The sequence below is a fragment of the Peromyscus eremicus genome, chromosome 1 (genome assembly GCF_949786415.1).
Source record: "Peromyscus eremicus chromosome 1, PerEre_H2_v1, whole genome shotgun sequence".
Classification (NCBI taxonomy): domain Eukaryota; kingdom Metazoa; phylum Chordata; class Mammalia; order Rodentia; family Cricetidae; genus Peromyscus; species Peromyscus eremicus.
Window position 1 is genome coordinate 145,428,798 of NC_081416.1, and position 144,179 is coordinate 145,572,976.

The 144,179-nt window shown below is 38.2% G+C and overlaps 1 pseudogene; it reads left to right on the forward strand.

Annotated features, from left to right (window-relative positions):
- Positions 1-137,869: 137,869 nt before the first annotated feature.
- Positions 137,870-138,808, forward strand: LOC131902342 (ester hydrolase C11orf54 homolog; annotated as a pseudogene).
- Positions 138,809-144,179: the final 5,371 nt, after the last annotated feature.

The window sequence follows — 144,179 nt, forward strand, 5'->3', positions numbered from 1 at the left end:
AGAAAGGATGGGTAGAAAGGAGAAAAAGAGTAAAGGAGAGCAAGAGAAACTATGGATACTATTAAGAAATAAAACAATACTAAATAATGTCCATCATCATGGTGAGCCAGCAGGTGATGGAATTAACTTCCAAGAAAAAATTAGGTAAAAGAAGAGCAACAATGCACACTGAGAAAGAGTAAGCTGTGATTTTTCTCTTAGGAGACTACAGCTGTATTGTGCCATACAATGTTACATTAAGCCACATATATTTCTGTTAGAGTTGGAGGGGTAAGGGAAGAACTAGACAAGACATTAAGACAGGGAGAGGATTGCTGAATTCATCTTAGCAGTGGGAGGATTGCAGAGAATCTGCCAGACAGGTAGAGAAAGGCATTTCACAGAGATCAATGCAACTTAAACTAGGAGCTCTGGGTTTTGGGTGGTTACTGGGATATCAGCAGGATGATACACTATGAAGGTCTCTTAGAGGAGGTCAATGATGCATCCTAATTATAGCATCCTTCCTGGAACTGGTCTCTCAGACAGATTGCAATGGACATTTGCACAGCCAGGAAGGAAGAAGGGGAGTCTTGCCAAAATATTCAGCTTTTCAAGCATTCTGCTCTCAAACCTGTCAAGAGCAGGGCTGCTGCCAAGCAATTAAAACATCTCTTAAAGACTGAAAGTTAGAATGTAGTTGCTGTATGTATTTTTTGTGCATATTTTTAAATATTGTGGCTAAAATGTTTTAAATATTCTTGTGTTAGACAACAGAATTTTTCTTAAGAATATTCTATATTTTACAATACTGCTCTGAAACATGAAAATGATACATGCTCAGCAATCTCTAATACAGTCTGATAATTTGGTTCAATGTTTCTTGGCAAGGAAAATGTGAACTAGCTACTTTCCTATTTTCAGTCCTTCTGCTCTCTCATTATCTGAACATAACAAAAAGAAATCTGCTTTTACAGGATCTAAACTATGAATTCAAACACTAAGAATGCTGTGTGTTAACAATGGAAAGAAGTAATGAGCACAGTCTATATGTGCTGGATCTCACATTGTTGTCAGTGATCCATCTTCCTCAGTATCATCCAGAGGTTCAGGTACAGCTCTTATGTACATGTATCATCACCTACATCCCCTCCTGAATCATAGTCAAAGCATAAGTGATGCTGATTTTTGATAGTAAATGTTTAATATGTGTCTTCAAGCCATTTGACACTTGCAGAAAGTAAGATGAAATATTTATCAGCTAACTTTGGGCAATCATTATCTTCTGTGAACAACAATTCTACAGTTCTAACTTTCCACAAAGGAACAGACTCAAATGCAGTGGCTGGACAAAGCCTTCCAAAACAGACAGCGTTACAGGCAGAAGGAAGTCACACAAACCAAACAGAAACAGGGGTGTGAAGATATGACTCATCATCAGATTCATTTGAAAAAACTTCAGAAGCCATGCTCTATTCTCTATGAAGAGAAAGACAGGGGTGGGGAGAGCAGAGATACAGGAGTGGGGAGAGCAGACAGACAGGGCTGGGAAGGGCAGAGAGACAGGGATGGGGGAAAAGAGAGAGAGAGAGAGGTTGAGAAATTGGTAAAGCAAGCTCAGGCAATTCCCCAAACTGCAGAGCTGATCAGGAGGTTGTTAAGCCTGTGCTTCCAATGCCTGTGGCAGCTACCAGGCCTCACATCACCTACTCAGCATCACCTAATGCTAGCACAGCGCTGATTTTACCCCTTTGTGGAGAAGAGTTTCCACTCTAGACCCTTAGAGACATGTTTGCTCTGTGGTGTCTCATTTTAAACTATGTGAACCTTTTAAACTATGTGAACCTCAACAGATGGATTTGCCCCCCAAAAAACCTCGAGGAAAAAAGTGGGATTATGCAGTACTGAAAGTAAAGGGTGTGAAATTAATATATATCATGTGTTGTCTCTATTTATGTTACTGTATTCTCCAGCTGCACTTTGAGTAGAAATCATAAGTGAAGGACTAACTAGAATTTACAAAAAAATGGACAGTTGAGTCAGATTTACTGTAGAATTGAAATGTACAAAGACAGTTGGTACAGACAGTGCCAGCAAGAGAACTCTTAGTTCAGGAGTTGAAATAAGTTGAAACAGACACCTCAAACAGAGACGTGAGAGTAGGAACACAGTGCTGGCTGACGGGAGCAGTGGAGAACCAGGTTACTGAGGTCAGGGCTCCAGCCTTACCAGCCACTGGGAACTTCTCAGTCAGCTGTCCTGTTTCTTGCTGGGCACACAGAGAATGTTTACTCCTTTATTTGTAAAATATCTGCCTTTGAACTACGTGTATATTGTATGGTAAAATGCTGACAAACTTCCTGTCATTATTCCAAGAGTGACAGGATGCTTCCTCGTCTTCCAATCCATCACTGACAAGATGTTCCGGGCAGTGCAAAGGGAAATGCTGACTACAACTCATGGGCTTCACCAGTGGTCATCCTAACAGTTTATCACCACTTTCAGGTAGTAATAATTTCATCATGTATTTGTTTATATCTTACATAAAAATTTATAACATCTTAAAATTGAATTGTCTAGTTTTATCTTTTTGGATCAATAAATTACTTTTTAAAAAATAATGAGATCCCTTAACTTGTATAATCAACATGTGCTGATAAAATTGCATTTTGAAAATATCAAAATTACGCTCAAGATAAAAATTAAACTGAGGGCCGGAGAGATGACTCAGCAGGTAAAGATACTTGCTACCCAACCTAAGGACTTACGTTGAATCATTATAAAGGTACAAAGATAAAACTGTTTCCACAAAGTTATCTCCTGACCACACATGCTTACACTCATGTACACACACACACACACAGACACACACACACACACACACACAGAGACACATACACACACACACACACACACAATATTAAAAAAATATAATTGCATCTTCATGCTGATATGGATGACAAAAATTATATTAAACATTTTAAATGAACAATGAATGATGTCTTAGAATAGTTTAGCAAAAATAAAATAAAAAATAAAAACCCGGTTACAGAAAGCCACCTAATCTATTTAAGAATAATAAATGAGAAAAGTAAATGCATAAAGCAGGAGAAAAAATAAAATATATTTGAAATTGGTAAAAGCCAATATTTCTAAAATGGAATGTCATGAAATCATTAGCAGAAAGAAGATAAATGTTCAACGTCAGAATATAAAATGATTTTGAAAAAAGGGTAAGAGGAAACTAAACATAATGTATAACCAAATATTCACAAAATATGTCTGGTATGGGTCTTGCATGCCAGATAAATCTATCTATACCTTATATCTTCATCCATGAAATATATTGCAAGGATGAACTAGATCATAAGTGTGTAAATTAAAGTGTATGATGAGACTTTAGAGTATAATAATGTCACTGCATCGGTAGTGAACAGGAGAATGCAAATTACAATTCCTGACTGGCAGCATCAACTATACAGCAAACATGAGGCTGACACAGTGGCCTGTCGCACATCCTACATGTGAAGACAAATCTATGTTCTTGAACATTCAAGGTTTACATACCCAATAATCTAGTCTTTCCATTTTGAGTTATTTGCTAAGAAAAATAAGATATTTGTCTAGTATGAGATGCCATTTCTTTCCTTTATGTTAATCAGAAACTGGGAAAACTCTAAACACTCACCCAGAGGTAAATGTGTCAGCTCAACTAGGTGTGTTCTTATGAATACAACCAATAACATACACAGAAATACCCAGCAACATAATTAATCGTGGTCTAATGTAAGTCAAACTTTGAAAAAAGGTTATGCTTCCAACCACAGAAACTTTAATTAAAATCTAAAGACACTCCATGTGCTTTTCTATATCTTCGCTGACTTCCATTCTCACCAGATGACTCTTACTGATGTCAGACCAATGCTGATTTTAGTTTTGATTTTATTGACGTTTTCTTAAACATGGTTGTGTGTACTTGTTGCATACTTGTATGGCTTCTTTTGAGAAATCTACTAATGTGCATTGCTCATTTTAACTGAATTATTTGGGGATTTTCTATAGGACTGAGTTCTTTATATATCTTGGGTAGCACCTTCTTGTCAGATGTGCGGTCTGTAAACATTTTTCTTTATGGACAGTGTTTATTTGCATGTTATTTTGCTATGGAGAAGTTTATTTCATTAAATATAATTGAATTAACTATTTTTTCTTTAATGCACTTAAAAAGCCTTGCCCATTCCAACCTGAAACATTCCCCTGTATTACTTCCTTTTCTGTTGCTATGGTGAAATGCCATGACCCAAACTAACTTAGATGAGGAAGGGGTTTATTAGTCTTATACTAATAAGGTTCATCAACAAAGAATCTGAATCCAGCATTTCAGATTGAAGCACTAACTGGAGAAGAGCCCAGAGAGAAACCTTCTTACTGGCTTGTTCCCAGGCTCATGTTCAGACCCCTTCCTTAGACAGGTCAAGCCCATCTGCCTTTCTCAAAAAGCTTACGGCAGATGCCTCTAGAATACTCACTGTTACATAATATGAATTAAGTTATATGAGTTTCCACAATTCCACTGGAACTAAGCCTGCGACTTTAGTCTGTGACCTTGAGTCATGCTGAAGAGCAGTGATTCTGCTACAGCTTCAACAAAGCACCTTAAGCTTTCCTGCACCTGAGGGAAAGATATTCTGTTTGCAAAATGCCATAGAGAATGTGTTCTATGTGGCTCTCTGTCCTTCTCACAAGATATGTTCATTCCAGCATGGTTGGTTCAACTATCTTCTCCTCTCTTTCTATTTTTTATTTTTTTTTAAATTTTATTTTATTTTACAATACAATTCAGTTCTACATATCAGCCATGGATTCCCTTGTTCTCCCCCCTCCCACCCTCCTCACCTTTCCCCCAGCCCACCCCCCATTCCCACCTCTTCCAGGGCAAAGCCTCCTCCAAGGACTGAGATCAATCTCGTAGACTCAGTCCAGGCAGGTCCAGTCCCCTCCTCCCAGGCCGAGCCAAGTGTCCCTGCATAAGCCCCAGGTTTCAAACAGCCAACTCATGCAATGAGCACAGGACCCGGTCCCACTGGATGCCTCCCAAACAGATCAAGCCAATCAACTGTCTCACCCATTCAGGTCATACTTCAAAAACCTCTACTCCACAAAACTGGAAAATCTAAAAGAAATGGATAATTTTCTGGATAGGTACCACATACCTAAGTTAATTCAAGACCAGATAAACTATTTAAATAGTCCAATAACCCCTAAGGAAATAGAAACAGTCATTAAAAGTCTCCCAACCAAAAAAAGCCCAGGATCAGATGGTTTCAGCACAGAATTCTACCAGATCTTCAAAGAAGAGTTAATACCAATACTCTCTAAATTGTTCCACACAATAGAAACAGAAGGAATATTACCAAACTCCTTCTAAGAGACTACAGTTACCTTGATTCCTAAATCAAACAAGGATACAACAAAGAAAGAGAACTACAGACTGATCTCCCTCATGAACATTGATGCAAAAATACTCAATAAAATACTGGCAAACAGACTCCAAGAACACATCAAAACAATTATCCACCATGATCAAGTAGGCTTCATCCTAGGGATGCAAGGGTGGCTCTTTCTCTTATTTTTGTTTATTTGTTTGCTTGCTTCTTCTGATTTGGGGGTCTGTCTTTCAAGTCTTTACATTTTAGTTTTGGCTTCAGATGCAGTTCTCTGGAAGGTGTGCACCACCTCATCAGGTTCCTTTTACATCTTAAGAGTCTGCCAAGGCAATAAAAAATGGATTAACTCATTGCTAGCCAGTTCTCCAAGCTACTAAAAGCATTCAAGCCGGGCGGTGGTGGTGCACACCTTTAATCCCAGCACTCGGGAGGCAAAGCCAGGCGGATCTCTGTGAGTTCGAGGCCAGCCTGGGCTACCAAGTGAGTTCCAGGAAAGGCGCAAAGCTACACAGAGGAAACCCTGTCTCGAAAAATCAAAAAAAAAAAAAAATTCAAGTAATAACTTAGATTTACTTTGTGGATTCTTTGAAAGAAGTTTTAAATTCTGAATCCAGAAAAAAAGTGCATAAAAGTCAGTGGATTGTGGCCACCTTGGACTCTCATGGGCACCCCCAGACCAATTGGGACATTCTTCTGGTTCCTCCTGCCATGGAATGTCTTTCTGTATGCTGTGAATATGTGTTGCTCCCATTGACTAATAAATAAAGCTGCACTGCCCTATGGCAGGGCAGGATGGAGCCAGGTGGGAAAATCCAAAAGAAATAGGAAGAGGAGAAAGGAGTGTAAAAGGAGATGCCAAACTGCCATCCAAGGAGCAACATGAATGGGACACAAGTAAAGCCACAGAACACATGGCAATACATAGATTAATAGTTACGGGTTAAGTTATAAGAAGTCTGAGGCCATATAATTTGCAATTAATATTAAGCCTCTGAGTGATTATTTATAAGTGGCTGTGGGACCATGGGGCCAGGCTGGCCCAGAGAAACATGGGACCGTGGGGCTGGATGGGACTGGAGAAACTTACAGCTGCATCCTCCCAAGCTTGCATGCATCCATTGAGCTCAGCTATCATAGAACACATTTCCTGTTACCCTGCCAGACATGTTCCTGACTAATGTATGCAATCTTATATCTCAACCGAGCTTCAAAGCAGAATCCAGTAGCTTGTGTCTGTTTGCTGGGGAGATAGTGAAGGAAGGAATGACTGAAGCATCTTCTACTTCAGAGGTCATGCTGCCTTCTATTAGGGAAGGGCATCTGGCTTCCAAAGCTCTAGGAATTCAGGAAGATCTGCTTCAAAGACATCTTATTGAGATCCACCCAGAGATCCCATAAATGTTTCTAGGTCCCAATATTTCCAAACACAGAGCCCTGTAGCTCAAATATGTCCCCAAACTGATGCCCATCATTTCCAGTTCAGGTCTTCATTTGAGCTATCAAATAATTTGTGAACGGAACTTCCCAGATAAGAAAATGTCAAGTACGTGTAGAGGACTCAAAGTTGATTAATTGACTACAAGAAACTGGAGTGTTACATGTTGTAAGTACGATTTCTTTGGGGTATTTTAGCTTTTTTCCCCCCTAGACAGGGTTTCTCTATGTAGCCCTGGCTGTCCTGGAACTCACTCTGTAGACCAGTCTGGTCTTGAACTCAGAGATCCACCTGACTCTGCCTCCCAGGTGCTGGAATTAAAGGCACGTGCTACCACAGCCTACACAGCCATTTGCTGCCTGCCTCTGAGTGGAATCTGATATGTGTGTGGTTATCAGGCAAAATCTTTTGGGAACGTACAAACGGAATGTAAGCCTCTACCAACACATAGGCTAAGCATATAATCAGACACCACATAAGCCCACAGCAGAGGCTTCCTACTTTGCTATAATCTGTCTGTCTCATGCTTCCACAAATGTATTCAAAACAAATGCCTTGCTTTATGAATTTCTTTGTTCTCTTACTATAAAAATTACATCATGAAACTATAACCACATTCTGACATGTTATTAGTGGTATCCTGAATCCATGTTCCTGTGTTTGACTCCAGAATAAACTCTTATTCCTTTTGTGGTAATAGTGTTTGTTTTATTATTTGTATAGAAATGTTTCTATAATCACACGTTTTTACAGTGGTTGCTTATTAAAGTTCTTAGACTCAACCACAATGCTAGGTAGTGGCCAGGCCACTCTTCTGTCTTCTGTGTTTGTTTTCTTGTGTATTTTAATTGTTGGTGCTACTACTGTGTTTGTTCAGCTTATCAACTGTGACAGTATCTGCTTGCTACCTTATTGAAAGGTGGCGATATGTTTAATATTGGAAACCTCGTGATCTGGGGGTGGCATCTGAGCCATTCTAGATGCTCTCTGTGCTTGTTTCTGTGACATTCTTGACTCTATTGGTTTACTTCAAGTCATTTAAAAGAAAATGACAACATTACTGGACTTAGGTTCTGTCTGTTCCTGGGCCCTGTAAGTCCCCAAACATGCCAGGTTCACCACTTGTCCTCAGCCGTCCGATTAACAGACACAATTCAGAATGAAAGAGTGAAAAATGAGCTACATTCAGTGTAGACATATTTAGAAGAGGAGCAATGTACAGTGACCTCAAGTCTACCTTCATGATCCTAACAGGAAGTTTAGGCTTAAACACAGGTAAGAGGCACACAGCTAGGTAAGCAGTTCCAATCAAGGTATGCTCCCACCCGTCATCCTATTTTTTCTTCTGAAGTGATTTGAAAATTAATCAGAACTATGCGAAACCAGTCTTAAGAGACAAATCCACCAGTTTTTGAATCATGGGGATATTCCAACTTCTTAGGATGCATCATTTCAATATTATGATGGCCAAAGGGAGATACATAAGCATCTCTTTAGAATAGATTCACTCCTGTCAGGATGGTTATAATAAATTAGGATTAGAGATATGATGTGCTGAAATGATCTTGAGAAATGAAAGGGAAAGTATGAGGATGAACAGCCTCACACCATGTTGCTATGCTTTTGGTGTGAATGGAAGTAGAGGGGAAAAATGGGCTTGGGTAGATCTCAGTCCACAGTGCAGGCCTGAGAATGTTGGACAAGGAAGGACTGACATCCTCAAAGTAGAATTCCATGTTAAAGAAACTCAGAAACAAACATGATGCTCAAGTCACCACATCATATTTTTTTATTATTGAGCTCTTATTTAATGCTATTTAAAAACAATAACAAAGATATATTTTTGTCTGAAGCTTAAGTGCAAGAACAAAGGCTGTCACTGTGCTTCATCTGCTCAGGGCTCTGTAGAACAGTCCTGTGAGAAAAACCACATTTACTATGAGAAGCTGGGGCCTTTATAGACTCTGACGGTGTTTAGAAATATTTCTTTAAACACAATACATTATACTAAGAGAGTTATTTATAGGATCACTCTCAGCACAGACACACTGACCAGAAGTATAAGGCTTTTAAAGGGTTTACAGGAAGCGGGAAATCATCTATCCCTGCACATGGTAGAGTCACCTGTGTGTTCACTCTCCTGAGCATCTTAAAGTCAAGGACTTCAATGTACACTTGACATGTTGCAGTGAGTCCACTGAGACGGAACCTAGTTAAAACAGCAATGGGTGAGCTTTCAAAGCTTTATCAAAAAGATAGTGGAGTTCAAGTATGAAGAGACCTCTGTGTACTGAAGCCAAAACTTGTTTCAACAGATGAAGAGGAGAAAATTGATGTTTTAGAGATTTTTTTATCAAAACTAAAATAAGTTGAAAAATAAAGAACATTAAATTTTAGATTTAGAAGAGATAGTATTGTAAATATTCCAGTAATTGAGTGCTAATAAGTTTTAATTCTGGGGAAACCTATTATACTATTGAAAGTCAAAGAAGTCTGTATTAAGAATAATTTTCAGGTCAATACTGATGGAAAATAAAGACAAAAAAATCTATGTACAGAAAGCAGAAATGCCCAAAGGCCTTTGAGGATTTAGGTGTTTTAATTAATTCCCCCTAAAGTCTAGACTAGAGAAGCTTAGTCTGTGTGTTTCATGGATAAGAGTGGACCATCTGAACTTGAATCTCTCCATTTCCAAACGATTGTTGATTCTACTCTTTCTAGTTTTCTTTTCCCTGATAAAGTTCTATAAAGTAGTTTAATAAATAATCTATGTCTATGGAATGAAAATTAAATTTTAAATATAATTTAAATTATTCAATTTTGAAGTATTAAATCTACATTCTACAAATGAAAGAAAGCATATTATTTTATCTTTAAAAACACAAAGCCTTTCATAAAGGCATTTAGGTAATTTAATTTTAGGGAAAGTTAGCAAATACAAAATTAATCAAATGCAAATATACATCAAAATGTTTGTGTGCTTATTGACACTAGGTGATTTTTTAAAAAAATAAACCTGGAAATACGCAAAATAATATCACTTTATGAATACTTATTAATTTACACAAATCTTTCTTGCTCTATTAGGGTGGAACCTAGGGCCTGATGCATATCAGAAGAGTGCTCAACCACTGAGCTATGTACAAGCCCTTTCTACATGCGTGCATACATATGATTATGTATATATATTTATTATATATGTATGATTTGTGTTTGTGTATTAATATAATAAATGTATGTTATATGTATATGTACATGATATATATGCATGAATGGATTGTATATGTATGTGTATGCTATATATGTATGTATATGTATATGTATATGTATATGTATATGTATATGTATATGTATATGTATATGTTACCTTCTTAGTAAATTGTTCAAATAAGACTTGAACCTCTGACCCTCCTGCCACAGCCTTCTGAGTATCTGCGAGCATAGATGCTCCTCCAGGCCCACTTTATAGATTTCACTCTGACATTTTCATATATGTACTTTGACCATATTAATCTTCATTACCCCTTGTCTTAGTCAAGGTGTTTTGCTTTGTTTTGTGTTTTGTTTTGTTTTTGCTGTGATGAAACACCATGACCAAAAGTAACTAGTGGAGGAAAGTGTTTATTTGACTTACCCTTCCATATCACTTTTCATCACCAGAGTAAGTCAGGACAGGAATTCAAACAGGGCAGGAACCTGGAGGCAGGAGCTGATGCAGAGGTCATGGAGGGGTGCTGCTTACTGACTTGCTCTTCATAACTTACTCAGCCTGCTTTCTTGTAGAACCCAGAAGCACCTGCCCAGTGATGGCCCCACCTACAATGAGATGGACCTTCCCCCATCAAACACTTATTAAGAAAGTTTCCTACTGTCCACAGCCCTACCTTATAGATGCATTTTTCTCAGATGGCTATAGGTTGTGTTTAGTTGACATAAAACAAGCCAGCACACCCCGCTTGTATACCTTCCTTGTTCTACTGGTCCCCTTTCTCTTCTCAAACAGTCTCTTATTACTGTCATATCTTTTTTTCTAAATGTAGATGACACAAGAACCATGGGCTATGTGTTCTTCTGAATCTGGTTGTTTAGCTTCACATGGTGATCACCAGTCTTCCTGGACGCAGGACTATTCATATTCATGTTCACTTACTTTCTCTCTCTCCTTCTACTGGTCTGATTCTCTTTCATGCTGTCTCACCCACAAATACAGTTTTGTTTGCCTGCTCTCCTATTCTGAGGAATGAACTCCTGGCATAGTAGGCAAGTGCTCTCTCCACTGAGTAGCATCCTTGCATTGTATATGCAGTACCTTTAAATTTTTAATTTAGTTTATTCTTACTGTGTGTGTATGTGTATGGTTGGGAGGATGTGTGTGGAAGTCAGAGCACAACACTTAGGAGGATTTTTTTCCATCACACCTTAGGTTCTGGGGAACAAATGAAAGTTTGTCAGGTGTAGTGATACATTGTGTACCCTAGTAAACTTGCCTGGGGATAGAAGGACAGACACAGCTATGAAATTAGACATAGAGGTCTGGCAGTGGTGGCACACACCTTTAATCCTATCACGTGGGAGGCAGAGATGCATCTGGATCTCAGTGAGTTCAATGCCACACTGGGCTACATGAGAGAAGCAAAGCCAGGAAGTGGTGGTGGCACATGCATTTAATTCCAGCACTTGAGATCTCATGCTTTTACTTGGGAAGCACACACGTCTTTAATCTCAGGGAGTGATGTTGGGCATAGAAAGGTATATAAGGTGTGAGGAAACAAGAACTCACTCTCTTGAGGCTGAGGATTACATAGAGGTAAAAACATGGCTGGCTTATTCTGTTTCTCTGATCTTTCAGCTTTCACTCCAATATCTGGCTCTGTTTGTTTGGGTTTTTTTCTATTAATAAGACTGTTTAGCAATTAGTGTTACAATCAGGCTTATAAAATGATCACTTTTCCTTCCATCTCATCTGCCTCATATTCAGGTTTATATCACTCTACAGTTCTATCACCTGTGTTAGGAACTTTTGGTTTCTTTTAGTCTGTTTCTGTTATATCATTTCTTTAAAAGACATAAATTTTTGTTACTATTAATTATTATTTTATTATTATTATTTTAAAGTTTTTAATTATAATATATTGCTTTCCCTATTCTGTTTTTCTCCTCAGGCCCTCCCAAGTTCCTCCCTCAACAATCTCCTTCCAGGCTTCCCCATTCTCAGATTTATAGCCTCTTTTTCTTTGGTTAGTGTTGTTACACACACACATACACACACACACACATCAATATACGTAATTATAAAAATACAGCCTGCTGAATCCAGTTTTCTTACATATATATGGTTTCAGGGCTGATTACTTTGCACTGATAACCAGTTTAAGGGCTCACCCCTGGAAGAGGTTAATTCCTTCTCTCTTGGCATTCAGTGCTTGCCTGTAGTTCTTTGCTACATTTTAAATGTAATTTTTGAGAATTTCAAACATAAGTATTTATTTCATTTATATTGCTTCCTTCCTCTCCTCTCCTCAACTTCTTTTTGCCCCCTCTACTCTTTCTAATTCTTGGCCTCTTTTTTTAATAAATGCTATACACATAACATATATATATATATATATATATATATATATATATATATATATATATACATACACATATGTATGTGTGTGTGTAACCTACTGAGTCCATTGTTCATATGTACATGTTTAGTGATGACTACTTAAGACTGGATAACCTACTGAGTCTATTGTTCATATGTACATGTTTAGGGATGACTACTTAAGACTGGATAACCTATTAGGAAGCTGAATCCTGGAGAAGACGGATTCTCCTTTTCCTAGCACTAATTGATTGCCTATAGTTCCTCATCTAGGGATGGTACATTGTGACATTTTCCCTGTCCTCAGCATTGTCATATCATCTGTTGCAGTCATCTGGAAGGTTGTATTTAGGCAACCTTATGGCTGAGATCTCATAAGAGTATCTATCACAGCAGGTATGCTAGTCCTCTGGCTCTTAAAAATCTTCCCACACCCTCTTCCTTGATGTTCCCCAAACCTTAGACATCAGGGTTGCATTGTACATGCATGGCTGGGCACCACACGGTAAGTTGTTCTCTGCATTTTGACCATTTGTTCTCTGCATTTTGACCATTTGTGGAACTCAACAATATAATGTCTGCTACAAAAGGAGTTTCTTTGGGGAGTGATAAAAACTACACCTTTTATATAAAGTTAATTTTTCATTTTTATTAGAACATGTCTAAGTTAAATGAAAATATTTATTTAGATTGTTGAAGCATGTTATCAAGCTTTGGCAGGTAAGACTAATGCAGTTGGTTATGCATGTAAATATGTAAATAAATAAATGTAATTTATGAAAAGTAATATCATGTTACAATTTCATTCCCCTGTGGCTTGAAAGAGGTGGCATGTCTTCACATAACTCAATAAACAGATGCTGAAATTGGTATGAAGACCAGACCTCTGCATACTACAGTTTGCTTTTTCTGTATTTGCATATTTTCTTCTGTTGGTGCCCAGTGAGGCAGATTTTTAAAACTAGATATGTGTATATTCACTACTCACAAATGGCAATGAAATAAATGCTTGAATACATCACTGAAGCAGGATATTTCTGGCTCAAATTATCTATTTCTGCAATCCAGAAAAAAGGCTGGATAGAGATTGGCTAGTTATGGGGGTTCATTAATTCCTTTATCCAGAGATCTCAACCAATATCATATAAACCATCAGAAAGCATTAGATTTTTTTCTACAAATTCAGGGGACTGTAGACTCCAACAACCACTATAATCTCTTGGAAAATTAAGCAGAAATTGTCACTTCCAGGCTTCTGACACACTTCACCCTCCCTGGGCTTACAAGAGGGACATACTCTCCTGGAAAATGTGTCTTCTGACCTTTCATAAGATGAAAATGATGTTTACTGCCTACAAGCCAAATTCCTTAAATCTGTTTAGTAATCTCTAAACAGCCATATATCGCAGGGATTATTTTCCCTTGTAGCCATGCATTTTTTACCTGAACACACTGAAAATGTTTTTCATTTGCAAAGGATGAAAGTGTGTTAAGCTCAGCCTGACTTCTGATATCTGTCCAAATTCTGAAATCAAACAGGTATTGTTGCTTTGTATTATTGTGGACTCCAGAGATCTCACATCAAAAAGTTTCTTGAGCTGGGCGGTGGTGGCGCACGCCTTTAATCCCAGCACTCGAGAGGCAGAGCCAGGCGGATCTCTGTGAGTTCGAGGCCAGCCTGGACTACCAAGTGAGTCCCAGGAAAGGCGCAAAGCTACACAGAGAAACCCTGTCTCGAAAAACCAAAAAAAAAAAAAAAAAAAGTTTCTTGAATACTTATTCTAAATTCAGATACAATGCCCACGTTATGTTTGTCCAAGTAAGTATTTCACATTAGGAATGTTTTGTTTGTCTGAGTGGTTAGTAAAATTCAAAACTTCTATTTACGGGCTGTAGAATCAAGTAACTAATTTTTATTGTATGTTATTTTCCTTTTCTAAAAATTATAGCATCCTCTAAAATTCTTAGGGAACAAAGAAAATGAGATAGGAATATCCTGAGTCAAAATGCAGACAGGGAAAAACGGCCTCTAAACAACCATCTTCTGGATAAGACTGGGCCATTGAAATCAGTAACTCAGAGCAAGGAAGGATGCCTGCATTGAATTTATTTAACTATGGGCCTATCAACAGTAAAGCATAGATGGAAAGGAGCTTAGGAGTCCTCACTCCCATGACCAAAACACTTGCTACTGATGGATTCAAGGAGATGTGGAGTCATTGCTTTCAGTTGTGAATTCACTGATGCCCCAACAAAGCTCCAATGGGTATTTCCAGCCCAGTGATCACAGGGTGACCATAATTAAATCACACAGGTCACAAAACAAAACCAAAGGTCTGTGAGAGACACTGGTAGGAATGAGGGTGGTGAGCAGGGATGGAATGGAGATAAGAGAGGGTGTGGGGAGAGCATCATCAGAATATATCATATACATGTATGGAATTGCCAAAATGAATCAATAAAGGAAGAAAAAGAAAGCATTGCTCTAGCTTTTCTATTAATACACATTGTAATTTAAAGTAGCACAGTCCTTAAACTCACATGTCTTGTGTCCTCTTCTTCCTTTCTTGTATTATGTATCCTTCTCTAAAGCAATTGTCATTAAATTTTAGATAGTCCTTTTTCTATTCCTAAAATTTTACTATTCATTTAAGAAACTAGAGTGTATTTATCAAAATTAGATATTAATATTGACACATGAATTTATCATCTAACTTTCCCATTCAGATTTTATTAATTATCCCAGTACTTTCTTCTATGTTGAAAGGTATGATTTATAAGTTTAGATCCTCGAATTGCTCTTCTGAATTAGTTTTCCTTGCATGTACATTTTGTCTCGCTGAGATCATAAATAAAAGTTCTGAAGACTTTGACATCTCAAACTATTTCTTTAATGAAAGAAATATGGTATTTTGTGATTATAAACATGATGTATATTCACTAAGTTAAAATCTTATAATGTTTTAAAGAAATGGAGAGAATAAAATTTTATTTCTCATATGCTATATGCTAGCTCTATGGGTTTTATGTTCACTCTCATTAACATGCTCTCTCTATCCTTACATATTTAAAAAAATCTATTAGCTGTATTTTATACTATAGTTTAAATTTATATTAAGAACTAACGTTAAATCCATTCTGTAAAAAGACAAAAGTTTCACATCTATAAAGACCACTTTTGAAGGGGCAACATTCATGTACAGAGCTTAAACAAGAGACATAAATGAAAATCTATGCTCATGTTAAAGTACAACCAGATGTTGGAGTGTATTGGGGATAGATAAAGGGGCTCCATCAACATTGTAAGGGGTGAGAAACTGTGTCTAGAGAGATAGCTCACCCATGAAGATTATGCACTGCTCTGTAGAGGGTCTCAGTTTGGCTTCCAACAAAATGTAGGATGGTCACAACCACTTGTAACTCCAATTCTAGGGGACAGGACTCTTTTAGAGTCCATGGGCATGTGCATTTACACACACATACACACACACACACACACACACACATACACACGTACTCTTATATAAACATAATTAAAAATAACTAAAAGCAATCTTTAATAAAAGACAAGGTGAGATCCCACATTTTTGTTTCGGGATATATCCCCTATAACATATTATAAACATTCAATTATGTTATTTGAAATTCATGCGATACCCACATAATGCTACAAGTCAGGAAAATGTTTTGTTATGTATAAAGTGGAGGGTGTTGGTATTTTACAGGAACTGTGGGTTACAAGTTCAACTCTAATAAGTGTGAGTGTCCAGATGAAATTAAGTATCTGAATTCATCTCCCACCAGGAAGCCAGCTGATACAAATATTCTTAACAGGAAATGATGTATCTCCTGAGGAGCATGGCCTGATTATTTCCAAAGGATCTTGTGTACTCCATTATCACAGTACTCACGGGTGGAGGTCCTGGGGAGCAGCAGCAGAATCTCTCCTTTGCTATAATATTTTCAACTTGGCAGCTGTTTCTGGATTGTTTAAAGAATGAAGATACAAAAGAGCTGGAACAAGGGTAATAAAGACATCATAAACTAAAAGAGAGAGAAATGAAAGAAAGAATTGGCAAAAAATGTAAGTCTATCTCATTGAACATAATGCATAATGGACAACTGGAAAAGCACATTTTATTATGATGTGTTTGTTTGTTTTGTGGACAAAGCCTCATAACATATCTGAGGCTTGTCTCAAATTGGCACTCCTCTTGCCTCCTCCTCCTCCTGAGCACTGGGATTACAGGCTGTCACCTCGCTGTGCCTTTCCTCCTGAAGGATTCACTTTAGAATCTCCTTTCTGCAACAGTAATTTAATGACGAACTTCTCTTTACCCCAAGATAGAAGACAAAACTTAGGAAGAATGCTCAAAGCCAGTATGTTCAGCACCTGAATTTCTTCTTGCCCCAGAGAAAGCGTAGCTCATCTCCTTTCTCTACAAACATCTCCTTGGGCATCTTTCTCGGGTGTGGAAGATACCACAATGTATTTCTTCTTTCCTTGTCATCCGGAAGTACGTTTTTTCTCCCAGTGCAATTTGTTGCTCCTAATCTCGTAATGATGTATCTAATTTCTTGCCTATTGAGCATGAACTTCATTCACACAAGCTTATTTTTAATTAAACTCTCCCACTTTTATGGTAGAGTTATTTTATCAGTTATATTAAACCATAAATGTTATCTACAATTAGAAACACATCCCAGAAGTCTTTCTGTCTATATTAGGAATTTATGGAGCTGATAAAGTCACTGGGAATTCCATTTACTGAGACTTTTTCTATGCTGCTTTGTCCATTTTTTTATTCAGTAAGTATTATATGAAAATTTTCATTATTGTGTTGGATAACTTTTAACAGAATCTGTCTTGAATATTTGGTGCTGAGTTTAAATTCTCATTTGCCAGATTAAATATTCAGACTAAAACACAAAGCTGCTATGATTCATGAATGTTTGAAGTATACAATAAAAGAATCCAATTTATTGAAAGTTCATTATAGCACACATATTGCTGATCAAACATTATAGACACCAGGTGTGGTACCCCATGCCTGCAGTCCCGGCATTCAGGATGGGTAAGCGGAAGATCAGGAGTTTGAGATCATCCTTGGCTACCTAGTAAGTATGAAGCCAGTCTACACAAGGCCCTGTATGAAAAAGCCAAAGACACAAAAGGAAAGAAAGACAGAGAGAGAACACAACACAAGGGAGGCTGTCTCAGGAGCTAATAGTGTTTTCTTCAGTGTTTGTGTCCTGTCATGAGTTTTGGTAGCACTTGCATGAAAATGATTTCTTAATCGCAGAAAATGCTGGTTTGTGATTTTCTATCCTCTTTCTTTAGAATCTTTGGCATGATACAACATCATGAAATCAATGCTGAATGTTCATGTGGATTGCCATACAGATTTGTTTCTAGTTTACATAAACATATCCCGAACTGGTCTCAACCTCTCAATAAGGGAAGTGTTTGCCTGATTCTTATCCAGAAAGCACAGTGCTGTGGTTACATAGAAACACCATGCTGGCTCAGCTGGTCAGGACTTGTTTCCCAGCTGTTAGTGCTACATTCGAAGGTGCTAGAAACTTGAAGAGATGAGGTTGATCCGATAGGAAGCAGGTCGTGTGATAATGTCTTTGAATGGTATCTTGCCTCTGGTTCCTTTTTATCTCCCCATCTAATTCCTGGTCACCATTAGGTAAATATTCCCTGCCACATACTCCATCAATATCCATATCTTGACTTTACTCTAGAACCAAATCCATAGCTACAAACAAATATTGAGTGAAACTTCTAGAACTATTGGGACACGATCCATGAATAAAGTTGTGGGAGGAGAATTTTTGAGAACTTGTGAAATAACTCCAGGGAAACCAGGCAAAAGTCTTATAATCTCTTTGCCTGCATCATATGGTCACTCCCAGGTGTAAATAGGAGTGAGTTTACTTTGGGTTACCTACCATTTTACTATTATCATTTGAATAATGTTTCCAAACATCAATTGCTCTTGTGACTCCATACAGCCGAAACTCATGTGAATTTGTCTTTGCGACAGTATACAGCTTAAACTCAAGTGAACTTTGCTCATATGACTTGGCCTAACCTCCAGGATACCCTCAGAATATAAATTGTCTGATGCCCTTAATAAAGTTGGCTATTGCATGAGACTTTAGTCTGCCTCATTTTCAGGCTCCACTCCTTTGTTCAGGCTGCCAAGTAAAGTGATAACAAGTGGTGCCCAGAATTAGGGTCCTGGAATCAGCTAAAGATAAGAGAGTGGGGAACCTCATAGAATGAGGTGAGTGAGCATAATGAGCAGAAACCAGAGAAGGCTTTGCCTTATTTAAGTTGGAAGTTCTGGTCCAGCCTCACTCTCCCCTATCCTAAACCCCACCTCTCAGAAAGCCCACCAAGTGGGCTCTGGAGTGCTCAAGTCCATACCTACAAGGTATTTAAACTGCCTCCTGGAGAACAGCCATGTGGTGTTTTTCTGGTCTCCTCTCCCAATGTCATTTCTGGGACCTGGGAAAATCACTCAGGAACGTTTTGCTTAACAAACTTGGTCTTTTATTCTTAATTTGGCTTATTCTGCTTACTGCATCCATGGAGAGACTTAAAATCGGGTATGTAAATGTAGCATGAATCTTAAAAGTTCTTATTAATAAAATCAAACCTGAGCCAGGTATTGGGGTCAATGCTGGTAGATCAGAGAGACAGAACAAGCCACAGCTATCTCACCTTGCCAATTCCTCAGCTGGTCCTGTTTCCTCAGACTGGAAGCCTCTGAGTCCTCATCCAGAATGAATTGCAGCTGAACTGTGTTGCTTCAAAGCCTGAAAGCTTAACCAGCCAAATGCTTCTAGTTTCTGGTCCTCACGCCTTATAAACCTTTCTGCTTTCTACCACCACTCCCTGGGATTAAAGGCTGCTTTCTGGCTCTTTCCAATGCGGCCTTGAACTCACAGAGATCCAGAGGGATTTCTGTCTCTGGAATGCTAGGATTAAGGGCGTGTGCTAACATTTTCTAGCCTAAGTATCTTGTGGCTTTTCTGTTCTCTGACCCCAGATAAGTTTGTTAGCATGCACAATATTTGGGGGAATACAATACCACACGTAAACCTTCCATCTTGGTGCATTGGCCAGGAGGAGTTGAGTTTTCCCCATCACCCCTTAGCCACATGAGAAAACCACTCCTCTCTTTACACTAGCTCTCTGCCAGATTGGATTGGCTTTTGGACGGTAAGTTGCACATTTCAAGTCACTGCCTCTATGGGTCCAGTACCCATCCCGATTATCAGGGGTCCCTGCCAGGACACAGCCACACCGGAACAACCAGGACCCAGTCCCAGAGCAAAAACCATCTTTGCTTTGTAGATCTTTTTGCAAAAATAAAAGAAAATAAAAAATTTTGCGCAAAAGCACATCCCACACCCACCCACCCGACTCAAAAGCCAATCACAAGTGAACGTGTTTCTTTTAGACTTTGGGTTCTGACACAGGTTTATGAAATGGGCAGAAGCAGATCTAAGCGAGATCATCAAACACCGTTGGGGTGTTTTTTACAAAATCTATTCAAATTGGCACTATCTGATAAATCCTGAATGCCTGAATTCCCTGTGCACTAAGGCCTGGGCACAATATGCTCTTGATAACCTGTCAAGATGGCCACAAGAGGGAACTTTTTAATTACCATCATCTGTGATCTTGAACATATTTGCTGGTATGGAGATAAGTGGTCAGAACTGCCCTATGTCCAGTTTTTGTTTTCTGTGTTCCCTGCCCTTGCTTCTGTAGCCAGTGTCCATGACCCAGGTCTCGTTGGATAGGGTCAAAACACCTCCAGATTCCCACTCATCTGGGAACTGGGACCCTGAACATTTTGCCCTGACTGTGCCACCAGAGACACCGGCCCCTCCCCCACTCCCCCAAACCCTGCCTACCCATCCCCCTCCTATACTGCCACATGTTCCATTCAGTTGCCAACGTTCCTCCCTTTATCCACCCCTCTCCAATTCTTCCCTCTCTGGGACCAACTTTCTTCTCCTTACCCACCTTCCACACTTGCCCTGTCTTCCACTGTCCCTCCCTAACCTTCAATGCCACAACCTACACCCTGGTTGCCATCCACACACTGGCCCACCCTCCCCCTGAATCTCTCCAGTATCTTCTCATGCCCAGTCTTTGCAGACTCCTGCTTTCCTCTGCCCTTTCTGAGAAGTGGCTGGAACCAATGGAATTGTCCGAGTCCATGCCCCTCTTCTCCCTTCAGGACATCTCACAGATAGAGAAGCAGTTGGGTTCCTTCTCTGCTAATCCTTCTGTTTTTATCAAAGAGTTTCATTATCTCTTCCAAGCCTATGATCTGACCTGGTGTGACCTCTATGCCATCCAGACCTCCACTCTCACTCCCAAGGAGGGAAGTTGAGTTCAGGCAGCAGCAAGACAGTATGCAGACCGAACCCATCTAGTGGATAATCCAGTCCCTGTGGGTGACATGGCAGTGCCAGCTCCAGAGCCCTACTTGGACTACCAACCAGGTCAAAATGGCCACCAGAGGAAGGACCTCATGGTCCACTTCCTCCTTCAGGGTGTGGTCTCAGACTAAGTTGTTAATTTTGATAAGCTCTGAGAGATTATGCAGCAAGCTGACGAAAATCTGGCCATTTTTAAAAGTTGATTACAAGAGATCATGGTTCAATACACTCACTTTGACCCAACCTTTCCAGTGGAAGCTATGGTTCTGGCTACCCATTTCATTTCTCAGTCAGCACCAGATATTAGAAAGAAATTAAAAAGGGTGGAGGAGGGTCCCCAAACCCTGTACAGGAATTGGTGAAGATGGCTTTTAAGGTTAACACCTGAGAGGAAGAGGCTGAGTCGAATGGGAAGACTTGGCTGCAAGAGAAGGCTGTACTCCAAGCCCATGCCTTAGCAGCTGCCCTGAGGCCATCAGCGCTCCCACAAGAGGGACAAGGGAAGTCCATGAAGCTCCTTCCCACCAGAGCTCAGCCCAAGTCAGCTCTGCCAGGAGCCTGCTTCAAATTTGGTCAGGAAGGCTATTAGTCCCAGTGCTACCCTGACCCTTGTCCACTAATGATGCCGTGCCCCATCTGCCAACAGCCTGGACACTGGAAATTGGAATGCCTCCACATGGGCTCATCCTCTATGCCAGACCAGGGAGGTCTAGCCTCACTGACACCAGCATCTGAGACTCTTCCAGGCTTTGAACTCCTCAGCCTGATAGAAGACCAATGCTGCCTAGACTTTATGACTCCCATCACCCTCCCTGAGCCTAGGTAAAGTTCCAGGAGCAGGTAAGTCCATCACCTTTCTAGTGGACACAGCAGCTACCTATTCTGTTTTAACCTCTCACATGTGTCCCACAGTTCCCTTGTCAATTTCTGTCACGCGGGTGGATGAGACCCCTCCTTTGTGATTAAGACCCTGTCACTTCCCTGCATTCTTGCAGGATAATTCTTCTCACACCCTTTCTAATCATACCCACATGCCCTGTACCTCTACTTTGTCATGATAATCTTAGCTGCTTTGAGGCCACAGTCACCTTGGCCTCCACACCCTTTCCTGATTCCCACCTTCTTCTCCCCTTAATAGCTTCACAAGTTTCTAACCCAAACTGTCCTGTCCTTACCCTCCAATATTCAGTAGATCCCCAAGTATGGGATATCTCCACCCAAGTGCTTCCTACTCATCACCACCCAATCCTAGTTAACCTTAAGGACCCCTCCTCCTTCCCTTCCAGACCCCAGTTTCCTATTTCTGAAACCTATCACCAAGGCTTCAAGCCCATTATTACCTACTATTCATCTCAGGGACTTTTAATTCCTATTGACTCACCCTGCAACACCCCCGTTCTTCCCATGTGTAAGCCTTCTGGTGCTTACCAGTCAGCTCAAGATCCCTGCCTCATTAATGAAGCAGTTATTCTAACATGTCCATTGGTTAATAACGCCTATAACCTCCTTTCTAACATACCCCCAACAATTTCCCATTTTATCATTCTAGAACTAAAAGATGCTTTTTTTTTTTACTCTCTCCCTACACTCTGACACATACTTCCTCTTTGCCTTCACCTGGGAGGACCCTGACACCTGGACCTCCAGACAGTTTACATGGACTGTACTCCCTCAGGGTTCCTCGGACAGCTCTCACTTCTTTGGTCAGAATCTAGATTGGGATATTTCCACCTTTGACTCCAGTCCTAGAACACTCCTCCTGCCAGATGGCTGCCAAGGCCAACCCACAGGAGGTCCTCCAAATATGTGATCCCATGCATCAGCTTTGAGGACTCTGACTGGCCAAGGACTGGCTGGTTGCCTTCACCCACATGGCAAATCACAAAAATCTCCAAACCCCTACTGCCCACAATCCTCGGGAAAGGTTGAGAGGGCCAACAGACTCATCAAACAACAACTCACCAAGCTCCCCATTGAAGTCAGGGTACCTTGGCCTTCTTTCATGCCCATGTCACTTACCCACCTCCAGGACACCCCATGTGCAGGAGCCATTTTGAGCTCCTTTACAGAAGCCCTTCCTCCTCAATCACCACCTTCTGGCCCAGGAACCCCCTCCCCCCCCCCCACTAGTCAGGTACCTACCCTACCTCTCCCTTCTGATGTCCCTTCTCCATTCGCATGCTGACAGCTATCTCCCTGCACCCATGCCAATGGACCCAGATGCCCCTGGAGGCTACCCCTTCCCAGGGAACCAAGTACTCCTTAAACAGCTATCTCCTAAGTCTCTAGAGCCCCAGTGGACAGGACCCTGCACCCTAATTTTCATCACCCTTTCAGCTGACAAACTTCTAGGAAACTAATGCTGGTACCATCTCTCCAGGCTCAAGCAGGTACATAGGATACATGGTCTGTCCAACAACTAGGACCCTCCACACTCTGGTTTTCCAAATTGTCCCAATGAAGGGCCAATCTTCTCTTGTGCCTTGCACATTCTTCTTTGTCAATACAAACAGGGATCAACTCCATTTCATTCCTACTGACAGTCTCCACTCTCCCCATGGCTAATCCCTTTCATAGAGCTGATAATAACAACCTATTTTTTTTCTCCTAGCAACTTGCCTTCTCCTCTTCCTCAAGAAACAGAAACTTGAGGTCTCCAGGATGGCAGTAACAGAATGCTTCTTCACCCACAGTTCCCACTGAGTGTGAACCCACTGACTCCCAACTCCTGACTCCCAACTCCCCCTCCCCATGTCATCCCATGCCAACAGGAAGTAGCTAGACTTGAACAGGTGTCCATATATCCAAAAACGTTGAGATGTTTAAGTTGGAAGCTCAGCTCCAGGCTTGCAGCAACGCCCGAGTTACTACCCATTCACCATGTCCGAGCAAGGGACTGAGGATTAAAAAGAGAGACAAGACAGCGGGTCATTTGTCTCAGTAGAATGCCCTTTATTGAAGGAGGGAGGAGGCCTTAAATACAGACTTACAGTACAGTGGAAGAACCTGGGAGGGCAAAAGTAAGCTACAGATGTTTTACATTCTAGCATTACACCAATATGCAGGATACGTAAACAAGGAACCTTGGTAAGCTGTTTAGGAAGAATGAAACCAGCAGGGAATTAGCATAGGGAGGACATCTGATCAAGGTCAGCAAGCAAGGCAACAGCTCCTCTAAAACGGGGGCCAGGGCCCAACACAGGCTCACTCTCCCCCATTCCAAACCCCATCCCCTCTCAGAAAGCCTGCCAAGCAGCAGCTCTTCCCCCAGAGCTTCTCAAGTATCGGGGACTAGGGGGGTGCAGCCCCTCAATAGTCCCTTCCCAGGGTCCGGGAAGAATCTACAACAAGCTGATAATTAATCTTTGATGAAAAGAAATGAATCTATGTACACGAAACTCCTTAGTTCATACACTTTATTATTCTGTGATAGTTCTCTCTGCACAGCTTCTATTCTGCTCTCATGTCTAGCTCCTTTCTTGCCTGATTTCTCTATATTTATCTACTGTCCCCTCTAGGTTCTATCTTAATTCCTTCATCTAGTTCTGTCCCTTCTAGGTTCTCATCTATCTAGTTCTTTCCCCTATTAGCTCCTCTCCCACCTTCTTCTCTCTCATCTGGCTCTTCCTCATCTTGTTCTTCCCCATCTTGCTCTTCCTCAGCTTCCATCTCGTTCCTCTAGTACTGTCTTCTAGCCCTTCAATCTAGTTCTTCCCCATCTCAGTTTGTTCCTCTCAAGTTCTTACCCATCTAGTTCTTCCATTCTCTTTCCTCTTCTCCTCCCTGTGCCCTGGAAGTCCCAGTATATAAAGGGAGGGTCCGAGCTAAATTGTGTAAAGCTATTTACTTAATGTCCACCTCACCTAGGTGGTGTCTCTTTGTGGAATTTACCTTAAATCAGGAGACTTGCCTGTGGGCTGCTATCATTGCTAGTCCTAGGAAGTTGGGCGCCCCCCTGGGTGGTGTCTCCTTGTGGAATTTACCTTAAGTCAGGAGACTCGCCTGTGGGTTATTATCACTGTTAGTCCTAGGAATTTGGGCAACCACCTGGGTGGTGTCTCCTTTAGTCTTTGAAAGTGGCTAGAGGAGATATCTAATTCCAGAGAAAGCCTTTCCTGAGGCTGTTCTCCAAATGCCTGGAATGTGTATGTCTAGAGAGTGATCAGTCCACATTGTTAGCCCTTCTTAGGGAAAAATCAATTGGGAAAACTATGAAGGCACACATGATTTTCATAACAGAAGACAGCTGATATATAACAAGCCAAGTAACACCAAAAACTACTTGGGATTTGGCTTCCTCTGGAGGAATTTCCTGATTCCTCCAGGTAGTGACTTTGCCATAACCAGCTGAGTTCTTACGATATATTCCTGTGGCCTGCAGCACTCAAGACCATGCCTACAGGGTATTTAAACTGCCTCCTGGAGAATGGCCATGTGGCTTTTCTAGTCTCCTCTCTCAGTCTCATCTGGATACTGGGAAAATCACCCAGTAATATTTTGCCCAATAAACTTGGTCTTTTATTCTTAATTCAGCTTGACTCAGCTTACTGCATTGGCAGAGAGACTTAATATTGCAGTACAGAACCTTTCACTTATGTCCATCTTCTGCATCATTTTTTAAAGAAAGCAGCACAAGTATCAAAATCACAACTATTAGTTTGCTTGTAAGTTGTTTGTGATTATAAGTCCTAGTTTCCAGAAGAAACTCTAGATGAGGTATGGGATAGAGGCCTGAATAGTATTGATAAACAAGGGGATGAGATCCCTTTTCAATTTTAGGTAACTTAGAAATACTTAAGGAAGATAAGGGGATTTTCCCTGTTCAGGTATGGGGATTTAGGACAGCCTATGAATATGCTAAGTTTCTAGTTATATAAAAATCATACAAGGTCCCTCTGAGCCTTATGCTGATCTTATAGGGAGACTCAAAGATGCTGTTAGAAAACAAGTAAAAGCAAAATAAATCAAAGAATTATTATTAAAACAATAGGATTTTAATAATGTCACTGATGATTGCCAGGGATTAATCAGGCCTCTAAGGGAGGCAGGAAATGTTATAAACTTTCAGAAGTTATGTAGAAATGTAGAGATCTACAAAGATAGAGAAAAAAATAACTACTTTAGAAACCTATACTGTTCAAAGACAGATGTCAGCAACATGTTTCAATTGCAGTTGACCTGGACACTTGAAAAAAAATGGAAAGAGAGAAAAAATGTTCTGCTGGACACATCTTGGCAGGGTGGGCAGAATGGACTCTATTGCTGCTCATACTTCCCAATTGCTGTGGCGTGGAGACAAGTGCACTTGGGGTTCAGGGATTGTCCACCCCACCCCGCCCCCGATGGTCTCACCACAACTCCAGCTGTTCTCCAGCTGAATGCTGGCTGTCAGCCCTGTCTGCCTTGGGTTTACCAATGCAGAGCAGCAATACCTGAATTCCAAGGAACATTGGTATTACCTAAAATCATATCTAAAATTCCTAGAGAGGTTGCTTTTAATGCTTTTATAGATGGCTCTTCAAAAGGACAAAAAGCATGTTATACAATTTTCATGTCCATCACTAAAAATAAAAATAAAAAACAATTAAAAATAAAGAGTTGTACCTACCCTTGATTGTACAGCTCAACAGTCTAAACTGGCTCTAATCAATCAGCTTTGATTAGATGTTTCTCAGTCATTGACTGTTTTAACTGACTCTGCTGTTTATTTAAACTTGATGATAGTTTATTGGGTGCAATAAGGAAGAATCCAAGTTTTCCAATCATAATGGGCAGCTTTGGAACCCCAGTTTGCGCATCCTCACCCAAAATGAGTATCTGGAAAGAAAACTGAGACTCAACATTAAGGGAGCTCATATATGAATTAGCACATGAAGTATAGAGATGCAGTGAGGATGGAAACCAACCTAACTTGAGAGAAAAGGAATGTTGCAAAAAATATAATGTAAGAATACTTTTGGGATGAGGTAGGTCCTCCAAGATGGAGTCTAGTAAACAGAAAGTTGTAATGGATGAGACATGAGTAGCTTGGAGGCAGAAATGAAAGAAAGAAACAGAAAAAAACAAAAGGTTTAGTGCTCTCCTTCAGCTGAGTTTCCATGCCTTAAATAAAAGATGAAAAAATATTCAATCCTATCAAAATATGACAGTAATACTGAACTCTGGCAACCCCATGTCTAGAAAACACAAGCAGCAAAAGCCTGCCTAGGAGGAAACCCAGAGACAGCTATGGCTATTGCTGATAAGAAAAAAATACAAAAACAAAAACAAAAAACTGCTCCAAAGAGTTAGTGCAGTGACTTCTCTGTTAAAACAAAGTAAACTGCCCTGAAATCCAAAAAACACAAGTTGCTACTGCAGTGTGTTCTTCTCTTATACAAACCTTTGCTGTTATGGAAGTGCCTACTTCTACAATTACAGGTATTCCTTATAATCCTCAAGGTCAGGGTATAATGGAAAGAGTACATTGAACATAGAAACAATTCTTGCAATTTTCTTATTTTCTCGTAATTTTTAAATTTGCCTCAAGGCGATATACATTAAAGAGCTCAAACACATTTCCCTACAGAACATTCTGAACTTCCTCTAGATAGGCCTGTGTGGTTTAACCAGTTTGAGACTTGGAAGCCTGGTTGGCTAATGAGAATTGAGAGAGGATGTATTTCTATTGTTGTGGATGGATCCATGGAGGCATTGTGGATTCCTCTCTAGCTCCTGCAGCCCCAGGCCATCAGAAGTTAAGTCCATTATCATCAAGGCATGGCAGGGAGCATGGCAGCAGGCAGGCATGTAGCTAGAGTTTTCCTGCCTGGTCCACAGTCAGGACAAATCTCTCTCACCTGCCAGATCCACAGCCACTCAGACCCGACCAAGTAAACACAGAGACTTATATTGGTTACAAACTGTATGGCCACCGGGCGTTGGTGGTGCACGCCTTTAATCCCAGCACTTGGGAGGCAGAGGCAGGTGGATCTTTGTGAGTTCGAGGCCAGCCTGGTCTACAGAGCGAGATCCAGGAAAGGCACAAAGCTACACAGAGAAACCCTGTCTCGAAAAACCAAAAAAACAAAAACAAAAACAAACAAACAAACAAACAAAAAAAAACAAACTGTATGGCCTTGGCAGGCTTCTTGTTAACTGTTCTTACAGCTTAAATCAATCCATTTCCATTAATCTATAGGGATGTTGAGCAATTCCTTAAATGTCTTTCAGCCATTTGAGTTTCCTCTGTTGAGAATTCTTTGTTTAGTTCTATAGCCCATTTCTTAATTGGACTGTTGGACATTTTGATGTCTAATTTCTTGAATTCCATATATATTCTGGATATCAATTCTCTATCAGATGTGGGGTTGGTGAAGACCTTTTCCCATTCTGTAGGCTGTTGCTTTGCCTTATTGACCATATCCTTTGCTCTACAAAAGCTTCTCAGTTTAGAAAGTCCCATTGATTGATTGTTTCCCTCAGTGTCTGAGCTACTGGTGTTATATTTAAGAAGTGATCTCCTATGCCAATGCATTCAAGACTACTTCCTACTTTCTCTTCTAGCAGGTTCGGAGTAGCTGGATTTATGTTGAGGTCTTTGATCGACTTGGACTTAAGTTTTGTGCACAGTGACAGATACAGATCTATATGCAGCCTTGTACACATTGATATCCAGTTATGCCAGCACCATTTGTTGAAGATGCTTTCTTTTTTCCATTGTACACTTTTGGCTTCTTTGTCAAAAATTATATGTTCATAGGTGTGCAGATTAATATCAGGGTCTTCAATTCGATTCCATTGGTCCACATGTCGGATTTTATGCCAGTACCAAGCTGTTTTTATTACTTTAGCTCTATAGTAGAGCTTGAAGTCAGGGATTGTGATGCCTCCAGAGGTTGTTTTATTGTACAGGATTCTTTTGGCTATCCTGGGTTTTTTGTTTTTCCATATGAAGTTGAGTATTATTCTTTCCAGGTCTGTGAGGAATTGTGTTGGTATTTTGATGGGGATTGCATTGAATCTGTAGATTGCTTTTGGTAAGATTGCCATTTTTACTATGTTAATCTTGCCTATCCATGAGCATGGGAGATCTTTCCATTTTCTGACATCTTCTGCAATTTCTTTTTTCAGGGACCTAAAGTTCTTGTCATATAGGTCCTTCACTTGCTTAGTTAGAGTTACCCCAAGGTATTTTATATCATTTGTGGCTATTGTAAAGGATGATGTATCTCTGATTTCCTTCTCAGCCTGTTTGTCAATTGTATATAGGAGGGCTACTGATTTTTTTGAGTTGATCTTGTATCCTGCTATGTTGCTGAAGGTGTTTATAAGCTGTATCAGTTCCTTGGTGGAATCTTTGGGGTCACTCAATTATACTATCATGTCACCTGCAAATATCGAAAGCTTGACTTCTTCCTTTCCAACTTGTATCCCCTTAATCTACTTATGTTGTCTTATTGCTCTGGCTAGAACTTCAAGTACTATATTGAATAAGTATGGGGAGAGCGGACAGCCTTGCCTCGTTCCTGATTTTAGTGGAATTGCTTTGAGTTTCTCTCCATTTAATTTGATGTTGGCTGTTGGCTTGCTGTAAATTGCCTTTATTATGTTTAGGTATGTTCCCTGTATTCCTGATCGATCCAAGGCCTTTATCATGAAGGGGTGTTGGATTTTGTCAAATGCCTTTTCTGCATCTAGTGAAATGATCATGTGGTTTTTTTTCTTTGAGTTTGTTTATATGGTGTATTACACTGACGAACTTTTGTATGTTGAACCACCCTTGCATCCCTGGGATGAAGCCTACTTGATCATGGTGGATAATTGTTTTGATGTGTTCTTGGAGTCTGTTTGCAAGTATTTTATTGAGTATATTTGCATCAAAGTTCATGAGGGAGACCGGTCTGTAGTTCTCTTTCTTTATTGTATCCTTGTTTGGTTTAGGAATAAGAGTAATTATAGCCTCATAGGAGTTTGGTAATGTTTCTTCTGTTTCTATTGTGTGGAATAATTTAAAGAGTATTGGTATTAACTCTTCTTTGAAGATCTGGTAGAATTCTGCACTGAAACTATCTGGTCCTGGGCTTTTTTTGGTTGGGAGACTTTTAATGACTGATTCTATTTCCTTAGGGGTTATTGGACTATTTAGTTTATCTGGTCTTGATTTAACTTAGGTATCAAGAAAATTATCCATTTCTTTTAGATTTTCCAGTTTTGTGGAGTACAGGTTTTTGAAGTATAACCTGATGATTCTCTGGATTTTCTCAATGTCTGTTGTTATGTCCCCCTTTTCATTTCTGATTTTGTCAATTTGGATGCTCTCTCTCTCTCTCTGTCTTTTGGTTAGATTGGATAAGGGCTTGTCTATCTTATTGACTTTCTCAAAGAACCAACTCTTTGTTTCATTAATTTTTTTGTATTGTTCTCTTTGTTTCTATTTTATTGATTTCAGCTCTCACTTTGATAATTTCCTGGCATCTATTCTTCCTGGGAGACTTTGCTTCTTCTTGTTCTAGAGCTTTCAGGTGTGCTGTTAAGTCACTATTATGAGATTTCTCCAACTTCTTTATGTGGGCATTTAGTGCTATGAATTTCCCTCTTAGCACTGCTTTCATAGTGTCCCATAAGTTTGGGTATGTGGTGTCTTCATTTTCGTTGATCTCTAGAAAGTCTTTAATTTCTTTCTTTATTTATTCCTTAACCCATTGGTGATTCAGTTGAGCATTATTCAGTTTCCATGAGCTTGTAGGTTTTCTGTAGTTTTTGTTGTTGTTGAAATCTACCTTTAAACCATGGTGGTCTGACAGAACACAGGTGGTTATTCCAATTGTTTTGTATCTGTTGAGATTTGCTTTGTGGCCAAGTATGTGGTCAATTTTAGAGAAGGTTCCATGCGGTGCTGAGAAGAAGGTATATTCTTTTTTGTTAGGATGGAATGTTCTGTAGATATCGATTAAGTCCATTTGGGTCATAGCATCAGTTAAATCCTTTATTTCTCTGTTAAGTTTCGATTTGGGAGATCTGTCCAGTGGTGAAAGTGGGGTGTTGAAGTCTCCCACTCTTAATGTGTGGGGTTTTATATGTGGTTTAATCTTTAGTAATGTTTCTTTTACATACATGGGTACCCTTGTGTTTGGAGCATAAATGTTCAGAATTGAAACTTCATCTTGGTGGATCTTTCCTGTAATGAGTATGAAATGCCCTTCTTGATCTCTTTTGATTGACTTTAGTTTGAAGTCTATTTTGCTGAATATCAGGATGGCTACACCTGCTTGTTTCTTAAGACTGTTTGATTGGAATGTCTTTTCCCAGCCTTTTATTCTTAGGTAGTGTTTATCTTTGAATTTGAGGTGTGTTTCTTGTATGCAGCAGAAAGATGGGTTCTGCTTTTGTATCCATTCTGTAAGCCTGTGCCTTTTTATAGATGAATTAATTCCATTGATATTAAGAGATATTAACGACCAGTGATTGTTCATTCCTGTTATTTTTTGGTGGCAGTGTGTGTGTACTTCTCTTCTTTTTGGTTTACTGCTTTGGCATTATCTATTGCCTATGTTTTCGAAGGTGTATCTGACTTCCTTAGGTTGAAATTTTTTTTCTAGTGCTTTCTGTAGGGCTGGGTTTGTGGATAAGTATTGTTTAAATCTGGCTTTGTCTTCAAATGTCTTGTTCACTCCGTCTATGATGATTGAAAGTTTTGCTGGGTATATTAGTCTAGGCTGGCATCCATGGTCTCCTAGTGTCTGCATTACATCTGTCCAGGTCCTTCTGGCTTTCAAAGTCTCCATTGAGAAATCGGGTGTTATTCTGATGGGTTTGCCTTTATAAGTCACTTGGCTTTTTTCCTTTGCTGCTCTTAATGTTTTTTTCTTTATTCTGTATGTTTAGTTGTTTAATTATTATGTGGCGAGGGGACTTTTTTGGGGGGTCTAATCTGTTTGGTGTTCTATAGGCTTCTTGTATCTTCATAGGCATTTCCTTCTTTAAGTTGGGAAAGTTTTTTTCTATGATCTTGTTGAATATATTTTCTGTGCCTTTGAGTTGGTATTCTTCTCCTTCTTCTACCCCTATTATTCGTAGATTTGGTCCTTTCATGGTGTCCCAAATTTCTTGGACATTTTGGTTCATGACTCTGTTGGCTTTAGTGTTTTCTTTCACTGATGAATCTATTTCTTCTACCCTATCTTCAACGCCAGAGATCCTCTCTTCCATCTCTTGCACTCTGTTGGTTACACTTGCATCTGAAGTTCCCGTTCGTTTACTCAGATTTTCTATTTCCAGCATTCCCTGTGTTTGTGTCTTCTTCATTTTTTCTTTTTCCTTCTTCAGGTCTTGGACTATTTCCTTCATCTGTTTCATTGCTTTTTCATGATTTTCTTTCAGGGCTTTATTGTTTTCTTCCAGGTCTTTATTGTTTTCTTCAGCTTTATTTGTCCTTTCCTCTAGTTTTTTATAGCATTCTTCCCATTTTTTGTTTGTCTTTTTCTATATATAAGCCTCTACCTTCTTCATGATGTTATTCATAAGGCTGTTTTCTTCTGCTTCTTCCAATTTTTGATATTCAAGTCTAGATGTTGGAGGAAGGCTAGGTTCTGGTGATGCTGTATTGCTCTTCATTTTGTTGTATGTACTTCTGCCTTGATGTCTGCCCATCTCCTTGTGGTTCGTTCTTGTTCTTATCAGCACACTTGGTCCAGACAGAGCTGACAGATTCAGGAAGTCTTTATCTCTTATCCAGATGGGAGCTCTCTTGTCCAGATGGGAAGTATATGGCAGGATGGGAGCTCTTGTCCAGACGGGAAGTCCGGGGCTGGATGGAAGCTGGGGGCCGGTCTCTAAGTCTCAGGAAGTGGCTGAGGTCTCAGGCGGATGGGCATGGGGGCAGGGCATGGAGACTGCAGGGTCTGCAGGGGGTCTCTTGTCCAGAAGGGAAGTCCAAGGCAGGATGGGACCTGGGTCCATTCTCTAAGTCTCAGGAAGTGGCTTGGGTTTCGGGCGATGATGGGCGTGGGGGCAGGGCGTGGAGATTGCAGGGTCTGCCAGGGATCTTGGAGAAGGTGAGCCTTCCCGGTGGGGTTGGGGATAGAAGGGATCCTGCCTGGTGGCCAGAACCTGGGGCCAAGTTGGGCAGGTCTTCCCCGGAGTGGCTGGTGCCCAGGGATGGGATCTAGGCTGAGCCCAGGCACTCACCTCTTGTCCAGAAGGGAAGTCTGGGGCAGGATCTAAAAAAACTTTTAAAGTATAAAATATTATAGGATTATTTTTTTGCTTTTCTTTGTGTTTTGCAGGATTTTCAAGATGGGGTTTCTCTGTGTAGCCCTTCCTGTCTTGGAACTCACTTTGTAGAGCAGGCTGGCCTCACACTCACAGAGTTCTATCTGCATGTGCTTCCCAAGTGCTGAGATTAAAGGTGTGTACCACCACATCTGGTTTAAGATTGATTCTAAAAGTAGAATGAGAGTCTCAGAGATGCATTAAGGTCTTGGAGGATGGGAGTGTTGCAACCAAAGAAACAACAAATTTGTAGTAAACTCATGAGTACAGGCAGTTTGTCAGGAAGAACTGTTTTCTTGATTAATAAGAATTGCAGAGAATGATGGGCCTCACTTTCTTAAAGGCTTAATAATGGTGAAGGTCAGATAGAGAGTGACCTTCTGATTTCAGGAGACAGAAGTCTTTTTTCAATATTTATAATGGAATGTTTTGAGGTCTCTGAGCTACTTCTAAAATATCTAGAGCCATCTGCTTCTATAAACTGCTGAGGGGAAATTATTTGGTTTCCTACATTTTCAATATTTAATGACATAACTCTTCATGCTCTTAGAAGACTCTCCACTGTGTACCATCAGTGGGCTGGAGTTCTGTTCTATCAAGGGTTTTTTGAATATGGTCATCAGTGGATCTGCTCAAATCTCCACCAGAAAGATCATGTTCATTTAGTAATTTACTAAAAATTTAATGAGTATCCACTGTTCAGGAATAAAAGCATTAAGATCATAAACAAATAATTCAAAATCTTTTTATTGAATTACAACTATGATAAATGTCCTAGGAAGTTCTGTGAAGTAGGACAAGCTGGCCAGGCAGGCTGAGGTCAGAGATTTTTGATGTGAGAGAAAGAGAAGACATGTAGGGAAGTTACTTTTAAAGGAGTAACATTTCTAATGAGAACAGAAAGGAAACTTGTGTGAATCAGGGATAAGAGCCAGAAGAAAAGTGTGATCCAGGCAAAGAATGTCAAAAGCTTGGGTAGGAAAATGAAAGCAGCCCATTCAAGTTAACTGGGTGAAGAAATATCTGCCTGGCAATGACCCAGGGGAAAGCTTCAGTAAGAAAATTATCTCCTAATGTGATCCTGTTTCTTTTCCTTAAATGCACTTTGTGAAGCCACATTCCAGTTATATCCATTGTAATGATGTGTCCTTGTCGGACCTAGCCCAGTGTGCTCAACCTTCTTTGAATTGTGTCTTAAAAGAACTCTGGAGAATCCACACACAGAACTTTGTACTTAAACTTATCTGATTGTCTTAATGACATCTGGTTTTCTGTTCATTCCACCCCCAGAGAGCTCTGATTGTCTCTCTCATTTTAATGGTCTTGCTTTGGCAGCTTATTGACATATCTCATTGCAAACACTAAGTTTTCAACTGATATTGGCTGAGCTTGTGAATTGTTTGAGTGCTATGCCCTATGCATAGACAATATACATTTCATCATTGCCTCATTAAATATTTATGAGCACCATTCTAGTAGGAGGCACTTTGCTGGGCATTTAGCTGCGGAGATAGTTTCTAATTGTGGCATCATGTGTATCATGATTTATCAGTGGTGAAGTAAAAGCATTGCAAATGAGTGACTGCAGGATAGGAGAGTTAGGCAAAGACAAGCCTGCTGCCTTGACACTGGAAGTTAACATGTGAGGACATTGTACACACACTCCCCTTTCAGCATCTATCTGTGAACAGATAGCATGTGTCATTGTTCTAGGAATGTGGACTATGCTAGAGAATGGGAATGTACACACTGAGATTGTAGTATGGTTAAATAAACAACTAGACAAACTATCAACATCCACATGAGTTGTGTGATCTTGCCAGCACTTACTTTAGAACACAGAGTAAATCTCAAGTGCTGGCATAACAATCTGTAAAGGTTTCAAAGTACCAGACTTAGCATTCTGCCTCCTCTAAGCTACAGAGTCTGTGACTGAGTTAAGAATAGACAGCAAAGGACAGTCCAGAGTAAAGAACAAAGGGTCCGTGAGTTGCATACCTTTTAGTGTAGTGGTTCTCAACCTTCCTAATGTTGTGACCTTAATACAGTTCCTCATTCTGTGGTGACCACCAACCATAAATTATTGTTGTTGATACTCCATAATTATAATTTTGCTACTGTTATGATCTGCAGTGCTACAGTGGCTGGATATCAAGCTTCAATGTTGTCCTTGGGGCTATTCTTTGAAACATGAGAGTAGCTACAATTTTGCAGTCAAGAAAATGTTTTTTGTGATTCCATAAGAGGACTGTGCTATGTAAACATTCAGAATCATTTCAACAGGAGAAGGATTTCATCTGGGAAGTCAGAAATGAAGTTATTATGATGTGTCTGTGTAACTTAACTGGCCCCCAGAGAGACAGAAAGACTCTAGCAGATGTGGTGGTCTTTTGGTTCATATCCATTCACAGATCTGGTGACACTAGATTCTTTCAAAGTGAATGAATATGAGCCCCAAAACACATACTATCTCAGAAATTCTACTCTTTCTCAATCAAAACTATGTCCACAAAACATGGTATTATGAATTACAAGTAACTTGAAAATGGTCTTAAGTTAGGGAGCACAACAGAATCACTTTGTGAATGACAAGGGGATGTATATAACTGAAATCCTTCCGTTATACTGATTCTCCAACCTCCTCTCCTTCATGACCTCCTTTTGTTTTAGTCAATTATATATTCTATTTCCTACATTCATCTCTAGGTCTTACTTTAATATGTCATTTATTCTATTGAGTTTTATTTTCTGACACCTCATCAGACTGAACCTGGCAGCTTCTCCTGGTCCATGAATTCAAACATCTGTTCAAAGAGTACCATGTGTCCACCGTACTCAGGTGTGTAGACAGAGATCAGACACTCACACAGCTTAGCACATTGGTGTGTGTGTCTATAGTCACCTGTGGTGATGTTCAGAATGAAGGTTTTCCTATATATTTTTCCTAAATTCTCTTCTTGCTACTAAAAATATAATTGAAATAATGTAAGCCTGGATTCTTGAATGGACACACACTTGCTTTCTTTATTTTCACATTACACAGACTTTTGCTTTATCAGGAGCTCTGAACACTTAGCCATCTGTGTGAAGAAAAACAGTTGACTCAATCCTTCTGAAAAGTGTTGTGGACAGAAACAAAACATTGCACTTGCATTTTCTAAGTTGCATTTTGAAAAGCTGTTAGAAAAAAATCTTCATGCGTTTGTGTTTCTCTTGGATGCTCACTCTACTCTGTTTACTAAAATGCTATCCAGATCACTTTATTGTCTTATCCTCAGCAAAAGCAAGAATAAAAGTCATTGTTCATCATCAAAAACATCATCCCATTTGATTTCAAGTCAATATGTAACAGCATCAGCTCTTCATGGGAAAGCTGTGTTCTGAATAGTGTGGAAGCAGTGGCATAAGACAGAAACCAGTCCTATGAGCATGATTTATTTCATCCAGCTTCATTGTGTCTCTATTGTTTTGTGTGAGTATATGTTTTGTTATTTTGTAATTTTTATATATCTGATGCATTTTTATTATACTGTGTTTATTCTTTGAGAATTTCATACATGCATACTGGACTTAATTTTGTATGCCTTCAAATTATTTCTACTGACAAAACACTAACATAATAACATATAGAGGAAAGATGATAAATGTTTTTTGATCAATATAATTTTCTTTTTTTTACTTTTTCATTTTTATCAATGTTGAAGATAAAACTTTAGTCAGACTTTTCTGTCCCACCAGCCAGTTTCCAAATAACCATATGGAGACTTATTATTAATTACAAATACTTGGCCAATGCCTAGTTATTAGATAACTCTTACATTTTAAAGTAACCCATAATTCTTATCTATGTTCTGCCACATGGCTTGGTAACTTTTTTAAGTAAAGCAAGTTCATCTCCTACTTCCTCTGCATCTCCTCACATCTCTCAAGACCCTTCCTCATCTTTTTTGTGTACTGTTTTTGTTCACCAGTCACATATAACCTCTACCTCTCCAGCTATTGGCCAGTCATATTCACTGTTAAACCAATCACAGTGGCATATATTCACACAGTGCACAGGAATATTCCACATTTCCCCTTTTTGTCTAAATGAAAAAGGAAGGTTTCTACTTTAACATAGTAAAATTATATACAACAAAAACAGTTATCAAGTAAGAATTATAGTACAATATTCCATCCATTTGTATTTGGCAAAATTGGAGAAAACATTCTATTATTTACCCTATGTTTGTGAGTCTAAAGTTTTACACCTAATTTACCTTTTGTCATAACTAAGGAGAACTTTAAGTCTAATTATTTAGTCTTTAACACCATCAAAGACCCCAGAATTGTTTAATGTTATCTAATGACTGAGATATCTGGCTGACTGGACTCGAACTTCTTCTGTAATGTTGGGGCATCCAGCTTTGGCCTATAGGCCTGTTATATCTGACAGACATTTTTGAGAAGCAGAGAATTTTGAGCACTGTCCTATCTTGGCTTCACAAAGTTTGATAGTAACTTTTTTTTCTTCTTGCTGGTCCAGTTTGGACAGTATACTGTCAGCAATTGAAGCAACGGCGGTTTCTTTGCCCAAATGGCTAGTTTTTGCCATAAAGAAAACAAACTCCATACAGAAATTTTTGATGCCCGTCATCCTCTTTTGAAACAAATTGGTGTGGACAGGAGCAGATGTGTCTCACTGTCATGAAAAGCTTTAGGTTATTAAATTAAATATGGTAATTAAATACCACATTATATAGGTGTTTAAAACATTTGAAAACCATCTATCTATCTAAATATATTTATGTATGACCTTGAAAGTATACCTAACATGATTATAAGCTTGACTATTATAAAAAGTTTGACTATTATAGATATACTGAATATTAATCTGTACTTCTTAATTATACATTATATTTTTAATGAGCTGCACACAATACCACAAACAAGAGTAAAGGCATACATACAGTATAACAAAATTAACTTTAAATTTGTACTAATAAACCAAAATCAATACCAACACAACATATTTTGAGATTTATAGTTGTTTTTTGGATTAAAGTAGATTCAATAATCTACTTTTTTTCCCTATCATTCCTGTATCATATTCCTCTTTTTTTCTTTAGAAATAGATTTTTTTTATTTTAACTCTTTTTTAGCTTTTTTCATGGCTATGACCAATACAAACTTGTAACAAACCCACCCCCTCTAAACAATGACAAACATTCATAATCCATTGAATAACCAAAACCCACCCATACCCATCTCTTGGGAATGTGGATGCTTTCTCTAGACTACTTCCTGCTGTCTGTAGATGCTGGTATCTTTTGGGAAAATTTGAGAAAATCAGGTTAATTGTTAAGTTTTTACTGGAGCAGTTTTTGATGCTAGAGTATCTCAGCCAACAGCCTTGAAGCTGTTCTGGATGCAGAATTCTGGGGAGACTCTAGAGGCTGCACCACCTCTGCCATCTATTTTCATTGGTGTCTGGTCCTCTTCTTCTGAAAATACATAAGCTTTTAAAGGTAACATATGTGCTTGTATTAATATAAGCATAGACTGTGGTACACAAGCTAGCCAAAGATGATATTTTTGTTTTATGTTTGAGCAGAAAGAAAAATATACATTATGTGTTTTGTAGCTTTTCTAAGTTTATTTCTTTTGTTTTGTTTTTGTTTTTTGTTTGTTTGTTTGTTTTTTGAGACAGGGTTTCTCTGTGTACCTTTGGTGCCTTTCCTGGAACTCACTCTGTATCCCAGACTGGCCTCTAACTCACAGAGATCTACCTGCTTCTGCCTCCTAAGTTCTGGGATTAAAGGCATGCACCACCACCGCACAGCCCTAAGTTTATTTCTTTATATCTGTAGCCAGGATTTTCGGGGGTCTTCCCCAATCAAACTTGATCCTTATAAACCTGGAATGAACCCACAGCCTCCCATTTGCTATGGAAATAAAATCATAACTTTTCCCCCAAAGGAACATATCTTTTGACTTCCATTTTGAAGTTAAGATCTCTTTAAAATATATAGGTTGGTTTGATCTAGCCGCTTTCATAATCAAATGTCTCTTAGCCGCTTTGTTTATCAGCAGTCAAAACATGTAAAGACAACACAATAATATATAGGATCCAGATTTTCTGTGTATTTCCCATTTTGCCTGGCTTATTACTTTTTATTTTACTTTACTCCTCTTTTAAGGACTTTATTATTTTTAAACTACTTTTAAATCTGTGATTGTATATATTCTTTCTCTTTTCTCTTCCAAGCCTTTATATTTTTAAACATACTGTAACCTGTTTAAAGGTTTTCTTCTTCTTCTTCTTCTTCTTCTTCTTCTTCTTCTTCTTCTTCTTCTGCTTCTTCTTTTTTTTGAGTTTCTTAGTATTTATTTTGATGTAAAATTCTTGAACACTACCCCGGAAGCATAAGCAACAAAAATTAAACAAGCAATAGTACATCACAAGCAGTACTATATCAATCTAAAAAGATTCAGTGCAGAAACAGTAAACAGAAATAAAATGGAAGAAAATATTTGAAAAGAAACCTGATAATGGTTTAATAGTAAAATGACAAGTGAAGAGAAATGTTGGTGAGAGTCTGGAGGAAAAAGGTACATTCAGAATGTAAACAGCACTGGCCTTGCTGAAAAACCAGTATGGGGGCTAATCAAAAACTGAAAAATTAGAATTATCAGATGACTCAACAGTCCTCTTCTGTATTCATAACTGAAAGATAAGAAATGAATATCTCCATTTAGATATTTCCATTTAGATGTTGGTACAGCATTATTCACAGTAGTAAATAAGAGAAAACAACTCATGTTGTTTGACAGATGAATGTACAAAGTGGTCTCTCTCTATAATAATATGTTTACAGATTTAAATAAGAAAGAAATTTTGACATTTGTAACTATATGTGTGAATCTGGAGGATGCTATGCTAAGTGATATATACCACATACTAGGGGATAGTCTACACATAGAAACTATTTATTAAATTCACAAAGAAAGTATACTGTACCAATTGCCAGGATTGTAAGGTATAGACAATTGGACATTCAGTAGATATGAAATTTCAATTATTCTAAGTTATGAAGGTCAATTTGGTGCCTATACTGAGCAATAATCTAGACTTCAAAATTTGTTAATAGGAACTATAAAACATTGTTATGATATATGCAAACCAGAAGCAAAAAAGAGGGGAAAAAAAGCAAGCACAAAATCAGGACAGAAAACACTTTGAGAGGGTTGAATACATTTTGAGTATGGTGATTGTCTCCTATATGTGTTTGCATACGTACACAATCAGCACATTATGGTCTTTTTGTACATGTGCTTTTAAAAAACGCATTTACTAGTGTGTGTGTGTGTGTGTGTGTGTGTGTGTGTGTGTGTGTGTGTATGTTTGTACATTCCCTGGTACACATGTGTCGATCAGAATATAACTTTTCAAAGTCAGTTATCTCCTTCCACCTTGGATCCTGTAAATTGAACTCAGCTCTTCAGGCTTACATAGCACGTCCTTTTACAGGCTAAGCCATCCTAATGGCCCTACAAGAGTGGTTTTTGTGTGTCAATCCCATCTCAATACAGTGTTTGAAAAGAAAAGAGAATCATGACATTATGACAGAGAATTCAATCAGTAGCCCTAACTAGGGAACCCATAAGGATGACACCAGCTTAGACTACTAACAATAGAGGAGAGGATGCCTGAGCATGAGATAAATTTTAAACTCTTATGTCAGCTGCCAGCACTGCTTAGGTTAGTGAAGGACACTAGTGAATAGTGGATGGGAGCTGGCTCTATCCTGCAGGCAGCTTCTAGGAGACTCCTCTCTGTACTGTGGCCAGCATGATAGACACAAGACTAGGAAGCCATATTTGGCTCCATTTTTGTGTGTTTAGAACTTTTTAAAAGCTTTCTCAAGTCTTATGTGGATGTTGGTACTCCATGTTGGAATGCCATATGTAGTTGTACTGGTCTGTCCCACCAGCCAGTTCCCAAATAACCATACAAAGACTTATTATTAATTATAATGCTCAACCAATATCTTAGGCTTGCTACTAGCTAACTCTTACATTTTAAATTAAGCAGTATATCCTATCTATGCTCTGCCATATGGCTTGGTACATTTTTTTCAATGTGGCAAATTCATCCCCTGCTTCCTCTGCATCTCCTCAAGACTCCTGAGACTCCTCCTCTTCTTTCTTTTCCTTTTGTGTTCTCTTTTTGTCTGCCAGTCCCATCTAACATCTACCTGTACAGCTATTGGCCAGTCAGCTTCTTTATTAATCCAATCACATTGACATATTCACACAGTACAAAGGAATATTCCACAAGAAACCCAAGACATTATATCATTTAGTCACATACTCTACTACTGAGCTGCATCCATAGAACCATGTTTTTTTCTCTAAATAGCACAGGCATTAAGTGTTTGTAAGTGTTGAATTCTATGAGTTTACTGTTGCAGGAGTTTATTCAACATGTGTCTGGAAATTAAAATGGTAAAGCTATAAAGCAGAGAGAGGAGGATGTATGGGAGGTTAAAGAATTATTTATGACTTCAGAAAAGAATGATCCTAGAATTATTATAGCTGCAAATGTGGCTGTGGCTATTTTGAAACCAGAAGAAAAAAATTGTTTTGTCTTAGAATTATATCATGCTCTTATTAAAATATCATGATGATCTCTGTTTATATCTCATTTATTAAGTATCTTCTTCTGAGTAAACATGTGGGATTTTATGCTATTAAATGGCTACCTTTCCAGATTTGGCAGTCAAATAGACATGAAGGGGAAGAGTGTGTTTCTTTAACTACTGGTATAAAGAGTTATTGAGCAGTTAGACATCAAACTCTGTGTTGATTGACAAGAAGGTTTCAGAAGAAAAAGTGTTGAAACAGTAGCACAAAATGATGCAAAAATAATTTAATGATATCATGATGATTCTTAGACAGAAACAAAAATGATGTGCTTCCAATAGAAGGATTCATTAATTTACCAACAAATACAAAATTAATTGATTGATATAAGAGAAAAAAATCAACAAAATGAGGTGTGAGGAATAAATTGATGGCCACCAAAAAAGAGCAGAGTAGAAGTTGCCTGTTTTTGGTGCCAGAGATTAAACAAGCCTTCCTACATGACTGGCACCTACTGTCACCCAACTCTGCAAACTTCTTTTACTTATTCTTTTACTATTTTTTCTTTTATTAAATGAAAGTCTCCCCCACAAGAGCTTTCTAAGGCTAACATGTTTCATTTTATAAAAACCATATGTTAATATTAAAGCAAGATAATATAATTTTAAAATGTTATACTCATAGACTTCAAAGACATTTAATTCTTTTGTTGTCATCCTATTTAACGTGAAAGCACCATTTTGGAATAAATATATCTTTCTTCATCTTCAGCTAAAAGAATGAGGGGAGCTTATGGTATAGTTCATGGGTGTAGTGGTCTCTCAGCATGTTCAACGGTCTGGTTATGATCACTGGTGATGCAAAAAAGCAAGCATGCAAGCAAAAAAGAAAGAAAGAAAGAAGAAAGGAAGAGAAAGAGATAAAGAAAGAAAAAGAAATGAAAGAAAGAAAGAAGAAAAATGTGAAGTTGTATATAACCAAATGTCTATGAAATGTTTAAAGTATCCCTTGTAATAGACCACTACTTTTCCATTTTAATAATATGTCTAAGTAAAATTATAGGATATAAAATATTTCCAAACTTGGTATAGTGTGACCCTCAGAGAAGCCAGTGTAGGTAGGTTCAGTTTGCTATATCGTATTTTTGAACTCTGATGATAACATTCTAAATTAGAGACTTTGTATCATTTGTATTGGTACTTTAGAATACACAGAGTCCCTCTGTAAAATACCTTAATGGAATCCTGTACTCTAGGATAAAATTTTACACACAGCAGCAGGAATCTAAATAATTTCTTTTGGGGTTTCACAGCACCTCAGTTTAAAATTTTTCTTGAACAAATCCAGAAAGTGATTATGGCCTAATTATAAATTAGATATGTAGCTCTTAATTTGTGTTGTGTCTAGTATACAAGATCTTGTGGCACTATTATGTTAAAGCTACTATGATTCCTCACAATAGCTCCATAAGGTTTGCTGATAAAATTTATACATTTATTAATAATATTAGCATCGTATTTGTTATTGGATGTTTCCATATAAGGTGGAATTATATATGTTACTGCATGTGGGTAGTTACATATGAATATAAGGAATAAATATTTCTGTATAGGAAACCAAATGTTGGTGATCATTTGGTCACTGATCTAGTTTGACTTTTAAGTAGTATAATTTCAATATGATTTATTTTGTGAGCAGACTTCTTAGAGAAGAACCAAATTCTTTCTGTTTCAGCTGAATCTCCCATGCAAATATCAACAGGAGTAATGATATAGAAACTGAGGATGCTGAGGTGGAGAACTGTCTTCCACAGTCGGCTGTAAATAACACCTCACCTGGGATAGGGGCTGATTAGCTCTGATGAGATCATGCAAAGTCTCACATCTTCCACCCAGAAATTGAGAAACCACCACCACCACCAAAACCTCTGGCTGTCCACACAGGAAGTTCATATTTTAGTGAAAATTCCATGTTTGTTACACAAGTTCAGTAGAGTCTAAATTTTAAAACAATTAAATATAAATACACAAGAAATAGTCTTCTTGTTCTAAACACAGGAGCTAGCAAATTACTCCTAAATGGGGTGAATTAGATAGTTTCCAAAATTAAATACAGTACTGATAGTTTGACCAGGAACATAGAAGTGTCATATTCTGAACAATGAGAGACAAGGCCGCCCCAGCATGAATCAGCATGACAGCTCATTTGCATCATGGCATATAACCCTGTTGTGTATCTCAGTGACAAAGGACAACAGTCACATGATCTTCTGTGTTCCTGTAGGCCCAGATCACAGGAACTCAATTGATTGTCCCCACTCTGCAGTGGAAAAATTATATCCTTATTTTGAACCCTGTGTATTTCTAAGTGCTTCATGCTATGTTGAATTCTTTATTCTCAAAACAGTCTTAAAGTAGGTGCTATTACCACCAATATTACAGATAAGGAAACTTTTCAGGCACTTAGGTGTTCAGTATGGAAGATGAAGTCTGAGAAGAGTCCCTGGGGTTCTTGGAGTCTGCAGGGCACCAGTTTTTGAAGTATATATTCTTTAGCAAATGATGCAATGAACAGTAGAGACAAAAATTTGGTGACTCATAATGCAACTCTAGAATTCATTCCCTTCTAGTAATTTCCATTGTGTTTACATGCACATTCAAAATAAACCCAAATGAGTTGGGATTACTTGACAACAACTTGATAGAAAGGGTAGATTTGCTTTTCACCTAAGAATGAAATTTTTCTATAAATAAAAAATCACATCATAATATTTTCTTAGAATTTTGTGTTTATAATTCAGGCTTCGTATTGCCAGGCTATGTGAAGATGCAAAGACCTATTCCTATGAAAGTACCCACAAGCTCTGTCCTGGCACAGCCTCTCCAGCAGGCCACATTTTGAACCATCCTCATTATAATTGACCTAAATGTGCTCTGTGTAAGTCAATCCCTTTAAAGAAGAGCTTTAATTCACACTTCATTTCAAACTGAGATAGCTCACAAAATAAAAGGCTTGTCTTTCATTCTCATGCCTGTAATCCTCAAAAGTTAAATTCTCTGTTGTTTATTTACTAGACTTGTTCTCAATGCAAATGTCTGAAGCATCCTAGGGGAACAGGAGATGGTGATAGACAGAAAGATGGCCTGTGAAGAACGGGGTGCAATACAGATCATTTCAAAACCTGAAGTAAGAGTGACATCAAAATAGGTAAAGGGAAAGCAATTCAGATAATCTATTGTTTAAAACTTGATGCCTGACTTCACATAGGCACCATTTTAAATTACCTCAAATTAGAATGCCAGTCATACAACAGGCACATAAAATTGGAAACATTTAGAACACATTTTGAGAATATGTGCAGTTGTGAGGAATTATGAAAAATACATCTCAAACCATGGTCATCTCAATAAGATTTCATATTTAAAAGGAAACTAAAATGTTATATGTCAGAGCTACACCACTGAAGAGGAAACTTTGATTACAGAACAATCTATCATCATTTCTTTGCCAAAAGAAATGCATTATGCTATTCTGTATATTAATCACTTGTATAAAATACAAATCAGGTAATGAACAGATAAAGTTTATTTTATTTACTCACTAAAGTAACATTCGAAAATGACTAAACTCATTTTCTGTAAGTCTTGCTTAAGTTGACTAGTTCTATTTCAAGTATTTTAAATTTTCAATTTAGTTTTAATATTAAGCTTTAGTTTCAATGATAATAAATGTGTGATACAGTGTGGAAAAAACTCCCTTGTGCAAGATACAAAGTGTTGAGACACCTGTCAACTCTGATGATAAGGGGGAAGGCCATGTCAGGAATGCAGAGAGAGACAGTGCTATGTGTCTTGAGGTACAAAGACACAAGTTAATCCACATCATTTTATCTGGGAAAATCCACCTCTAATCTGGGCCACACTTTTTGCTGGAAGTCTAAAAGAGTGCGTGGAAAAAGGAAGTTTTTGGTCTTGACCTGCTTGCTCTGACTTTGCCAGCAAGTCCATTCCTTCACTGGATTCACTTCAGGAATCCAGCATATACTGAAGGCCAGCTGAGATATCCAGCCTCGTGGACTGAACAAACTACTGGATTCTTGGACTTTCTGTTCACAGCCAGCCATTGTTGTATGAGCTAAACAGCAGTCTGTAAGTTGTTCTAATAAATCCCTTTTATATAAAGAGAAAGAGATTCATTCTATAACTTCTATTTTTCTAGAGAACCCTGACAAATAAAGATATATTGCCATGTATTCATTTATTCATGTTCTTAAAGATTTCCTATAATATTTGTTTTAGAGAATGTTTAGAGCTACTTTAAAGTACTCACTGTATTTTTAAGTCTAAGCTACAATTACTTTACATCAAGCTCCATTTTGCTGTAGATTACAAAGCTGTTGTGGTTTGACTTTTTAAACTCAGCAAAAAGAAATCTCTCCAGAGGTACTGTAATAGTAAACTGACTGAAAGACAGTATTGTAGTCAAATTGATCTGATTGCTAGTCCAGGCTTGCCTTTTTTGTAACTTTGGGCAAAGCAGTAATCATCTCTGATTTCTTCATCTGTTAAATGCTCAGAATAACAACTTAAGGCCTAGAATTGTATTGTGAAATTTTAATGAAGAAAAAAAATGTGTGCAAAGTGTCCTATTTCTTAAAAATTCAACCTGCCTCCTACTTGAGTGTATGAACACACACATACACACACACACACACACACACACACACACACACACACACACGTACACCCACAGTCTTACAGTTTTACTAACCACACCAACACCCATCCACCCATTTATTCAATACTAACTATCAAATATCCCATTTGCATAAAGGTCACTAAAATTAGATGAAGCAGATGGGTGCCTTGTCCATTCATCATCTGCTGTGGGATGGTCTGTATGTCAAGTGTGTTGCTGATTGGTCAGTAAATAAATCACTGATTGGCCATTGGCTAGGCAGGAAGTATAGGCGGGACAAGGAAAAGAATTCTGGGAAGTGGAAGGCTGAGTGAGGGAGACACGGCGAGCCGCCATCAGGACAAGGAAGATGTAAGGTACCAGTAAGCCATGAGCCATGTGGCAAAGTAAAGATTAATAGAAATGGGCTAAATATAAGAGTAAGAGCTAGACAATGACAGGCCTGAGCTAATGGCCAAGCAGTTTAAATAATGTAAGAGTCTGTGTGTTTATTTTATAAGTGGGCTCTGAGACTGGCGGGACTTGGTGGCGGGAGCTGGAGAGAAATTCTCCAGCAACAAATGGCGCCCAACGTGTTGGCAAGAGTTTCCACCTAAAACCTGAGTAAAAAGATTCTAAAACGGACCTAAAAACAGCTTCCTAATTGTCTCTCTCAAATAAGCGGCAGCTGCCGGTTTGAGCTACTGGCGGGTTCCTAGCGTGCGCTCTCGACCTGCAGTATGGTGGGAATGAGGCCTCTGCAAGTAGCACATTAAACTGTGTGGTGAATTTAGCCTTTGCTAGTACAAAACAAAAAAAGAGGTTTCTGGGCTACACGCTACTTTGGTAAAAGTGTAGACCCACTATTTCTGAGAGTTATGGCTCCCAGAGCTGGCGGAAAGCGGACCGCCGCCATGTTGGGAAGCTGAGGTGGGCGGAGCCAGCAGCCACAGCTGCTGCAGTTTAAGGCAAGAGATTCACAATAAGACAGATTCAGATGTAATAGTTTACAATGTATATAAAAGATACGTAGGCTTGAAAGAGACAAAAAAAGTGATATATAGAGTTATAGAAACAAATACATAGTTTTAAAAAATAAAGTCTTTAAAGAGACAGTAAAGGTAGTATAAAAAATAAGCCACGTAAAGATGACTACCACACAGAGAATCTGGATTATGTTCTCTTTGATATTCGTAACTACAGAAAAACATTTGATTGTAAAAGCTGTTGAGTTATGCCAAAATGTATATTTTAAAGGTATCTTGACTTCAAAATTTGGATATAAGGATATGTTGCTTTGGAAAAGAGTCTCTGCTCTTGTTTCCACAGAAAGCCAGAGACTATGGATTTGTTCCAGATTAAGATACATCAGGTTTGACCAGCCAAGACCCCCTGAAAGGTCTCCAATGACACCATGGCCCAGATGATTCAACATCCAGAATGGTTTCAAGTCAACTGGCTCAGACGATACACTCTCATGGACTATTCCATAATCCTAAAAATTTTCTTTGTATCCCCATAAGATACAGCGCCCCCCTCCAGCAGGAAGTAGTAAGAGAAGCTACGCCCAAATTCCCAAATATACCAAGCTGGCTTTAGAGATGGAATTGGCTCACTCCCCCTCTAAACCCAGACATATTGCTCAAAAAAAAAAAAATGGTTAAGAGATTCTTGTGTCCCAAATCAGAAGAGCCCTCTGGTGTGGGACAGAGAAAAAACAATATTTTTATTTAAAGCAGGTTGATTATAAATACAATCTCTTTCTAAAGAAAAAAAGGGGATAGTTTAGATATGATAGGATGAAAGGGTAGATTAATGAACCTACTTTGAAAGAGTAACAACTTGTTTAAAATGTTTTACATTGCTATAGATTTTAGTTTATTGATACAAATTTAAACTTAATTTTGTTATACTGTATATATATTTCTATTCTTGTTTGAGGTATTATGTTTATGTAACTCATTTAAAATTATAATGGATAATTAAAAAGTAGATTAATAATTAGTCATCTATGATAATCATATTTGTAGCCATGTTAGTTAAGTCTTCTAGGTATACATAGTTATATTTCAGATAGATAGGTAGTCTTCAAACACTTCAAAGACCTACAGAATATGGCATTTAAAATGTTTTAAAAATTTAGACTTTCTGGACAATGAGACATGTCTGCTCCTGACAGCACCGATTTACTTCAGAGAGGAGGATGGGCATCGAAGACACTCCATACGGAATTTATCTTCACCTTGACAAAAATAGCCATTTGGGCAAGAAACTGTTCTTGCCTGGACTGTCTGATCAACTGGACATGCAGGGCCCATACAAAGGTGACCACTGAACTTTGCTTGACAAAATGGTCCTTCAGGTTCCTGCTTTGCAGAGAAAACTGCCAGACATTCTACAGGACACAGAGAAAAATGAATAAGAGACTCTAGGCCTGTGGGCTGAAGACAGATGCCCCAACTTTACAAGAGAACTTTGAATGACTGTCCAGGCTGCCAGCTGTCTCTGTCTACCCTACAAGACTCCTAAAAGTTGCTTATATCCTTCTCCATTTCTCAGGTAGTAATATATCCTTCTGAGGTCTTTGATGTGGTTAAAGACTAGATACTTACAATTTTCCTTAGTTATAATAAAAGATAAGTTAGATATAAAACCTTAAACTTACAAATATAAGATAGATAGGATCTCTTCTTTAATATTGTAACTGTAATTCTTGCTTGATAATTGTTTTGTTATATGTAATTTTACTATGTTAAAGTTAAAACCTTCCTTTTTAAGAAAAGAAAAGGGGAAGTGCTGTGGGATGGTCTGTATGTCAAGTGTGTTGCTGATTGGTCAGTAAATAAATCACTGATTGGCCATTGGCTAGGCAGGAAGTATAGGCGGGACAAGGAAAAGAATTCTGGGAAGTGGAAGGCTGAGTGAGGGAGACACGGCGAGCCGCCATCAGGACAAGGAAGATGTAAGGTACCAGTAAGCCATGAGCCATGTGGCAAAGTAAAGATTAATAGAAATGGGCTAAATATAAGAGTAAGAGCTAGACAATGACAGGCCTGAGCTAATGGCCAAGCAGTTTAAATAATGTAAGAGTCTGTGTGTTTATTTTATAAGTGGGCTCTGAGACTGGCGGGACTTGGTGGCGGGAGCTGGAGAGAAATTCTCCAGCAACAATCATCCGAGTGGATTCCTCTGGCAGCAAATAGTAGTGGATGCAAAGACCCACACCATATAATATGCAGAGACAGAATCTAAATTGGAGGTCTACATTGGGTCCCTCCCCTCAGAGCTGTAGGAATTCCTCAGAAGATGGGAGGAAAGATTACAGGAGTCAGAGGAGATGGAGGACACCAGGAGAACATGGTCTAGTGAATCAAATAAGCAGGGCACATATGGGCCCACAGAGACTAAAGTGGCAAGAATGGGGCCTGCATGGGTATGCACCAGGTCCTCTGCATATGTGTTGTAGCTGTTAGCTTGGTGTTTTTGTGAGGCTCCTAACTGTGAAGGTATATGTGTCTCTGACTCTTTGACTGCTCTTGGAACTCTTCCTCCTGTTGAATTGTCTTGTTCAGCTTCAGTGTGAGGACTTTTGTCTCATATTATTGTATTTTTTTCTCATAGTTGGCTGTTGTCTCTTGTAGGCCTTTTCTTTTCTGAAGGAAGATGAGGGGGAGTAGATCTGGGGAAGATGAGAAGGGGGAGCTGTGAAGAATGAGGGGAGATGAAACTATGATCAGTGTGTATCATATGAGAGAATAATCTATTTTCAGAAAAGGGAAATTAAATGAATAAGTACATTGACAGTTGGATGTGGTGGTTCCTTTTTGTAATCCTCGTAAACCTGAGGCAAGATGATTACAGCAATTTCCTGGGAAGTCTGACTACAGAGTGAGGTCTTGTCTCCAAAAACAAAACAAAACAAATGAACAGAAAACAACTTAGATTAATAGAACAAGCAATTTTATGAAAGTATTTAGTTGGCTGAGCTAACCACATAACTGAAAACCTGGGGTACCAGTGACTATCACAGCTACTCTTGATCAGGAATGAGGAACAGAGGAAAGAAAGTCAAGTATACAGAGGCTTGGGTCAAAAGGAGAATGTATCAGGCACTTCACAGCAAGTTTGTCTGAGCCATCATGTGTGAAATAGGAACCAACCCTTCCCTCCTTCATGTATTGGAGTTTATTATGGCTTTTAGAAGAGAAAGAATCAGAGAATGTGCCTTGAACTCCATCACAAAGTTGCTTATGTTACCTGAATATCAGTAATACCATTGTGGAGTATGCAAGGAAGACAGAACAACCCACTTTTAAATTACTTAAAATGGGTACCTTGGTTTCTGAAATACCTGACCCTTCTGTATACTGCATTTTATCCTATATTTGTATACTAGTGATGCATTTATAAACTTATCTCATGGTTCTAGTCAGCTTTAAATGTCAGCTTACCCTTTCCTGGAGTCATTTGAGAGGAGAAGCACAACCACATAGATCATGTTGTTCTGTTTGCATACCTGAAGGGATTATCTTGATTTTTAATCGATATAGGAAAGTACAGCACTCTGTGGCCAGCAATATTCCTTGGGTCATCCAAGGCTGTAAAAAGGCTAGTCAAACATGAACGAGGGAAGGAGTAGGGAGGAGTCAGTAGGTAGTGTTCCTCCGTGGTTCTTGCCTCCAGATTGTGTCCTGACTTTCCTCAATGACAAAGAAAGTGACCTGGGAAATAAGGCCTTCCTTCCCCTGAGGTGATTTTTATCAGCATATGTCATTACAGTGACAGGAAGGAGGCAAAGATTCCAGTCAGAGATGAAGAATAATAATGAAGCAGAAGGACTATGTCAGTAAAACGAAAATAAAAGCCCTCAGCTTCAGTATCTTGCTCTTCTGCTTGGCACCCATTATTAAGCTGAATTAGGAAGACCTGGATGCAGCTCCTGATCCAGAGAAGAGTCATCTGTAACTCTAGCAGACACTCCTATCAGTGGGAAGGTAGAGGATTCGTTGTGCTAACAAGAATATTCCTCTCCATGCATAGTTTTCACTCAGGCAAAGGTAGAGGAAGACAGGTTGAGATTTTGTCACACAGCTCAAGATGGCCAACGACTTCAAATTTACAAATTGTTTATAGGTATTTACATTTTTGGAGTTTCACATTTAGTAATTTTAGAACATGGTTGACCTCAGATGAATTAATCCATAGAAAACCAAAAGGGTAGATGCATGAGAACTTTATCAAGATGACCTCATGAGGGTATCACTGAAAATACATCTGTATCTTGTCTTCTTTTCAAGAACACCAGTTCTACTGAGATCATGACCCATCCTAATCTACCATAGTTGCCTTGTTACTGGGTTATATTTGTAGACTGGTCATTTCCAAATAGAGTGCTGGCTTTACAAACAAATTTTGGGAATGATGTACAGCTTAATTCCTTGTGCTCACTCCTCTGCTCATACAAATTCACGCTCATATTATATATAAAATCCTTTCTCTGTTTCCACACATCTTCAAAGTCCTTAGGCAATCCTATTGTTAATTCTGAATCTCATACAAATTTTAACAACTAAAAATTTACAAGTATTACAATGTAAATAATATAAATAAATTTCCCCTATCACAATGTTTATTTATATGTAACAAGTGACCTACTTTTATTGGTGGCCATGGTCACTGCAATTACATGGTGTAAATAGTAAGAAAACTATGCAGAAATAAATTATGTGATATATATTTCATAGATTAAGCTAGGCATAAAAGAGTGTGTCTTCTTCTATTTATATGAAACCCAGACTATGAACAGTAAGTACAGTGTTTGAAATGAAAATAGTAATTAAATTTTGGACAGGAAATTATTAAACAGAAGGAATGAAACATAATGGGAAACACAGTAGTGAAAGAAATGTTTTATTTGGTTGAGCTGAGTGATGCTTTCAGAGGTGTGTGTGCACATGTAAAACATGTCTAGCTATACATTTAATCTTTGTGTATTTTATGGAAGTTAGAACCTAAAAATAAGTCATAATAGAATGAATTGTGAAAATCACTCCTTATTAATCTCATCCCAATACTTTCCAAAACACTTTTGACAGACTCAGTCAACAATTTAAAATACTCCCAAGCAAGAATCAGAAAGACAAATGTAAGAAGTTGGAAGAATCAAATAGTAATCTAGAAGTTTCTCACTTTCACATTGTTTTCAGAGTCTATTCCCACAGGTAATGGGATGATGTCTGTGGGTTACTTAAAATTAATGTCAGAATATTAGTCAGTAGAACTCAGTTCAAAGCAAGTACTGTAATCTAGCATTTGTACTTTTAAAATTTTTTTCTCTCATATATTAATTACATACTGTTTCCTCTCTCTCTACTCCTCCCTGTTCCTCATTCCACCTCCTCTTTCTTGTAGATCCACTCCTCCATTTTGCAGAGACAGACAGACAGAGACAGACAGAGAGAGAGAGAGAGAGAGAGAGAGAGAGAGAAAGAGAGAGAGAGAGAGAGAGAGAGAGAGAGAGAGAGAGAGAGAGAGAGAGAAAGCAGGTCTCCCAGGGATATCCACCAAACATAGCGTAACAAGTTATAATAAGACAAGTTATAAACCCTCATATCAGAGCTGGATGAGGAGAAAATTTAGTAGGAGGAAAAGGGTGTCAAGTGCAGGCAAAAAAGTCAGAGACACCCCTTCCTCCTCCTGTTAGGAGTCCCACATAACACCACCAAGCTATACAACCAGAACATATATGCAGAGGACCTAGCTCAGACCCATACAGGCTCCATGTTTCTCACTTCAGTCTTCATGAGCTGCTATGAGCCCTGCATAGTTGATTCTGTGAGCAATATTATCTGGCTCTTACAGTCCTTTCTACCAATCTTCTACAGGATTCCCCTGGTTCTGCTTAGTGTTTGACTGTGGGTCTCTGTGTCTGCTTCCACCAGTTGCTGGATGACACTTCTTTGATGACAGTTATGTTAGGAACAAATCTGTGAGTATAGTAGAATAACATCTGGAACCATTTCATTGATTTTTTTTTTTTTTCGCCAGCCATGGTTGGGTTTCTGGGCTGTCTGGCCTCTGGTTCTTGACCATCCAGGCAGTGTCAAGTATGGGTTCTCTCATCAGTGGGCCTCAAGTTGATTGGTTTGGCACTCTCACAAGTTCTGTGCCAGCTTTCTGTCAGAACATCTTGCAGGCAGGACAGATTGTAGGTTGAAGGTTATACGGCTGGTTTGATGTACCAGCCCCACTGCTAAGAGCCTTGCCTGGTTATAGAAGATGACCAGTTTGGGCTCTGTATCCCTTATTAGTAGGAGGCTTCACTGAGGTCTTTCTCATAGATTCTGAGGAAATAGAATTGAGATTAGAGTGCAAAGATGAAGAGCAAGATCATGTTCAGAAAAAGACAAGATACAGAGATATATTAAGACTATACCTTCTGGTTTTTTTGTTTTACTACTTTGCAAAACTGTTCTTGTGTAACACACCAAGCTGGGCCATGGAAAAATTAGAGCATAGGTTCATGGAATTGAAGAATACGAAGAAATCTTTTTCAGATATTTATTCCTTTAAGGAATATGTGTAATGCAAAAATGCTACTGTGAGTCCCTTGGTAGTATCATCCACCATTGAATGTTTATTTTTTTTCAAAAAAATGTTTTGACTATTTTCACTAATTCTCTTTAATTATCTTTCATTCATTCTAAAATTGATAGTGTAAAAAGTATAAAGTCTAAGTAATCATGTGCAATCTATGAGCATGTTGTCAAAGGTGTGCTAATGCATTATGTGGTATAATTGTGGTCCTCATTTACTTTACTGTGAATATGGTAATGTGAATAATATAATAGTTAGGGATTCAGGGTCACGGGTATTAATATAATCACATAAAGAACTGTTTAATATTCATCAGATAAAAATCTAGACAAGATTTATTTTCTTTATTCCTTAGAATATTTACTACTTTTACTTTCTACAAAATCCATCCTAAAGCCACCGTGCTTCCACATGATAATTTCACCACATGATGATCTCAAGAGGTAACTGGTTATTTCCTAGTAGGCCTATTGTGATCATCATTCATTGATAGCTCTGATGACAGTGGAGAAAGCTGAAGACTGGGTCATTGGACTTGAACATCCAACAGAGCTCTTACACAGATAGTTAGTTTAGACCTGCAGAAAGGAAAAATCCAAACTTGTTCAGTTCTTGGCTTTTTTAGAGCTAGTTGGGATACTCAGGGCTTCACATAGGTTGATAGTAGGTAGGATTAGCCAAACAAGGGTAACTTAGGAGGAAATATTTTGCAGGGGTGAAGAGGAGGAAGTCTGCAATGACTATCATGTTACTAAGGTCAACACATATTATAACACCAGTGAGAAAAAGAGAAGGGAAGGATTGTTCAGCTGAGGGTATCTCAGACTAAGGCATAGTTCTAAAAAATTCTTGAGCCGGGCGTTGGTGGCGCACGCCTTTAATCCCAGCACTCGGGAGGCAGAGGCAGGCGGATCTCTGTGAGTTCGAGGCCAGCCTGGGCTACCAAGTGAGTTCCAGGAAAGGCGCAAAGCTACACAAAGAAACCCTGTCTCGAAAAACCAAAAAAAAAAAAAAAAAATTCTTGCTACCACTAATAGCCAGCATTGATTGTTAAAATAGGAGGGCATTTTACTTCATCTAATACATTTACTGGAGTCAGTCACTTGCCATGAGCAATTTTTGTGAGACCATTGGGATAGATACATAAGTTTAGTACTAAGAACCTCAGTTATATTTGCTTCTTTGATCAGGAGACTTGGACATGGCATTGCCATAAACAGCACAGCTTGGCCAGATACAGGATTATGGAACCTGCCCAGAATATGTTCTAATAAGTCTGGGCTTGGTCTTGGAGTTAGCATTTCTAATGAGTTTTGCATGATACTGCTGGGAACTTTCTGTCACTATCCCAAAATGCTGGAGATAATTAATTTTAAAAACTAAAGATTAACATTGGCTCACTGTTTTGAGTTTCCTATCCATGATCTGTTTCTTTATAGCTTAAGGACTATGGAAGGACAGAGATCATGGAAGAAGCTTTCCATACCTTGACATGCCCTATTTCTTGACTTGGGGAGTAAAGATGAAAAAGAAAGCTTTCAGGTTCTGATGTTTTAGTGCCTCATGGTATTTGTCTCAGTTCTTGGTATTTGTATTATGGAGCACAGGTGTTCACAAAGTGAAAGAAGAGAGAGACTAGAAATGGGAGTCAGGCTCCCACTGTCAAATGCTTGGCACTAGGGACCTGCTCCAGTAGTCAGGGCCTACCAACTTAAGGTGCTACAGCCTTCAGTAAAGCTTCACCACCTGAAGAACTAGCACCTGGACATGAGCCCCACAATCCTCCTCATGAACATGGACCTCAGACCTTTTCCAGGCACATGTCCTGATAACATCTACCCTGGGGAACAAATCTTTAGGACATGGGTGTTTAGAGGGACACTTAAGAGTCAAAATACAACAGTTAAAATTGACAGTGCACATTGCAAGATACTATTTTCTATGAAAAAAAGATATCTTTTTAACATTTTTTCAACATAATACAGTAAGACTTTTATATACTGAAATTCACTCTTTAGAAAAAAATGTTGCCGGGCGGTGGTGGCGCACGCCTTTAATCCCAGCACTCGGGAGGCAGAGCCAGGCGGATCTCTGTGAGTTCGAGGCCAGCCTGGACTACCAAGTGAGTCCCAGGAAAGGCGCAAAGCTACACAGAGAAACCCTGTCTCGAAAAACCAAAAAAAAAAAAAAAAAAAAAAAAAAAAGAAAAAAATGTTTTGAAGTTTTATCTAGTAAAACATTGAATATTTCCCTTAGAAGACAGTTATTCAGAAAAATTCACATAGTTTAAGATGAAGGTGCAGTAAGAGCTCTTTCCTGGCAAGAAAACCCCTGAGGCTGTTTCATGGCTTTGATTAGCACCTCATTCAATGTAACTCAGCTGTTCTGAGACACCTCAATGGTTAACAGTTTGTATATTAAAACAGTGCATGGAAAGTTCACAGGATGTTCAGGTCCTAAGGTCTGAGTAAAGTAGAAAAGTAAGATTTATTCATAAAATCTGTTAATCTCATGGAAAAAATCTTAAAACATTAAGTTGACATCAGGTGGAGAAAAATACAGAATCAAAAGTGTTCTTTCACAATAAACGTTCAAATCCCCTCAGCAGGTTTCCTTTTATAAAGTTTGGGTAAGAATTGCAGGGAGTCATTTGGATAATTAGATATTTAAACTATGACTGGTGATTAAAAAAAAAAAAGAAATGGTTTTCCCAAACAACATGGGTACCAAAAGATAAAAATAAAAAATAAAAAAAAAGAACTTCAATCTGACACAAGGATGGGAGAAAAATGAAGAAGAAATGTAATGAAACACATGCCCAGTGATACTACACAAGGCCTCTTTTATTCAACAACTAAGTAGAAAATAAAACTAAGAAAAACACTAAGTGGGTTTCTAATCTGTGCACAGACACGATATAGCAGCTAGTTAGGTTACTAGTCTACTGGACTGACTGATACCAATAAGATCTTCATCTAAGAACCAATACTGAGGAGATGAGGGCTGTGAGCTGATGATGATCATTTAGCTTTATTAAAACAAAAAACACCCCCTCTCCAAAAAAAAATAATAAGTATAACACTAGTCATCAAATCATCACTGCTAGCAGCAGGGAAGCAAGTCCACTGTATTGTCTTGCTCAGAATAGTTTTTACAGGACTTCACTGAAAGCAACAATACAAAGACAGATTAAAGATATCCTACAGTTGATAATGAGGTTCCTCAATTATAGGCAAATATAGACAAAAATCAAAAAAGTAAATTTCACTTTTAGAGAGATTATTCTACTGTCTACAAAGTCCATAAAACCATCAGTTGTCATTTTTTTTTGTATTAACTGAGAGTCTCAAAATCATTTTCAGAATGATTTTCAAGTGTCCTATGAAGCAGGTGTGAGAATTGAAGATTGCACGTAGTTCACCACATATTGTGAGCCTACCACTCCCTCATTTATTTTGTTTAGACTTAGACTTATCGAAAAAACATCTGCATTAAGTCATTCTGTTTAGTAAGTTTAAATGTTCAAAATACATAAATATGTTTTCAATGTGGTATTTTAATACAGAAAAAATACCCATAAGGAAAATCTCATAAAAATCTCACCATAAAATGCCTATGGATTGAGATACCAAAGTTAAATGAAAATAATATTCTCCTGCATCCCATTTGATATTTAACCCTCACAGAGAATTTGCTGAATGCTCATTAATGAAGCAACGACCTTCAATACATCACTTTAGATTCTCTATGTAGGAATCATTCATTATTCATGCTTCTGAGGTGCCCATCTCCTAACACTTCCCTGGCATCCTCCTCTTGGACTCCTTATGGTTCTGGCTCTGTGATTATTATGGTCTGATGGCCTTATACATTTTCCCTAACCAATTTTGCTCCACACCCTGGAGGATTTCATTTTGGATTTTGGTATCTGATTTCTCATGGTTGTTTTGGCTGACAAGAGTTGTCCTGGATTGATACAAGCTACTCACTTAATGTCTTCTTGGTTTCTGAGAATATAACCTCATTTCGAGGTGGGATAGGCTCAAATGTAATTTCTTAAAATGAGATCACTGAGATTAGGATGGTCCTTAAATAAGAAAGTTGCATGGAGATGGAAGCAGAGAATTAAATGATGTCAGTGTAACATAGAGGATCAGAAATAGCTGGAACCAGCAAAGGATAGGAATAAAAACCAGTAGAACAGTATGCAAAGCAAACCTTTCCTGCTGAATAATGGCTGCTTCATACTTTTAGTTTCTATGAATTTGATGATATTGTTTCCTTTAAATCACTTATTTTGTGATATACTTTATCACATGAGACATAGAAACAAAAAGAGATTTTAGTACCAGTACTAAGGTAATAATATAACCAATAGCTTTCAAATGTACATATGGCTTAGGAGTTAGGTAAAGACAAGTGAAAAATTGGGATAGAAGCAGGAAAAAATACATTGCCTTAAATAGATTGATTGCTAAAAATATTAACATTGAAGGTGCTTTTTATAGGCTCTTGGAGATTAGTTGCACGATATTGAAGACTGGAAGACTAGGTATCCTTTAAAAAAAGAATAAATAGATATTGTAGAAAAATCAGCTTCTAGTATGTGGCCAAAAAATAGAACTTGTAAGCAATGGGCTTATGTATTTCATTGAGGAGTTTTACAAGCAAAGAAGAAACTTCCCTGGCTTCACTTTATTGCTTATAGTGGTTAACAGGTTTTCTGTACCCCATAACAGATTTCTCCACCGATGCAGTAAGCCAGTCAAGCCGAATTAAAAAAGTAAAAGACCAGGTTTAAATTGGGCAAAGCATCTCCTGGGCGAGTCCTCCAGCCCCTGGAGACTGAGGCAAGAGAAGGAGCAGGAGAAAATCACATAGCCAGATTAAAGAAGGGCACTTGTGTACACTGTAGTGGAAGGGTAATGATGTGTCTGCCATGAGCTGGGTTTAGACTCAAATATGGTAAACGTTACCTGAGACTTTAGGGAGGAGCTACCACAGTCACAAAGAATAAGGACTGGGGGTTTTGATCTTTTTTGAGCCTTCCTTTTGGTAGAGATTCTCTGAGAGGGCAGGGTTTGGAGAGAGGAATGGGACTTTTTCATGGGTGAGCTGGAGACTACAGCTAAACCTCTTGACTTTTCTGGGTATATGGGTGCCAGTTCAAATCTGGCTACTTCCTCTTGGCATGGAACACCGCGGGGAAGGAGAGTAAGGAGTGTGTAGGCTCATGCTCAGTGGGAGGTATGGGTGAAGAAGCACCTGGTTAACTGCCACCCTGGAGACCTCAGAACCCATTGCAGGTAGAAGCAGAAAGGCAAGTTGCTAGGAGAAGAAATAGGGCTAGTCATTGGGAAGAGTGAAGACTGCCAGAAAGAACGGAATGGAGATTTTCCCTGGTTGTATTGACTAAATTCTTCAAACAATTTGTAGAGTGACTTGATATTAGTTTGCACTGGGTCAAATTTGTTGACAAAGTTGCAGCACTCTTTCCCCAGGACATGTAGGTGTGTGCAAAACAGCTGGACAGATTTACAACTTGATATCCTACAAAAGGCTAGCTTTGGTTTAAAAGGCATGAATATTTTTCCTTTGTCTAGAGAGCCTGATTTTAGCCTGGTGAAACATACCTCTTAAAGTCTATACTTAGAAGACAACCAGAGGAAATTTAAAATCTTGAGCTTTTGAACAAATGGTAAATAGTCAGTGCTCTATCAGTTTGTCAAAACTCCATTTATCAATGCTAAAACTCTGAACCTCTGAAATTCCAATATAATAATAGCATAGAATGGGAACAGAAGTCTGAAACATCTTTACATTCCTTAAATCATTTATTTATAACTTTACAATTTATATTTATGAATCGTAAAGCATTTTCTGGGTTTCTTTAGTGGAAAGTTACACTTGAAACCTGTTTATCCTTTACTATGAAACCTGTGAACAAGGTAACCCTGCCTGAATTTTAACAAGAAACTTAACTAATGAACTAACTAATGAACTACCAAAGTGATGGTAGCCTTGGGGGTTGGGGGAGCGGGTCAGGGAGAGAGCTGTTAAACTGACAAAACTATCAGTGTTGTGCCCAGATCGCGACCCTCAGAGAGACCACCAAAGACGAGCATGCTGGAATGCAAAAGCAAGGCTTAATTCGGGATATCCAAATACAAGCCTAGGCAGGGAGTTTGTCCAATACATCCAACACAGTGGAGGCTGGAGGAAGTGCCCACCCCTCTCTAAGCTCAGGTTTTAAAGGCAAAAACCACAAGGTTACATCAGTTAGGGGTACTAGTATGGGTACAATTCTGATTGGCTCGCTTCTAGGGACTTTCTAGAAATCATGGCTTAATCTCACTCCTAAGAGGGTGGTTGCCTGCCACCATTTCTCATTGGTTGCTCTCAGGTAGGGACATTTCTGTAGTCAGTGGAAACCAGGGTTGGAACATTCCTTGGTCAAACAGTCATCACTGGATGAATACCGTGTGACTCTGTACTTTGTACTTTCTAACTTCTGGAATCTGGGTTGACTGGATCCAGTAACTCAAGGCCTGTTCCAGTAACCCAAGGCCTATACCTAAAATGGAGAAAGCTTAGGCCTTATTTCTAAGATGGAGGCATTTTGTTCTCATTTTTATCTCACATCAGCAGTACCCTACTCGTAAAACACTATCAGATTTGAGAAGGATAAATTTCACCTGATTAAGCAGAAGGGAAGCAGCTTCCAAATCTATTAAAATGACAGGGACTTACTGGCACCTAGACAGCTACCTGAGGTCCCAGGGAAGTATCAGTCTTCAACTTCCATGACCAGAAGATCTGATAGACTTTCCTGTGGAATAGGAATTTGGGGGGGGGGGGGGGCTGGCCTACCATGTCTTGGCAAAGTGGGGCAATCAATTTCCCAGTGTCCTTCTTGTCCACAGTCTGGACAGGATCTTGGCAGCAGCTGAGGTGAAAGGCAGTTTTTTTTTCACCCTGTGGCCAAGTTGTGACATAAAGCAAGTTCTAGGTGGAGGTTCTTCTGTGCCCATCTATCTTCTTTGGAGGAGATAGGGATTCTGCCAGGAGCTGGCATGTATCTATCATGAAAAGCTTTTTTATTAAACGTTTTAAATGCCATATTCTCAGATATCTGAAGCCTTTAAGGATCATTATTTATTAGGTCTATGTTAATTAGACAAATGTTTGTTTCTAGTTACTTCTTTTAGGCTTAACTTTGAGAACATATACATAAGTTAAATCTAAACATATCAAAGAAATTGATGCTTTATGAGATGACTAATGGTTAACTTGTACGTCTTATAAGATTAGAATTTTATAGCGTTATCTCTGTTAAGTTTAGCCTGAAGAAATAACAATTTCTGAGTTGAAGTTCTTGAATATCAACATGTGACTGCATTCCTACTGAACTGCACTTGGCCTGGCTCCAGAGAGTGGCACCTAGCCCTAATCCACCTTTTGTTTACCTGACATCTTTTTCCCCTTTGTTGTCTTCTATGTAAATCTTTTCTCTGAGTCTCCCAAGGATACAAAGGCCTCTGCAAAACTTGGTTCAGAAAACCTGGAAAACCCGTGGTACCTGAGAAATCCAGGAATTTGCACTTGGTATTTTATTGTTGGGAGCTCCTTTAAGGTTGTTTTGAGCATATGGAAATTAACGTAATGGAGAGAAATAAAAATGCCCCAGGCAAAGGGAAGGGGCTTCAGTCCTTTGAGGTTGGATCCCCCTGCAGCCACCAAAGGCTAAATTCATTCTTAAAGTGCCTCTGAGTCTTCTTTCCATGGAGCTGCCTGAACCCATACACCTATGCCACAACACACAGCAACATCAACATAAGAATTTTAATTCATAAACATAGTCCACAGAAAGATTGGGATATTTCTTGATCCTATTATAGTATGCCATTATAGAATACAACAGTTTTCTGTATGACTTAGTTTACCACACTAGTTACAGCTTAACAATATTAGTAAAAGCAAGGAGGTTAGACATACATTCCTAAATTAGTTTTTGTTACTCTGAATAGAACTCAGGTGAAGAGAACCTTTGCCAGACAGCTTAGGTCACTCTCTTGCTGCATCATAAGATAGGAATACCTCAGTCTTGGTGTTTAGCTGTGGTCTTAAGTTCTTATTTCAAGAATGAAGGCATAGAGAACAATCATATTTGGTAGAAGGCAAAAACCAAGTCTCAACAGTGTTTTTTACTCATACATGCATTACAAAATCTGGCTGCCAGCAAGATGCGTCCCTGTACTTGAATGTATGGAGGTACAGCTTTAATACTTCATTAAACAATCATTGTTTTAGATCCTCTTTCATAAACTTTGTTTTAGGACAGGACAGTAATTATCATACAAAAATCCATCCTAGTCCAAAATATCTTGGAGACCTGTTGTGTCCTTGGTAGGCCCATTCAATGTGATCACCTTTAATCAAGTGAAGTGACATTACCTCTCTCTCCTCCAACCCTAGTCAAAATGCCAACTGCCCACTTGGCTGTTCTTAATTAAGATCATGGCAAACCACATGTTGTTTCCCAGAATGGTACCGATTTGGAGTTATAAGTTTTAAGTGAACTTCTGTTACAATGTTGCAGAGAAACTTCCGTGACTGTCCAAGCAGCCATCTGTTTCTGCCATTCTTCACATTTTTTGAAAGTCGCTTGTTTGAACTTCCTATTTAACTAGGTAATATTATTTCCTTCTTGGGTCTCTGAGGAAGTTGAAGATTAGATAGTTACAGTTTTCCTTGTTGACAATTTCAGAAAAGAAACTCACCAAAGAGGAATAAACTGTATAAGTTTGAAAGACATCAAAATACAGATTTGGTAATGCAAATTAGAATAGTAAGTAAATTAGATACAATCCTTTCGATTCACAAAGATAAGGTAGATGATGGAATATTTTCTCTGAATTTGTCAAATGCAAATGGACTAGATGTTGTTGATGTATTTATTGCCTGTATATATTGTATATAGTTATTGTACTTATTGTATATAGTTTTTCCTATATTCGTTATAACTTTTTTATTTTAGACAAAAAAAAAGGGGGGAAATGTGGTGATGTTTTATTTGTGTATGCCAATAAAGCTTATCTAGGGATCAGATGAAAAAGCCAGCCACTATATTAAACATAGAGGTCAGGCACGATGGCACATACCTTTAATCCTATTACTCTTGGAGGCAGAGATCCATCTGGATCTTTGTGAGTTCAAGGACACACTGGAAACAGAGCCAGGTGTGGTGGCACACACCTTTAATCCCAGCACTTGAGATCTCATGCCATTGCTACCAAGTATTTGGGAAGCACATATACCTTTAATCCAAGCACTAGGAAGGAAGGAAGATGGCAGGGCACAGAAAAGTATATAAGGTGTGAGTATACAGGAAGTAGCCTTCTCTTGGGCTGGGGATTTCTTTGCAGTAAGAACTTGTGGCTTGGCTTGTTCTATTCCTCTGATCTCTCAGTTTTAACCCCAATACCTGACTCTGGTTTTTGTTTGTTTGTTTGTTTTTATAACACCTTTTAAGATTTGTGTTACATAGAGTAGCATGCAAAGAAAACATAGGAATAAAAGATTTTTAGGAGTGAGGAAGTAGAGCCTTAGAGGTAAGGTTCTTCAGAAGTATAGCAGAGCAAGTTTAAGTATCAGGTATTTGGGGATCACTTGTTTGTAGCAATAGCAGTTAACAATTTGTGAGAATTTGTAAGTCAAGTTCACCAATTTTGGCCATTGATTTTTAGTGAGGCCATGCTGTTATAATAAAATCTGTGTCCATGGAGGGAGGGAGAGGACCACAAAGTGGAACACTCTGTGAGTGTTCCTATTAAGTTCCAAGGGAAAATTGAGAGTAAAGTGAATTGAAGGATTGCAGGCAGAAACTGAGAGTTAGCAGGAAAGATGTCCATGCATGCAGGTGTAGTAGGCTGCAGAAGCCAGACAGATTGATGTTGTTTTGATACTGCCTCCAACACTATGGAGACCTAGGTATAACTAACTGGGTATAGACTTGTCTCTGTCATTTTGAGTAGATTCAGAAGATGCTTGGTCTGCACTCAGGTATAATTTATCCTTCTCCAGTCTGTGATAGCATTGACGGCTAGGCTAGCTAGAACTTTGTCAGCTTGGCATTATCAGAAAACCAGATCCTTCTGCAAGGCTATAACCAGCTTTTTTGTTCATTTTATATATAAACATTAAGCCTTGCCTTTTCTAAAGCTACTAGGTTTCTTGATAAGAAAATGTTCAAAGATATGAAAGTTTAAATAAGTTATAAAGGTTTGAATAAGGGTCTGAAAGAAAAGTCTGAGGATATGAAAGCTTATAAATTTGAAGTTCTCAGAAAATGATTTAAGATATACAAATGCAAATGCATTTATAAAGATATAAATGAATGGTTTAGAACATGAGAAATGCTTCAGATTTCTTTCTCCTATGATATTGTTATATTAAGATTTCAAAAGTTTGGGGTTCAGCATTAATAGAGTTCTAAGAGATACTAGAGCAATGACTGCTTACTGTTTGGGTCATAAGCTCAAGATCTTAGATTTCTTTTAGTTGTCCTCCAAATAAAAACTTAAGGTTTTTTTCATCAAGCCAAAGACATCTCTGTCCAATCTATACTTGGCTGTCTGGACAGAAGGAAAATGTACATGCTCTTAACCTAAATCTATAGTTTTCGCTAGGACTCAAAAAATTCATATAGGTTTCAGAGGATCAAAAAGTCATAAAACTTGGATCCACTTCACAGAGGTCAATAGGACTCCAGATAAGTACAGCTTAAGCTTCTGCTCCTGTCTATTCCTGGGGATGGTATTTTTCTCTTTCCTGGTCTTGGGACTTCTGCCCTTCCCAATTACTAAGGCTATAGGCCTAGAAGTTCCAAATAAGTTCATAAATTTTAAATTCTGTTCCTAGTTTAAACTTGTCTCAATCAGTTTCCACTTGGCTGATAGACAATCCAAGCATCATTTGCTGACTACAACCTCTGGACTTTCTGAAAGCAGACATGGACCAGCCCAGACAATGATTGTTCCCTTTCTCTATAGCTGAGTAAGATAACCACATGCTTCTGACAAATGCCCCATTGTCCAGCCTTTGACTAGCTTTCAGCCTTATTGGGCTTTAACAAGAACACCCCAGTGTCAGCTCAAGGCAGTTACAGAAGAGAATATGTCATCCTGTGTGCCCTGCCCATAATAGGTTGAAATAATGAATCAAAAGGAAACTCCCTGGCATTGAAGAAAAAATGGCTTACTATAATGTCCTTTGACATACCAGGACAATAGGTCCAGAACTGTCAATTAATGAATTTATTAACTAAAATGGTTTTGCAATAAGATAAGATAATTGACCTTTTTTTATACAGAACTAAGGAGGTATTACATGGTCTTAAGAAATTATTTCTGCATAAATCATTCAGGATTATAATCTGGTTACACTCAAAGATCAGAACTGGAGGACCTTAAGAATGGCAATAGAAGCAAATGCCACAGTCCTAGAAAATTCTGGTAGCTAATAGTTCTTAGGTCTCAATACCTTTGAACATCTGGACAGATAAGACTCCTGATTCAGTCCTGTCATTGGTACTTGTGAGAGGGGAATGTTGTGGGGCAAAAACAGCTTGACCACATAGCTGCCATAACCAGCTGACTGGCAAGCAAAACCTTGATCCAGGAAAAGCCATAAGCTGACACCACCCTGGCACCACCCAGGAATGTGCCAGTATCTAAGAGGAAGTACCTGACATTCCAAACATTCCAACCATTAGATAAAATTAGATAAGATCCCTAGATGTCCCTGAGCTTAGAACATACCTATTTCCCTTTCACCAAGATAACCTTAAACAAATGTCAGCTAATCAGGGTCCTGAACCCTGGAAATCCCCTCAACCCAACCTCTACTATGATAAAAACTCTACCCCACCTGAGCTCAGGGCTCTCTGCTATCACTGCTGTGTTGGACAAATGGAGAGTCCAAGCTTGAGTTTGAAGTAAAGGCTCTTTGCCTTTATATATGGGATTTGGTCTTCCTGGTGGTCTTTTGGATAGCCCCATGATCTGAGCATAATAATAGCAAGCTGGAGATTCCAGTAGAATGTGAGCTAAATGCTTAAATAGAAGAAAGAATTATTAATAAAAGAAGAACCTGAATGAAAATGAGGGAAAAAGAAACTGAAGAGTTGTAAAATCCCCAGTTTATTTAAATTACAAAGACTCTAAAGCAAAGATTGCCTGGAGCCTGGAGCTTGTTCCTATGAGTTACTAGATTTTAGACTTAGTTTCCAGAAATGTGACAGTATTCATTTCTGTTGTTTTAAGCAACACAGTTAGTTGATGGTGATTGTTAATCCCAACGGGCAAGAATAAGACCACCACCACAATTTTTCAGCCAAATTTGAAACAATTGATTTTTCTTGGGGTGCACACAAGAGCTGTCCAGCAACTGCCTTCTAAATTGAGCCAGCAGTTAGGAACACCTGCTTTAAGATCATTTTAAGGAGTAAAATCATGAGTAGTTGCAAAGCAAGTTTATATGCAGAAGATAATGGAGCAGTAATAAAGTACAGAAAAAAAAATCTCAAAAAAAGCAAACAAACAAAAAAACCAGGCAGTGACATGTAGGTAGTCACTGATTAGGGAGGGTTAGGTTGGCTAAGGAGGGTTTCGGTGTTCTTGAAAACAAGTCAAGATCAAGGGTTGGAGCAGGTCAGGGTCTAGGAAACAGACTTAAAAAGAGAAACTCAGCTCTTACAGTAAGTGGAAACTTATATTTAACAGTACAACATAATGTGTCCTGCCTTCAAAATGAAGTCAGGAAGGTTCCTCATTATCTTTTAGGGTGGCTGTTACAATTTCAAAAAAAAAAAAAAAAAATTGGCCTCCATAGGCCCACTGAGAGTGGCACGATTAGGAGGTGTGTCCTTGTTGGAGGAAGGGTGTCACAGTCTCCTACTGCAGATCAAGATGTAGATAAGTAACTTAGGTCAGAGTCATTGAATTCGATTTTACTTGACAAAAGTGACAGTTTCAAACCATCAAAGTTAAAGACCCTGCTTTCAAGCATCTTGGCTATTGTGTTTATAATGACAGCTTGTTATATTTGAGCAAGCTTTTCTAAGCTTAAAAGACATTTATTTTGTGTGCTAGGAAATGAGGCTGACTACATATTCATCTGGCAAATTCCCCTTTCCCACACTAATGGCATGAGGCATGAAGTGTTTGCACCTCATTGAGAAGCAAATGCTCTTTCAAAAATATTGTGACTTAAACAGAATGAGAAAATGCAGATTTCTCCTGTTCATCTGAAAATTCATTGCTTCCATTCCAGACTCTTGCTTTGTATTAATCAAATGGTATGAATTTAAACCTTCCAATACCTCCAAATATCATTGTTTCAGGAAGACAGATGTCATCCATGTGACTAAACTTTTTCAGTTTACTCCTACAAATGTCAATGGCAGAGGTATATTCTGAGGAACATGATAGCTGATTTACCTGATGTAGAAAGTTTGCAGGGTAGTTATCCAAACCCAAAAGGCACAGCCTTTACTGTTAAAATAGAATGGCACAGTTGACTATAATAGGGAAATATATAATCTTTCCATATAAGAGTAAAGTGAGCATTGACAACCTTCCAGACAACATTACTGTGCTCCCTTGCCTTACATTTGTGTGAATTATGAAGGATATTTCTAATGCAGAGAAGAGGCAGGCCTGATTCTGAATATGTCGGAATTTAAAAGCCAAAGTAGCAAGTCATATTCTAATATCAAAGACTTTCATAAAATTTTCTTCATATATTTCTCAACTGCATGAGTGATGAGACAACAAATGAGTGTGTGAGTTATTTAGGGCAGGACTTTGTGTGGTTTAAATAATTTCTACCGACAGTTATTACAAACTTCTCACAATGTCACCTACCTCTCTCTTAAATCTTAACATGATCAATGCTATTGTTCTGGATCCATAAAAAAGCTTTGTGTTAATAATGTCCCACTGGACAGAGGACATTTGCACACACCTGTCCTGCTGTTTCTGGTTAAAATGCTTCCCCTTGTTTCTCCTTTTCCTCCTTGCAGAGTCTAGGCTACTTTTCCATTTTTATTTCTTCAACATTAATGAATCAGTGCACTCATTTTACACATGGAGATTGGCAAAATAAGATGTCATTTCTGGCAATTTTTTTTTGCATTCTTTTTAAAGGCTTCAAGAAGCAAATTATTTTGCTGAACATTCTTCCCTACGAATTCTTGAATTTGGGGGAGGGTTCTTATCACGTAAGCATATGGATGCATAATTTTATCTTTAGTTAGGCTATTTTACAAGGATTTCAAAATAACTTTCATATTTGAAGGTAATTCAAACAAGCTTACTTGTGTGAATAAGTCAAGAGCCCAAGTGTTTGTGCATTAGGTTATGCTCTGTCCAATTAAAGGCAGCTTTGTACTCATTTGCAAATTTGTGTCAATACGCCTTGTTTACAAATATGTTTGAGTTTTAGATTTTGATTTTATGTATTTTCTGATATTGTACAAGTTTCCAATTTAATTAATGAGATGATAAAGTGTTTAAGGCAGGTCAATTTTGTGCCTGCTAGAAAGCTGCTAGTGTATGTATACATGTAAAAATATTTCTAGGTTATATTTCAGTAGTATTGTTTTTTACTTTGGGATGTCAAACATTTCAATTTAAAAAAAATCTGATTATTTCAAGAAGAAAACTATTAAAGACAAAATAATAAATGATAACCTTAAACATGATAACTTTAAAACAATGAAATTTCTGGTCTCAGAGCAGCTAATCTCAGGAAATATTTGATTCCTGAGTTAATGCAAATTAATTCATGTGATTTGCTGTTGACAAAATAGAGAATCAACATATTTGATTAAGTTGGCCAATATTGCCTTTCCAGGAAAAAAGACGAACCTACAAAGTTAATGCACAGCTTACTTATAAAAACCATGTAGAGGTTCCTCCCATCCCACTCCATTTTGTTTCACTATGGCTCCAAGGGTACCACAGAGGAGAATGAGTTTTACACCGCTCTCATTAGTGATCAATTCCATGAAAGTGGGACTTTGGTTACAAAGATTTGCTTGGGCTTCAGATGTGTCATCAGTTCTTGGTGACCGGCAGAGGGACAGCTGTGCAAACCGGTGCCTTTTCAAAGACTCATCCTTTTCTGCCTGACTGAACTATAAACTGAACTTGAGCAGCTTTGGAAGACCAGGAACCTAGTGGCCTTGAGGGGCAGAGCTGAGAGCAGGCTGAAGATGTTTGTGAGCTGAGATGGCTTTCTCCTCCCCTAACACCATGTTTATTATTAACTCAAGCAGCTTAGTTAATGGGTGAGTGCACTCTCCTCTGTTCGTGTCTCTGCTTTGTTCACTACTATCCGAAATGTTTCTATCCTGCTTCTTCCTAACCAGGCACCCTCTCTAAATGCAATTCTCCGTCTTCTATATTCATGACTTGAGATTGAGCTCCTAGTTGCCAATAAAGTTCTAAAGCCACTTTGTAGTTACAGAGGGATGGTTCTATAGCTTACACCATTTGTTCTTTACAAAATAAAATACAACAAAATTTTTGTGTTACTATGCTATTTTTTAAGTACTTACCCTAATATTTTATATTTAGCTTTGTCATACCAATGGTGATGTGCCATTTAAAGCTATCCCTTGTGTTTGTTTAGTTGTAAATAAGGGCAAGTTAATTTCTTTATCCTCTCTGTTGTCTCTTTTAAAAACTACTATTTTAGTAACACTCAGATATTACTTATGATCAGGGACTCTCAAGAAAATTTCTAAAAATCAATATTCTGATGTAACAAGTTCACAATGCCAATTAGTGTTCAGGCCCATACTTATAATATATCTGATGTTTTTTTTTTATTATGTAAGAAACAAAGAAAATATTACATTCAGATAAGCAATAAATACAAACTTTGAAAATGACCTGTACATAAGGTGCAAATTCTAGAAGTCACTCTTGCAGAAAACAGTAGCTTGTTAAAATGCAATAATGCACTTTTACTTTTTAATGCTGTAAGATGGTCTTTCGGTATGGTGTAAATATATGTTGATACCATTGGTTAATGAAAAAACTGTTTTGACCGATGGCAAGACAGGAGACAGCCAGGTGGGAAAAGAGCTACAGGGAGAAGAAAGACCGGGTCAAAGAAGACACTGCCAGCCGCAAAGTGAGAAGCAAGATGTAATAGAACTCAGGTAAAGCTATAAGACATGTGGTGATACATAGATTAATAGAAATAGGTTGATTTAAGATGAGAGAGCTAGTTAGTAATAATCCTGGACCATAAACCAAACAGCTTGTAATTAATATAAGCCTCTGTCTGTTTCCTAACGGCTGCAAGACACAGGAAAACTTTCATCTACATCCTAAAGTGTATGTATGGTCACTTGTCAGCACATGTCTAAATGTACTTTTTTTTTTATTTTCAAATGGAAAGGACAAAGAAGGGCACCTGTGGCAACCATAGGATCACAAAGATCCTTCCAGGAGAGGTCGTCTTAGTCCAGTGCTGTCTACCTTGCTATGAATAGAGATCAAGATCCTTCATGTACCTACACTGTAGGTCTCTGAAATACCATCAACACCAACTGCCAAGGGTGCCCAGAGAAGGAGGGCCTGCTCATCACAAGTATTGAACTGAAAATTTCAGAGGTGTTTGAGGTAATAGTTCAATGTATATTGCTCAGGAAACAGTAAACTTATGCACTGGTAATTAATGATTTATAGGGGCAGATGGTGATAAATATTAATATTTTCTGTGGAAGTTCGGTATTTCACTTACATTTTCCTTAAGAATACTGAATATATGAAGACCATCAATATCAGACAACACCACACAGGGTTCACTCACAAGGACACTCTCTAAATGAAGCCCTATTGTGTGCACTGCAGCCCAGAGATTCTGATTTCAACAAAGGCAAACATGGGCAGGAGACATGGTCTCTTATCATTGGCATTGGTCAAGTTATTGCTGAGTAACATGAGTAGATACAGCAAGATGCTAGCTATGGATTTGTCATTCCTGAAAGCTTTTCAGCATGAGGAATATTGTAAGTCAGAAAAATACTTTCTGGTTCTACAATACTCAGAGCTATGTTTTAACTTAAATGTAATTAAAATTCAATACATTCTCCAAAATTTGAACACCCACATACATGCACATGCACAATTATAGACAGAAAGAGAGAGGAGGGGCTGGGATTGGTTGAGATAAAGACCTTGAAAAGTATTTAGTGTTATTTTTGTGGATAAGGGATTGCTGGAAGAAAATGCATATTTAAATTATATCTAAAGACTAGTATAGATTATATAGATTCAAATATCTCTGTGTTAACAAGCAAATAAAAATCTGTTGATAATATAACCATGAATTTTGAATTTGATGTAGAGAAAAACATCTAACAATCAGTATGTCAGGTTTTACAATTAAACTAAAATTGAAAATGTTAAGACTTGCAAATTTGGAAATTTTATAATTTGACTATGTTATATACTTTAACAATGAAATATTATATTTACTATACTCATCTTTGCCTATACAAGGCATAAACAGCTAGTAGTACTCATCTTTTAATATTTTCACAACTTTCATGTTACTAAGCCTTATATGTTGTCTAAAACTAAGTATAGTTAATTTCCATCATACAGATTAAACTTAGCTGTGATTGATAAGCCCAGATTTCCAGATTCACTAAGGACTGATGACTTGTTCTCATTATTTATTATTTCTCACTATTGTAGTCACAGACTCTGTGGATTTGTGTGATGAATATATCAGTAATGAGGATACTGTGACTCAATTTTGAGCTTCAAAAATCTTTCATGAAATAATATGGTTCACATATAAAAGTGTCCTTCAAGAGATCATTTTCTCTTTTTCATGTATTATACTAAACCTATTTCAATACAGTAAAGTTTTGTACTTTTGTCTACTCATCTTTGCAGGGCGGGGAGAGCAGGCCTGGGAGCAGAAAAAAAAAAATGTAGACATCGAATTACTTCTATGTACTTCAAAGAGATATATCATTTTGCTGTTAAGAGAGGCAATGGATGTTCTGCCCTGGAACCAAATAAGCTTTGAGTGTTAGTGGAACTAATTTATGAGTGAACAGAGGAGGGAAATGAATTATTTCATGGAGACAATAACTTTGAAATATTGATGTCACGGAGGTGAACATCTAAAATTACACTATCTTCATTTTAGAAAATTGCAACTTAAAAACATAACTCCTTATTTTTGGAAAAAAATAAAAAAATGTTCAGCTGTCATTACCAGAGTATCCTCTGACAGGACTGCAATGCCTGTGGATTCATACAGGGCACAGAGATGAACCAATCTATAGACAGTTTCAGGGAACTTATTTAGTGGAGGCCTATTGATTGTGATTGGTTAGCACATTAACTAGGATTGGACAGTGAACACTCACACCATCAGAGTCTCTATGTGGAAGAAGTACATGAAAAGAAATGTGGAGAGTGAAGACTGTTCATCAAGCCAGCTACCTTCTACTCACACTCCTTCAAAATTCAATATTCTGACTCCTGGGAATACTCAGGATCATGGTGTGCCATGCACTTTATTTACAAGCACAGTGTACCAGGTACACTGACTTCCTGGTCATACTAGCATTTTCTCCTAGAGTGTTCCCATATAGACAAAGAGGAGAACATCAAGAATGTATTTTCCTAGAATCCTCCTGATAAATATCAGAATCATAGCAGTGAGGATGCTGTGAAGATGCACAAAGCCACACTATCTACAATACCCATGCTCTCAGGTATAAAATAGGTAAATATGGGTGATTTGGATCATTATTTTTTTTAACCATATCAGTGATCTGCAAATATCTTTGTTAATGGGGCTGAGAAAATTGCACACCATCATAATTTTTTTTAAATGGCAAGAACCACATGTTTGAGATAATGTGCCAAGAACCAATCTCTAAACCCTCCATGTGCAATTATGTCTTTATTTCTCCACTTCAAGCTCTTTGAACACTGGCAGTGACCAGGCACTATCCTGAACTATTTAATGTATTAGAATTCTTTAAATATTGCCTTCCACTTCTAGAAAAAAAAAACTCCGATGTACACATTTTTCTTTACATTAAACTTTACAAAAATTCTATTGCATTAACTAATTCATGTTAATGAATGTTTTTTTTTCCCTTAATGGTATATGGAAGAGGAGAGGAAAGAGACCTGGGCACAAGGTCTGAAACTCACTGCATAGCATAGTATAGCATAGACAGCAGCTGCTCTCAGCCTAGATCCAGGATCAATCCACCTCACTGCCCGAATTCTGAAAATTATTTCCACATTCTTGGTGATAAGGACAGTTATCTTCATGCAATATATAAAAACATTCATTTAAGCCAGGCAGTGGTGGCACACACCTTTAATCCCAGCACTTGGGAGGCAGAGCCAGGCAGATCTTTGTGAGTTCGAGGCCAGCCTGGTCTACAGAGCGAGATCCAGGAAAGGCGCAAAGCTACACAGAGAAACCCTGTCTCGAAAAACCAAAAAAAAAAAAAAAAAATTCATTTAACATTCAAATGATGTTGAATGCATAGCGATGCTTAGCAGTATGTAGAACACATCTAAACTTCATCAGATTGCAAAAGGAAAACATAATGAGTGTCAGGGCATGACAATTCCTCTCAATAAAGTAGTGAATGCCTCACCACATCCAGTCACCTTTGCTTTACTAAATTGACTGTAAAGCCTCTGCTTAAAAATTCATTTGCTTTATTTATTAAGGGTTTGAATTTGTGCTCACATGGATTTGTGGGGCTCTTCATTATTCTAACCTTGACTGAAAACTCATAGGAAGAAGGATGAAATATCAAAGTGATTATTCTGAGACTGGGTTAGTTAATACTGGAAAGAGGTCATTTTCTCCCTGTCCTCCTATGTTCTTTTTATATCTGCAATAAGAATTTCTCATTGATGACAAGTGGGCTTCAGTTCACACAGCAGTGTCAAATGATTAGTAGTAGCTTCTTGAAACAAATTACAGAGGGAGACTGTGAAACCAATCCACTGTCAGCAGGGAGAACAACTCTAGAAGATTCTACAGTCTGCTTTGTGCCAGTGATGAAGACTGGTGATGTTAGATGTATCTCTATCTCATATTCCTAGGATCTTCTATTGATCTAGTCTACTAAGTAAATGGAAAACAGTTGATTATTTTCTCCTAAAATTGAGGTAAGCCCTGCATCTCTGTTGTCACCTAATCTTATAGTATCTGGTCTTTAATTACTCACTAACAGAATTGATAAATCTACATAGACAGCTTTTTTGTAAGGGTGTCATAAAATTCCTTGCAGATACATTAAGTGATATTTATAACAATAATTATAGTCAAATATATACTAAATAAATCTACCATGACTTATTAAACTGTATCCTTGAGGACTTGAAAGTTTAATGAGAAGGAGAGTGGATAAAAGCAAAGCAGAAATATGGCAAATAGTTCTCTGTTGGAAGAAAGTACAAGCAGTTTCAAGAACTCAGAAAAGAGGAAGTGACTCAACAAGGGGAGGGACAGATGGTGGTCCTCCCAGACAAGGAGTGAGGAGTCTATACTCTCTACTTCCTAGGGGTTTACCGCTAGTGGAGAACTTGTGTTTCATTTTGTACAGCTGGAGGCCAAAAGTGGGTATTTGTAACAATCTGACTGAGGTGAGACTACATATTGAGGATTTTTCTTGAACAGAGTAAAGAGAACACGTAACTGGTCTTAAAAGCTATATACAAAGTGAATACTAGTAGATTGTTTTTACTTAGATATGTCAGAAATTAGAAAAGGGTTAATGACAGAAAAAGAGGTTTGAAGAACAGTGAGTGGGCAGTGTAATATAACATAAGCACTATAAAAATGCAAAGATGAGTACTGGGGGACAGAAGGTTACAGGTAGGTGTGGTAAACAGGAGATGGGGGAGTGTGTGAGAAATCAACCAGATCTATTTACAAATGAAAATGCCATAAAGAAACAGGTTTCTCTGTGTGCTAATTTAAAACTAAAGAAGAGTGTGAATGCTATTTTGAACTACTAAAGATAATATTAATTAGCGTATTACTTTTAAAGTTCTCCATATGCCAAGTTCCTATAATATCTCCCAAAGTATTTTAATTATCTGTGAATCACCTCTAGTCTTTCCTCCCTACCCACTGGTTGAAATGACAATCTTATCATATGCTTAGAAAAAGTTACAGTCACATATACAATTCTGTGGGTCATGTTTTCCAGCCTTTATTTGAGTCTGTGATTAGAACTTGATGTCTACAGACGCCTGGGCAAGGAACAGGTTCTCGAACTAAGGAAAGGAGGAGCAATGCCCTATGTAGCTCATGATTTTATTCATAGGCATTGACAAGCTTACTTGGAGAGTCCAGCTTTTGTGTACACATAGAACAGCCAAGTGCAAACCTGCAGAGTCAAGAAGTTGTGTGCTTTACAAGATCATCACTGAAGTGAGTGCCGCAAAGAATGGTAAGAGATCATTTCAGGAGTAGTCAAGAAAGGCTGTGTGGAGTAGATGGGATTTAATAGTGTTCTAAACAACAAACAGAACTAATAAAAATGGAGAGGGACACATTTCGAATTTGAGAACAGTGAGCAGAGCTGTGAAAGTTTGAATGTAGGGCTCACAGTAGCTTTGCTGTAAGAAGTCAAGAGAAATGTTTATTGACTTTGGCAAGTGTGGAGGTTATTAGATGAGTTAGCTTTCTTTCTTTTTTTTTTTTTTTTTTTTTTTTTTTGGTTTTTTGAGACAGGGTTTCTCTGTGTAGCTTTGCGCCTTTCCTGGGACTCACTTGGTAGCCCAGGCTGGCCTCGAACTCACAGAGATCTGCCTGGCTCTGCCTCCTGAGTGCTGGGATTAAAGGCATGCACCACCACAGCCCGGCTGAGTTAGCTTTCTAGACTACATTTGCATGTGGAATGGAAAATGTTCAATGTGTATCTTCACGAGAAGCAGACTCACAGAAATGTTCCTTCTCCCTAGTTTTCTATCCCAGAGACCTTAATTTAGAGAACCAAAAGAAATAAGTACTGAGCTAAGCCTCCTTATAATAAATCAACCTGGGATATGTTGGCAAAGCCCTGACTTTTTTGTAGAGCCCAGATTCATAGCCTCCAACTCCTAGAGCATTCTGAAAAATAGAAACAAATCAGCTTACCTCTATGGAGTGAAAAATGAGTTTTTGCCTTGATGCTAGTTTGAGTGGGGTGAAAAATGAGTTTTTGCCTTGATGCTAGTTTGAGTGGTTTAGCTCTGTTGGTTGTCTTTTCTGCTGCTCATGAAGAGATTTTTTACAGTCAGTAAAACATAATTCAAACAAGAACCCTAGTTAGTTGCAGAAAGGCACAGTCACTGCATTGTCTCAAATATATTTTTATTAAAAATGAAAGAAAAACTTCATAACCATCTTTGAGGACAAAAACTAACAGATCCATGGCAACCATATGGTATTTACAATCAAATTCTGTCAGGTCTTCAGCTACTTCACATGAACTTCAAATTAATCAGAATCATCAAACTACCACTTCTCTCAGTTCCTAATTGAAAGGTTTGGTCTTCTCAAAAGGAGGGCTGGTATAGACAGACCTTCTTTTGGACTGCCAGTTTCCAAATAATGACGCAGAGACTTCTTATTAATTATGAAAGCTTAGCCTTAGCTTGTGCTTGTTCCCAACTAATTCTTATAACTTAAATTAACTCATTTATATTAGTCTTTATTCTTCTATATGGCTTGTTACCTCTCCTCCACAATGTACATCTGACTTCCTATGTGTCTTGCTGGTGAATCCACTTCTCTTTATCTTAGAGTTCCTATCTCTGCCTGGAAAGTCCTGCCTAGTCTCTCTTTCCTAGGTATTGGCCACTCAGCTCTTTATTAAACCAATCAGATACCTTAGGCAGGCAAGGTGAAACAGCAACACATTTTCACACAGTGTGGTAAGATATCTGACAACAGACTGGCAAAGGAAGACGAAAGTACTATGAAACAGCCATTTAAAATGTTTACTTTTCAGCTGAAAATGTGCATTTTATGTCCCATAATTTTTGAGATGGTTGCTTTTGTAAAATAGGGACACATGAAAATAAAATGTCTTATATATCAAATTCTTTCTTATAGTAATTATAACTAAATTTTAATCACACTTACTGTGCCAAATATTCAGCTACATTTTTGTGCTTTGGATCGTTTAATTAATGTGAAACATATTTGCTAAATATATTTTCTTCTGAATTTGCTAAATGAATATAGTTTCACCATTTGATGCTAAAACATATTCTTCATAAAATACTGCTATTGCATATATGCTGCTATAAAAGAACCTATAGAAAAATATTCTCAATAAATTCAATCTATGAAAATTGAACCTATCTATTAAAGATTTAGTTTCTCATAAGAAGGTGTTATATTTCATAAACAAATTTAAGCATAGACACCACTTTCCTTTTTTAAGTAATTACATATTATTGAAAATAAAGTATTCTCCCCTAGAGCCCAAGCAGTGTGAAGAAGCAACAAGAATGACCCCCAGATAGGCCAGTCCATGCACTGCTGCATCCTGGAGTCAACACCTATGTCCCCTATCACACCTCCCCACTGCAGCCATGCCCAAAAGAAAGGCTGGATGGGATGTTAAAGGAGATAAGGGCAAGGTGAAGGATGGGCCACAGAGAAGATCTGCAAGGTTGTCTGCTAAACCTGATCCTCCAAAACCAGAGCCCAAGCCTAAAAGGCCCTTGCAAAGAATGGAGAGAAGGTACCCAAGGGGAAGAAGGGAAGGCTGATGCTGGTAAGGATGTGAATAATCCTGCAGAAAATGGAGATGCCAAAACAGACCAGGAACAGAAAGCTGAAGGTGCTGGAGATGCCAATTGAAGGATGTGTATTTTTGATAACTATGTACTTCTGGTGACTGTACAGTTTGAAATACTATTTTTTAATCAATTTTTATAAAAATGCAGAATTTTTTCTACTTCTTTTATTTTAAGCTATGTTGTTAGTACATATAACACTTCATTGTTTTGTGCAAATGAATCTCAGACCATCCCTTGCCTTCAGGCCTAGTGGCATTACAGAGCAATTGACTGAGGACAATAGGACCTTTTGCATAACCAGGTACAGTAAGGACTGGAGGGAAATTCCAGAGGGGCAGAGAGTCATGTGCCAAGGAGAGGAAATAAAGGCAGTTTTTCTATAGATGGTAGACAGAACCACATGGCCAAAGACAAGAGAGAAAGGCAGAGATTCAGTAGGTGGTAAGGCAGATCTCTTGCAGTGTTTTCTCAGAGCCAGGAGTAAGGAGCAAGGAAAGAAAGATGCAGGAGGGAGGAACAGAGGATAAAGATGAGGTCAAAAGTATAGGAGCTTACTAAAACTATGAGGACAGGAAAAATAGACACAGAGAGGAGCTGAATGTGAGGATGGAACTGAAGCTGTAGAGATAGAATTTTGTCATAGAGGTATTGTGCCCAGATTGTAACCCCCAGAGAGACCACCAAAGACGAGCATGCCGGAATGCAAAAGCAAGGTTTAATTCTGGATATACAACACAAGCCTAGGCAGGGACTTTGTCCAATACATCCAACGCAGTGGAGGCTGGAGGAAGTGCCCACCTATCTGCAAGCTCAGTTTTTAAAGGAAAAAATCACAAGGTTACATCATTTAGGGGTGCTAGTACAGGTACAATTCTGATTGGCTCGCTTCTAGGGACTTCTAGAAATTACTTCTAAGGGAGTGGTTGCCCGCTACCATTTCTCATTGGCTGCCCTCAGGTGGGGGCATTTCTGTGGTCGGTTACCCTGGAAACCAGGGTGAGGACATTCCATAGTCCAGCAGGCATTACCTCATGACTATCTTGTGGCTCTGTACTTTTACACTTCCTGGTTTCTGGAATCTGAACTGACTGGTTTTAGTAACTCATGGCCTGTATCTAAAAGGAGATATCTCAGGCCTTAGTTTTAGGGTGAAAGCATTTTGGTCTTATTTCTAAGACGGCTCATTTTGGTCTCACAGAGGAATAAAGTAAACAGACAAAGAGCATGGTGTACGTAGATTCTTTTCCCCAAAACAATTCTCACAATTTGAAGTTTCTCCACTGGGGCCCTGGGAAGAATAATATTAACGCTCATCCTTTAATAATATTTGAGATCTGGTGTCCTTGAGTATCCAGACTCAGAAGAGTAATCAACCAAGCATACTCAAAGGAGACTGTCCAGAGGCAGTTTCCCTGGGGAGTTGTAAAGGTGACCTCCAAAGTGCCAGCTACCAATGCCCCTCACCACAGGTGCTGCAGACCAAGAGGAACCCCATGCCTCTTAGTGGTGAGTAGCTGAATATCCCATTCCTACTAAGAACCTTTCTTGTACCATGGGTCAGAATGAGTCTAAAGAGAAACAGCTTTTGATAGATGTTATAAGACAGAGGCTTAAGACGAAAGGCATTTCAGTCTGTTTACAGACTTAGATAAGAAAGCATCAGACAATGTTAATCCCATAAGGCATCCTAAAATATGTAAGAGAAGATATAAGGGACCCCTTAAATCTTCCAACCTTATGGAATGGTTTCACTGGCAGACTATGATAAGTGGCAAAGATTCTAACAACTTTTTTCTAGGGAGAAACCTGCCATTATTTCATTTGGGGTCTTACAAAGAGATAACACAATATTATCACACTAAAAGACCTCCTGAGAGCATAAACTAGAGCTAATGAAGTTTACTATGTTCTTCCTAGCAGCAGTGTCCTCTACAAACAGGTTTTTTTTTTTTGTTTTTTTTTTTTGTTTTTTGTTTTTTTTTTTTTTTTTGCTATGACTCACTGGAATCTAAGGGCCAACTTGAGCTGTAAAACTTTGAAATTGTCCTGTACCTAGCTAGGAGCCCCAGCAACCCTCATTTAAATAACAATGTAAGCCTCACAGCCCGCCCCACAGCCAGTTTTAAAACTAATGGCAACTTCTAGCTCTTCTATCGCTGTATTAAAAAACTGTCTATTTCTTTATCTCTCTTTTTCTGAATGGACTATTCCTGCGAAGTTTTTAGTTAGTTACAAAAATCTTGGTCATGTCTAAGAACCTCTAACTAATTATCACATATGAAGAAGGGACGCCTTCTGACTATCTGAATTTTTATGGGTTTTCTTGGACATCAGAGATGTCTGGAGACTAGGAAATCCTACCTAAATAAATGCTTACTTCTTTTTGAATATTTGGCTTCCTTTTTCTCTTTGAATCTAACTCTCTGCTGCACTTGCCTCAGCTCAGTGTCTCCACCCCACCCCCCACCTTTCCATTCCCAGCGACTGACAGTGAACTTAATAATCTGGCTGTAGCATTTACAAATGGATTCTCTTGGGGCTGGGGGAATAGCTCAGAAGTTAAAGTCTAGGCTCACAACCAAAAACACATAAGAGTTCAATTCCCAGCACCCATATGACAGCTCACAACTGTCTGTAACTCCTGTTCCAAGGGATACGACATCCCCACAGAGACAGACATACATTCATGCAGGACACCATTGCACATAAAATAAAAAAATTCCTTATGAAAGCTCGGTCTTAGCTTAAGACTTGTCCCACTAGCTCTCATTAATTAAATTAACTTGCTTCTATTAATCTACATTTTACCATGTGGCTTTTTACATTTTCATTCTGTATGTCCACTTCTGTCTGTGTCAATCTCTCTGCCATAATTCAAGTGCCTAGATTCCTCTTCTCTCTCTCCCCAGAAATCCTGCATATCTCTCCTGCCTAGATATATGCCGTTAAGCTCTTTATTAAATCAATCACATTGGCATATCTTCATACAGTGTAAACAAATATTTTGCAACAGTTGGGCAAGTTTTTTTTTAAAAAAAAAACTACTGATTGTTGCAAAATATTTCAGTGACTCAGCTATTCCTACAAGGTAATGGGTCACAGGATTAAACAGACTGACTGCTAAATTCTTCTTGTGTATGAAATGCCTGCTTGCTTGGATGGGTGAAGTATCTGCTGGATGTCTGTTACAAAATCAAGACTTGCCCTAACCCAGACAGAATATGAGTTAATTTGGCTCCCCAAAAATTATAACTTTGGCTAACAATAGCTGAGGCCTTGCTTACCTAGAGAACACTCTCTGGTTTTCTCCTGACCAGTCTCTTTTTATAAAAAGACTCTAATTTACTAAAACCCAAACTTGAGTCAGACTGGTGGATCTCTGGTGACCCTAGAACCACAAAAACTTTTCTGTAATTTCTCTCGAAATTTCATGGTTCAAGACTTGCTGAACAATGTTTCTCTCTTTCTAGTTCCTAGACTTATGTTTCCTTGGCTGGATGTTCTGCTAGCAAGTTTGACTTCTTCCTTTCCAATTTGTATCCCCTTGATCTCCTTTTGTTGTCTTATTGCTCTGGCTAGAACTTCAAGTACTATATTGAATAAATATGGGGAGAGCAGATAGCCTTGTCTTGTTCCAGTTTTTAGTGGAATCACTTTGAGTTCCTCTCCATTTAATTTGATGTTGGCTGTCAGCTTGCTATAAATTGCCTTTATTATGTTTAGTTATGTTCCTTGTATTTCTGATCTCTCTAGGACCATTATCATGAAGGGGTGTTGGATTGTCAAAAGCTTTTTCAGAATCTAATGAGATGATCATGTGGTTTTTTTCTTTCAATTTGATTATACAGTGTTATATATTGACAAATTTTCATATGTTGAACCATCCTTACATCAATGAAATGAAGCCTACTTGGTCATGGTGGATAATTTTTTGATGTGTTCTTGAAATCAGTTTGGCAACATTTCATTGAGTATTTTTGCATCAATGTTCAGGAGGAAGATTGGACTGTAATTTTCTCTTTGTTGCATCTTTGTGTGGTTTGGTTATCAATGTAACTGTAGCTTTACAAAAAGAGTTTGGCCATGTTCCTTCTGTTTCTGTTGTGTGGAGCAATTTGAAGAGTATTGGTATTTGATCTTATTTGAAAGTCTGGTAGAATTCTGTGCTGAAACCATCTGGTCCTGGGCTTTTTTTTTTTCTTTTCTTTTTTGCTTGAGAGACTTTTAATGACTGTTTCTATTTCCTTAGGGGTTTTTGGTCTATTTAAATAGTTTATCTGGTCTTGATTTAATTTTGGTATGTGATATCTATCCAGAAAATTGTCCATTTTTTTTTCAGATTTTTCAATTTGGTGGAGTACGGGGTTTTGAAGTATGACCTGATGATTCTTTCAGTTTACTCTTTGTTGTTATGTCTCTCTTTTCATTTCTGATTTTGTTAATTTGGATGCTCTCTCTCTGCCTTTGGTTAATTTAGATAAGGGTTGTCTATCTCATTGATTTTCTCAAAGAATCAACTCTTTATTTAATTGACTCTTTGTATTGTTCTCTTTGTTTCTATTTTATTGATTTCAGTCCTCAATTTGATTATTTTCTAACATCTATTCCTTCTAGATGAGTTTGCTTCTTTTTGTTTTAGAGTGTACTGTTAAGTCGCTAGTGTGAGATTTCACCATCTTCTTTATGTTGGCATTTAGTGCTATGAATTTTCCTCTTAGCATTGCTTTCATAGTGTCCCATAAGTTTAAGTATGTAGTGTATTCATTTTCATTGAATTCTAGGAAATCTTTATTTTTTCTTTCTTTATTTCTTCCTTGACCCATTGGTGATTCAGTTGGGTATCACTCAGTTTGCATGAGATTGTAGGCTTTCTGTAATTTTTGTTGTTGTTGAACTCTAACTTTAAGCCATGGTGGTCCAATAAAATACAGGAGGTTATTCACAAGCATGTGGTCAATTTTTGAGAAGTTCCTTGTCATGCTGAGAAGAAGGTATATTCTTTGGTGTTAGGGTATAATGTTCTTAGATATCTATTAAGTCCATTTGAGTCATAATGTCTGTTAGTTCCCTTATTTCTCTGTTAAGTTTCTATCTGGCAGACCTGTCCATTGGTGAGAGTTGGGGGTGTTGAAGACTCCCACTACTAGTGTGTGGGGTTTGATGTATGATTTAAGCTTTAGCAATGTTTCTTTTTACAAATGAGAGTGCCCTTGTATTTGGAGCACAAATGTTTAGAATTGAAACTTCATCTTGGTGGATTTTCCCTGTGATAAATATGTAAGGTTCTTTCCGATCTCTTTCGATTGATTTTAGTTTGAAGTCTATTTTATTAGATGTTAGGACAGCTATACCAGCTTGCTTCTTAAATCCATTTGGTTGGAAAGTCTTTTCCCATCCTTTTACTCTGAGGTAGTGCCTGTCTTTGAAGTTGAGGTATGTTTCTTGTATGCAGCAGAAGGATGGATCTTGTTTTCATATCCATTCTCTTATCCTGTGTCTTTTTATAGGCAAATTGAGACCATTGATATTAATGGATACTAATGACCAGTGATTTTTAATTCCTATTATTTTTTGGTGGTAGTATTGTGTGTTTCCATTCTTTGGTATTTGTTGGTTTTGGATTATGTATTGCCAGTGTTTTCATGGGTATATCTAACTTCCTTAGGTTGGATCTTTCCTTCTAGTACTTTCTGTAGGGCTGGATTTGTGGATAGGTATTGTTTAAATCTGGCTTTATCATGGAGTATTTTGTTTACTCTGTCTGTGGCAATTGAGAGTTTTTCTGGGTATAATAGACTGGGTTGGCATCCATGGTCTCTTAGTGTCTACATAATATCTATCCAGTACCTTCTGGCTTTCAGGGTCTCCATTGAGAAATCAGGTGTTATTCTGATGCATCTGCCTTTATATGTTACTTGGCCTTTTTCCTTTGCAGCTCTTAATATTTTTTCTTTATTCTGTATGTTTAATGGTTTGATTATTATGTAGTGAGGGGACTTTTTTTTTTTTTTTTTTTTTTAGATCCAGTCTATTTGATGTTCTGTAAGCTTCTTGTATCTTCATAGGCATTTCCTTCTTTAGTTTGGGAAAGTTTTCTTCTACGGTTTTGTTGAATATATTTTCTGTGCCTCTCCTCTCCTTCTTCCCTCCTTATTATTCTTAGGTTTGGTCTTTTCATGATGTCCCAAATTTCCTGGACATTTTGTGTTGTGGTTTTGTTGGCTTTAGTGTTTTCTTTGACTAATCTATTTCTTTGATAAATCTATTTCCTCTATTGTATTTTCAATGCCAGAGGTTCTCTCTTCCATCTCTTGTATTCTGTTGGTTATGCTTGCATCTGTAGTTCCTGTTCATTTACTCAGATTTTCCATTTCCAGCATTTCCTCAGTTTGTGTCTTCTTTATTGTCTCTATTTCAGTTCTCAAACCTTGAACTGTTTCCTTTACCTGTTTAATTGCTTTTTCGTGACTTTCTTTAAGGAATTTATTGATTTCTAACAATTTTTTGTTTGCCTTTCCCTCAATTTCTTTAAGGGAATTTTTCATTTCCTCTTTAAAGTCTTCTATCATCTTCTTAAAGTCATTTTTAAGGTTGATTTCTTCTGCTTCTTCTGCATTGGGATGTTCAGGTCTTGCTGATGTAGAACCAAGAGGTTCTGATGGTGCCATATTGGTATTTGGTTGTTGACTATATTTTTGCACAGGCATCTACCCATCTTGTCCCTTACTTGGTACAAGCAGTGTCTGTATCTGAGGGAGCCTCTCTTGATCTGATTGATACTCTTGGTCAAATGGGAGCTCTTGGTTCAATTAGTGCTGATGGACTCTGTGTGTCAGGGAGCAGCTCTTAGCCCAATTGGCACTGGTGGTCTCTGTCTCAGGGAGTAGCTGCAGTCTCAGAGGATGGGTGGGTTTGGGATGTGTGAGGATTGTAGGTTACAGGGTCTGCTGGGGGATGGTGGTAGTTTGACCTGCCTGCAAGAGACCTACCTGCTGGCCTGAAACTGGGATTGTAACAGGTGGTAGTATAGGGGCATAGGGTTGTGTCCCTCAGCCCAAAGCCTAGAAGCTGGGGTGTTTGGCTATGAGAACAAAGACTCACCCCTTAGTCCTACCTGTGCTGGCAGGCTCTGTCTCAGGGAAAAGCTGCAGTCTTGGAGGGTGAGTGGGTTTGGGGGAGGTGGAGCTTGTGGGTTTCAGAGTCTGGTGGGGTATGATGGTATTCTGACCTATCTGTAGGAGACCTATCTGCTGGCTTGAAACTGAGACTGCAATGGATGGTGGTGTAGGGGTGCAGGATTGTGCCTCTGGGACCAAGGCCTAGAGGCTACAGTGTTTGGCTGTCAGAACAAAGATTCACATCTTAGTCCAATCAGTGCTGGCAGGTATCTTGTACATCAATTTCTAGGTAAAGTCTGTGCCTTTTTCCTTATAGAATATATAAGCTTTTTCCTGAGACAGAGCTTGCCAGTGCCAGTAGGACTAAGGGGTGAGTCTTCGTTCTCATAGCCAAACACCCCAGCTTCTAGGCTTTGGGCTGAGAGGCACAACCCTATGCCCCCACACTACCACCTGTTACAATCCCAGTTTCAGGCCAGCAGGTAGGTCTCTTGCAGGCAGGTCAGACTACCATATATATCCTAAAACACACACACATATATGTATATCCTAAAAAACTCTATTGCTGGGGGATGTCTTTGTGTATGCTGGAAATATTTGTTGTTCCCATTGGTTAATAAATGAGCTGCTTTGGCCTTTGGCAAGGCAGCTTAGAGGCAGGCGGGAAAACCAAGGAGAGAATCAGGAAAGAGAAAGGTGGAATCTGGAGAGATGACAGCCTGCTGCCCAAGGAGCAACATGCCAGCAGACCTGTAAACCTTGGAACACATGGCAAAACATAGGTTAATAGAAATGGGTTAATTTAAGATAAAAGAGCTAGCTAGCAAGTGGTCTACTCAGGGTCATACAGTTTGTAAATAATAGTAAGCCTCTGACCAATTATTTTATAAATGGCTGTGGGACTGTGAGGCCAGGCATGACCGGAGAAAACTTTATATATATATATATATATAAATTCTACCCTCAAAGTATAAATCAATTGCCCTGTATTTTTTCCTTGGTAAAATTTTTTTTTTTTTATAGATTTGGAAATATCTTATAGACATTATGTAGGAATCAAGTTTAATTTCTTCCACTGGTTCATCTAGTTGTCTCCACATTATTGGTTAAAAAACACTTTTGTTTCTACCTTTAAGATACCATTTTTTTAATTGAAGGATTAAAATGTTCTTTTGCCCAGAGTCAATTTATTTAACTGCTAAGATATGGAGTGTACCACCTGTAGACAGTCCTTCTTCTTACCTTGAGACCTTGGAAAGCTAGCATTACCCACTTACAATGTACAAAACTTGGGCCATACTGTATATTGTAAACCTATTGAAGGAATTAGTAACAAGTAACTTAGTCACACAAATGCAACTGCCCCTAGTAAAAGCTGTGGACTTTGCTGGGTTATTGGAGTTTATCTAGGAAATTACTGATGCTGAAGATATTCTTGGGATCTCTAAATGATGAAGACATCTTTTGTGGAAAATGAGTGACCGCAGAGTAAAAATTAGAATAATTTAATTATTCATACATTTTTCTGTCTTTAGTTCATTGTTAGGGGCACAGAGGTCCTTGTACTCATTAGGAAGCACTAAGAGAACCAGAAATGTTAATTATTCAAGAGTGTCTCCTCAAAAGAGGAAATAAAATCAAACACCTACATTCCATCCAGAAAGCTGAGAGTTGATTTTTGTAAACAATTTGGTGAACTTTTCCTATATGTGAAAGCAGACCTTCCCCATCTTTTACTGTAGAGACAGACCTCACCCAAATTCCCCAGAATGATCAGTTGAGACTCTTCCCTCTCTAGACCATTACCCATCCTTAGAGGGGATGTCAAAAGTGCTTTATAGACCACTGACTTCTATGCTATTTGCCAGAGACCACACTAGATTCTAGATCTTTTAACTATAGAACCCATAGTCATGGTCACATGTAGTTTGTAAAGGAGCGTCTATGTAGTCATACCTTAAGCTTTATTGTGCACTTGAAATTGGACTGACTGAACTTATTGTTGTCTGGAAACCTTTTCCCAAATTCTGATATGTTTTATATATGTTTGCAATGATGGATCTGGCATTAGACTCCCCAAAGTTTGATCCAGGTTGACAAAGTCACTCTGCACCTGGTTTTCATTTTAATCTCTTCATGTGGTTTGCTTTCCTGTATGATACCTGCACGGACCCCTTCAAATCACAGTATTCATTATCATTGTATGTTGATACCCTTAGTTGTGATCCTAACATATTCTTTTAGCTCATGTGGGACTTTTTATTTCCATATGCATTATAGAATTGTTCTTTCATTCTCTGTTCAACACTCTGGGTTAAATGAAGTCATGTTATGTCTCAGACTGTGTAGGGTCCCAAAATTTCTCAGTGATATCCTTACTAGGGGATGCTTATCATAGACATGTTTTCAGGAGGGGCTTTTTGTGGGTCTTTGGAGCAGGGGAAAGAGCATTCTGTTGCCACCAGCTTCCAGAAGGGTTCAGGCAGTATCTGGACTAGACAAGTGAACCTCTGTCCAACCCTGAAGTTTTACTTTATTATATTATATCATACAACTTTTATGACCCTACAATAATTAATAAAACATAAATATAAAAAAGATGAATAAGAAACAGAAGGAAATGAAGTGGTAAGAAAATAAAGAAATGAACGGATCAAATGAAATGTGAATCAAGGTTTTTCTTTATCAAAAGATAAAAAAGTTCTGTGATGGCTATTCTTTGTTGTCAACTTGAGTACACCTGGAATTAACTAAAAACTCAAAAACTGTGTATAACTGTGAGGGATTTTTACTTAATTGGGTTATTTGAAGTGGAAGACCCACCTTAAATACAGATCACTTGAGGTATGACAACCTGGTCTGGCATTGGTGGCACATGCCTTTAATCCCAGCACTCGGGGAGGCAGAGTCATTGTATCTCTCTGAGTTTGAGGCCAGCCTGGTCTACAGAGTGAGTTCCAGGATATACAGAGCTACAAAGAGATACCTTATTTTGAAAAATAAATAAAATAAAGAAAAATAAAATGAAGAAAGGAAGGAAGGAAGGAAGGAAGGAAGGAAGGAAGAAAGAAAGAAAGGAAGGAAGAAAACTCTCCTAAAGCTGGGCCACTTTTTCTTGTGGCAGCTTATATAAAGAATGTGGGGAAAAAAGGTTTTGCTTTTTGCCTACTTGCCTCCATTCTTACATGCAAGTTCATATCCAAACACACTTCTTCACTGGTGTTAGAGCCTACATCTTCAGGTTTCTGACATGTACTAAAGAGCAGCAGTCTTGTTGGCTGAACAACTATTGCATTCCTGGACTTTTTTCATCAGAAGATGACCATGGTTGGACTAGCTGAACCATAGTCTGTAAGCCTCTCTAATAAATCACATGCATACATACATACATACATACTTATATTTACATACATACATACACACACATATACATACATCAGTTTTGTCAGTTCCACTAGAGAACTCGGCTAATACAACTTCTAAAGTACAGGTATTTTGTATGTTAATACAGTTTTATATACAATGCCAAATACCCGGCATCATTATTCCAGAGAAATTAACTAAAACTAAGTTTAAAATACAAACGTATGTCTGATCTTTATCTGTCTTTTATTTTCTATGCCATGGATTTGTGGGATGCCTGATACATTCAAGTTATTATAAAACAGAATCCTGAATTACCAAGCTTAATTTATGCAAAAATTTGACATTAGCGATAGCACCTTTGATGACTTCAGAATTATTGACCTGTGAAACTAAAGCCAACAGCCTCCCACATTGACCTATAGACCAGTTTAACACTGAAGGCCTTTATAGATTTTACTGAAAGACGAAAAAAAAAATTCCATCTGGAAAGGACAGCTTATATTAACATTGCTCACAGAAAACTCGTCAAAGTTTCATACTTTCAATTGACTTTTGTAAGTAAAAATTGTTTACATTTCAAAACAATTTAGACTGCTTCACTTTAATCCACTTAAAATACTTTCCTTTATATGTACTATACCAAACGCTATTAACATTTCTAACCTTCAGGGTTCTATTTAATAGACCAAGGCAAGTCCTACCTGCAAAAATTATCAGCCAGGTAATATAAAGCATTGAGTGGGGATCTCTTAAAGGATCTTTAGTAATCTATATTTTTGAGCAAACACGTGAAGTTTTCTCTACTCTCAGTCCCCAGGGCTCTTATTATGAAGTGAGATTCTGTTTCTCACAGAGCAACCCTGTCTCAAAAGCAAACAAATATATAAACAACACTATCTCTGCCTCAGCAAAAGGGAGGCATCTTATCTAAGAACAAATCTCACCAGGAAGGAAGCACCCAGGGCATGCTGATGCATGTTCTGGATCTGTTTCCCAAATTCAGGATAAACTCAAGACTCATCTCCACTCTGTCTCCTCCCCATCCTCAAGTATTGGCCAGGAGGGCACTATGCTATGTATTTCCCAAGCAACTCCTAAGTTACATCACAGTCACATAGACACTGAGAAGCTAATTTAAGATCAATGCACAAACATACTTTATTCAGTAAATTACATGAATGTTACAGTAACAATTACCATAAATAAAATTGGAGATGTGTTTTCTGTTTACATATATTATAGAATCTTAATTGGGGGCTAGAGAGGTGCTTCAGCAGTGAAGACCCCTTTCTGTCCTTCGAAAGGACCTGAGTTCAGTTCCCAGCACTCACTTCGCATGGCTCACACACTCTCTCATTCTGGCTTCAAGGAATCTGACAGCTGCTTGCTCCTCCTTCCGCAGCCAACTGTACTCACATGTGCACACACCGCATACAGACCCACACATCAGCACGTAAATAAAAACAAATGGACAATAAATCCTATAAAGACTTAAATAAAGGCCATGACACATGATTAGGAATACTTTGCCCTATAACTATATGAGATATAAATTTAATTTAAAATAAACTTAATTTAATACTGGCTAATTCATCTGTTTATTTAGTCTCTCCAAGACATAAGCAGCTTAATGGCAAATTATTTATTATTGCATAAAAAAATCTTAAAAGAAATTATTTATTATTGTATAAAAGCTATCAAAGAGTTTATAACATTTAGGCTTATACCAATAATTTATTTGAAGGTCTGATGACATTAATATGAAAAATAAAATGTGAGAAAAATTATACTAAATAGTAATTATTGATTTATATTGCTAAATTCAGTCTACTATTTACAATGAGGAATATTAGAATAAAAATTTAATTACTTTATTATACTTAGTAATTTCTTTGTAAATGTTGCTAAATAATCTTTTAAATATTTATTTCAAATGAATTAAGTGGTGCCATAAGATAAAAATCACATTAACAGAAGCAAACTGTGGGCAAACAAGTTTGTAAAACAAAAACTGTTAAACCACAGTTTCATGTAACAGTGGTCCACATTAACATGTACACAAAAGAGAAAATCTTAAGTCTTAGCTAAGATTTCAACCAACTTATTTTATATTAATTCAGTTATTTGGGCTACTTCTCTACCTCTATCATTCCCAAACTGTGCTTAGGGAAATGTTAGTGCACATACAGACTTACATTTATTACCCCTCTACTTATGTTTAATGGGCATTAGATTTATGAACAAGGAAGCTGACTGCTAAAGGGAAAACAGAAACTGGAGAGATGGTTCATCCATTAAGACCATGTACTACTCTAGAAGAGGACCTAGGTTTGGCTCCCAGCAGCCAAGTCCGGCAGGTCACAACCACTGGTATCTCTGTCACTAGAATTATCTCATGGCTTCTTCTGGACTCTGAACACACCTGCACTCACATATGTGCACTTACACATGTACATACACACACACACACACACACACACACACACACACACACACACAAACATATACACTCACACCACAGTTAAAATTTTTTTTTAGAAAAAAACGAAAGAAAATAGAAACGTGTTCTTGAAAATCTGGAATTTCATTCAGGTGGGGAAAACACAGAACAATAAGTGAGTAATTATAGAAGCTGCTAAGCACTCTCAAGAAAAGAAGCCCAGTTAGCACATTAAAAAAATAAACAGTAGTAACAAGAGTAACACGGTATTATTAAAACACAAGGTGGCACAATAGCAGTCCCTAAGATGTGTGCCTACTAAGATGTATGTCTACCTTGCTTATCTACTTGAATGACTCAATTCCAAACTTCAAGGAAAACACCCTTCAAAGATATAATTGATACTATTATTGATGCTTATTAGACCAGAAGTATTTCTTTCAAAGTCCCATGTACAATTTCTTCATTTCTCAAAAGCATGGAACAAAAGCAAACACTATTTCAAACTATCACAGAGAGAAAAACAATTTAAGTAATAGGTAAGAATGCTCAGTGTACTCTACGTACAATTATAGACTAGTGTATAAATTCTATTTGATACGTGTACACACAAATAAATGGTTATATTTCTTTTTTTATTATTGAGTCATATTATTTGCATAATTTTAAAATACTAAACAACAAAATTATTTTACATGTAAAGTTAAAAGCAGTAAATGTAAAAACAAACAAATAATATTTAGAGAAGAATCAAAGCAAAAATATGGTGCTCTGATGGTCCATCTTGGCACTTTTGTTTAAACAGACCACTTATATTGAAATATTTGAAAGATATTTTGCATATATAAACATATAAATAAATTTCATTATTTTGGAACTATTCTGGTGGAAGCTTCTCCTATGCTCCCCCCTTTCCCCATTTATCTCTCTCTCTCCAAACCCTGCCTCATCTCAGAAAGACCACCAAACATGACTCCTTCCACAGAGATACTCAAGACCACTCCCACAGGGTATTTAAATTGCCCCCCCCCAAGAGAACAGATATATGGTTTTTCTGTCTCTTTTCCTGTCTCCTCTCCAGGGGCCAGAAAATCATCCCACAGCGTTTTACTCATTAGACCGTCACTTTTTTAAAATCTAGTTTGATTTGGTCTAATTTGGAATACTGAATTGGTGGAGAGGTTTAATATAGGGATATGGAAATTCTTCATTTATTTTTAAGTTTAATTCATGTCTGCATTGCTAAATGTATGTAGATACATAATTTATTTGTATTTTTATTGTTGGTAATATTTTCAGTGTTATTTTGATATTTATTCATGAAAAATAAAAACAGAGGTTTTCTTTTTCTTTTTTTTTTTTTTTTTTTTGAGACAGGGTTTCTCTGTGTAGTTTTGGTGCCTGTCCTGGATCTTGCTCTGTAGATCAGGCTGACCTCGAACTCACAGAGATCCACCTGGCTCTGCCTTCCGAGTGCCTAGAATAAAGGCGTGCATGACCACTGCCTGGCTAGGTTTTCTACAGATTACTAAACATTGAAAATTCCAGTTTTCATTTTTAAAGTAAGTACTATGCAATAAATGATATGAATAAATTCGCTAATCATCAAAAAGATATCTATGCAAAAATTATCTTTTGTTGATATTTTCTGAGTGGGTCTCTGCTTCCTGACGTCCATTCTATTCCAATGCAATGTGACTTTATTTTGGACCAGAAAACACCTGAATTTTAGTGTCATCATGATCTTCCTGACCCAATGTGTCTTTATTTTTACTCTACAATAACACTAGCTAACACCTCCCTTTAGTGGCCAGCCTGCCTCTTCCTTCCTTAAGAATGAGAGTTCTGAAGTGTATCGGAGTTCTTTCCCACAGTCATATGACAGACAGCTTTGAAACCCAGCAGTAACACCGACTCCAGAATAGAATCTCATGCAGTTTTCATTCCTCTTGTCTTACTAGATTGTTTTATAATTTTCACTTGTGACATACATCAATCATGTAGAAAATAATAAAGCAAGCATTTACAAACAACATTGCAGGTCTATTTCACCCACTTCTCTACATATACAGTTGGTATCTTTAAGATGATGCACATTGTTGAACCCCATAAAATGTTATAAGACGTCCTTTGAGAAAATAATATTTCTGTTCTTCATACTCTCAACCTACAGAGAAACATTAGCTTCAGAGAATGCATTCATAGTCCTTTAGGTGAAGTTTCTAGGGGCTTGGGATTGTTCTTTGAAATGCACTGATTAATGAAGCTGTTAGGTTGAAATGTAAGAGTTTCAAAGATTATTTTTTAAAAAATTGAGTGTTTAAAATGGACCTTGAGAAGTTGTTTGATTAGTGAGAAGTCTGCCTAGATAAGCAGATATGGAAAATTGTTCATTTTTTTTTTTTTGGAAACAACGATGTTATTTATAAGTTTAGTCTTAATCTTTCTCAGGTAAATGTTTTCTAAAATAAGAAACAAATAATGAGTCAGGCCGATTTTTTTTACTGCTGCATATATGTGTGTATATGTTTCTAAGTGTGTGTGTTTTTCTTGGTCTGCTATTTTACAATCCCATTAATATTCAATATTTCAACACATTAAAGGTATTATACATGTCATGATGAAGAATTAACTTTAGGCTGAGTGAAGAAGCTTCCTAAGGAACAGAAACTCACCCAGTTTAGGAACTCACACATAAATGGACACTTTATTATTGCTGAAACAAAATATTCTATGAAACTGTGAGTTTCAAGGTACTTCCTGAATAAACGTTCCTCTTTTTCCTCCATTAATCTTCATTAGCATTACTCATAAACGTTCATAATCTTGCTTTAATAGATCATCTTCATCTTCATTTTACCTGTAAGATCACTGTATAGTGTGAAGAAGTTGACACAGCTATCATTCTTCAGTTTGCAAGTTCCAATAGCTGAAGGAGATGCTGGGGCCCAGTTACCCAGTCACACAGCCAGATATAGAATAAGAAGGGGAGAAAAGATATACAAAAATAGAGAAAGGTAAAAGCCCAAAGGCAAAAGGTAGATGGGATCATTAGTTAAGAAAAGCTGGCTTGAAATAAGTCAAGCTAAGACCGGGCATTCATAAGAAAGAATAAGTCTCCATGTGATTATTTGGGAGCTGAGTGGCAGGCATCCCAAAGGGCAAAAAGTAAAAATAAACAACATATGTATGTGCGTATGCATGTGTGTCTCTGTGTGTGTGCGAGAGAGAGAGAGAGAGAGAGAGAGAGAGAGAGAGAGAGAGAGAGACAGAGAGAGACAGAGAGAGACAGAGAGAGACAGAGAGAGACGGAGACAGAGACGGAGAGACAGAGAGAGGGGAGAGGGAGATGCATGCTCTAAAGTAATAACATTGTATGAAAGAATAGAAAATATCCTGAGAAACCTGAATCAAGGTATATGGGAAAATATATAGAGGACATTGTGAAAATGGAAAGATCTGGGACATACTAATAGCTGTATAGTGCTAAATAAAAAAGAAAGAAAACTTACAAGGAGGGAGCAATTACCTCTTATACCAAAAACATGTAAATTTATGAGGAAAAGAAAAGTAAAGACAACTAGTTTTTATCCCTCCAGCTGGGGTGGGGATTCCTATGATACTAGATAAACTCACTGGGTCTGTCATCTGTACCCTGAGTAATCCAAACTAGACACACTGAGAAGTGTGCTCTACTGACCTGCAGGGTGTTTCTCAGTGCATCCATTAGACAAAGAAGTTAACAAATAATCTTTTCTTATTACTTTAATTATAATGTCATTAATTTTGAAATCAATGTAAAATTCATGTATAAATGTGTGGTGTCACTCTTTTTTTCTTAATAAAAATCCACATATAGTCAGGAAAACTTAAAATACATTTAGTATTTCACTAATAATAACTTTTATTTAGTAATATTTAATTAACTTTTAAATATCCTGAGATTTCTCATATCTTTTCACTACCAAAAAACACTTTACCCTTATTCCTCAGACATAGCCATATTCCATTTCACAATATTCTATATTTCCAATTATCAGTATCCTATTAATTTTGGCTCCATGTTACACATCAATGGAGAGATCATGAGGATATTTATTGGTTGATTCACTTCTAGTCCAATTATGTCAAGACTTTCATGTTCTGCTACTGATTTTATTAGCATTGATTAAGACAAAATATCAAAGTATGGATAAATTAAGGAGGAAGCCATGAACATCTGGAGAAAACAACCAAGGGAATGTCAGATTTCTGGTTATATAGCAAAATCCAAATATCTGTAATATCTGAAATATTATACTCAGAGGGTTATTTATATGCTAATTGGTATTACCTTATTTAAAATTCTACCAGTACATTAACTTAAAAAATGTATCCTACCTTGAAAATAAGCAAAATTACTTAAGAAATGATAAAATGAAAGTTATATACTTATCTAGAAGGCTTTACTTCAAGGAAAGTTTCTGTTTCATGTGTCCATACAATGTATGTATGCATCGTTTCTGTACTACAAATAATATATTTATATATTATCCATATATATTATATTATCCATATCCATATATATTTTACATCATATTCTTACTTCTTAACCATATATTTACAGTACAAAAGTGCTTATGGACAAGCGTTTCCTTTTAAAATACTTTTTAATTTTAAATTGTGTATGCATATGTGTCTGCGTGTTCTGTGCCCTTGCCCTTTACAGTGTCCACAGCAGCCAGAAAAGAACATCAGATTCCCTGGAGCTGGAGCTGCAGGCAGTCATGGGTGCTTAAGAAGGAAACTGAATACAGGTCTTCTGCAGAAGTAGCATATGCTCTTAACTGTTAAGACATCTTCGTAGCCCCTGGACAGCAATTTTTAAGAGACAAAATGCAGATCAAAAGAAGAAAGATATAATGAAAAAGTATCTAAATATTGAGAAAATATGTTTCTACCAGAAATAGGGGCCAGACAGCGTGGGAAGAATTGATGTTTTAGGCCCTCTATTAGGTGTTTGAAAACTATCATATTTAATTCTTAGAAGACATTTTATGGAGATACTGTAGACTCATCTGTAAATGCGTAGGTGATAAATGTTATTTATCACAACTACAATGGCAGATTGTATACAGAATTTTATGAAGTCAAAACTCATAGAGGTATTTAAGTTTTGAGTCATAAAGAAGTAAACTCAGTGATGCCTTTAATACTTTACAAAGTTCCCCGAAGAACTTTTTACACGGCACTCAGTAGAGATTCCGCTGAACACTTATTTATAAGAAGCACATATTTTATCTCTATTTCAGCATGCTTTACGTAATTTGAACAGAATTAGAGCACATCAGGTTCACAATATACCTTCCTACATAGGACCCGTAATTAGCAGCAAGACTACTACTCTAAAAATTTAGAAAAATTAGGTGTGAAAGCATATTTATTATTATATATTTCCACAATGAAGAGTTGAATAATTCAGTGTCAATTGGTTGGCTGTCTCTGCAACAACAGTGTAAACAGAGGTGCATTTACATGATTAAGCAACTTCAAGAAAAGAAACAATTTAACTATATAAAATGAATCATAAATAATATTTTATTTGTATTTTCAGTTACATGTGTCATGTCTTTCCAAGCTTACATGTACTGTTATAAATTATGAGCATTAGTTTTAAATTCAATGAGAAATTCTAGAAACTTTAAAGTGACAGATTGCTGTTTTTATTTGTGTTAAATCAGGATTAATTTCTCTTATAGTGGAACAAAGTGAATATCAAAGTCAATAAATGCATTTGTTCACATTTGGGTTATAATTTACTTTTACAAGAGAAAAATACTGTGGGCATATATATTAACATGCAATTTAAATATGATTTCTACTTGTAAGTATCATTTTCACTTATATTTTGTGAGAGAACATTGGTGTATCCAGCACTTATCATCTTAAGGACAATATAGCTTTAGAGGAAGAAATTCAGGTTCATGGGCCATGTGTATCTACCTTTTATATCTCTACACCTTTGTGGTGATCTGAACATGTCAAACATGCTCACACTGGAAAAATGCTCAGTGGGCACAGATAACTGCTCATAAATAAGGTAGTGGGTAAAGTTACAGATGGCTCAGCAGCTAAGAATTCATGCTGATCTTCCGGATAATTGGAATTCTATTGCCTACACCCATGTCAGGTGACTCATAATGGCCAGTAACGCCAGATCCAAGGAATTTGATGATCTGTTCAGGCTTTGTGACTGCTGAACAGACACATGACATTCACTCACACATATACAAGACACAGAAACATAAGTAAAATAAATATTTCTTTTAAAAGAAACAGAGGCAAGTAAATATAAGGAAATGCACATTTTATAAGATATGATACAAAGATGGTAAAATAAAGTATCATTGACTATTGAAGCAAAATCTCAATGTAGGTTTAAGACAACAAAATTCAAAGTTTGTGAATTTAAATCTTTCAAAGTATGTCTTGGGCACAACATTTTTCTAATTATAAAATTACATCTCTAGTTATAGTTTGGTGTACTTCCTACAAGTTAATCACTTATATTATCATGACATGCTCTTGTATCACCTTTGCAACCTTATCATGAGGCATACAGAATCATTTTCAGCTGCTGAGCATTTTCTAAAGAAATATCTATATTGCTCATCATGATATTCATTATATAAAAGTAAACTCATATCATCGTTAATATACCTCTACATTATTTCATTATCATTAATATCTTATAAATAAAATTTGAAGTAAAAAGAGAGTGAGAAATTTTCTAAAATTTTAACAGTAACTACATGTTAAAGCAGAAATTCAAGCTTAACCATTATGGCTTTAAACCAGAGATTAGAATGGCCTGGGAGCCACTTACGGTCAGAGCCACTGCTGCTGTGTCTGTGTCTACAGACTCCTGCGTTCAAGTTCACTCATCCTCTACAGCCTTCTGGAGCCTCCTATGCAGCAGCACACTTCCTAATGCTGTCCACATTCATAATGCGTCATGCCCAGGGGATGGTCACTGGTAGCTTTAGAATGGATGACACTGATTGTGGAGATGTGTGTAAAGGATTGTAAAAGTGCCAATGAGGACAATCCTGGGAAATGAAAAGGCAATGTACCTGGCTATGGTCTAGAGGCCTTTAGCCATCCTCCCTGTACTTCAGGTCCCCAGAAGTAAAACCAGAGTTTCCATAAATTCTACATTGAAACCCCAAAACCCAACTCATTAAGAAGGTAAAATTGTTATAGCAGGAGAGTAAACTATCTCATTAATTTTTCTATAGTTGCCTTATGTTATATAAATAATTGGGGTTATTTTTTTAAAATCATATTACTTTATTACTCTTCCTATAATACACTATTTAATTTAATACACTATAAAATAGGTGTTTTGTAAGAGCAAGACACACAACCATTGCATTAGTGTGACTAAGGAAAGAATTCCTTCATTTTCTTCCCTTAATAATATGTTACATATTCATTGAGCAGATGTTTTATGTATTAATTACATGCAATAATGATTCAAAGCTGAAGCTGGACATGCAAGATCATGATGGGAAGTAAAGGAAGATAATATTCAAATATCTTACTTGCAGTGAATTTAATGCCTCTATATCTAAATATAATCAATTCTAGGTTTCCTATCAGTTACCATCATTCTTTCAAATCTTTTGCCAAAGTTAAGGAAAGCTACTGACTCTGTTTCGTTGTGGGTTTGAAGTACTGATTATTATTCTTTTTTTCTTTTTGCTTCTGAAATACTCTTTCTGCATATATTTGGTATTACTTTATAAGCAATAGCAAGCGTTTATACAAACCAGAGATTAGAATGGTAAAGACATGAATGATGGTAAGTAGTTAATGATAGACATGAAATAAATATTATTGTATTCCTTATTTATAGCATGGCCCTTTGACCCAGGCTAGAGAATCCTATTCTAGTACACACATGATGAGCAGACACACATGAAGGCAAAAATTCATATACATATTTTTAATGATGAAAAAAATTAAAAGCTGCTGATATCTTTGAAGAAAGAGGAATATTTGTGTTGTGAATATTTTCCTCCACGCTGTTTTTATTTAAAAGTCGCCTTCAGTCTGTAATGAAGTTTGTAGCCTACAGGAAGAAAATTTCTTAATCTGACTATTGCAAGGCAAATCACATAGAGAGGGAGTTTAGATGTGCTTGAATTGCCTTGTCCAGCCTTGCCTCAAGGGGAGGAATTTGGTCCCGCCTCAACTTGATGTGCCATGCTTTGTTCAAGGCCATGGGAGGCCTGCCACTTTCTGAATAGAGGTGGAGGAAGAGTGGAAGGGGAGGGGAGTAAGTGGAAATTAGGATGGGGGCTGGGAGGAGAGGAGGGAGGGGAAACTTCATTTGGAATGTAAAATAAAGGAAAAAATGTTACTTAAATAAAAGAAATAAGAAAAAGAAAAGGCAATTGATGAGAAACATTACTAGAAAAATGGAAATACATGTTCAAGTCTTACTTCTTTGCCACTCGCCTCTTTGCTTCAGGTTATTTGTGGTTATAAACAGTTACAAATATTAATGCCTTACTTATGTTTGTACCATTCAATAATAAATATCCTTTGTGACTGCATCTGAAGGAGGTAAATGAAATAGTGAGATTTTAACAAGCAGTTGTTTTTTTTTTTTTTTTTTTGGTTTTTCGAGACAGGGTTTCTCTGTGTAGCTTTGTGCCTTTCCTGGAACTCGCTTTGGAGACCAGGCTGGCCTCAAACTCACAGAGATCTGCCTGGCTCTGCCTCCCGAGTGCTGGGATTAAAGGCGTGCGCCACCACCGCCCGGCTTTTTTTCTTACATACTTACAACATGATGGCCTCTGGACTTTTCAAAGAAGGGGGTCAGAAGACTTCCAATGACAGAAAGAGGTCTAGTCGGGGGAGGACAGTTGTTTAGATAACAGTTTCTTGACCATAGCTCACAACCTCATACTCAATGTGGGAGTTGTGAAATTTCTGACAACAGAGAAAAGTTTCTGAATGCACAACTAATAATAGTTAGTTCAAAACCAAACATGCACGGTGTCTGAGTCATTTCTGGCAGTGCTCATCCATGCTGTATAGACAACCTCCCTTTAGCCTCGTATAGTTACTCAGTATTTTTACCTCATACTGTGCATGCCATCACACCACGCAGTGCCTAGAAATGCTACCTGAAACACCTTGGCTCAGATGGAAGAAGACCTACAAGGATTTTATTATACAAAGTATGTTTTCTGCTCTTTTAGAAATATTAAATGGCTTAATTATGTAAACACAGATTTCTAATATTACCCTACCAATATTCTTTAGTGTATAAGTATCAAGGCAGTTATCTTAGACTATATTGTCACAGAATGTTTGAATTTTTTTCATTAAGAAACGTTTTTTGTATGTTTTATATACCAATCAAAGATCCCTCTCTTCCCTCCTCTCGCCCCTCCAGCCTCCCCCTCATAACCCACCCCCAATTCCCTCCTACAAAAAGGTAAGGTCTCCCCTGGGTAGGTACACTTATTAGAGGCAGGTCCAAGCTCCTCCCCCTGTTTCAAGGCTGTGCAAGGTATTTCATCATAGGTAGTGGACTACAAAGAGCCTGCTCATGCATCAGGTATGGATTCTGATCCTACTGCCAGGGGACCCCTTAAACAGATCAAGCTACACAGAGGGCCTTGCTATGCAGAGGGCCTAGTCCAGTCCCAGGCAGGCTCCATAGCTGATGATCTAAATTTCATGAGTTCTCACTAGTTTGGTTTGGTTGTCTCTATAAGTTTCCCCATTATGATCTTGATGCCCTTGCTCAGAGAATCCATCTTCTCTTACTTCGATTGGACTCCTGGAGCTTGGCCTGGTGTTTGGCTGTGGATCTCTGCATCTGCTTCCATCAGTTACTAAAGAAAGGCTCTATGATGACAGCTAGGGTATTCACCGATCTGATTACTGGGGTAGGCCAGTTCAGGCACCCTCTCCACTATTGCTAGTAGTCTAAGCTGGGATCATCCTTGGGGATTCCTGGGAACTTCCCTAGCACCAGGTTTCTCCCTATCCCCATGATGTCTCCTTCTATCATGGTATCTCTTTCATTGCTCTCCCACTCCATCCCTGTTCCAGCTCGACCATCCTGTTCCCTTATGTTCTCATCCCCCATCCCCTACCCTCCATTGCCCACCCTTCATCCTTAGTTTACTCATGGAGATCTCGTCTATTTCCCCTTCTCAGGGTGATCCATGCAAATGTTTGATTTTTTTTTAAAGAAATTCTATGTGCATTCCTGACTTCATCTACAAATACACACACACACACACACACACACACAGAGAGAGAGAGAGAGAGAGAGAGAGAGAGAGAGAGAGAGAGAGAGAGAGATTCATTAAATGAATAAATGAATTCTGGCTTGGAGTTAGGTAAGAATTTTCAGCAATTTAAGAAATATCTCTAAACACACTTCTAACATTTTGTCTACGTGTTTATGTGAAGCAGCATTCTCAGAACAAATATTACAAATAAAATGTATATGAACTCTGAAAAACATTGAAGATACTCTACATCCTGGTATTTAAAGATTTGTTCAAGATTTAATACTTGATACAAAAATAAACAAATACACCTGTCTCATCAGCGTACATATTAACTTCCATTTTTAATAAATAGAAAAACTGTGCATATACTTTTAAAATAGATTTTATTAGTAGTAAATATTTGATTTGTTCACCTATTTCATATATAAATTTTGCCAGCAAAGGAGATTGTGAGGCAAAAGAAAAACTTCAAGAACCTCTGATGTAGAGAATAAAGGCTACAGATAAACACTGGATGTGGGCAGAAATCTGAGGATGGGTTTGGCAGGAAATAGGAGAAAATTTGCAGATTCCACTATAGGGTGTATACAAGTAAGTAACTCAATCTGTCCTATGAAGAAAGTAATATTTTATCTTCATCCTTTCACTCTGCCTGTCTCTCTCTACATAACCTTTTTTCATACTCTCCCACAAATACAAATGCAAACTTGCCTTTTGCTCTCAATTTGAGCCCATGATGCTTGCATATCAAGTGATAAGTGGAACAACATAATACTGGCTGAGGGATCAACTCGACCAACTCAGTGCTGCTAAACTCTGGTGCTTCTGGAGGGTGAGTTCTAACAGTGTTGTAGAGATAACAAAATGAAGATGGTAGTGGAAAAAGCACAAGGTGGCTTTCCCTGCCCTAATAAACATTGTAGTACACCATTTGTACTCCACCAGCCCTGTCTCAGGAGGCTGTGCCTATGCCCAGTATATAAACAGGAGAATTCTTTGAGGCAATCTCCTGTGAGAACACTACTGTCAGACAATAAATAGGACCCTGAGTAAAAGGACAGATCAAAGAACTTTCCACGTAGACCATGGTCCTGGGCTCAGTGAGGAGTCAGCACACTGCTCATATGAACTGAGCTCACTCCTTGTCTATATTTTTTGCATGTTTTTTGCTTTTTTCTCTTATATACCTATGTGATATAATTCAGTTCTGCAATTTTAAAATTAATATAGTAAATAAATAATTATAAACACACATACACACAATTTATAGAGTACTTTACATTGTCCATCAAAGCCAAAAATATTTGCTATCTGATCTTACTCAAAAAACTTTGAACGCTTCAAAGCCTAAGACATTAATTTCTATAGAAACTTCTAACCACGAAGGAAGATCAGAAAATACTCTCCAGGCATAGAGTTTGGCCTTCATCTACAACTCCCTCTGACATTTAAGGTAGACCAGGAGCAAGGAGATAATAAATGCTTTTATATATTATCCTCTCCCTGAGAAACAACTATATGCCTCCTAAAAGTCCAATAAAACACTGCAGAGTATGTGAGGCCACAATTTTTGCATCCTCGGCTGTTCAGTTTTGACTCTGTAGAAATCACCTAGGGCTCTTGTTAAAAGGCAGATCCCTAAATTCCACCCCAGGGATTGCATGCTCATGGTCCACTGTGCTATGTATGGGTATCTGCATTTTAAGCTCCTTTCTGAGTGACCTGATGTAAGCACATCACAAAACATACATTTTAATGGCAGCAACATTTGAATTTAGAAGTGCTTATGTGCTTCAGAGATAGCTTAGGTGTTAAAAGTGCATGAACACTTACTATGCTTCTAGACAACCTGAGCTGGATTTCTAGCACCCACAAGAGGCAGCTCATAGTGTCCTGTAATTGCAGCTCCAGAGGATCCCATGTTGTGGGCTTTCATGGACACCTGTACTCACTAGTATGTAGAGCATATACACACATACACAACAAATATACATAAAATAAACCTCGATAAAAGACTGTCTTTTTTTTTTTTTTTAAAGGATCTTCAAGTACAAACTGTGGGAACATGGGGCCTCAGTCTAATTCACTCATATTGGAATTTCTATTTTTTTTTTAACCTCCTGGTGATGTACAAGTAGTGAATGATCACACATGAAAGCTAGTATGACAATTTAGTTCAGTGAGTCTCCATGAGGTAAACATTGTCTCCCCCACAACCTACCAACAAGGCACCTTTGAACAATGCCTGGTGGATCGAGGTCAGGGCATCTGCCAGCATCCTGGAGTTAACAAGGCAGCCTGCACAAACAAGAAAGTCTTTGTAGAGGCTGATAGTTCCTCTTTTACAGGGCACTATACTTCAGCCATTCCCCCAAGTGCTCCTGTATAATCTTTTCTCTGTCCCACCCTGTTTGGCAGCTGCTTCTAAATAGTCATTCAATGGCTTATATTAATTATAAATGTTTGGCCAGTATTTTGGGCTTACTACTAGCTATTTCTTACTCTTAAATTAACCTATAATTCTTGTCTATGTGTAGCTATGTGGTTGATGTCTTGTTATCTCATTTTTACATGTCTTGTTTCCTTGGCCACTACTGGCCTGCATCTGCCTGACTCCACCTCTCCCCTTCCTTCTTTAATTGTTTCACCCATACTTCCTGCCTGGCTACCGGCCAATCAGCTTTATTATTAACAGTGAGAGCAACACACATTCACAGTGTAGAGAAGGACATCCCACAGCACTCCTGTGCACATTGCTGTAAGCGCACTCCTACAGAAAGTGACTATTACATTGTTGTTTTATCAACTCATCTGATGCTCTCTGGCCAAGTATTAACATTCTAAAATGCAATTAGTTAGGCTTAGTTTTTTGTTTTCATTTTTATTAAATCTAGTTGACTTACTATTGCTTTAGTTTGTATTGTATTGCATTGTATTAGTTACTCTCTGAATATAGAATCCAAACAGAGCAGTTCATCACTGGCTCTGTCCTTTCTGTTGGGAGAACATTTCTCCATCCTAGGAGACAATTTTGCATCTTCCCTGGGCATGAGTAGGGTGTCAATGTGGTTATGGGTAATTACCTCTATGTGGATGCATACCAGGTGTGCTCTGCTTATAATCTTAATTCTGTCTCTACTGTGACTGCTCTGTTCTGTTCTGCCCTGGTGTGCAGATTTATATCAACTTCATCTAGGGTTAGAGCAAAGAGATTCCCAAGGAAGACTGAAGGAAAAGGACAAATGTGATGAGTACATTTGCTTTCCTAGCTCCTTGGTGTCAAACTAATGAATGAGTAAGTGAATGAATAAAGGAATGATCAGTGATATTCAGCTATGGTAAGTTTAGTTTTCAGTACATTTATTATAGATTGAATAATAAGCAGGTTGTTTTACTATGTTTCTAGCTTTGTGACAAGTGTTTTGAATATGTTTTGCTTAATTCCTACACAAACAGCACACACACACACACACACACACACACACACACACACCTACCTGTGATCACCTACCCTCAGATTCCATGCATCTATCTGGGTTGCATAGGCTAAATGTCACTGGCCTCACACGTGGGAAGAGAAACATACTCAGGACTCTGCAGTTGACTTGTCTGTGGTGTGATGACAACATCTTCTGTGTACACTAATCTGTGACCATCTGTCCCGTGGGTTCAGGCAATTTCATTCCATCTCTAGAGGGTACCACCAAATCCTGGATGACTGTGAGCTAATTTGCATGATTTCTGTACAGCTGTTCCTTGTTTTCTTGTGACTTTTATTGAAATGTGCATTTGCTTTAAAACAGTTTCTCTCCACCCTGTTAATCTCTTCCTCAAAAGCAGTCAAACTTGTTTCAGGCCTCTTGTCTTGCAGGATTTAGTGTGCAGAGTCCCCAGTCTAACAGTGACAGAGATTAGAGTGGGAGACAAGGGCTCTGAGCAGAACCTCTGCTTCTCAAGAGGACGAAGCCCTGAATAAGCCTGACCTCTCAGAGATGACATCACCATCATGCTCTTGTTACTGTACAGCAGATTATTGAGTACAGGGCCTCACACAGTCCAGGCCACTGCTCAGCAGCTGAGCTCTTCCCCACTCAGAGCTTTCATTACCTTTTGCTCAACTTGTAATTCTCTCCTAGCAGTAGAATTTCTAAAACCAAACAAAGGTAAGAGGGGGTGTGAGAAGGAATCCACCTGTTGCTCTTTGTGGTGGGAAGTATTCTGTCTTAATGACAGATCTATGTTCTAGCAGAACTTGCCAGCAGGAAAATACTTCCCAGTTTGTAGATTTCTTTTTCATTATGAGTACATTTAGTAATATCAAATTATAGTAGTGTAAGAATAAATTTTCTGTTAAACTCAGAAAGCCATTGACCTTCTGCCAGGCACTTAAAGAATTTCTTGAGTACAGAAGGCACAGGGTTGTTTTTCCTCCCACCAAGCAGTACAGAATTGCATGGGAAGGCCTCTTCTCTGCACTCTACCTGTTGAAGGTGCTGGTTTAACTACCCACCCCCCCTTCATTTGCCTGTCTCTCTTAGCTCAGGCATTGCCATGCTGACAGGCATCATTTGGAGATTCTTTCACAGCAGCTCTAGGCATTTAAGAGTACTTGACCATTCCTTGTAGCACAATGCACACTTTACATTACTTACCAACCACCTTTACAGATAAACTTGGTCTCTAATAAGTGGAATGCATTTCGATGTTCTGTATTATCTCTGCAAGCTCACAGTGGATTTTGTTCTTCTGTGGATTTTAGTTCAGGGCTCTCAGCTAAAAATGATGTATGTCAGGGCTATGGCCCTCAAAGCACAGAGAAATTAAAATAATAATAATAATAATAATAATAATAATAATAATAATAATAAAACCCTAATGTTTTTAAGTTTAAGAAAATGATCTGGTAAAAGAAAATAATAGTGCATTTGTTCTAAAATTTGTGATTCATGATGATATAAGGCAGATCTCAGGGTCAACAGCTGAGTTTTGAGGATCCCATGTAATGGCGTCCTTGGTGGCTCTGGGCTTGGCATTCCTGTGGCTTTGACATTCCTGGAACTGCTGATAGGGTGATAGCCTGAGTTTCCTCCAAATGGCCATTTACAGATATCTTTCCTCAAAGTTCTAAGGCTGCCCCCTTGTGGCAATCCGGTATATGTTTGGAAGATGTTTACAAACTCCTATAAAGGCTACAGAAGAAATTTAGGACATGAGGCCTCCCCCCTGGGAGGAAGGGAAGAGTGATCATACTTTACCAGGAAAGCACAGTGGTTAGGGACCAGAGGAAACTGTGACCAGAACTACCATTTTGCTACACTGTGTTGGACAATCATTTAGCCTTTCTTGTCCTTTTAGTTGTGAGCCAGAGCTGTTAACAGCTGAGCCATCTTTCCACCCCACAGCATCTGTGAAGAGCTGGAATATCACTTAATTCATCTCATAAGACTTTTATGAGATGTAGCGGATATCTATTCTATGACTCTGAAGTGCAGCCCTAGAGACATAGCAGGTAACTGCTCTACCTGCCTATGACCTTAAAGTACACGCCCCTGGAGTATGGCTACCCTTAAGATCTGAGACGCATGTACTCAGCTCTCTCTTCGCTCCTTCTTGGGACTTGGATGCTGAGACAGTCTCGGGTGTGGAAGAACAGGGTAGGACCGTGCATGCCTCACCTTTTCCAGGACCCTGTGACAATTTCTCTGTTTTGTCTTGTGAGTTGTCCTTTCTTAATAAATCCCTTTGCCTTTTAAGCAGACTCCATGGACTTTTTGCATTAGTGAGGAATAACTGAATTAGCACGCAGAGACTGGAACACTCCTTGTAATATTTTAGCACATGAAACAGCAGCTCTCTATAGTGATTATACTCTCAGCTGCAGCACAAGTCAATTCATCTATTGCATATTTCTTCAGATTTTCCTGAAACAAGATTTAAGCCAAAGACCAAGGAAGTAAAAAGTGCATCTTAATTTTGCATAAAATCTGAAGCGTTTAGTCATCTAACGGTAGTGATTGTACAGTCAGCTTTGTGCATCAGAGACCCTGGCTGATGACAGGTGCAGAGGGCGATTGAAACAAACAACATTCAGACATTCAGGGTATTCTGCTATCACTGCATCAGACCTCTGAATTGCGTACTTACAGAGTCCTATCCCTTGGGAATCTGCTGCTGAAATACATTCAGGTGTCTTTTCCAGACAGCAGGAGTTCTTAGGAATCCAGATCTGAACAACCACCCACTGACCCTGAGCAGTGCCAGCTGCAGATGTACCACAGCAAGATGGGCTTGTGTCCAAAGTTCGTGGCTCTCTGAATACGCTCTGTCAGTCATTCTTAGACTACAGAGTCTCTTGGATCAAAAACCACTATACTGAAACCAGCAAAACTGAAAGCCATCCAAAATACAAAAATAAAATTTAAAAAAAAATGAGAATTGAGACACATTTCTTCTGGTAGTGATGATTTTCTTACTGTCTAGAAAATAATAAACAAAAATGAAATTAATTCTTATCATAGGTTTTCCCTGTATCATGTGATGGATAAATATAGACTGCCTTTTCTTGATCTAAAATAACAACTTTTCCTCGTTTGAATATTTTTAAAATCTGCATGACATTTTAATGCAATAACATTCATTTTCCTTTCTGAGTAAATAAATCAGTGCTACATTTGAAATCATTTTTGCCATTTCAGATTTAAATTTAGAAGAAGAAAAGCTGATACTGATTATAACATAGTATGAGGGCTCATGTGAAAGACGACCTAGATATTTTCAGCTTATTAAACCTCGCAAGAGATATCTTCAAATAGTATAAATCTTGCAGTTTTAAAAATGTACACATTAATTTGCACACAAATAGTTTTGCACACACGCACCCCAAGAAGACATACACCACATGTACTCAAACCACATACATTGCTACTGATATCATCCCCAAATCCCCATGAAGACTATGCGTGTTTTTGACCACGGCTGTAGACCTGGGAAAGAAGAGAAACCAAAGTAAGAGAAGCTCCAATTTGTTGAATTTGCAGCAGGCCAGCCTTGAGAAGACTGGCTAGGGGAGTCCTCTAATAGATACCAAAGACAGAGTCCAAGGTTTGAAAATTTGTTTCCGTTTTTTTTTTCCTATAATCATTGACTAAACCTTGAGTTCCAACGAAATCTCTCAAGAATGTACTACTTGACTCTGATTCTTCCTGTGAACCTTTCCTAACTTCCCAAGCTAAGGAGTAATAATAATGTGGCAGTGTATCAGGAAGCAGGAGATGGAATGTTAGAAGTAAATGAACGTTTGTTGAGTCACATGAACCTATGTGTGGCATATTCTATGTGCCCTCTTGTGGTAGGAAGAATAGAGGGGATTCTCTCAAGATTTCTTGTCAGGGTAACAACATTCACAGCTTCACCTACTTGTACATCCTAATCACCTCCAAAGGCTCAACCTCTCAATACCATTAAAATGGACAGTAAGTTTCCATATGACTTTCTGTACAGACCACAGCATCCACACATGGGGATTTCATACATATCTATATCTATATCTATATCTATATCTATATCTATATCTATATCATCTATATCTATATCTATATCTATATCTATATCTATATCTATATCTATATATTTAATGTGAGTCACTAAAAAAAAGTGCTGGTTTGCCTGATGCTCTTCAAAGAGAAATGGTGGGATCTGCAACACAAATACATGCTGATGTGGCTGATCGCTGTACTGTTGCCAGCTTGAAACTGTTATGAAGTTTCTCTGAACTTGCAACTTTCTGACTGATGGTGGTTGAGTGTGCATGTAGTAAAAGGTTATGCCCACTGTGTCACTATTTCCTGCTGCTGGAGTCTGCATGCATCATCCATATGAAAGCAGACAGCAGGAGTTCTTAGGAATCCAGATCAGAACAACCACCCACTGACCCCAAGCAGAGCCAGTTCATTCATCATCCATGATGCTCTGAACAACAGATCATGCAGGTCTATGAGGCCAGTGACCCCAAAGATCAAGTTTTGTGCTACATATTCTCAGAATGTCTTGGATGGTAAAACTATTCTAACTCAGAAAATGAGAACCAACCAACCCCATGGGATTTATTGTTCTTCACTTGATTTTACTGTAGTAGCCAACTGCTGATGTAGAAATAGATACAGAGAAGAAAGAAAGAACGGTCAACCAGGACTCATTTCCTCCTCCAGCGATTTTCTAGCCAGGAGCATTGGAAAGGTACTTCTATCAAAAAGTAAAAGAAATTGCTAACTTAAAATGGTATAGTTCTACTCTTCTACAAAAAGTTACATATGGATACATATCTACATTCATATATACATATATATATATTAAAGGTATATAGACACTGTATATAAGAAAGCAATGCAAACGATCTCCTAATACATGTGGTATAATTTCACTGATATGTACATACCTTGATTATTCCTATTTAAAAGTAGCACCTAAAGAGTTTTGTTTGTTTGTTTGTTTTGGTTTGGTTTGGTTTTCGAGACAGGGTTTCTCTGTGTAGCTTTGCGCCTTTCCTGGAACTTGCTTTGGAGACCAGGCTGGCATCGAACTCACAGAGATCCGCCTGCCTCTGCCTCCCGAGTACTGGGATTAAAGGCGTGCACCACCACCGCCTGGCTGCATCTACATGTTTTAATTATTAAAATAAGAAAGATTAAATTTAAATCATTTAAAACCATTTAAGTTAATGGCAAATAAAAATTGGTACTTTTACTTACTTCAAATACTTATAAGTAATAATCAAAAGCTAAAAGGGGAGAGAAGTTAGAAAAGTTGGCCCTTTCTTGCTTGCTTGCTTTTTTGTTTTGTTTTTGTTGAAGAAATAGGGTGTCACTCTGTGGTCTAGGCTGGTCTCAACCCTGTAAGATTCCTCCCTCAAACTCTCTAGTGATATAGTTACAGACATGTGCACCCCTGCCCAGCAAGTAAAAGCTTTCTAATTTAGTATAGCTAACACACATTCTTCCTGCCTGATGAATTCAATAAATACCTAGAATTCGCATTTTTCAGTAATTATTTATAATAATGCTTGTGGATTGTTTTTAAATTCCATAGGTTAATTCAATATATCCAGATGTTATCCATCCTATCCTAACTCCAACTTTTTCTGAAGACCCCTAACCCCCAATCCAACTATTGAATTTTCCTTTCTTGGTTCACTCAAAATAGAATTCATGGTAAATATAAAAGAGAGAATGTACGAATACCAGGAGAGAAGAAGAAAACACCTAGGAAGCTTCTCTGATGTCCTACATGCTGGTTGGTGTGTCTCTGGCTACTCTGCCTCCCACAGTGTCACTTATAGGCCTCGTGTCTGCTACATGACCTCATCTGCCACTCACTGATATTGACTAGGCTCATAGGTTCCATGTCTTCTTTCAGAGGTCATCATGGCTATCATTACTGATTCAGTTCCAGGATTGAAGAGATACCCTAGTATAACAGCCTATTCACTCTATAAAACGCATTGCTGATAACTTGCTTCAGAAGTTTGAGGTGGAGATCTACTGGAAGCAGGCTGAGTTGTGAGTGACATCTATGTCTTGTATATACTTAGCTCTTTTAGTATCAGAGTGAGGTCAATGCAATCAGCAAATACACTCCATGACTGTTTGCTGCATCTAGAAATGAAGAATCACCACAGTCAACTATCATAAATGGGTGTCATTGGTCCTAGAAGGCAACTGTAGAAATGACATGAGTTTGGACGTCATCCATGAGTTACCATCAAGATTGTTCTTTTTAGGTAAGTTAATTATTCTCTGAGTACACTTCTTCCTTAATGAGGAGTAGAAAATTTTATAGAACAAAGTCCTCCACTCTAAAGCAAAAAACATTTTATTTATTATCTCAACATTTTTCACCATAAGGGCTATTGACATGAACCACACCCTCTTTTTACCTGTATCCATCCAGGATTCTGAGTAATGTGTCATTGATGAGAAGACTTGAGTTCTATCCAGATTCTTTCTGCAGAGTCTAATGGTGACAGCAGGTACACTAACCTGCAGAAGCAAGAGTTGTGGTCACGATAAAGCCAGCCAGCCTGACCTGATGTCACCAGGAGAGTGAGTGCAAGAGCCCATGCATGGTGTCAATAAGGATGAAGACTACCCCAGGGTGGGGCTGTTCCAGAATCTGAGCATTGCTCTGCTGCTGTAGTAAGCCCTGTCTGGTTCTTTGTCCTTCCCAGACTCTGAGAGCTGCTTGATAACTTTTGAGTAAATGTTCTGCTTCCATTAGCTGGGACTCTCTCTGATACTTGAGTTCATAATCCAATTGAAGGGTAAATTGATGTGTGTATTCATGTCACAGGAGATCTTAAAAATGGTGTAGAAACAAATAATAATTCATTTCTGAGAATGTTTCTCTACTCTTCATGGAAAGGCCAACGAAATCTTAGTGATGACAGTGTTCTGGAGGAAGAATGATGGATGATTATTTTATATTGTGTTAGAGGAATGACTGTTACATCTGGATATGTCAGTTCAGCTACAAAGGGATAATTTAGCTTAAGGGGAAGAATGTCCTTTGCTTTATGTCTATGTGGATTGTAGAAAAAAATGTGCGTGTGCTGTAGCACCATGATTCCCAGAAGACATTTAAAAGAGCCAGTTCAAGTTCACTGGGACTCTTTGAAAAGGCTTTTTGATTTGATTTGATTGTATGAAGTACAGTATCTTAGCTAGTTTTGGCTGCTATAAGAAAATGCCTTATACTAATCAATTTATAAAGAAGAGAAATTCATTGCTCATTATTCTGGAGACTGGGGCTTGCCTTTCCTCATGCATAGCATCATCTCTATGTAGAGAGTAGAATAGAAAAGGGCTCCCTCAAGTTTTCTTGTTAGGATAACATGATTCACAACTTCATCTACTTGTATGTCTTAATAACCTCTTAATACCACAAAAATGAAAATTGTGTTCCATATGCCTTGCTGAGGGATAGAGATGTGCAGACCACACTGTACAGCACACTGAGATGTCCTATACATATTCTTGTCATGCCAGTTACTGGGAAAGAAAGAAGATTTGGCTGATGTGATTCAAGAACAATCATGAAGTCTTATATTTGGAGCCAACAGAGGCCAGTGAGCCTTTTTCCCAACAGGAACCTGTGCATGTAATATAAGACACAGGCAAAGTGGAACAGAAAGGACACTGGCATTTAACAAGGACTCCACACAGCTCTCATAAAGTCTACTTTGATGGAAGATTTACGCCAAAAGCATTAGCTTCAAGTTCCTTGGCCTTTGCAAGGAGTTTGCTTAGTTTTCTCGCTTGACCTTCACTGTGGCATTGGCTCCTCATCCAGAATGTTCTTTGAGATCTGGAGAGATGTTTATTGTTAGGCTCTAGAACATACCCTTGGACTTTATATGGTGCTACTTTCCTTTTGCTTAAAAAACGAGATTTATGTGAGTTAGAATGACTCTCTGACCTTAGCTACCCTGCACTCTTTTCTCTTTTGCACTTGAAATCTCCGCTTCCTCTGATTCAGCTCTTTATTGCTATCAGTCCACTAGCCAGTGTCTTATCTCTTTCCAAGGAACAAAGAGGGGCACTGGGTTCCACAATTATCAGCCAGGGAATTTGGCTGAAAGGAACATTTTTTTTTTAACCAAAGCAGGTCTAAATGGCAAAAGGAGATGCTGTATCATTGGATAAAATAGAATTTTTTAAAACTCTTACCATCACTTAAGAATGTTAGGCATCAATGTAATAGATTACATCTTCCTGCAGATCAACTACATCTAAAAATAAAATGGTTTGCAGTTTCTCTCCTTAGGGTATTGATATATCAGATCCATCTCTAGGCATTACAGTTTCAGAGGACAGCATTCCATACTGGTGGGTAGAACAGAATTGAATGGGTTTCTTTTCATATGCCTTTCCATTTTTACTAGGACTGGCAATTTTTCTCAAAATCTAAGAACACCCCCTTTAATACATTGCCTGTCACTTTCCAATAGAGAGATCACTGCTTCATGTCCTGGGCATGACTCCTTCCTTAGTACCTTAAAAAATATGTATATTGTAAACAAGAAATAAAACATTAATTGTCTTTTGGGAAAACAGCCTGACTTCTATCAAGACAGATATATAAGTAGTTTGTTTTTCTTATGACGAAGCCAGTGTGGTGAAATTAGATGCTTGGAATATAACTGAAATGATGGGAAACAGGGCTTACTTTTTGTAACTAACATATAAATTTTAGAATTCACTCCAATACCATGAAAATGCTTCTTTCTACTATATTTCCTCATATTTGGCTCAGAATGGGAGACAGGGCTGAGGACAGCAGCTGTGGAGATGAGACATTGCCATGAAGAGGGTGAACCACTTCCATTGGTTTATTTTTCATTTCAGATCTTTAGATCACAACAGGTGAAAGGTGAGCACCACATGCAGAAACAAGTGAGTGGGAGGTGACTAAACCTTATTGTCTGTGAGACACTGCCCTGAAGAGCCAGTGTAAAGATATTAGCATTTTCCCAAGACCAGCCCTGAGAAAATTCCTTCCAGAGTCCTGGGAAAGATGCTATGTCTGGTGTAGGGTATCTGAGGGAAAGAAATCTATGTACACTATGCTCTTTTGTCCATTAACTTTATTCCTCTATGACAAAACTCTATCTATACAGCTTCAGCTCTGTCCTCACATTCAGCTACTCTCTGTGCCCAGTTTTCCTATTCTCATAGTTTTAGCAAGCTCATATGCTTTTGACTTCATCTTTGTCCTCTGTTCTTTTGTCCTCCATATATCCTCCCTGGCCCTGATAACCTCTACAAGAGATCTGCCTTACCCTCCACAGAATCTCTGTTTTCCTCTCTTTTCTCTGGTCATGCAGTTCTGTGTCCACCTCTGGAATTCCACTCCAGTCCTTATTGCACCTGGTTATGCATAAAGGCCTATTGTCCTCAGTCAATCTTTCTGCCATGCCCCTAAGCCTGAAAAAGGGAGATGGTCTGAGCTTCATTTGCACAAGAAGCAAAGCTATAAATCTACAGCCTGCTTGTCTCCTAGGCTCAGTGGGGGAAGTTAGTTTCCTAGAGGTTCAGCAGGTCTGAGAAGCTGAACTGTTTGCCAAATGTTCTAGTAATATATGGGTCCACAAGAAATTCATAGCAAGGTACAGCTGAATATTAAGGCTATATAACACTGAATATTCCATGATAAATGGCTCAAAGTAGAGCTTTAATACACAGCTGAAACTCTATAATACATTCTTGTGGCCCGCAAGATCTGTGATGACATAGCCCATGGTGATAAATGTCCTAGAAAAAGAGAGATTCAGTTGGAAATAGTTCAGATTGTATCATAAAAAACAAATGCTGTTAGCTGAGAGGGGACCTGTGAAAGAGAAAGCTAGATAGAAATCTGAGATGAGAAGATCCTAGCATAGGAATACCTCAGCTATAAATAATACCCATGGTCATAGCAAACCTATAATTAAATATATGTGCAAATGAGTATGGTTTAGTGGAACCGATTCCTATCAGTAGAAACTTCTTTATGACCTTTGGTCCCTTCATCTTATTCTGTACTTCAGAAACCCCCAGAACAATAGTCATCAACCTTTCTTATCTGTAATAAGTGCATTTGAAAAAAATATTAATGTGATGTGACTTGCAATGTTATTGCAATTGATGTTTAAGGAATAGAAGAGTGACAGTACTAATAAACACAAGTAAGTCTTTTATTGATGTTTTGTTCACCTGGCTGGGTAAAAACAGCTAAAGAAAATATGTATCATTTCTAAAGCTTAACCTAAGGACCTTACCTCTCACATACTACCATTAATGTACATAAAATCCCTGTCTCAAAATAACCAAATTGAGCATTATTATAAGTACTCAAGGCTATACAATTTAGAGGTGTGCTTTGTATTTCTAAAACAGTACGTTAGAGAGAATAGTGTATCTCACAGTACACATTACACTTTGGGACAGTAAATGAATTGGGTTTTCCTCAAGAGTTCAAGCATATGAAGCCAGGAAATAAGGGTAAATCAATAAACAAATACTGCTCCTTATTCAAAGGATAACACAAAAAGGCTGGATAGAAGCCTGATCAAATACTGCCTGAAGAGTTATTCCTGAGAGGAAAAGAAAAAGCAATGGGAATTCTGTTTTTAAACTATCTATCATCTATCCATATGTTGTCATGTTTCTATTTACCTTCTATCAATTATCTATTTTTTGACACTCTCATTCATTGTAGCTGGAAGGTTTCCTGTGCCTCACTTGGCCCTGAGGTCCTGCAGCCACTTATAAAATAATCTCTCAGAGGCTTGTATTAATTATCAACTATATGGCCTATGTCAGGCTTCTTATTAGCTAGCTGTTTCATCCTAAATTAACCCATTTCTGTTAATCTATGTATCGTCACATGTTCAATGGCTTTACCTGCGTCTCATTACATGTTGCTCCTTGGATGGCTGTTTGGTGTCTCCCCTTACTCTCCTTTTCTCCTTTCACTATCTCTCTTGGATTTTCCTGCCTGGCTCCATCCTGTCATGCCATAGGCCAATGCAGCTTTATTTATTAGCCAATGGGAGTAACACATATTCACAGCATACAGAAAGACATCCCACAGTAGTGAATCATCTATATTCTATCTATCATCTACCTATTATCTTTCTAACAGGAGATTAAGACTTTCAGGAGTTAGTTTTTAAGTGTTTTGAACTTGTCAAATCCCAGTGTTCTAACACAGGTTGACTGAGGTCCACGTGGAGATATTGTCATGTCTCCACCCTCTTACTCAGTCCAGAGCAGAGCATTAGAAACCTCATCCTTTCTCACTGGCACATTCTTCAGATGTTGTGAGGTTCACTCCATTATGAGAGACAATTGACTTTGCTTATAACATACTGACTTAAGTTTTACTTACATCTGAAGAGGACCTTCAGAGAGACATCTAGACCAGTGTTTGACAATTACTGGGTACCTTGACTTAGCCAAGTTGATACATAAAATCAATCCTCATTTCACAAAGCAGTGGGAACTAAATGATCAGCTTTTCATGCTGTCAGGTCTTACCTTCTTGGTTTTAAGCCTCCAGCTCCTCAGCCTCACTATTAGGTCTTAGTACTGGTGAATATCCCAGTCCTTATCATTACATAGGATAATGCATCTATTCCTCAAGCACAACAATACACACATCACAAAATTTGGTTAGTAACATGTCATGAACTATCCCAGGCTCTGGTGTCAGAAGAGAACAGCATACAGGGCTTTACCCGGGAGAGGGGAGAAGAAACCAGATGTTACCATAAAAAATAATTAGACCTTTTTCTAACTAGCTTCAAGGAACTGTAACACAATGTTTCTTATTAAAGAATCCTTAGTGATGAGTTGATAAAGGTGAAAGTCATTCTTCCTATAATGTTAATACAGTCTTTGGGGAGATCCTGCTCCAGGACTGCATGTAGGGTATGCAAAAACAAAAACAAAAAACAAAACAACAACAACAAAACCATAAAGGTAGGTGAGGGCTAAACTTTTCTATCTGAGGGGTAATAGCAAAGAAAGACATGCTTTCTAATGGCAACTTTCTCTTTTACTTCATCTTGAAAAAATCTCTCCTCTGAAAATCTGTCTCCACACAGCTACATCTCTTTTCACAGCTACATTTGCCTTCTACACAGCTGCACATCTCTACACAGCTACACATTTCTCTTCTACTCATCCCTCTCCAACAGAAAAAATGATGGACAAATATATGAGTTACATTCGCGGGATCACATAACATTTCTTGAGTAAACAATAAGAAGCAGAGCCATTCTGATAACAGAAGAAATCACATAGTTTCTCTTGGACTTAGGATGTCACACTGACTAGCCTGTGAGTGAGTAACTATGGCAATGTTTGGCTGTCAGCCAAATTCCTTAATGTACAGTTTGTAAAGCAAAGTCAGGAGGCACTTAGGCTGAGTACTCAGCATTTCTCAACTAAGAGGGACATTGAAATTCAGAACCTAAACAATAAACAGTTAGTTGGCTGATCCTTGAATTCTGTATCCTAAAACCCTAAAACTGATGTTAAGGGTATATGCAGAGAGTCAATTGTTGAGAGAATCTGTACAGGGAGTTATGTCTTTTTTTTTAAAAAAAATTTTATTTTGCAATACAATTCAGTTCTACATATCAGCCACAGATTCCCTTGTTCTCCCCCCTCCCGCCCCCCTCACTTTCCCCCCAGCCCGCCCCCCATTCCAATCTCCTCCAAGGCGAAGCCTTCCCCACAGACTGAGATCAACCTGGTGGACTCAGTCCAGGTAGGTCCAGTCCCCTCCTCCCAGGCCGAGCCAAGGGACCCTGCATAGGCTCCAGGTTTCAAACAGCCGACTCATGCAATGAGCACAGGACCTGGTGCCACTGCCTGGATGCCTCCCAAACAGATCAGGCCAATCAACTGTCTCGCCCACTCAGAGGGCCTGATCCAGTTGGTGACCCCTCAGCCATTGGTTCATATTTCATGTGTTTCCATTCGTTTGGCTATTTGTTTCTGTGCTTTATCCAACCTTGGTCTCAACAATACTCGCTCATATAAACCCTCCTCATTTTCGCTAATTGGACTCCCAGAGATCCACCCGGGGCCTAGTCATGGATCTCTGCATCCAGATCCCTCAGTAGTTGGATGAGGTTTCTAGCACGACAATTAGGGTGTTTGGCCATCCCATCACCAGAGTAGGTCAGTTCAGACTGTCTCTCAACCATTGCCAGCAGTCTACGGCCATACCACCCTGAATGCGCCGGATCTCGTCTGATCTCGGAAGCTAAGCAGGGTCGGGCCTGGTTAGTACTTGGATGGGAGTTATGTCTTTAATGTTATCAGCCAGACTTTTGCAAGTGAAGAACTGGCACTAAAGCTGCTTCATGCCTGAGCTTGGTTCAAAAGACACCTGGGAATCTGTTCTTGTTCAATTCATTTGTAGGGGCAGCTAGTCTGCTTTGAATTTGTTTTGAGGTCTTAAATCATGTAATGGTGTAAAAGCTGTCTTTGTAACTGAGAATATTGTTATTTTTCCTATGTCAGCCTGAGCTATGAAAAATATCCTAGTACTTTGGTGCCTGTCCTGGATTTCACTCTGTAGACCAGGCTGGCCTCAAACTCACAGAGATCTGCCTGGCTCTGCCTTCTGAGTGTTGAGATTAAAGGCCTGCACCACCACCCGGCATCCTAGTATTATTTCTATTTATCAAAATTATACAGCTTAAGAAGAAATCATCTTTCTGACCATCCACAGATATATTTGTGCCCAGTAGATGGAATATATACATGAGATAAACACACAGGCAGTGGGGAAAATATTCATAGCTGCTTTTAGGAAAGAAATGTAGTGGCACATGAGAAAAATTACAGATAGAAGCAACCAGCTTTCAGAGTCTGTGGTTCCATAAGCCTTGCTTGACAAGGTTCCTACATCAGAGAGTTATTCATCTAGTGAGTCAACACCTGAATTATTAATTGACATCTGTTGTATTTATGTCATGGCCTGTGACATAATGTCTTTATGGTGGATAATTATTAGCACACAAAAAAGGAATATAACCAAAGGTCTCAACTGAGTCATAGAGCGCCTATTAGAAGTATGATGTATTAGGAAAGGGGGTAATAAAAATAAAACCTGTATATAGATTTAAGCAATTGCTCTTAGTGGAAACTGCAACTAATTATATAGTCATGTGTTATTATGTGTCTATTTACATTCTACCAAATATCTATTTTTTGACACTCCCATTCATGTGTATTGTAGCTAGAAGTTTTCTTGTATCCTGCTCAGCCCTGAGGTCCCACAGCTGCTCATAAAATAATCACTCAGAGGTTTGTATTAATTTCCAACTGTATGGCTCATGACAGGCTTCTTGCTAGCTAGCTATTTCATCTTAAATTAACCCATTTCTATTAATCTATGTATTGCTTTCAGTTTTTCAAATATCCAAATATCACCTAGTACAAAGATAAGGGCATGGATGTATACAGCAAGATAAATTGTGGCTTGTTTTGAAAGAAATCAGGTGCTTTTGTTTCAGACCTGAACTCAGTGGTCTGCTATCACAAGGATTTGTGAGCTTAAGTAAGCCACTTACACTGTGAAGTTCTGTTTATTTTCACTGGTCATTATATAAATTGGTTTTCAGGGTTTCCTTAAGGATTAAACATGATTACACATGTAAGAGATTCAGAGCTAGTGAAACACAAGACAGTAGTTTCTTGCCTTGGATGCTTTGAGACTGCTGCTATACTTCACATTTTGTGTCCTTCCCTTGCCTCATTTGCTTCTCATTGCTGTGATGAAACACTGAGCAAAAGCAACTCGGGGAGGAAAGGGTGTATTTTATCTTATAGCTTAATCTGTCATTTAGGGAAGCCAAGAACTCAAGAGAAGCTGAGTCAAACACCACTGAGGAATGCTGTTTACTGGCTTGCTCTGCTCTATCAAACCTAGCCAGGTATCTCATACAAATCAAGAACATCTGCCCTGGGTTGGCACTATGCACAATGTGATTGGCCCTCTCACATCTATCATCAATCAAGAAAATGTTCCACAAATATGCCCACAGGCCAATATCACATGGCACTGCACAAAAATAAGAACATGGCTGTGCAAGACACAATAAACCAGTCTTGCTGGTTGTTCAAATGGCCCACAGACATGCCTAAAGGCATCATCACTGCAAACACAGTCTCTCTCTCTCTCTCTCTCTCTCTCTCTCTCTCTCTCTCTCACACACACACACACACACACACACACACACACACACACAGACACCATTCCTAGTAAAATATAGTATAACCATTCTGTATTACATACTTGTCTTTATTGGGAAATCTTATACTGATGATTTAAGTTGCCTCTATTATCAAAACAACAACAACAACAACAACAACAACAACAACAACAAAGTACAAGTGGAATGTGGAATTGCTTTGCATGGAAACAAATAGGTCCTTGAAAAACACAGAAGAGGCTGTTGGATATGCCAGACTAACAAGACAGGGGCAAGCAGAAATGGACAGTGCATCTGATCTGTGCCCTGTTCACTTTGTGGCTTTTCCCTTTCTCTAGTCATGGGTTTAAGATATTTGTGTCACTATGAGTGATTATTAGAGAACATTGTGTTCTCTGAGATGTCTAGCAATAGATTTTCACGTCCTTTAGGAAAGCAGAGCTCAAATTTCCATAAATGTTACCAGAATACTATGTAAAAATAAACAGACGGAGGGTGAGAAACTAAACATCCAACTCTGATATTTATATATCATATAAGCTGATACCTTAAAACTTTAGAGATGGATGAGCCCGATAAGCCCTTTTCCTTCCAAAACTACAGTAAGTGAAACTCAGGAACTTTAGCTATTTGCATAAGATTAAACTGATTTCAGAGCTAAAGACTCAAAAGCTGTATCTCTCATCTCTAAGTATAAGAATTGTTTCATTAAATATTCATATTCATAGTTTCAAAAAATGAAGTTATAGTGATTTGCAGTAGAAACAGGATAATGAAAAATGAAGCAGATTATATATATAATATTTTGTGAGTTTTATTTTAAAATTATTACATGTGAAAAGTTTCTATTATTGAGAAATTAAGTTTTTACTTAATTTTATAAAGGAATGAGCATCTTGACAAGAAAAAATCAAATTAGATGAACTTTTGGAAGTCCAAAAATCAGAAGCTTCCCTGTCAAAACAGTTTTCATTAATTATCTTTTTTTTAATTATAATGTGTAATGCTGTATTTGTGAAAAGTTTGAAATATGCAGAATAGTGAACTAAACATATGTGGAGGAAAATTTACATATATATATAAATGTATACATATATAATATATAGGGTGTCAATTATTGTATAAAGTAACTGCTGAAGAATAAACATAGTTGGTACGCATTGTAATAATTAAACATTGAAAACCACTGTTGTGGACCACTTCTATCTTCATCAGAAGCAGCCATGCTTACTCACAAGTTACCCTACAGAGCCAACCTGATAATGTCCTCTCATGGAAGGAAGGGATAGTCAGGTATGTTAAATCCTCAGCTGAGATTTTAACCTCTCTCTACCATGCCTTCTTGCTACCCATATGTAATTGTTCCCCATCTGTACATGATCAAGATGACTTGCAATCTGTCAGTATATAAAGACCATGGAAGGTTGACTGAAGGGTGCTCAATCTCTATAAAGCTATCAGGAATTGTCATCCATGCTGGGGTGATACTTTCCAGTGGTGTAGCTGTTTGGGGTTACATACTTTAGTGAGGTTCACTCCATTCACCTAAGCAATAGAAGGAAGCCCAATAAACTCATTGTTAGATCTTGTAAGACTTTGGTGGAATCATTGTTTGGGTCTCATCATTGGCTCTTTCCATGGTCAGTAAACATGTATTCCTTGTCCTAGGAAAAGTTTATATAACCACAACTCTTGACTCTATAAAGTACCATTCTTCAAGTGTGCTCCTGACATTAGCTACCATTGTTTCCCCCCCCCCCCAAGAAGGAATTGCTGCTCTGAATTAACTGATTGAAATAGAAGAGTGTGGTACAGGAGCATCAGCAGGACTAAGAGGATGCATGTTTGTGGAGACAGGAAATGTTCAGATCTAGGTAGAAGACATATTAAAGGTGCTTTCCAAATTTAGAAGTGTTATATTTAGTTTCAGACAGTTTGGGTCAATGCTTTTATTTCTTTCACATTTTAGAATAATTTTATTTTAAAACAAGCACACTGTGTGTTCATAAAAGGTGATGATAAGAACTGAGACAATATAAAAACTAATTCATCCAAGAAAGCTTTTTGTTTTTTACTGAAAAACAATGGAAATTTGAAACACAAATATGACTAAATTTAAAATTCTCTTTCTGGGTTTTTCCATGATACCCCACTAACTAAATCTCAGTTCCACTAACACTTCATTCCACAATGACACATTCAATATCCTCATTGGCTTCTGGAGCCATATACTGTTATAAAAGCTGCAAATAAGCAATGAAGGAGAACAGCCATTGATTACCTTTGTCAGAAATTGAATAGATATTGGTAGACAAAGGTTTCACTTGGATTTGAAGTTTTCAACCTCAGTTTTTCTAAAAATAAATAAAGGTTTTCTAAAGTTTGAGTATCAGCCTTGAAACATAAATGTATTATAAACATATTAGGCAATTGCTAAATTTGCATCCTGTTAACATATCTTCTTGGAAATTTGTGCTTTATAAAAAAGGGATTATTTTGATGATGTTTGAGGGCACCTTCTGCAGTGGGAACTTGCTTGAAGGTAAATCTTAGACATTCTTCTGTTAACATGAGTAACCCAATTTAGACTCCAAAACAGAACATCAGTGACTTATTTAAGAAGGAAAATTAACTGACCCTCCTTTCTTACTTTATGTAATGATATTAAACCTTCCTTATATAATATTATATATAGATAATCATAATCACCTTGCTTACTATTACATGCAGTATTTAAGGCAAACACATTCAGGTTAGTACCACCATGCCCCGTGTGTCCCTGCAGTTCCATTTAAAGCAACTATAATTTCCCTAGCTCTTTCCACTTTACTCAATAATGAGTTCATCTCAAGCATGTGCTACTCTTATTACCCTTAGATTTTATGTTCAACCCAAAAGATGTGATAGAGGGAAGAAACAGATTATATTGACTGGTCCTTCTACTAAGAGGTCAGTAAATGGTTGGGGCATTAAAAAAAAAACCCAGGCAATTGAGAAGAGCAATTCTATAACATTCACACAGTCTAACAGAGCCAGGAAATGCAAGGCTCACATATAAAACCTGCAGCAAGTCAATTCAGTGCAGGATGTTCTCTTAGACAGTGTGTGTGTTTGAGACTCCACTGGCCAGAAGAATCTCTAAAGAGGATTACAGTTCTGAAAATGATTCCAAAGAGATTCCTGCACAAAATTATTTCTCCAAGTAATAAATATCACCTTTTAAGATGTTACATTTGAAGTGGCTAAATACTAATAGAACTGCCATCATCAAGAACTTTTACAATGCTATTTTACTATCATCAAAATAATAAGGTTCTAATATTCACAGAGCATTACAATACTACCACAGCATTGCTTTTTTAACCCATAACACTAATTCACAAGTAGTCAGCACTATTGTAAATTTCTAGAGAAATAAATATAACTGGTATATTTACTTCCTGTATCTGACTTCATATCACCCAATTTTAATCTCAGAGTCACATGCCCTGTGTCAAATCCATAGATGCCTTGTTATTTAACATTAAGCCAGCCTCCCATGTTCCCTTGGTTTTCCAACTTCTTTATATGCTATCCTTTGGCTCTCATCATCTTACCTTTTATACTTGTAAAGTTATCATTTCCTGACAATCTTAATTAGAATTGAATTATAGCAATCTTGATTGCTTGGGATTACTTTGACTATTATGGTCTTTTGAATATTGAGAGCTTTTATTTTTCTTCCTATTTCTATAGACAATGTCACAACACTTTTAATGCAGAATACTCCTCTGTCTTGATGGTTCTTAATAATGTGTAAATTTTATCAATATTAATTCTGCTGAAAAGATCATCCTTTAAAGTAGGGCTAGAAATGAAACAACTATGCTAAAGTTTTGCTCATCTTGGACATTCATTTAGGCAGAGAATTGAAACTAGTGAGCAAAGGGAAGGTGTATGCTGTGAGCACTCTGCTTTACAGCCTTGTTTCTGCCCCACTATCTCAGACTTACAAGAGTGGCTTGAGTCAAGACCAATAGTCATACTTAAATTATTCTAGACTGAATAATTCCTACATTGCCCATAACCACCAAAGAGCTTATAACTCAATTTGTTATTAATTGATATAACACACCACACACACAACACACATACAGACACACACATTATAATTCAAATTTACAGTTATCCTTCTGAATTCTCTATATCGGATGCTAATTGGTTCTATGATTCTTGTGAATATCAAAGTCTTCCAATGAGGAAGTCTCTTTAAAAAATAGCATAGTATTTTCTGACAACTCATGTATATCCTCCTTCTGTATCTTTCAAATCATGTGGAAATTGCTCATATGTAATACAATATAAATTCTAGGTTTATGGTTGTTATACTGCATTCTTTAGGAAATAATATTTGTGGAAAATTCCTTTTCTCATTTAGACACAATTTTATTTCTCTTGTCTGAATCTATGGATGGGGACATCTTTGGGGCTAGAACTACAGGTATGTACCACCTTATCCTGTTTTATGTGGTATTGGGGGTGAATCTCAGGGCTCTTAAGGTAAATTGATTCCCAATTTTCTGAGAAACCACCATACTGATTTTGAAAGTGGCTGTACAAGTTTGCACTCCCACCAACAGTGGAGGAGTGTTCCCCTTGCTCCACATCCTCTCTAACACAAGCTGTCATCAGTGTTTTTTTACCTTAGCCATTCTGACAGGTGTAAGATGGTATCTCAGAGTCCTTTTGCTTTGCATTTCCCTGATGACTAAAGATATTGAGCAATTCTTTAAATATCTTTTGGTCATTTGAGATTTTTCTGTTGAGAATTTTCTGTTTAGATCTGTAGCCATTTTTTTTTTAAATTTTGCAATACAATTCAGTTCTACATATCAGCCATGGATTCCCTTGTTCTCCCCCCTCCAGCCCCCCCTCACCTTCCCCCCAGCCCACCCCCCATTGACACCTCCTCCAGGGCAAAGCCTCCCCCGTGGACTGAGATCAACCTGGTAGACTCAGTCCAGGTAGGTCCAGTCCCCTCCTCCCAGGCCGAGCCAAGCAATCCTGCATAGGCCCCAGGTTTCAAACAGCCAACTCATGCAATGAGCACAGGACCCAGTCCCACTGCCTGGATGCCTCCCAAACAGATCAAGCCAATCAACTGTCTCACCCATTCAGAGGGCCTGATCCAGTTGGTGACCCCTCAGCCATTGGTTCATAGTTCATGTGTTTCCATTCGTTTGGCTATTTGTCCCTGTGCTTTATCCAACCTTGGCCTCAACAATTCTCGCTCATATAAACCCTCCTCATTCTCACTAATTGGACTCCCAGAGATCCCCCAACAGTCCAATTAAGAAATGGGCTATAGAACTAAACAGAGAATTCTCAAAAGAGGAAACTCAAATGGCTGAAAGACATTTAAGGAATTGCTCAACATCCCTAATCATCAGGGAAATGCAAATCAAAACAACTCTGAGATACCACCTTACTCCTGTCAGAATGTCTAAGATCAAAAACACTGAAGACACCTTATGCTGGAGAGGATGTGGAGCTAGGGGAACTCTCCTCCTCTGCTGGTGGGAATGCAAGCTTGTACAACCACTTTGGAAATCAATATGGTGCTTTCTTAGAAAATTGGGAATCCATCTCCCCCAAGATCCAGCTATACCACTCTTGGGCATATACCCAAGGAATGCTCAATCACACCACAAGAGCACTTGTTCAGCTATGTTCATATCAGCATTGTTTGTAATAACCAGAACATGGAAACAACTTAGATGCCCTTCAACTGAAGAATGGATAAACAAAATGTGGTACATATACACAATGGAATACTACTCAGCAGAGAAAAACAATGACATCATGTGGTTTGCAGACAAATGGATGGATCTAGAAAAAAATCATCCTGAGTGAGGTAACCCAGACTCAGAAAGACAAACATGGTATGTACTCACTCATAGGAGGATATTAGATGTAGAACAAGGATGACTGGACTGCTACTCACATCATCAGGAAGGCTACCTGGAAAACAGGACCCCAAGAAAGACACGGGAATCACCCAATGACGGAGAAATGGAAGAGATATACATGAGCAGCCTGGACATGAGTGGGGGTAATGAAGGGTGAGGGGTGAGGGAAAGAGAGCTTGGGGAAGCGGGAGATCACAGCTGGATCAACAACAGAGAGGGAGAACAAGGAATAGGAGACCATGGTAAATGAAGACCACATGAGAATAGGAAGAAGCAAAGTGCTAGAGAGGCCCACAGAAATCCACAAAGATACCCCCACAACAGACTGCTGGCAATGGTCAAAATACAGCCCGAACTGACCTACTCTGGTGATGGGATGGCCAAACACCCTAACTGTCATGCTAGAAACCCCATCCAACTACTGTAGCCAATTTTTTAACTGGATTGTTTGGTATTTTAGTGTCTAGTTTCTTGGGTTCTTTATATATTTTGGAGTTCAGCCTTCTGCCAGATGAAGGCCTTTTTCCATTCTGTAGGCTGTCATATTGCCTCATTTATCATGTTCTTTGCCTTATAGAAGCATATCAGTTTCAGGAGGTCCATTTATTAATTTTCACTCTCAGTGTTTGTGCTATTGATGTTATATTTAGGAAGTGGCCTCCTGTACTGATATGTTCTAGGCTACTTCTTACTTTCTCTTCTATCAGGTTCGGTGTGGTTGGATTTATGTTGAGGTCTTTAATCCATTGGGAATTGAGTTTTGTACAAGGTGATAGTTATAGATCTATTTGCAATCTTCTACATGTTGACATCCAGTTATGCCAGTATCATTTGCTGAAGATGCTTTCTTATTTCCATTGTACAGTTTGGGCTTCTTTGATGGGAGAATGTCTCTCTGTGTGCTGCGAATATGTGTTGCTCTGATTGGTTGATAAATAAAGCCTTTTGGCCTATGGTAAGGCAGCTTAGAGGTAGGTGGGAAATTCAAAGAGAGAGACAGTAGGAAGTTGGGGAGAGATGCTGCTAGCTGCCACCATGAGAAGCAAGATGTAAAGATACTGGTCAGCCATGAACCATGTGGCAAAGTATAGATTTATAGAAATGGATTAATTTAAGATATAAAAGCTGGTTAACAAGAAGCCTCCCGTGGCCATATTTTAAAAAATAATATAGGCCTGTGTGTATTTACTTGGGCCTGAGAAGCTGTGGGACTGCAGGGATGTAGGACCTAGTCAGTACCAGAAAAACTTTCAGCTAAAAATGATACCAAAACGTGGGGCAAGAGTTTCCACCTAAAACCTGAGAAGGCTTTAAAAAAAAAGATTCTAAAACAGAGCCAGAAACAGCTTCCTAGTTGTCTCTCTCAGGCCAGCCATAGCTTGCAGGCTTGAGCTACTCTATGGTGGGTTCATGGCATGCAGGCTTGACCTGCAGCATGGCAGATTCCCACCATGGTACACAGAGGCGTTGCCAAGCCACACATTATGCTGAGTGATGGATTTAGCCTTTGCTAGTATAGAAAAAAAAAAAAGAGGTTTCTGGGCTACACACTGCTTTGATAGAAGAATAGACCCACTGCCTCCCAGAGTCAGTAGACAGCATGGCTCCCAGAGCTGACAGTGAATTATCTCTACCATGTTGAAAAGCTGAGATGGGTGGAGTCAGCAGCCAAGGCTGCTGCTTCAGTACTAACCACTGCAGTTTAAAGGAATAAATTCACAATAAGACAGATTCAGATGGGACAAGATTTTAAATGGTTTACAGTGTGTATAAAAATGTATGTAGGTTCGGAAGAGAGAAGAAAATGAATATAGACAGTTATATAAAGAAATAGTTTTAAAAATAAAGCCTTTAAAGAGACAATAAAGGTAATATAAAAAAAGCATGTAAAGATGGATATTGCACAGAGAGTCTGGATTATATTGTCTTTGTGATTTTTAACTGCAGAGAGACATTTGATTGTAAAGGCTGCTCAGTTAAACCAATGTGTATATTTTAAAGATATCTTGACTTCAAAATTTGGGTCTAAGGATATGTTGCTTTGGAAAGGAGGCTCTGTTTTTGTTTCCACAGGAAGCAAGAAGGTATAGATTCCTTCCAGGTTTAGATGGATCAGATTAGATCAAGCCAGACCTCCTGAACCTTAACAGATGGCACATGTCAACAAAGGTTATAGCTGGTCTTCTCAGGACTTTACTATTATCTAGAATTTTCTCAAGACCCCCATAAGACTACTATCACCCCCAGCATCAGGAAGTAGCCTAAAAAATTATGCCCATATTCCCCCAAAAAATGGATTATGGATGTTTGTCTTTGTTTGGATTGTTGGTTACAAATTGTTATTGGTCATAATCAATTTCTTTCTAAAAAAATAAAGAGGGATATGATATAGAAATATAGGATATAGATATTATAGGATAAATGGTTAGATTATTGAATCTACTTTCAAAGAGCAACAACTTGTTTAAAAATGTTTTTCTATGGATTTTAGTTTACTGATACAAATTTAATTTTGTTATATTGTATGTATATTTCTACTCGTGTTTAAAGTATTTTGTTTATTCATCTCATTGAAATTGTAATGTATAATTAAGGTGTACAGATTAATAATTAGTCATCTATGATAGTCAAAACTTTATAGTCATTTTAGTTAAGTTTTCTAGGTATACATAGATATAATTCAATTAGGTAGGTAATCTTCAAATACTTCCAAGACCTACAGAATATGGCATTTAAAATGCTTTAAAAACTTAGAATTTTCTGGACATTGAGATATGTCTGATTCTGGCATAATAAATTCTCTGATTTACTTCAGAGAAAGATGGGCATCGAAGGTACTTTATATGGAGTTTATCTTCTTCTTGGCAAAAATAGCCATTTGGGCAAGAAACTGCTCTTGCCTGGACTGCTGATAATATGTTATATACACTGGACATGCAGGACCCATAGGAAGGTGAACACTGAGATGGTCCTTCAGGTTCCTGCTTCACAGAAGAAACTGCCAGACATTCTACAGGACACAGAAAAAAAAATGATTGAAAGACTAGGCCTATGGGTTGAAGATGCATGCCCCAACGTTACAGAGGAACTTTGGATGACTGTCCAGGCAGCCAGATGTCTCTGTCCTTTCTAGAATTATGGAAGTTGCTTGCAATGCTCTTCCTGTTTACTTAGGTAATATTATATCCTTCTGAGATCTTTGATGTAGCTGAAGACTAGATAGTTATAATTTTCCTTGGTTATGATAAAACATAAATTATATATGAAACCTTACACTCACAAATATAGGATAAAAAGAAAATTTTTCTTTAATTTTACAAAATACAAATAGACTAGATATTATAACTGTAATTCTTGCTTAATATATATAATTTTACTATGTTAAAGTTAAAACCTTCCTTTTGTTTAGAAAGAAAAGGTGAAGTGATGGGGAAATGTCTTTCTATACACTGCAAATATGTGTTGTTCTGATTGGTTGATAAATAAAACTGTTTGGCCTATGGCAAGGCAGCTTAGAGGCAGGAGGGAAATTCAAAGAGAGATCAGGAAGAAGATGGGGAGAGACACTGCCAGCCCTCACCATGAGAAGCAAGATGTAAAGATACCGATAAGCCAGGAGCCACAAGGCAAAGCATACATTTATAGAAATAGGTTAATATATAAGAGCTAGTTAACAAGAAGCATGCTATGGCCATATTTTGAAAATAATATAAGCTTATGTGTGTTTACTTGGGTCTAAGCAGGGCCATGGAAGCCAGTTAGGACTAGGAAAACTTTCAGCTACACTTCTCTGTCAAAAATCAAATGTTCTTAGGTGTGTGGATTAATGTCAGGGTCTTCAACTCATTTCCATTAGTCCACCTGTGGGATTTTATGGCAAAACCAAGCTGTTTTTATTACTATAACTCAATAGTAGAATTTGAAGTCAGGGATGGTGATGCCTCCAGAAATTGCTTTATTACAAATGAATTTTTTTAGCTGTTCTTTTTTTTTTCTCATATGAAGTTGAGTATTGTTCTTCACAGGTCTGTGAAGAATTGTGTTGGGATTTTGATGGGCATTGCATTGAATCTATAGACTGCTTTTGGTAAGATTGCCATTTTTACTATGTTAATCCTACCTATCCGTGACATTGGGAGATCTTTCCATTTTCTGATATCTTCTTCAATTTTGTTCTTCAAGGACTTAAAGTTTTTGTCATAGAGCTTAGCTTGGTTAGAGTTATAACAAGGTATTTTATAATATTTGTGACTATTGTAAAAGGTGATGTTTCTCTGATTTTTTTGCTTGGCTCAATAATCATTTGTATATAGGAGGGCTATTGATTTTTTTGAGTTAATCAAGTACCTGTCACATTACTGAAGTGTTTATCAGTTGTAGGAGTTCCCTGGTAAAATTTTTGGGGTCATTTCAACTGTCCATTTCTTTTTTTTTTTTTTAAGATTTATTTATTTATTATATGTACAACATTCTGCCTTCATGTATCCTTGCGTGCCAGGAGAGGGCACCAGATGTCATTATAGATGGCTGTGAGCCACCATGTGGGTGCTGGGAATTGAACTCAGGACCTCTGGAAGAACAGCCAGTGCTCTTAACTTCTGCGCCATCTTTCCAACCCATAGGGTCATTTATGTATACTGTTATATCATCTACAAATAGCAAAAGTTTGACTTCTTCCTTTCCAATTTGTATTTCCTTGATCTCCTTTTGTTGTCTTATTGCTGTAGCTAGAACTTCAAGTACTATAGTGAATATATATGGAGACAGTGGACAGCTTTGTTTTGTTCCTGATTTTAGTGGAATTGCTTAGAGTTTCTCTTCATTTAATTTGCTGTTGGCTATTAGCTTGCTGTAAATTGCCTTTATTATGTTTTGGTATGTTCCTTGTATTCCTGTTCTCTCCAAGACCTTTAACATGAATGGGTTTTGAATTTTGTGGAAGGCTTTTTCAGCATCTAAAGAGGTGATCATGTGTTTTCTTATTCTTTTAGATTGTTACATTTACAGATTTTTGTATGTTGAACTATCCCTGCACCTCTGGAATGAAGCCTACTTGATCATGGTGGATGATTTTTTTGATATGTTTTTACTGGTTTGCCATTATTTTATTGATTATTTTTGCATCAATGTTCATGAGGGAGATTCTTCTGTAATTCTCTTTCTTTATTGCATCTTTGTGTAGTTTGGGTATCAGGATAACTATGGCTTCATAGGAAGAGTTTAGCAATGTTTCTTCTGTTTCTATTGTGTGGAACAATTTGCAGCTTATTAGTATTAGGTATTCTTTGAAATTCTGGTAGAATTCTGCCCTGTAATCATCTGGCCCTGGGCTTTTTTGGTTGGGAAACTTTTAATGATTGCTTTTATTTCCAAAGGGGTTATGGGTCTATTTAAATTGCTCATCTAATCTTAACTTAATTTGGGTATATGGTACCTATTCAGAAAATTATTCATTTCTTTTACATTTTCCAATTTTGTGGAGTACAGGCTTTTGAAATATGACCTGATGATTCTCTGTATTTCCTCATTGTCTGTTGTTATGTCTCCCTTTTTTGTTTCTGATTTTCTTAGCTTGGATATTCTCTCCCTGCATTTCGGTTAGTTTGAATAACGTTTGTCTGTCTTGTTGATTTTCTCAAGAACCACCTCTTTGTTTCATTGATTCTTTGTATAGTTCTCTGTTTCTATTTATTGATTTCAGCCTTCAAGTTGAATATTTTCTGGCATCTGTTCCTCCTGATTGAGCTTGCCTTTTTTTGTTCTAGAGCTTTCAGGTGTGCTTGCTCTTAAGTTGCTAGTATGATTTATCCAATTTCTTTATGTAGGTACTTAGAGTTATGAACTTTTGTCTTAGTACTGCTTTCATATTGTCCTATACATTAGGGTATGTTGTACACTCATTTTCATTGAATTCTAGAAAGTCTTTCTTTATTTCTTCCTTGACCCAGTAGTAATTCAATTGACCATTATTCAGTTTCTAGGAGTTTGTAGACTTTCTGTAATTTGTGTTGATGTTGAATTCTAACTTTCAATCATGGTAGTCCAATAAAATACAGGAGGTTATTCCAAATTTTTGTATCTGTTAAGATTTGCTTTGTGACTGAGTATAGGGTCAGTTTTAGAGAAAGTTCCAAAAGGTTCTGAGGAGAAGATATGTTCTTTTGTGTTTGTTTGGAATGCTCTATAGATGTCTATTAAGTCCATTTGAGTCATAATGTCTGTTATTTCCCTTAATTCTCTGTTAAGTTTCTGTCTGACAAAACTGTCCATTGGTGAGAATGGGCTGTTGAAGTTGCCAACTATTAGTGCCTGGGATTTGATATGCAATTTAAGCATTAGTAATACATTTTTTGTGTGTGTGTGGGTTTGGGCATAAATGTTCAGAACTGAGACTTCATCTTGATGGATTTTTCCTGTGATAAATATGTAAGGTCCTTCTTGATCTCTTTTGATTGATTTAAGTTGGAAGTCTATTTTGTTAGATATTAGGATAGCTATACAATCTTGCTTCTTAATTCTATTTGATAGGAAAGTCTTTCTCTAACCCTTTACTCTGAGGTAGCATCTGTCTTTGAAGTTGAGGTGTGTTTCTTGTATGCAGCAGAAGAATGGATCCTGCTTTCATATCCATTCTGTTAGCCTGTGTCTTTTTATAGGCACATTGAGTCCATTGATATTAAGGGGTATTAATGAGCAGTGATTATTTTTCCTTTTTTTTGTTTTGGTAGTGTGTGTGTGTTTCCCTTCTTTGGCATTTGTTGGTGTGGGATGATCTATTGCCAGTGTTTTCATGGTTGTATCTAACTCCCTTAGGTTGGATTTTTCCTTCTAGTGCTTTCCGTAGGACTAGATTTGTAGAAAGGTATTGTTTAAATCTGGTTTTATCATGGAATATTTTGTTTACTCCTTCTATGATGATCGATAATTTTGCTGTGTATATTAGTCTGGGTTGGCATCCATGTTCTCTTAATGTCTGCATAATGTCTGTCCAGGACCTTCTGGCTTTCAGAGTCTCCTTTGAGGAGTCAGGTGTTATTCTGTTGGGTCTGCTCTTGTATGTTACTTCATTTTTTTCCTTTGCAGTGCTTAATATTTTTTCTTTATTCTGTATGTTTAGTGATTTGATTATTATGTGGTGAGGGGACTTTTTTTGGATCCAGTCTATTTTGTGTTTTGTAAGCTTCTTGTATCTTCAAAGACATTTCCTTCTTCAGGTTGGGAGTTTTCTTCTATGATTTTGTTAAATATATTTTCTGTGCCTTTGAGCTGGTGTTCTTCTCCTTCTTCTATCCCTATTATTGTTAGGTTTGATCTTTTCATGGTGTCACAGATTTCCTAGACATTTTGTGTTATGACTTTGTTGATTTTAGTGTTTTTATGATCAATAAATATATTTTCTTTATGGTATCATCAAAGCCAGTGATTCTGTCCTCCATCTCTTGCATTCTGTTAGTTACACTTGCATCTGTAGTTCCTGTTCATTTACCCAGATTTTCCATTGCTAGCATTCCCTTGGCTTGTGTCTTCTTTATTGTCTCTATTTCAATTTTCAAATCTTGAACCATTTTCTTCACTGTTACTTCTCTTTTTCTGGGTTTTCTTGACTTTGTTAAAGAATTTTTTCATTGCTTCTAATTTTTTGTTTGTTGTTTCCTTGATTTCTTTAAGGAAATTTTTCATTTCTTCTTTAAAGGCCTCTATCATTTTTATAAAGTCATTTTTAAGGTTGTTTTCTTATGCTTCTTCTACATTGAGAAGTTCAGGTCTTGCTGTTGTAGAACCACTGAGTTCTGGTGGTGCCATATTGCTCTTTATGTTGTTGGACGTAGTCTTGCGCTGGTGTCTACCCATCTCTTCCTCCGTTAGTGCAAGCAGTGTCTTTGTCTCAGGGAGCTATTCTTGGTCCAATAACCACTGGCAGTGATTTTGTCTCAGGGAGCTCTTGAGGTATTGGGGGCGGATGGAGTGAGACTTGTAGATTGCAGGATCCAATGTGGGGTGGTTGTGGGAAGATCTGCCCACATGACTCTTGCCTGCTGGCCTGCAATTGGGACTGCAATGGGTGGGGTTATGGACAGCGGTTGTTCCTTGGGGCCCAGGGCCTAGAGGCTTGGCTGACCAGCTGGGAGAACAGTCAGTCACCTCTTGGTCTAATCATAGCTGGCTGAGTCTGTGTTTCAGGGAGGAGTTGAGGTCTCGGAGGATGCATGTGTTTGGGGGTGAGTGGGACTTGTAGATTATAGTGTCTGATGTGGGATTGTTGTGTTTAGGCCTCCTTGCAAGAGTCTTACCTACTGGCCTGCAATTAGGGCTGCAATGAGTGGAGTAGTGAGGCATGGGTTGTGCCTTGACCCCTAGTGCCTAGGGCAATTTTTAATTTTCCTAACAGACATATATATATATATATATATATATATATATATATATATATATATATATATGCCCCCTGCTGCACACATGTATACAAACTGTGATGAGACAGTATTGATTGTCAATTTGATGATACAAAAATTAGCTAGAAAAAAATGATGTCTCTAAGGATTATCTCTACATAGGGTTATTTTTTGAGCATACCTGTGAGAGATTATCTTTTTAGATTAACCGAGGTTGGGAGACCTGCCTTAATTGTGAGTAACATTATTCCATGGAGCAGGGCACTAGTCAGAATAAAATAGAAAGGGCCAGGTGAGCATAAGCACTCATCATTCTTTATTCTTGATAGTGGATGCAATGTTACTAACTGCACCCTCCTTCTTCTTTTGCAATTTGCCTACCAGATGGACTTCAACTTCAATTCTGAAGCAAAATAAATTATTTACTCTCAAGTAGCTTTTACCAGGTTATACTATCACAGCAACAGGATGCAGGAAAAGACATCTGAAGCATATATACATATTTAGGGCTACATATATACTCACACATACAATACATGCACATAGTAATATACACATACTCAATACTCTCATACTAACATAAACAATACCCTCACAGACAGACAAGTACATAAAAACACATGCCACAATATTCATATATACACAGACAAGCATACTGAAATACACATATACACAGAGACAAACATACATACAATGCATGCACTGAGACACAAACACACTCACACAGACTAGACATACAGATTAGACACATATGAATACACAGTACATACATAGGCACAACCACAACCACATATACAACTCCTGATTAAATCATCAGATAGAGACAAAACATTCAAAATGCTAAAGGGGACAACTGGTTTTTTATTGAAAATTATAAAAAGGTTCTAAGCATCTGCTAATAGAAGAAATTATATCTTTTATTTTAAAACCACAGCTTTGGTTCTACTGTAAATTTATTGGCTTAAATGCTTTAGAAATTACATTTAAACAGATTTTCACTTAATACTCTTCTAACCCCATAAATATCAGAACATGTAGAGGCAGGATACAATTCAACACATTTCAATTTCTAGGCTACCAGCTTTACTAGTTTATAAATTCTTGAAAGATAGATTTGAATTGTGTTACAATACAAAATCTCCTTTTTTTTTTTTTTGTTAAACTCAATGGAAGAAAGTCTCATCAAAATCTATGTTATGATCACCACGGTTAGATTTTCACAATTTCATCAGGTGTCTGTGGTATTCTGCCAAGAGGAAGCTCACAATAGAGTCCTATTAATATGCTCTAATCCTCATCATTGCTTGTGAACTGGTCTGTACTTGAATTTGCTATCCTCAACTAAGAACAGCATCTTATTAATATATTTCAGTGAAGAAAAATTATAATTCTGGTAATTTGTGTTTTGTGCTATTTTCCTTCCCATTCCTGATAATTTTCATGTGAAACCTCTGCATATGTCGATATAAATAAACACAAATGCTTAAATGTACTTGTCTCAGACTCCTTTTTATTTTAAGCTGAATCAAAAGCTATGGTTCTTGGAGAGACAGGCAGGCTGCAACCCAGGAATATGTTTCCATGTCAGAGGCAGAAAGTATGAGGCATGATCAGAGCCTTTGTCAAAACTCATGGCTTTTGATTCAAGTTCAGAATAGATTAAAGGACCACCTTCCATTTTTCATGTAGTTTTTGTTGAGTCAAGAACACTTTACACAATGCTATAGTCATACAGATAGGAGAAACCCCAAGACAAGTTTATTTTTCTCAGCAATAAGCATAAAAGACATTCAGTAAAGCTAGAACATGGGAAGGAATATTCAAATTATATAATGATAATCTAGAATTCTCCAGAGAAACACATTGATAAAATGAGTATATATTAACAGGGAGTTTACTGGACTGCCTTATATTTATGGTCTGTGTCATCCTACAATAGTTATCCTCACACTGTAGATGCTGAGAACCAGGCAAATGTTCTGTTTGTAATGCTGGATGCCTCAGTAGTACCAATCTGGTACTGAAGGCCTTGGGGAGTTCCTGGATACCTGGGAACTTCAGTTCCTTCAGTACACACTGGATGCCTAAAGAAACTGTGTTCTGATATTAGCAAAGGAATATAGCAATGGTCACAGCAGCAGCCGTAGGCTACGTTAACCCACCAGTAAAACATGATGGCAATGGTGGGAAAGTCATATTTCCCCTTAGATCTCCTTTTATGTAGCTACCACTGGAAGGTGCCACCCACATTTGGAGTGGGCCTTCTCATTACAAATACCTTGAACAAGATAATCCCTCACAGATGAATCTGGAAGCTTATCTCTTAGTTGATTCCAGATCCTGTGCAGATTGACCACCACAGGTGGGAAAACAACCTGTGAAATTAGTTTATAAACCAATGAAAAACAGTGTCATATCTTTAGCTTTGTATGAGTAAGATGGGGTCAATGAAGCATGCCTGGGAATTCCTGGACTCAACTACAATGGTAGATAGTTGTTAGAAGAAACCATGAGTTAGATATGAAGGCTTGTTGTCAGTTAAATATAAACAACATAGAATAAAGAAGAAAAAACTCCACAGTATTTTCGCCCATGCAAAAACATGTAAAACACCCAGAATAAAAATTAGCAACTAAAAAAGGGAAAACAATGTAAGCCATTCTAAAGTTGAAAGAAAATTGACAGATAATAGTCTCAATGACATAATTTAACAAGATTGTAAACAACTGTTATTCAACACACTTAAGATATATGAAAAAGGGGCTGGAGAGATGGCTCAGAGGTTAAGAGCACTATCGGCTCTTCCGAAGGTCCTGAGTTCAATTCCCAGCAACCACATGGTGGCTCACAACCATCTATAATGAGATCTGGTGCCCTCTTCTGGCCTCCAGGGATACATGCAGGCATAACACTGTATACATAATAAATAAATCTTAAAAAAAAGATATATGAAAAGACAGATGCAATAGTGTGATATTAAAAAGAAACAAATGAAATGGTAAATCTGAAAAAAGCAATATTTAAGGGATAAAAGTATTAGATGAGATGAAAAAGAAGACTGAAGATGAAAATGTGGAAAAAACAGAAACTTCTAGAACTTAAACAGAAAGACAAAAGGAGTGATGAGGATGAGCATCAACTCTGGGGTTTGCTGGAATACAGAAAAACCTATAACTTGTGTCTTTACAGTTTAAAGAAAAAGACAACCATGATTAAGAATAACCTGAAAATTAAACAGACAAAATTTCCTTAAATGTGTGAATCTTTATAGACATAAATGTCCACAACATGGTCCTTGTCAAAATAAACACACTATACCACACCCACACACGTAATAAGGAAGTTTCTGGAAAAGATTTGGAAGGTGATTTTAAGGGAAATAACAATCTACATTTAAAATCAGGTATCCTTGTGACTGAAGAGATTTCATCAGACATCAGCGAAGAGAAGGTACAAAAGAACTATAGCATCATTGACAAGCTTCAGGGAAAGACAACCTCAGACTTTACATCCAAGAACAGTACCTTCGGCCTTGAGTTGCCGAAGAGATAGGCAAGACACTGAACCTGTGCTCCTGAGTAGAAAGAAGGCATTCCTGCAAGCGCGAAGGCACTGCGCCTCAGAACCCCCGGGGACTGTTCGTGCTGGTGCCCTGTGAACTCTCGTGATTGTTAACCAACAGCTGCTGTGTTTGAGCAACCTTGTTGAGAAGAAGGAAAATGGCTTGTGTTGAGTTTTCTTTTCATGTGCCAAGTCTGGAGGAGCTTGCTGAAGTTTTGCAGAAGGGGCTGAAGAACAACTTTGCTGATGTCCAGGTTTCCGTGGTTGACTGCCCAGATTTAACAAAGGAGCCATTTACTTTTCCTGTAAAAGACATCTGTGGGCAAACTAGAATTGCAGAAGTAGGAGGTGTGCCTTACTTAATGCCTCTTGTAAACAAAAAAACAAAAAACAAAAACAAAAAAAAGTTCATGACCTAAATGAGATTGCAAAAGAAATACAGCTTCCTGGAGCTTTTATCCTTGGAGCAGGGGCAGGTCCATTTCAGACGCTTGGGTTCAATTCTGAGGTCATCAAGGTGCAAGCCAAGAGAAGAACAGGACAGCTCGACTTTGTGACTTGCATGAGATAGACTCTAGAAAAGCACTACGGAAATAAGCCTGTGGGGATGGGAGGCACCTTCGTTGTGCAGAAGGGGAAAGTCAAGGCCCACATCATGCCAGCAGAGTTTTCTTCCTGCCCGTTGACCTCAGATGAAGCTGTTAATAAGTGGTTACATTTCTATGAGATGAAGGCTCCTTTGGTCTGTCTGCCAGTCTTTGTCTCCAAAGACCCGGGGCTCGATTTGCGACTGGAGCACACTCATTTCTTCAGTCATCACGGAGAAGGCGGACATTACCACTATGATACTACCCCAGACACAGTGGAGTATCTTGGCTACTTCTCACCTGCAAAGTTCCTCTATCGCATTGATCAGCCCAAAGAGACCCATGCGTTTGGGAGAGATTAAAGCAGCTGATGCTTGCTTAGAAGAAGAAATGATTAAATCACTAACTCAGGAGCTGATACTAATTCAAAAATCCACTAGAGGGCCCTGAAGAGAGTGCTTCCATAGCAAGTAAAACCCCAGCTTAACCCCCAGCATAGAAGAAAAACAATAAGAGTAATTTCACTATGTAAACACTATTTTTATGGCATTTGAAATGCAAGAATATGGATACATGATACTCATATTATTTTGCATCTTTCATGTGAAGGAGACTATTGGGAACAAAGATACACAGGCATACCTCTTGCCTTCTCAAACCTGAACCTTATGCCAAGGACCCCAACATGGATTTAGCAGGATGGTGGGGATGGTTGGGAATCCAGAGACCTATTTGTTCCTCTTCCTGATGTGACTACATTCAAGAAATCTTATGCTTTTCAAAAAAATGACAAGTTACTGTGTGATGGTGGTTAGTGTGTGGTGATGATGATTGAAAAAATTCTTGCTGCTCTGTATTATTAGCCAGAAATCAACTCTCCAACCTTGATAATGTCAACAAGGTGTGGGTCTAAGAACTCCTTAGAACTAAGCTACAAATAAGTGTTCTGATTATTTTGTAATGCACATGACTTGTGAGTATAAATCCCCAAATTATTTTTAAATAAACATGTTTTTGAGGCAAAACTGAATAAAATCATGTTTAATATTGGTTTTAGTATCTTACCTACATAAAAAAAGAACAGTACCTTCAGCAAATAAGGAAGACAGACCTTTTTCAGTAGGCAGTAATGGAAAGTCAGAACTATTCATCCCCAAATGGACTAAAGTAGAAGTTCTCCAGCAACTAGTCAGACCCAAGGAAAGTATGAGATAAAAATGAGAAGTATTAAAATTAATAACAAGAGACAGCAGCAATATTTCAACAAATACAAAGTAACACCTTTCTTCTAATAATCCTTCAATGCAAATGATAGATGTAGTAGTTTGAATGTAATTGGCCTCCATAATCTCATAAAGAGTGACACTATTAGGAGGTGTGGCTTTGTTGACATGGGTATGGCCTTGTTGGAGGAAGTGTGGTACTATGAGGGTGGGCTTTGAGGATTCCTATGCTCAGGATACTGCCCAGTGCCTCAGTCAACTTCCTATTGCCTTCAAGCCAAGATGAAGCCAGCACCATGTCTGCCTACATGATGCTATGCTCCCTGACATGATAATGAACTGAATGTCTGGAACTATAAGAGGGATTGCTCAGTTAAACGTTTTTCTTGTAAAAGTTGCTGTAGTCATGGTGTCTCTTCACATCAATAGAAAACACCAACTAAGAGAGAAGTTGATATCAAGGACTGAGGTATTGCTGTGATAGGCTGGACCATGTCTTTGGAGGAATTTGGTCTTTGAGTTATGAAAGCAGTGGAAATATTTAAGCATGGCTAGATGGGCCATATTCATAGAAGCATGGAAGACAGAGATGCTAAGAGTTACATGAACTGTTAGAGGCTCACTCAAGAGGTTTCAGAGGAGAAAAAAATTTGTATGTTGACGAGAGATCATTCTTGTGATATTTGGGTAAAGGAAGTGGCTGCAGTTTGCCCTTGTACAAAGAGTCTGCCTGAGGCTAAAGCGAAGAGTTTGGGATTAATTCCCTTGGGGAAAAAAAAATCTCAAAACAGCCTAGTATAGACTCTGTTGTGTGAATATTAGTGGTAACTCTAAGGAATATTTATAATGAAAAGGAGCAAGCTGAACAGGGTAAATTATATAATGTAAATTTTGAGGAGAAAGGGGGTGCCAGGAAGTAAAATGGAGCTAAATCCTGTGTTTAAGGAGATAAACAGATGGAATAAGAAATTGAATAAAAGGAGTGGTGACCTCAGGACAAGATCCCACTGAGCTAAGTATCCAATTTGTGAAAGGAATTAAAGAAAAGTTTAGAGCCAGGTGTGGTAGGGCACACCTTTAATCTCAGCACTGGGAAGGCAGAGTGTTAATATCCTGATCCTGCCCCTTGGCGCCACCCCATGTCCTGATGTAAAAGTCTCTTTTCAAGGAAAAACTCTACCCCTTTTGTGTCTCTCCCTCCATTCCCACGAGGTGTGCATCTCTCAACCCTTCTCTCTCTCTTTCTTCCCCCTCTCTCTTTCTCTCTTCTTTCCTGTCTTCTCTTTGTCTCTCTATTATAATAAACCATTTCCCCACAGATGTAGTGTCTGGATTGTGAATGTCCACCCACCACCCCACTGCCATGCCTGCATGGAGTGTGCCACCCACCAGCCTGCTGCTGCATCTGCCCAGCATGCCAGCGTGTTTCTCTGCATACTAGGGATACCCTTGCCTCCTCCCAAGCAATAAATCATAAAATTAGTGCCCATTGCCGCCAGGCAATCCCACTACTTTCTCCTGCCTACCAGCAGTCTGAGGAGCTTTTGGGACCCTGTACCAATTTTCTTGCTAGAGGGCCACAGGAAATTCTTCATCCTACCAGATCAGTAAGATTCCTCCCTTCCCTTTTGGCCATTTTCCCACAACTGAGGATTCACTCATCTTTCTTGATTGCGGTGCTACTTGTCTTTCAGGATCTAAGCCCCTCAGGCCTACGCCCTCCATGGCCCATAGCCATTGTGATGACAATCCATTAGCTATCTTGTACTGTTTGTTCTTGCTGACTCTCTGGGACACTGGAGATCAGTCTCATTTCACTCACTGTCTTTTGGGCTCACAGCCCCTAGGCCCCTGCCTCTGTGCAATGGCATATGGAGGTGGTTTGTGCCCTCTGAATTCCATGCCCCACAACCTCTGTGATGATGGTCCTTTGGCTATCTTGTGCCACTATATCTTATTGTGGAAAAATGTCCCTACCCTCTCCCATGCCCTCCCCATCACCCAACCCCCTATGCTGCTCCAGCCTCCTCTAAGCAATTATGTCATCACCTGTCTCTGGGTTGGGTTCCTGTTGGCAACATATAAGATTGCCCACCAGGCAAAGCTTGCTGTCTTTGCCTGTCCCTTGTTCCAAATTTCTATCCTTGTCTCCAATTCTATCACTTAAATCCTCTCTCTTTTGCTTTGATTCTGTTCCAGAGACCTCCTGGTCCATCCTCCTTGGGACTTTGGTGGGGGGCCCTTGCCCCGCCCCACTGGCTGCTCCCACCACGTGGTCTAGCCACCATCTTGGCTAAGGTCAAAACGGGCAGTTTACATGACTTCATTGCCATCCTTACTAGGGCCAGCATGGGTGGGGCAGAAGTTCAGTCACAGCCTGACATTTGTTCCTCTGCAGCCACTCCGATGGGCAGGGACAGCACACTCCTGTGCTGTGATAGGGTAGCAGCACTAATGCTTAAGATTTTAAATTTCAGATTTTAACATTAATACAATTCTGATACTATTTGGATTCAAGCTCAGGATTTTAAACCTATATGTATGAGTCTACTTCTGGGTCAAAAGGAAACCCCCTGGCATAGAGGACTGATTGGCTATCTAATGCCCATGAATATTTATTAAGTAAAATGGTTCTGAAATAATATGAGGCACTTGACCTAATTTATGCAGAACCAGGGAGATATTGTATGACCTTAAGAAATAATTACTTCCATATAAGTCATTAAGGATTATAATCTGGCTGTACTCAAAGGTTAGCTTCCCTGTCCTTGCTAACTTCATTAAGTCACACACACACACACACACACACACACACACATACACACACACACACACACACACACACACACAGACACACACTCAAAGTTATAATACATCTAACAAATTTTGTTCCCCCAGTTTTCAAACACCTGTAGAGAGCTGAGAATATGGCATTTAATATAAAAGCTTTTTATGGTAAAGAGACATGTCAGCTCCTGGCAGCAGCATCCTGTATCTTCTTCCAAGAAGATAGATGGCTGCAGAACCTTCACCCGGAAGCTAATTGCAAGGCCAGCCATGCAACGAAATGCTGAGGTCCTGTCGAGACTGTGAATAAAGAGGAGCAACAGGGATCGATTGTCTTCCCTGCCAAGACAGGTAGGGTGACCTCCCCAAATTCCTACTCGACAGAAAACTCTGTCAGATCTTCTGGGCCTATCAGCTGAACAAATGCTTCCTTTGGGGCTTATGCTTGCGCCCCCCGCCCCCCTGTGACCACAGAGAGACTTGGGATTACTGCCTAGGTAGCTGGAAAGCTGTCTCACTTCTTAAATTTATCCTTCTCAGATCTGACAATGTTTGATGACTAGGGTGTATCAGTTTGACAACCCCTTAGTAATTCTAAGAATACTGACAGTGCATTAATGTTTCCTATTAAAATTGCAGACAGCTATGCCTCATTCACAGACTTCATGGTACAGGATAGACTGGTTTTCAGATATAACTCCATAGGTTCAAAATTTAATATTGATAAATGCAGTTTTGATAAACTGATACAACACTGACTATAAATGGTTCTTAAGAGTCCTTAAATTTTTTAACCCTTTTGCTATGATGTAAATCCATTCCAGCTGTCTTACAGATACCTACAGGCTCCTGGAAAAAGTTCTGCTACTGATTCAAAAAAATCTAGTCTAATGAAAATTAACAGCCTCCAGAGCCCATTTTGACCTCATCTATTCTCGAGACTATTTTGCAGCTTCCCTCCTCCTGCCTGGGCCAAGGGGCTCTCCAGATACACCAGCCTGTGCACCAGCTGGCACCAGCTCCAAGGATGCCAATTCCCAACCGAGGATGCCAACTGGGATGGATGCACCCCCACCCCCAGAGAAATGACAGATAAGATGGCTCCTGCAATCCTGAAGAACACATCCTTCAATTCACTGCTGGTTACACCTCTCCAGGATCAGATGGGCACCTGCCCAGCAACTGGAACCTGTTTACTCTTACCTCCTCTGTACAACCAGGGCACTTCTCTGCTCATTCTTTCTGGCAGTTATCACTGTACCCTTGGCTCGCACAGCTCATAAGACCGATGATAACAATCTATTTTCTCTCTTAGCTACCTCAAGGAACAGATACCAGAGATTTCCATGATGACAGCTAACAATGCTTCTTCACTCACATCTCCCATCATGCATGACTCCCGGGTTCCCTTCTCTCCACTTCGTCTCTTGCCAGCTTGAAGTAGCCTTGAGAATTCAGTGCCCTTGTTCCTCTACTTGCTCTCATAACTCACCTCTTCTTAGAATAATCAAAAGGGAGCAATATTAATACTCTGATCCTACCCCTTGGTGCCACCTTGTGTTCTGATGTAAAAGTTTCATTTTAAGGAAAAACTCTGCCCCTTTTCTCTCTCTTCCTTCTCCTCCTCCACTCCCACGAGGTGTGCACCCCTCAACCTTTCTCTGTCTCTTTCCCTTTCTCTCTCATTCTTTCTTCTTTTCTATCTTCTCTTTGTCTATTATAATAAACCATTTCCCCATG